The 144179-nt window shown below is 49.6% G+C and overlaps 1 protein-coding gene and 1 non-coding gene across 4 annotated transcripts; both read right to left on the bottom strand.

Moving 5' to 3' along the window:
- Window positions 1–15812: 15812 nt before the first annotated feature.
- Window positions 15813–15894, bottom strand: trnas-aga. The gene has a single exon. It is a non-coding gene; the product is annotated as a tRNA-Ser (tRNA).
- Window positions 15895–45952: 30058 nt separating this feature from the next.
- Window positions 45953–118565, bottom strand: LOC119967844 (NACHT, LRR and PYD domains-containing protein 3-like). 3 transcript variants are annotated; one of them, XM_038800886.1, is made up of 11 exons: window positions 118369–118565; window positions 117324–117410; window positions 95020–95189; window positions 84834–85005; window positions 84682–84747; window positions 73183–74920; window positions 67325–67411; window positions 66840–67010; window positions 64076–64243; window positions 51366–51533; window positions 45953–46976 (listed from the first exon to the last, which is right to left on the bottom strand). In XM_038800886.1, exons 2-11 carry the CDS (start codon window positions 117397–117399, stop codon window positions 46889–46891), a joined length of 2904 nt encoding a protein of 967 aa, XP_038656814.1. In that variant the 5' UTR covers window positions 117400–117410; window positions 118369–118565; the 3' UTR covers window positions 45953–46888. The 3 variants fall into 3 exon arrangements, with proteins under 3 accessions (XP_038656814.1, XP_038656815.1, XP_038656816.1); XM_038800887.1 differs by having other exon boundaries at window positions 95020–95186; XM_038800888.1 differs by lacking the exon at window positions 84682–84747.
- Between the last annotated feature and the right edge of the window lie 25614 nt (window positions 118566–144179).

Below are 144179 nucleotides of genomic sequence, written 5' to 3'. Positions count from 1 at the left end.
GCACGTCCTCCCTGTGTGCGTGGGTTCCTCCGGGTGCTCCGGTTTCCTCCCACAGTCCAAAGATGTGGGTTAGGTGGATTGGCCATGCTAAATTGACCGTAGTGTAAGGTAATGGGGGGATTGTTGGGTTAGGTATACCGGTTACGTGGGTAAGTAGCGTGATCATTGCTCGGCACAACATCGAGGGCCGAAGGGCCTGTTCTTCTGTACTGTTCTATGGTCCTAATGGTTCTGACTACACTGCAGTACCCAACCCCATCAATCCCCTGACCCCACTCCCCAGCATTCCTTGACGACACTGCCGACCCAACCCCATCAATCCCCTGACCCCACTCCCAGGGTCTGAATACACTGCCGACCCACCCCCATCAATCCCTAGACCCCACTCCCCAGCGTTCTGACTACATTGCCGACCCACCCCCATCAATCCCCCTGACCCCACTCACCCAGGGTCTCTGCTACAACTGCCGACCCAACCCCATCATCCATGACCCCCACTCCCCAGAGGTTCTGACTACACTGCCGACCCAAAACCCCATCAATCCCTGACACCACTCCCCAGCATTCGTGTACTACACTGCCGACCCACCCCCATCAATCCCCTGACCCCACTCCCCAGGGTTCTGACTACACTGCCGCCCACCCCCATCATCCCCTGACTCCCTACTCCCCAGCATTCTGACTACCACTGCCGACCCACCCCCATCATCCCCTGACCCCACTCCCCAGGGTTCTGACTACACTGCCCGACCCACCCCCATCAATCCCCTGACCCCACTCCCCAGGGTTCTGACTACACTGCCGACCCACCCCCATCAATCCCCTGACCCCACTCCCCAGGGTTCTGATCTACACTGGCCGACCCAACCCCATCAATCCCCTGACCCCACTCCCCAGCAGGTTCTGACTACACTGCCTGACCCACCCCCTCAATCCCCTGACCCCACTCCCCAGGGTCTGACTACACTGCCGACCCACCCCCATCAATCCCCTGACCCCACTCCCCAGGTCTGACTACACTGCCGACCCACCCCCATCAATCCCCTGACCCCACTCCCCAGAGTTCTGACTACACTGCCGACCCACCCCCATCAATCCCCTGACCCCACTCCCCAGGTCCTGACTACACTGCCGGACCCACCCCCATCAATCCCCTGACCCCACTCCCCAGGGTTCTGACTACACTGCCGCCCACCCCCATCAATCCCCTGACCCCACTCCCCAGCGTCTGACTACATTGCCGACCCACCCCATCAATCCCCTGACCCCACTCCCCAGGGTCCTGACTACACTGCCGACCCACCCCCATCAATCCCCTGACCCCACTCCCCAGGGTCCTGACTACACTGCCGACCCACCCCCATCAATCCCCTGACCCCACTCCCCAGGGTCCTGACTACACTGCCGACCCACCCCCATCAATCCCCTGACCCCACTCCCCAGGGTTCTGACTACACTGCCGACCCACCCCCATCAATCCCCTGACCCCACTCCCCAGGGTTCTGACTACACTGCCGACCCACCCCCATCAATCCCCTGACCCCACTCCCCAGAGGTCTGACTACACTGCCGACCCACCCCCATCAATCCCCTGACCCCACTCCCCAGCAGTTCTGACTACACTGCCGACCCACCCCCATCAATCCCCTGACCCCACTCCCCAGAGTCCTGACTACACTGCCGACCCACCCCCATCAATCCCCTGACCCCACTCCCCAGGGTTCTGACTACACTGCCGACCCACCCCCATCAATCCCCTGACCCCACTCCCCAGGGTCTGACTACACTGCCGACCCACCCCCATCAATCCCCTGACCCCACTCCCCAGGTCCTGACTACACTCCCGACCCACCCCCATCAATCCCCTGACCCCACTCCCCAGGCATTCTGACTACACTGCCGACCCACCCCCATCATCCCCTGACCCCACTCCCCAGAGGTTCTGACTACACTGCCGACCCACCCCCATCAATCCCCTGACCCCACTCCCCAGGTTCTGACTACACTGCCGACCCACCCCCATCAATCCCCTGACCCCACTCCCCAGCAGTTCTGACTACACTGCCGACCCACCCCCATCAATCCCCTGAACCCCACTCCCCCAGGGTTCTGACTACACTGCCGACCCACCCCCATCAATCCCCTGACCCCACTCCCCAGGGTCCTGACTACACTGCCGACCCACCCCCATCAATCCCCTGACCCCACTCCCCAGGGTCCTGACTACACTGCCGACCCACCCCCATCAATCCCCTGACCCCACTCCCCAGAGTCCTGACTACACTGCCGACCCACCCCCATCAATCCCCTGACCCCACTCCCCAGCATTCTGACTACACTGCCGACCCACCCCATCAATCCCCTGACCCCACTCCCCAGGGTTCTGACTACACTGCCGACCCACCCCCATCAATCCCCTGACCCCACTCCCCAGGGTCTGACTACACTGCCGACCCACCCCCATCAATCCCCTGACCCCACTCCCCAGCAGTTCTGACTACACTGCCGACCCACCCCCATCAATCCCCTGACCCCACTCCCCAGAGTTCTGACTACACTGCCGACCCCCCCCCATCAATCCCCTGACCCCACTCCCAGGGTCTGACTACACTGCCGACCCACCCCCATCAATCCCCTGACCCCACTCCCCAGCAGTTCTGACTACACTGCCGACCCACCCCCATCAACCCCCTGACCCCACTCCCAGGGTTCTGACTACACTGCCGACCCACCCCCATCAATCCCCTGACCCCACTCCCCAGCGTTCTGACTACACTGCCGACCCACCCCCATCAATCCCCTGACCCCACTCCCCAGGGTTCTGACTACACTGCCGACCCACCCCCATCAATCCCCTGACCCCACTCCCCCGCATTCTGACTACACTGCCGACCCACCCCCATCAATCCCCTGACCCCACTCCCCAGGGTCCTGACTACACTGCCGACCCACCCCCATCAATCCCCTGACCCCACTCCCCAGCGTCCTGACTACACTGCCGACCCACCCCCATCAATCCCCTGACCCCACTCCCAGGGTTCTGACTACCTGCCGACCCACCCCCATCAATCCCCTGACCCCACTCCCCAGGGTCCTGACTACACTGCCGACCCACCCCATCAATCCCCTGACCCCACTCCCAGGTCCTGACTACACTGCCGACCCACCCCCATCAATCCCCTGACCCCACTCCCCAGGGTCCTGACTACACTGCCGACCCACCCCATCAATCCCCTGACCCCACTCCCCAGCATTCTGACTACACTGCCGACCCACCCCCATCAATCCCCTGACCCCACCACCCAGAGTCCTGACTACACTGCCGACCCACCCCCATCAATCCCCTGACCCCACTCCCCAGGGTCCTGACTACACTGCCGACCCACCCCCATCAATCCCCTGACCCCACTCCCCAGAGCCCTGACTACACTGCCGACCCACCCCCATCAATCCCCTGACCCCACTCCCCAGGGTTCTGACTACACTGCCGACCCACCCCCATCAATCCCCGGACCCCACTTCCCAGGGTTCTGACTACACTGCCGACCCACCCCCATCAATCCCCTGACCCCACTCCCCAGGGTTCTGACTACACTGCCGACCCACCCCCATCAATCCCCTGACCCCACTCCCCAGCATTCTGACTACACTGCCGACCCACCCCCCATCAATCCCCTGACCCCACCACCCAGAGTCCTGACTACACTGCCGACCCACCCCCATCAATCCCCTGACCCCACTCCCCAGAGTCCTGACTACACTCCCGACCCACCCCCATCAATCCCCTGACCCCGCTCCCCAGAGTCCTGACTACACTGCCGACCCACCCCCATCAATCCCCTGACCCCACTCCCCAGCATTCTGACTACACTGCCGACCCACCCCCATCAATCCCCTGACCCCACTCCCCAGCGTTCTCACTACACTGCCGACCCACCCCCATCAATCCCCTGACCCCACTCCCTAGGGTCCTGACTACACTGCCGACCCACCCCCATCAATCCCCTGACCCCACTCCCCAGAGTCCTGACTACACTGCCGACCCACCCCCATCAATCCCCTGACCCCACACCCCAGAGTCCTGACTACACTCCCGACCCACCCCCATCAATCCCCTGACCCCACACCCCAGAGTCCTGACTACACTGCCGACCCACCCCCATCAATCCCCTGACCCCACACCCCAGAGTCCTGACTACACTCCCGACCCACCCCCATCAATCCCCTGACCCCACTCCCCAGAGTCCTGACTACACTGCCGACCCACCCCCATCAATCCCCTGGCCCCACCACCCAGAGTCCTGACTACACTGTGATTTATTAACTAACCACCTGACCCAACATGACTAATCTCCTGGACACTCCCTAACCCCCAGCAAACAACTGATTCTCCTACCGATCCCACCCACCAATTTATTGACTCACCATTCACTAATAATTAAAATACTAGACCTTTAATTTTACCATATGTCAGCTCGTGCTGTTAATAGGGTTTGTGCCCTCTTCTCCCTGACTCTGCACTGCTCTGATGGAGCTGCCCGGAGTCAAATAGCTGAAGATCCCAGAAGAATATGCGGCAGTTTGAGGTTGGGAGAATCTTCGTGTGCAGCAACAATCTGCTTATTATTGCCGCTGCTCGAAGATTCAGGTTAATTTATATTTTAAAATCTTATTTATACTTTAATTATGAAACTGAAACTTAATGAACACTCACTGGATCTGCTGCAGACTCTTGCGGGTCTCGATGATGCGGCAGAAAGCGGGGACAGATTGGTCTGTGAAGGAGTTTAATCCCAGCTTCAGATCCGCCAGTGACTGGTTTGTACTGAGAGCGGAGGCCAGATCCTCAGCACAAGAATCTGTGAGATCGTTATGATACAGACTGGAGATCGGAGAGAGGAAAATAACAGGAATCAGGGCAAATCCCCAGAGTTTTAACAAATATTTCCTCACTTCACTTTCACTTAACTGCTTCCTCCAATTCAGGGTGGCTGGGAATTGGAGCCTATCCTGATAGACACTGAATGTTAGGCAGGGTACCCCCGGATGGAACGCCAGTCCATCACAGGGCACACACACACAATCTGTGGGGCAAATTACCGTGGCCAATCCACCTTTGGATTGTGTGAGGAAACCAGAGCACCCGGCAAAAACCCACACATGGAGAGAACGTGCAAACTCCACACTGCCTGGAATCGAACCCTCCACACAGACTCCCGAGGCTGGAATCGAACCCTCCACACAGACTCCCGAGGCTGGAATCGAACCCTCCACACAGACACCCGAGGCTGGAATCGAACCCTCCACACAGACACCCGAGGCTGGAATCGAACCCTCCACACAGACTCCCGAGGCTGGAATCGAACCCTCCACACAGACACCCGAGGCTGGAATCGAACCCTCCACACAGACACCCAGGGCTGGAATCGAACCCTCCACACAGACACCCAGGGCTGGAATCGAACCCTCCACACAGACACCCGAGGCTGGAATCGAACCCTCCACACAGACTCCCGAGGCTGGAATCAAACCCTCCACACAGACACCCGAGGCTGGAATCGAACCCTCCACACAGATTCCCGAGGCTGGAATCGAACCCTCCACACAGACTCCCGAGGCTGGAATCGAACCCTCCACACAGACTCCCGGGGCTGGAATCGAACCCTCCACACAGACTCCCGAGGCTGGAATCGAACCCTCCACACAGACACCCGAGGCTGGAATCGAACCCTCCACACAGACTCCCGAGGCTGGAATCGAACCCTCCACACAGACTCCCGAGGCTGGAATCGAACCCTCCACACACACACCCGAGGCTGGAATCGAACCCTCCACACAGACACCCGAGGCTGGAATCAAACCCTCCACACAGACACCCGAGGCTGGAATCAAACCCTCCACACAGACACCCGAGGCTGGAATCAAACCCTCCACACAGACACCCGAGGCTGGAATCGAACCCTCCACACAGACACCCAAGGCTGGAATCAAACCCAGGTTCCTGTGAAGAAGCAGCGTTGACCACTGCGCCACCCTTAAAGAATACTATTAAGAACAATAATAATAATTCCCATTAGGAAGTAGCAGTGCTCCGAAAGCTAGTGACTCGAAACAAACCTGTTGGACTGGTGTTGTCAGACTTCTTACTGCGCAGTCCAACGCCGGCATCTCCACATAATAATAATGTACAATATGAGACATTCAAAAATGCAACTTGCATTGATATAGAAGAAAGAAATAGCATCAACACTGTAAATGAAATATCAACAGGATATACTGGAAATCCTCAGCAGGTCAGGCAAGTATTTGTGGAGAGAGACAGAGTTAAAGTTGAAGACAAAATGGATTTCAGGAATGACTAAAGGGAAAATGGGGCAAGGCAAAAGCAGACATCTGCACGTCCTGCCCTGGATCATCGCTACGGAGGGGTGGTCATTGGCTCAGGAATGGAGTTTGTAGCCGGGTGGAAATTAATGGCATAGACTAGTGCGTGTCTTTGCTGGGTGAGGAACAATGTAAATTTGTGGATTTGTGGAAGAGGGAACACAATGTCCGTGACTAAGCCATTCCGAATGGTGTTGTCAAGATCTTACCATCCTTACACCAAAGGAAGAAGTCATGCTTGGGCTGGGAGGGCTGATGCCAGAGCAGAAGGTTAACGGAGCTGAGTGATGGGCCCGCTTTTGGCGTAAGGATGGTAAGATCTTGACACCACCATTCTAAATGCCCAGCGGGGGGAATTTCTCGCCAGGACAACACACAGTGACTGTGTATCCATCACTGCACACAGAGAGTAGTGGAAAGGGCATTTTGGAATAAGATCAGTAGGCCATTCAGTCCCTCAAGCCTGCTGTCATTTGATAAGATCATCTTTAATCTGATTAAGGCCTCAAACTCCACTTTCCTGTCAGCCCACCCCCACAACCCGTTATTCTCGTCAATCAAAAACCGATCTTAACTTGTCCTTGAATATATTCGTTGACCCTGCCTCCACTCATCTCTGGGGAAGAGAATTCCACGGACTAACGGCCCTCTGAAAAATAAATCTCTCTTCATTTCAAGTCTTAAATGGGAGACTCCTATTTTTTAAACCGTGTTCCTTAGTTCTAGTCTCTCCCACTAGGGGAAATATCCTTCCAGCATTCACATTGTCCAGTCCCCTCAGGATCTCAGACCTTTCAATAAGATCACCTCTCAACCTTCTGAACACCAATGTATCGGCCCAATCTGCTCAACTTTTCCTCATAAAACAACTCCCCTCGTCTCAGGAATCAGTCGAGTGAACCTCTCTGAACTGGTTCTAATACAATTTTATCCTTTCATAAGTGGAGAAACCAAAACTATACACATTACTCCAGCTGTGGTCTAACTGAGGCCCTGTACATCCGGAGCAAAACTTCCCTACTTTTATATACTCCATTCCCTTTGGGGTAAGAACATAAGAATAGGGCCAGCACAGTAGTGCACTGGTTAGTGTAGCCACCTGGGGCGGCCACTGCCCAACACAAAATGGAAGATTGCAAGGAATGCAGGGAAAATAGACATGTTGGAAAGCAAGCAGCTTGCAAGGCGATTGTGTATTGGGACGACTGCAGAAACCGGTTTTGACTGCTGCAGAGACCAGACAGCACTGTGAAAGAAAACACGTTAACATACTAATGAGGCAATACCGGGCGAGTCCCAGATACAATGGACACAAGTTAAGCACAAATCGATACATTCTATGGAAGGCCAGACCCAGTGGCGCCAGAGAAGCCCAAAACAAAAGGTCACAAGAACCGCCCCAGCAACCAAGGAACTGCCCTAGGATTGGGGGGTTCAAACATATCGATTGGGAAGAGACCCAATTGATTCCAAGCAGGTAAGGGAGTCCGCCCAAAGGGGCGTGGACCCCCTGGGACCTATAAAAGACAGGTCCCACACATGGCTCAGTCTCCTGTCTCCGGGCTCCTGTCTTCTACTACAGCCGTCGAGCAGCAGCCACCAACAAGTAAGTGCCTCCCAACGACCGCTACCAGACATAGGCACTCCTGACACCCTTGGCAATTGATAGCAATCCGAAGTCTGCAGACCAGAGCAGAGCAAGAGGCCTTGTTCCCTGACCTCGCAGTTCCTTCGAGATAAGTATTAGTTGTTTAGCGGTAGGAGTAAGTTTAATCCTTTTAGCGTGTGCATGGGTAGTTATTATAATTGTATTATAATAAACTCTAGTTGTTTGGACTTACTAATTGGTGTATGGTTTTATTGCTTTGAACTTCACCTTGAAGCTTGTGGCGGTGTCTTAACGGCACCTGGCGACTCCAGAGCTTAGAAAAGAAACAGAGCCAAGTGAGTGTTAAGCACACTCACCCAGAACGAGCAACATTTAGTGGTGACTCCGCCGGGATTCGATTAGAAGTGGCCCCCCCACTCCGAGAGAACCCAGAAATTTGAATTGGAAATCCAATTGGGAAAAGGAAAAACCACAAGTGTTCAAGGAGTTCAAATCAATAATGATAATTCGGAAGTGTGTTTTTGTATGCATAACTAACAGGGTTGTAAGGTTAAACTGAGAGATTTTTGTTGCGTCAAGCTGTCGGGAGTTTTATAATCGGAACATAGCGAAAGCCGTACCCGTATTTAATAACATTACCCGATCATCCCCTGTTCCAAATTAAAGAGAGAAAGAGAAAATGGCCATGTAGGCAATGGAACGCCTCATGAACCCAGAGCAGTTCGTGGTCGCAGCGACCAGCAGTAGCAGAGTAGGTCAGTGTCCTGTGTGGGAGCTGGAATTCAGGAAATATCTCAAAGGGAAAGGATGGCCCCTTTGGAGTGTGTTTTGTGTGAATGAGGAGACAGGTCCTGGGAGTATAGGACATACTTGGTGGGAGAACCTTTCTCAAATTCACAGGAAGAATTTAAGTAAAGCAAGCCGATGGCAATTGTGTCCTGCTTGGCACAATTGCGAGGCACAGAGGAGGTCGTTCGGACGCTCCGAGCAGAATTAGAGGAGAGGAATAGAATGAGCAAAGTGGATGTCAGGGACATCGAAAAGGAAAACCTACAGTTAAGAAGGAAGCTGGCAGAGAAGGATAGAGAGGTGGATGATGCCAAGAGGGCACATCAGTCCTATCTAGCCCATCTGAGCAGTTCCCAAACCCAATATGAAACAGCCTATCAAGATGTGCAGCGCGCAGTCCTGATAAGAGAAGAGTCAGAAAAGCAGGTAGAGGCACTGCAAAGGCAATGCTCTGACCTAAAGGCAGCTTTAAGAGCACTCCATGCTGCCACCACTGAGCAAAGGCAAAGCACAGTGGATCACGCAAAGTGTAGGAAGCAGATTGCGGAGCTGCAATCTCTGCTTTCCATACAGAATGAGTTCCAAAGCACCTTTGGAACACAGTTAGATGAAGAGAATGCCCCAGATTGGCAAGAATTGAGCGAGACAGCTCAGTGCTATGTTCAGGGAACATGTGCGCCAGCAGCGCAACAGAAAAGGAAAGCGCCCCAACCCCCCACAGATCAGATAGCACCCGCACCTATGAACCCAGTCACCACCCAAAGAAAGGCAACCATAGAAGGCGCTCCCGACATCACCTACACCACCCCCTTAACTGTAACCCAACTCAGGGACGGGTGTGAGAAAATCACCCCGTTCCTCCCCACCGCAGACCCCCACCAATTTTCGCAAAAGTGAAACAGCAGGCGACCATGTACGGCCTGGATGAGCGAGAGCAAGTGAAACTCACAGTTTTGAGTTTAGACTCATCAGGAGTAGCAGCCCTCCCCGACCCACAGAACGTTGGAGGAGGCACCCTCAAGGAGATGCATACATCTATTTTAGACGTGATAGTGTACAATAGAGGAGACCCAGTCGAAGGCCTAAATAAGTGTAGGCAGAAGAGGACGGAGCATCCCACAGCATTCGCAGGAAGGCTGTGGATTCATTTCACTGCCGTTTTTGGCGATTTAGACCGAGCGCATTTAACCTGCGATAATATGGTTAAATGGACCCGCACCATAATCTCCCACGCCACAGATGCAGGACAGAATGTCTGCAGCAGTTATGACCCATCAGAAGAGGCCCATAATGAAAAATGGGTTTTGAAAAGATTGTCCCGTGCTTGGGAGCAATCTGTCCAAGGCAAGGTAATAGTAAAGACTCCAGAAGCTCAGGCTGCAGCAGATATACAGGCAGTAAGAGCGCACCAAAACCCCCCATGGGTAAACGAAGGAAAGAACAGCCCCCCACAGAAGTCGCAGGAATGCTACAACTGCGGACAGTTAGGACATTTTGCAAGGGAATGCAATGGCCCACAGAGATCTCAGAGAGGCCAGCAGACAGGCACTCTGAACAGGAACAAAGCTAAGCCAATCCATAGTATAGAGACGCAGTCAGGACAGACCAATGTGGACGGAACGGACTGACGGTGTTCGGGCTCCCCCACTTGGGTCTGTGACACCCTCTGGGACCAATCCGGAAGGCCGGTAGTCACAGCAAAGATTAGAGGGAAGCCCATAGAATTACTTTGGGACACAGGAGGGTCCCGCACAATAATTAATTCCACCACCACACCACAGGCAGACACGTGGCCCACTACAGCCACAATTACACTCAGCGGATTTACAGGTCACTCGCAGCAGGGACACATTACAGCCCCTGTATCAATTCAGCTAGGGAACATCTCCACCAGACACCCCGTTGTTTTAGTTAATCTGCCCTGCACAGCAGAACACATACTGGGTATTGATTTTATGAATGCCCACAGCCTGTCGTTCGATCCAATCAATCATTGTGTCTGGCGAATGGCGAAATCAGACAGAGCACCTGCAACTCTCACAGTAGGTGAGTACGCAAACAGGATTAGCGCAGTAGGCGACTATTGTTTCGACCCGACCACGCTTAGCACGGACAAACAGGTTAGGGCAGTTTTGAACCGACACAGGACAGCATTTGCCAGTCACCGGCACGACTGCGGCAGAATGACTGGACAAGTTCAAGTTACTGGACCTGACCCGAGACCACAGAGACAGTACCGAATTCTCCTAGAAGCAGAGGGAGAAATTGGAAAGGTTATAGAGAGCTTATTAGAGCAGGGTGTACTTAGGACAGTAGCCTCGACTAATAATGCCCCTATTTGGCCAGTGAGGAAGTCCGACGGATCATGGCGTCTGACCATTGATTATCGGGAACTCAACAAAGTTACCCCAGCAGTAGCCCCCACGGTAGCAACAAGTCCCGAGACCATGCTCAAGCAGGGACTCCACTCCAAATATTTCACAGTATTGGACATTAGCAATGGCTTCTGGTCAATCCCATTGGCAAAAGCATGCCAGTACAAATTTGCCTTCACATTTAAAGGACAGCAGTATACGTGGACATGCCTCCCACAAGGATTCCACAATTCCCCCTCCATTTTCCACCGACAGCTGGCAAATGGATTAGCCAAATTTTCCCGCCCCGAATGTCTGGTACAGTATGTGGACGACCTATTACTGCAGACAGACACCAAGGCAGAGCACATCACGCTTCTGTCCGAACTCCTGGAAATTTTACAAGACATTGGATGTAAAGTTAACCCCAAAAAGGCCCAGATATTGGAGAATCAAGTGATGTATTTGGGTACAGTCATCATGCACGGAAAACGCGAGATCGAGTTCAAAAGAATTGAATCGATTGTCAAATTGCCCCTTCCCCAGAACGTTTCAGCCCTCTGGTCGGTTTTAGGACTGGTTGGGTACTGTCGGAACCATATCGATGGTTTTGCGACAAAGGCAGCCCCACTCTCAGACCTCCTTAAGAAAGGAGCCCCTTGGGATTGGCTTCCGCAGCATACAGGGGCTGTGGAAGAGTTAAAGAAAGCCCTTAGCGCAGCAGCCGCGCTACAAGTTCCAGACCAACTCTCCCCCAATGCAATAGAGTTAAACGGACCAAAACACCCACATTTTTAGTGGACAACCTCCAATATCCAGGACAACCCCATGAATGCGAGATTGTAGCACCCCTACACAACACAGAACCCTTCATTGCAAAGACACCCCCCAGGAAGATAGGGAATTCAAGCCAGAGCCCCCAGCACATAGACACGTGTGCCCCATTGAAGATATATGTGGACGGTTCATCCACAGTTTTAGATGGAGAACGCATCACAGGATGTGGGATCCATGTTGAGGATGCGCAGGGTCGCGCACTAGAAGAAATCGCATTAAAATTACCGGGACACTTAGGCGCCCAGGCAGCAGAGCTCACGGCCATTGCTTATATAGTGGACCACCCCGATTCTTTCCCCACCCCAGCAGACAGATACTCGGACAGTTTATATGTCTGTAACAGCCTAACAGATTTTCTACCCCTGTGGAGGACAAGAAGTTTTTTCTCCGCAGACGGGAAGCCCCTTCCATCAGCCCCATTACTCCGCCATATCCTAGAGAAGGCAAAGGATAGGACGTATGGCATAATCAAAGTTAGAAGTCACTATAGGTCATCCCCCCCTGGAAATGTAAAAGCCGATGCACTGGCAAAAGCAGGTTCCAGGCGACGTCACTTTTGGACACCCCCAGCTAGCGCACCAGCTAGCGCCCCTGTGAGTGCAGTTCAGGTATCACAGACAGAGATAGAAGATTTAGTACAGGCACAGAAGCAGAACGAAAATCTCCAGGAGATTTTAAAGGAAACTTTGTGGCCCAGTACGACAGATTCAAACACGCTTTGACCACACATGAGGGTGTGATCATAAAAGATAAATTGTATGTGGTTCCTGAACAGGACAGGAATCAAATGATTGCCTTATTCCATGACGGCCATGGACACCAAGGGATCGACCCTACCACAACACACCTTAGACATCTCTGTTGGTGGCTCAACTTAAGGCAAGATGTTACCCTCTATATAGAGATTTGTTTAATTTGTGCGCGGAATAACCCGGAGAGGTATTCAAAGAAGGCACAACTCAGCCACACTCGCCCCGTTAATGGCCCCTGGACAAACCTCCAGATCGATTTTATAGGTCCATTGCCCCCTTGCAGGAATGGCTATAAATATGTTCTGATGGTCATAGATACCTTTACCAAATGGGTAGAGGCCTTCCCTTCACAAACCAACACAGCTAAGACAGCTGCAAAGATCCTGACCCACCACATCTTTACGAGATGGGGTCTCCCCAGAAGTATAGAGTTAGATCAGGGATCTCACTTTACAGGACGGGTCATGAAGAACGTCCTGACCATATTCGGAATAAAACAGAATTTCCACATTGCGTATCACCCCCAGTCAAGCGGGATAGTAGAACGCATGAATCGGACCCTAAAATCGACCCTTAGGAAGATGGTACAGGAGAACAATTCGACTTGGGATTCAGTGCTCCCATTCGCACTAATGTTCATTAGGAATACGGTTTCATCATCTACAGGTTTCACCCCACACACACTCATGACCGGACGCCCTATGAAAGGATCAGAATTTCTTTTAGGACTCGACATGACCAGCCCAGAAGTGACGGCCCTCACACACGAGAAAGCAGTCAAAGAATTAGTTGAAACTGTGAGGTCTGCACAGTTAGCAGCCACAGTGACATTGGGAAAACGACAGCAACAGAGCAGGGCCTGTTTTAACAAGAATGTACACCCCACAGAATTTCAGGTTGGGCCACAGGTTATGCTATCTGTTTATAACCCCAGCACGATTTTGGCTCCTAAATGTTCCGGCCCGTACTCAATTTCGGATAAAATCAGCCCCTCCGTTTACAGAATAAAATACCCAAACGTTAAGACTGCATGGTTCCACATTAACCAGCTAAAGGCTTATGGAACACAGTCAAACCACTCGCACCATGTCCTGCTAGACGCAGCAGAACACTTCGCTCCGCCCATAAGAGACACATTTCCACCCTCCCCCTCACAGACCAGTTCCTCATCAGACTTGACCTCGACTCCGCCCACTGACTCCAGATCACGCCCCGGAATGCCCACAAGCTGCCACAGCAGAGACAGTGACAGTGACTGTGAAACTGAGGACAGCCACAGCACTCCACCCTACAGCCCCCACTTCAGCGACTACGACCCTGATTCCAGTGACCCCATGGAGATCACCTACATTAAATACCCGGACCCACACCCAAACCCAACCAACACTGACGACCCCGACAATGCTCCTTCAATTTTAGACCCCACGATTTGGCACAGGGACAATTCTTGGCGACTTGTCTGCAATGACGAGAGTGACCCCCGGTCACACAATGCAAAGATTGCATGCCTGATCCATACAAGGGTATGGGATCCGGGAGAAGAGGAGGACTTGATGTCTGACTCCCGACACGGCAACCCCTTTGCGACCCTGTTCGTAGAGAATGAACAGAAGTGAGGTGTCCAGATTATGTAAAAAGAGGAACCGCTTGAGACAAGCGATATCCTTTCTGATGGAACCTGCACGTATGTTTGTTTGTCTGTTAAATGTTTGATTTGGAGATTGGCCACTTACTTTTCAGCTGACAAGCTTGTGACCACCTCACATGCACGTTAGTTTGTCCGCCGATATTTCTGAGAACTTCACTCAATTGAAATGTCCTCTGCAGAACCGACAATGTTCACAACTTGTCTTCTGTTTACAGATGTTGGAGCATCTTGGCTCCTCCCTTTTTTTAGGTGCCCCTCTATTCTGGGAATAGAGGCTGCAATTCCATATGAATACATTCTTGCCCGTTCATTTCAGGTTGCTCAGGCAGTGGAGAAACGGCATTGAGGACCCGCCCTATCTGAGGACCCCCCTTTGGTCAGCTAAGCTCGGGTACAGCACAGCACGCCCTACCCGGGGATCCCATACAACTCTTACCCATCGCGGCCCATACGCAACTCATTAGACCTTTTTTTTCTAAACCTTGGTTTCATTTTGTTTAAGGTAGCCCTTCGGCCGCCACTCCGTATGCCATTCCTGCAACATTTTGGGATGGTAAATTTCAACACTCTGCGAGACGGCTCGCGCTGGTTTGAGATAAGTATATGTCTGGTCCTAAATCCGCTTTTTGAAAAAAAAATGAGGGAGTCACATGGAGGTGACCATCATAAAGGGAAATTTGGAACAAGAGGACAGATATACTTAAAGTCAAGATATTAAGCTGAACACTAACAGATAATGTGCTTGATCCCCTTAGCTTTCGGACGTTCAGGAAAGGAACCGAAGCAACAGCACAGCAAGATCCCAGAAGAAAAGGGAAGGGAAGAGAAGATGAAGAGCACTCAAATTGCTATGGTTTTAGCTATTGTGGCATCTGTGTGGTTGCACGTGGATGCAGGCCCCCTTTCCCACAGTACAACGTTTGCTAACTTCTCCCAAACCCAGACCACCCCCAGCCCAGTCAATGGTAACAGTACCCCGACCTGGTGTACTAGATTTCTGACATGGTACTCCTTCTCATGTGTAATAGAATCACTTTTGGTGATTGCAGTCCTATGTCTCATAGTCCATACCCTCAGGATGAGGAAATACATAGAATTTACAATGCAGAAGGAGGCCATTCGGCCCATCGAGTCGGCACCTGCTCCTGGAAAGAGCACCCTACCTAAGGTTAACACCTCCACCCTATCCCCATAACCCAGTAACCCCACCCAACATGAAGGGCAATTTTGGACACTAAGGGCAATTTATCATGGCCAATCCACCTAACCTGCATTTCTTTGGACTGTGGGAGGAAACCGGAGCACCCGGAGGAAACCCATGCACAGATGGGGAGGATGTGCAGACTCCGCACAGACAGTGAACAGGAATCGAACCTGGGACTCTGGAGCTGTGAAGCGATTGTGCTATCCACAATGCTACCGTGCTGCCCTATAATATTCGTAGTCGGCAGGATTCGAACCTGCGCGGGAAAACCCCAATGGATTTCTAGTCCATCACCTTAACCACTCGGCCACGACTACACTATGGAGAAGGATAGCCCACCGCTCGCGGGCCTCAACAGTGTACAGAGTACAATCCCCCATTTTCGGATTCCACCAATCCCTTCAACCCCTTGATATATAATAAAGGATTTAATTTTGATACGATCTGTAAATAAAGATTATTGCGGATGTATTATAATGTTCTGCGCTCGACTGCCGAGTCAGAAAACGAAATGTAAAGATGCTGCTGTATGAATGAGTAAGGGTTTAGAATGTTATAGAATGTTTTAAATGTGAGATGAGAATAGTTTATTGAGATAGTTAGAGGTTCCCGATTCGAATTGGTAATGCATGTCCCCTTTGACATAGCGCCAATCAGAAACTTAGTTAAAATTTTTTTTGCCATAGTTGAGGAAAGATAGAAGCAATGGAACTCGCTGAGGTCAGGGGACCCAAAGACTCCATAATTAGGTGATCCTTCATGATTTCTCATAAGGATCACAAGGAGGGAGTGTAGCCACCGAAGTTGGCCATTTCCCTGAATACAAAATGGAGGAACGCAAAGCATATAGGATAAAATGGACAATGTTTGCAACGCCAGCAGGCTGCACCTAGCAGGTGTGGATTCTGTCTGCTAAGAAAGCAGACAGCACCGAAACGAACATTCCGCATACTAATGAGGCAATCACCGGGATAATTAGCATGTTAATGGAACGATTCCAGATACAATGGACACAAATGGGGAAGCAACTGCAACATTGTAAAGGATACCAGACACTCAGACACCAACAGGGTTCGAAAACAAAGAGCCTGAAAGCCCGCCCAGTAGCTAAGGAACAGCCTCAGTATTGGGGGGATTCAAACATATCGATTGGGAAGATACCCAATCGATTCCAAGCAGGTAAGGGAGTCCGCCCAAAGGGGCGCGGATCCCTGGGACCTATAAAAGACAGGTCCCACACATGGTTCAGTCTTCTCGTCCAGCTGTCCTCTCTCCTTAACCAGCACTCCTCCATGGACCAGCACCTCGACCAGCTTTTGCCAAGAAGACCCTGAAGGAGAGAGAGCCGCCAGCAAGTAAGTGTCTCACAACGATCGCTACCAGAGATAGACACTCCTGACCCCTTTTAACTTATACCAACCTGAAGTCTCCAGAGCAGAGCAAGAGGCCTTGTTCCCTGACCCGGCAGTTCCTTCGAGATAAGTATTAGTTTATTTAGCGGTAGGAATAGCTTAATCCTTTTAGCGTGTGCATGGGTAGTTATTATAATTGTATTATAATAAACTCAGTTGTTTGAACTTACTAATTGGTGTATGGTTTTATTGCTTTGTACTTCACCTTGAACTTGTGGCGGTATCTTAACGATACCTGGCGACTCCAGAGCTAAATAAAGAAACAGAGTCAAATTGAGTGTTAAGCACACTCACCCAGAACGACCAACACCTCTCCTTCACTGAAGGTGTTGACTGAGTTTGTGGTTCCTCTCTTGTTATCTCTATCCCATATTGAATATTCAGCTTTATTCAATTGGACAGCACAGTGAATGTCCATATACTTGAATACCTGTATAATTTGGTTTCTAATCTTATTGATTGGCCTGTGGTCAATGCCTCTACCTCAGAACCGCGAAATAATCAAAACCCATAAATGTACAATGGTGGTACCGTTACACAGAATTCTCTCTCTCTACACGCTAGTATAGACAGAGTATACATATATGCAGTGTCAATCTTGACCATGAGGATTTGGAAACACTTTGTGGATCTGCAAACCCTGATGAATAAAATTCTCCATAAATGCTACCTGACATGCTGAGTATTTCCAGTATTTTCTGTTTTTAATGTCACATTTTCAGCATTGACAGAATTTTGATTTTTCATCTTTTTTAAAAATTTAGTGTACCCATTGCATTTCTTTTCCAATTAAGGGGCAATTTAGCGTGGCCAATCCACCTATCCTGCACATCTTTGAGTTGTGGGGGCGAAACCCATGCAAAAACTGGGAGAATGTGCAAACTCCACACAGAGAGTGACCCAGAGCCGGGATCGAACCTGGGCCACGGCACCATGAGGCAGCAGTGCTAGCCACCGTGCTGCGCCTATTTTTTTTTCATTCTGCTTCAAAACATCGGATTGTTGTTTCTATGGTTGGATGAATCAAGAGGCCAGTGAATTTTGGGAGCCTGCGCTCCCTGCATGAGGTGTCAGTAAATGGTAGATGGACAGGGGACATGGTCATCATCCTGTGGGGCTGTTCCTGCAACCAGCCCTTCAACCCAGTGAGACTGCACCAGGAGCAGGGCCTGGTCACGTGACCCTGTTTTACCCTGATTGGTCGAGACCCTGGTTGCTATGTGAATGGCTCCTGCCTTCCTTTGTGATGTCACCTGAAGTCAGGTTTTACCCCTGGGTACAATTCATTAGTCGTTACTGTGGGCGGGGGCTGGAGTTGGCAACTGAGATTAATTCAGATAAATAGGGAAAAGGACTGAAAATAACAACTTAATTTGAAAATTATTGACTTCAAAGTGGTTAATTACAGATAATGTTGAAATTAATTGAAGAGGTAGAATTTCGAACGGACTACAGAAGATGGATGCCGCCTGGTATAAACTGGACTCTGTCAATGTTCTTGACCCTATGTTATTATCAGTGTCTGCTGCTGAAGTAGTAAAGCTTTGTGCAAAACAAGTGATCCACAACCAGATGCATCCGGAGAGACAATGGGCCATTGGCAACCTTTGCCCAATGTCTGTATTCTTACCTACTTGTAACTGACAACGGGGCCCCAAATTAAGGAACCAGCAAGGAATGAGGAAGGACATGTTTCAACGTGGCTGGACTATTGACTTATGTAACCGTTATCTATGTAATGAATTGATTGGGTAAGGAAAACTGCCAATTAGAGGCTACAGGAGCTAAATTGTAGCCATTTATGGCATTGAAGATGCATGTTATGAATTGTGACGTGAACAAAATTGATTGGGTATATGTAAATGCGAATGCAAACTAATTCCGCTTTCCTTCTGTGTATTAAATGATGCGACCATCAATTCATTCAAAGGCACGAGTGAAGTAAACTGGCTTTAATCGACTTACAACTGAGTCTGCCTGCGACTAAACTGAACTGAGGGCGGACTCGTAAGACCACAGCACTTATACTTCCTGCTGGGGTGGAGCCCTGTACATGCTCCTCATCTCCCCCTGTGGGCAGAGCTGTGCAACGGCTCACAGATGGAGCCCACAGGGACACAGTAATATACAGTGTGAATTTATAGGTTATACATTCACCACATTCACCCCCTGTTAAACAAAGTCAAGTCACGCGGGGTGACGGGTCTATAAGTTCAGTCAGTCTGACGTTCGAATCGTGCGTTGAGACCGACGGAGCACGGGAGTTGCAGCCGCTTTGGATGTCTGTGGACAGATGTTCGGTTCGAATCCGAGGGTGGACTCCGGGGGTGGTTCTTCCAGAGCTTCATTCCTGCGGACGGGTGAAAGGGGGCGCAGGAAGCCAGTAGGTGCAGGGGCGCAGGGCATGGGAGGTCGGGTGGGGTGTAGTGTGGGGGATACCTCGGTGGTAGTGGTAGATCCTGCAGGTGCCCGGTCCCGGAGGGAAACGGTGTCCTGTCGGCCATCGGGGTGTTCCACAAATACGTAGTCAGGGTTTGAGTGCAGGAGTAGGACCTTCTACCAGGGGGTCTGTTTTATGTGTCCGGACGTGCTTCCGAAGGAGCACAGGGCCCAGTGTCCTCAGCCAGGATGGAAGCGAGGCCCCCGTGGTAGTGCCCCTAGGGAAGACAAATAATCGATCGTGAGGAGTCTGATTTGTGGCCGTACAAAGGAGGGACCTAATAGCATGGAGCGTGTCGGGGAGGACCTCCTGCCAGTGGGAGGTCGGGAGATTCCTGGACCGTAGGGTCAGTAGGACGGTCTTCCAGACCGTCACGTTCTCCCTCTCCACCTGCCCGTTCCCCCTGAGGATTATCATAGAATTTACAGTGCAGCAGGAGGCCATTCGGCCCATCGAGTCTGCACCGGCTCTTGGAAAGAGCACCCTACCTAAGGTCAACACCTCCACCCTATCCCTATAACCCAGTAACCCCACCCAACACAATGGGCAATTTTGGACACTAAGGGCAATTTATCATGGCCAATCCACCTAACCTGCACATCTTTGGACTGTGGGAGGAAACCGGACCTCCCGGAGGAAACCCACGCACACACGGGGAGGATGTGCAGACTTCGCACAGACAGTGACCCAAGCCGTAATCGAACCTGGGACCTTGGAGCTGTGAAGCAATTGTGCTCTCCACAATGCTACCGTGCTGCCCTTATAGCTGGTAGTCCTGCTCGAGGCGATGCCCTTGCCGAGCAGGTACTGAAGCAGCTCGTCGCTCATGAAGGACAAACCCCTGTCACTGTGGACGTAGCTGGGGAAACCGAACAGGGTGAAGACACTTTGCAGGGCTCTGATGGCTGTATGGGAGGTCATATCGGGGCATGGGATGGCAAACGGGAAGCGGGAGAATTCATCTATAATATTGAGAAAGTAGATGTTACGGTTGGTCGAGGGGAGGGGCCCTTTGAAATCAATACTCAGTCGTTCAAAGGGCTGGGATGCCTTTACCAGGTGGGCCTTGTCTGGACTATAGAAGTGTGGTTTACACTCCGCGCAGATCGGTCAATTCCTGGTGACAGCTTTAACCTCCTCGGTGGAGAAAGGCAGATTGCGGGCCTTGATGTAGTGGGCGAGCTGGGTGCCCCCCGGGTGGCAGAGGTCATTGTGGATAGCCTGTAGTCGGTCGTCTTGCACGCTGGCGCATGTGCCGCGGGACAGGGAATCTGGGGGCTCGTTGAGCTTCCCAGGACGGTATACGATAACATAATTATAGGTGGAGAGTTCGATCCTACACCGCAAGATTTTGTCATTCTTGATTTTGCCCCGCTGCAAGTTATCAAACATAACGGCAACCAATCTCTGGTTGGTGATGAGGGTAAACCTCCTACCAGCTAGGTAGTGCCTCCAGTGCCGTACGGCTTCCACAATGGCTTGGGCTTCCTTTTTGACTGAGGAGTGTCGAAGTTCCGAAGCGGAGAGGGTTCGGGAAAAGAACGCTACTGGCCTCCCTGCCTGGTTCAGAGTGGCAGCGAGAGCGACTTCTGAGGCGTCGCTCTCCACCTGAAATGGGACGGATTCATCCACCGCCCGCATGGCGGCTTTGGCAATGTCCTCCTTGATGCAGTTGAAGGCCTGGCGGGACTCGGCTGACAGTGGGAAGAGTGTAGCCTTAAATAGTGGGCGGGTTTTGTCCGCGTACTGGGGGACCCACTGGGCGTAGTATGAGAAACAACCGAGGCACCTCTTGAGGGCCCTGGAACAGTGAGGGAGAGGGAGTTGTAAGAGAGGGCGCAAACGGTCAGGGTCGGGTCCTAGGACCCCGTTTTCCATGACATAACCGAGGATGGCTAGTCTGTGCAGGAAAACGCATTTCGCCTTATTATAGGTGAGGTTGAGTTTTTGGGCGGTTTGGAGAAATCGGTGGAGGTTGGCGTCGTGGTCCTGCTGGTCATGGCTGCAGATAGTGAAATTATCCAAGTACGGAAACGTGGCCCGCAGCCCGTACTGGTCCACTATTGGGTCCATTGCTCATTGGAACACCGAAACCCCTTTCGTGACGCCGAAGGGAACCCGGAGGAAATGGAAGAGGTGGCCGTCTGCCTCGAACGCCGTGTAGTGGCGGTCCTCCGGGCGGATTGGGAGCTGGTGGTATGCAGACTTCATATCCACTGTGGAGAATATGCGGTACTGGGCGATCTGATTTACCATGTCTGCAATCCGGGGGAGGGGGTACGCATCGAGGTGCGTGAACTGGTTAATGGTCTGGCTGTAATCAACCACCATCCGGAACTTTTCCCCGGTCTTGACCACCACCACCTGAGCTCTCCAGAGGCTATTACTGGCCTTTCTGACTCCCTCACGTAAGCTACACTGGACTTCGGATCTAATAATTACCCTGTCCTGCAGGCTATACCTCCTGCTGCGAGTGGCCACTGGTTTGCAGTTGGTGGTGAGATTAGCGAAGAGTGGAGGGGGGGGGGGGTCGTTTTTTAGAGTTGCTAGACTGCACATAGTGAGTGGGGGAAGGGGTCCGCCGAAGCTGACTGTTAGGCTCCCGAGGTTGCACTGGAAATCCAGTCCTAGGAGGGGGGGGGGGGGTGCAGAGGTCTGGGAGTACATACAGTTGGAAGTTGGTGTAGTTGGCACCCTGTATTGTTAGCATCGCAATAGTGCGCCCTTGTATCTGGACGGAGTGTGACCCCGAGGCGAGGGAGATAGTTTGCTGTGTCGGAAATATCGGAAGCGAGCAGTGCCTTACCAGATCTGGGTGAATGAAGCTCTTGGTGCTCCCGGAGTCAAAGAGGCACGGTGTCTCGTATCCATTGATTTGGACGGACATCATGGAGCTCTTGAGGTGCTTTGGCCGCGACTGGTCCAAAGTGACTGCACTGAGCTGCGGGTAGTCGGTGGCGTGGTCAGCGGTGCTGGAGCAGCCCCGTGATGACTGTCCGCGGAGGTCGTAGTCGTCGAGTGGCATATCGGGTGATGGCCAAGATGGCGGCCCCCGTTGATCGCACGTGGTGGGTGGCGAGGAAGATGGCATCCAAGATTTTTTTTTTTTTTTTTTTTTAATAAATTTAGATTACCCAATTATTTTTTCCAATTAAGGGGCAATTTAGTGTGGCCAATCCACCTACTCTACACATTTTTGGGTTGTGGGGGCGAAACCCACGCAGACACGGGGAGAATGTGCAAACTCCACACGGACAGTGACCCAGAGCCGGGATCGAACCTGGGACCTCAGCGCCGTGAGGCAGCTGTGCTAACCACTAGGCCACCGTGCTGCCCTATCCAAGATTTTTTAAAATAAATTTAGAATACCCAATTATTTTTTCCAATTAAGGGGCAATTTAGCGTGGCCAATCCACCTACCCTGCAGATTTTTGGGTTGTGGGGGCGAAACCCACGCAGACACGGGGAGAATGTGCAAACTCCACACGGACAGTGACCCAGAGCCGGGATCGAACCTGGGACCTCAGCGCCGTGAGGCGGTTGTGCTAACCACTAGGCCACCGTGCTGCCCTTATGGCATCCAAGATGTGCACCCCCGTAGATCACACATGGTGGGCAGCGAGGAAGTTGGCGCCCCCCATGAATCACACATGGCCGGCCGCGTGGGGGAGGATTGCCAAGATGGCGGCCCCCATAAGTCGCACATGTTGTGCGGAGGCGGAAGACACGCTGCCACATTGCGGGGTCTGCGGGCCTGTGAGTCGGATGAGCGAGTGTTCGGGTTAGCGTTCGAGTTGGAGTTTTTAGTTTTGGTCAGGCAGACCTTCGCAAAGTGCCCTTTCCGTCCGCAGCTGCTGCAGGTCGCGTTGCGGGCTGCGCAGTGCTGCCGGGAGTGTTGGGGCTGGCCGCCAGCAGTTGTGTAACAGCCTCTGGGCCCAGGGTGGTTCTTCCTCTGGGAAAGCAGGTCATCATTCTGGCTTCCACCGTGATGAGGAGGTTAGGAGCGTGGAAACTGCCACCCCATTAATGACCTGTACCAAACTGGGCATCTGATTAGACCATGGCAACTTAAAAGTTGTCAGAAATATAGGTAGCGACATCTCAGTACACTTTATAGATCATGGAGTACAGGCTGAGCAGCAAGTAGGAGGAATTGAGGGTAAAAAGTGTTGGTGCCGTCCCAGTCAGAGAGAAAGGCGGTGAGGAGGGTAATTGAGGCAGACAGAGACGGGAGCATTTGAGGGTAGGAGTGAATTGGGAAACATTTCTATGCACAAAGGATAGTTGAAGTTTGGATCTCTCTTCCAGAAACAATCATTAATATTAGGTCACTTGATGCGGCTGGAATATTTTGGATGTGTGACATCAAACCCAAGGTAATAATCTACACCTTTCCTTTTCATTTCACTTCAGGAAGGCTAATGGAATGTTGGCCCTTACTACAAGGGGGTTGGATATAAGAGTAGGGGAGTCTTGCTGCAACTGTACAAGGTATTGGTAAAACAATGTGTGGAGTACTGTGAGCAGCTTTGGTCCTCTTATTTAAAAGAACATATTAGTTAACTGGAGGCTATTCAGAGAAGGTTCACTAGGATGGTCCCCGGGATGGAGGGATTGTTTTATGAGCAAAGGTTAAACAGATTGAGACTCTACTCTTTGGAATTTAGAAGAATGAGAGGTGATCTCATTGAAACGTATTGGTTTCTTAAGGATAAATGCTGAGAGGATGTTCCCCCACATAGGAGAGTCTCGGACCAGAGGCCATAGTCTCAGAATAAAGGGCTGCCAATTTAAGACTGAGAAGAGGACAATTTCTTCTCTGAGTGTTGTGAGTCTTTGGAACTCCTTACCACAGAGAGCTGTAGGGGCAGAGTCCTTGTGTATATTTAAGGCTGAGACAGATTCTTGATCAGTAAGGGATTCAATGGTTATGGGGAAAGGGTGGGAAAGTGGACGTGAGAATGATGGGTCAGCCATGATTTTAAAAATATATATTTTTATTCTCCTTTTTCACATTTTCTCCCAAATTTACACCCACCAACAATAAACAATAATCAGTAACAAATATGTCAATCCCCATATCAATAACAATCGCATCCTCCCACCAAACCCCAAACATTAGCCCGCATGTTCACACAAATAAATGTCAAAAAGGAATTAGGGATCACCCATAGTCGCCATTAACACACACAGCCCCCCTCCCCCAACCTTCCCACCCACATGCCCCAATTCATGTTCGATGTTATCCAGTTCTTGAAAGTGCATAATGAATAATGCCCATGAATTGTAGTACCCCTCCATCGTTCCCCTCAGTTCAAACTTAACCACCTTCTCAAGAGTCAAGAATTCCAACAGGTCCCCCCTCCCCCGCCCCGCCATGCCAGGGCACAGGGTGGAGAGGTTGCTCTCCAACCCAGCAGGATCCGCCTTCAGGCAATCAACGAGGCGAAGGCTACAACATCTGCCTCCGCACCCGTTTATAACCCTGGCTGGTCCAACACTCCGAATATGGCCTCCCGGGGGCTCGGGTCCAGTTTCACTTGCACCACTTTAGAAATTACCCTAAAAACCTCCTTCCATATGAACGTGATAAGCGCCCCCCACTCCCCGCAACGTTCACACACATCTACTCCTTCAAAGAATCAGCTCATCCTCGTGAGGTGTGCTCTGTATACCACCTTCAGCTGTATCAGCCCCAACCTCACGCACGAGGTGGAGGCATTCACTCTCCGGAACACCTCACACCAGAACCCCTCCTCCATATCCTCTCCCAACTCTTCCTCCCACTTTGCTTTGATCCCTTCCAGTGCTGTCTTCTCCTCTTACAAAATAGCTCCGTAAACTGCTGACACTACGCCCTTCTCCAGTCCCCCTGTCGTCAGCACCTTCACCAGCAATGCGGATGCCGGCTCCACCGGGAAGCTCTGTATTTCCTTTCTGGCAAAATCTCGAACCTGCATGTATCTAAACATTTCCCCCTGCTCCAGCCCATACTTTGCTTCCAGCTTCTTCAATCCTGCAAACCGACACTTAAGAAACAAATCTTTTTGTGTCTTAATCCCCTTCTCCTCCCATTTCCAAAAATTTCCATCCCATCTCCCAGCTCAAATCTGTGGTTCCCCCGAATCGGCATTTCCCTTGACCCTGCCCCCAACCCGAAGTGTTGGCGAAACTGCCTCCAAATTCTCAATGAAGCTATTATTACCGGACTCACTGAGTGCAGTAGTCCCCCTTTATAATGCGGGTGTTGGGGTCCAAGACAGCCACCCGCGTTGTATCCGAGCCGCGGATATCCATGATGGGGGTTTTAAATTTATTTAAAAATCTATGCATGCGCTTCCCATTGTGAGTCTACGGGGGGCGGGGGGAGAGGTCAGACCCCATAGACTCACAATGGGAAGCGCTAGCATAGATTTTTAAATAAATTTAAAACCCCCATCGTGGATCCAATTAAAATTTCAGCGGCCGGCTCACTTTGATCCGGAGAGGGAAGCTGCTCTCACTGAAATCAGCCGGCCGCTGAAATTGACACTGCCCGCTGCTCTCTCCCTCCAATCCAACTTTTAAGTTTTAATGTTTCTGATTGGAGGGAGCAGCCGGCAGTGTCAATTTCTTTTTTTTCCCTCCGGCTTGCCCCCTCTCCCCCCACATCCTCCAACTAGACCCCTCTCCCCCCAACACCCTCCGGCTCGCCCCCTCTCCCCCCACACCCTCCGGCTTGCCCCCTCTCCCCCCACATCCTCCAACTAGACCCCTCTCCCCCCCACACCCTCCGGCTTGCCCCCTCTACCCCCCCAACACCCTCCGGCTCGCCCCCTCTCCCCCCCCCCACACCCTCCGTCTCGCCCCTTCTCCCCCACAACCCTCCGGTTCGCCCCCACATCCTCCAACTAGACCCCTCTCCCCCCCACACCCTCCGCTCGCCCCCTCTCCCCCAACACCCACTGGGCTCTGTCTCCTCCTCTCCCCCAACACCCACTGGCTCTGGCTCCTCCTCTCCCCTCCCCCCCCACCCCACCCACCTCACACCCTCCGGCTCGCCCCCTCCCCCCTCTCCTCCCCCGTCCCCCAACACCCGCAGGGCCCTCCTCTCTCCCCCAACACCCGCAGGGGTGTCTCCCCCACACCCGCAGGGGGTCCCCCCCACACCCGCCCCCCTCCTCTCCCCCCAACACCCGCCCAACTCCCGCCCCCCCTCCTCTCCCCCCCCAACACCCGACCCCCTCCAACACCCGCCCCCCCTCCTCTCCCCCCCAACCCCGCCCCCCCTCCTCTCCCCCCCACAACCCGCCCCCCCTCCTCTCCCCCCACACCCGCCCCCCCTCCTCTCCCCCCCAACCACCGCCCCCTCCTCTCCCCCCCAACACCCGCCCCCCCTCCTCTCCCCCCCAACACCCGCCCCCCCTCCTCTCCCCCCCCCCCCCCCCCCCCCTCCTCCCCCCCAACACCCCCCCCCCCCCTCCTCTCCCCCCCAACACCCGCCCCCCTCTCCCCCCCCAACACCCGCCCCCCCCTCTCCCCCCCAACCCCGCCCCCCCTCCTCTCCCCCCCAACCCCCGCCCCCCCTCCTCCCCCCCCAACACCCGCCCCCCCTCCTCTCCCCCCCCCAACACCCGCCCCCCCTCTCTCCCCCCCCCCCCCCCCCCCCTCCTCTCCCCCCCAACACCCGCCCCCCCTCCTCCCCCCCCCCCCCCCCCTCCTCTCCCCCCCTCCCTCCCCCCCAACACCCGCCCCCCTCCTCTCCCCCCCAACACCCGCCCCCCCTCCTCTCCCCCAACACCCCCCCCCCCCCTCCTCTCCCCCCCAACACCCCCCCCCTCCCTCCCCCCCCAACACCCCCCCCCTCCCCTCCCCCCAACACCCCCCCCCCTCCTCTCCCCCCCAACACCCGCCCCCCTCTCCCCCCAACACCCGCCCCCCCTCCTCTCCCCCCCAACACCCCCCCCCCCCCTCCTCTCCCCCCCCAACACCCGCCCCCCTCTCCCCCCCCAACACCCGCCCCCCCCTCCTCCCCCCCAACACCCCCCCCCTCCTCTCCCCCCAACACCCGCCCCCCCTCTCTCCCCCCAACCCCCCCCCCCCCTCCTCCCCCCCCAACACCCGCCCCCCCCTCTCCCCCCCCAACACCCCCCCCCCCTCCCTCCCCCCAACACCCGCCCCCCCTCCTCTCCCCCCCAACACCCGCCCCCCCCTCCTCTCCCCCCCCCAACCCCCCCCCCCTCCTCTCCCCCCCCCCCCGCCCCCCCTCCTCTCCCCCCCCACCACCCCCCCCCCTCTCTCCCCCCCCAACACCCCCCCCCCCTCTCTCCCCCCCCCAACACCCCCCCCCCCCCCCCCCCCCCTCTCCCCCCCCAACACCCCCCCCCCCCTCCTCTCCCCCCCAACAACCCGCAACCCCCTCCTCTCCCCCCCAACACCCGCACCCCCTCCTCTCCCCCCCTCCTCTCCCCCCCAACACCCGCCCCCCTCCTCTCCCCCCCAACACCCCGCCCCCCCCTCCTCTCCCCCCCAACACCCCGCCCCCCCCTCCTCTCCCCCCAACACCCCCCCCCTCCTCTCCCCCCCAACACCCCCCCTCCTCTCCCCCCCAACACCCGCCCCCCCTCCTCTCCCCCCCAACACCCTCCCCCCTCCTCTCCCCCCCAACACCCGCCCCCCCTCCTCTCCCCCCAACACCCCCCCCCCCTCCTCTCCCCCCCCCAACACCCGCCCCCCCTCCTCTCCCCCCCAACACCCCCCCCCTCTTCTCCCCCCCAACAACCCGCCCCCCCTCCTCTCCCCCCCAACACCCGCCCCCCCTCTTCTCCCCCCCAACACCCGCCCCCTCTTCTCCCCCCCAACACCCGCCCCCTCTTCTCCCCCCAACACCCCGCCCACCCCTCTTCTCTCCCCCCAACCACCCGCCCCCCCCTCTTTCTCCCCCCCCCCCAACACCCGCCCCCCCTCTTCTCCCCCCCCAACACCCGCCCCCCCTCTTCTCCCCCCCCAACACCCGCCCCCCCTCTTCTGCCCCCCCAACACCCGCCCCCCCTCTTCTCCCCCCCCAACACCCGCCCCCCCCTCGGCAGTGTCAATTTCAGCGGCCGGCTGATTGTTTCAGTGAGAGCAGCTTCCCTCTCCGGATCAAAGTGAGCCGGCCGCTGAAATTGACACTGCCCGCTGCTCTCGCCCTCCAATCCAACTTTTAAGTTTTAATGTTTCTGATTGGAGGGAGAGAGCAGCCGGCAGTGTCAATTTCAGCGGCCGGCTCACTTTGATCCAGAGAGGGAAGCTGCTCTCACTGAAACAATCAGCCGGCCGCTGAAATTGACACTGCCCGCTGCTCTCTCCCTCCAATCAGAAACATTAAAACTTAAAAGTTGGATTGGAGGGAGAGAGCAGCCGGCAGTGTCAATTTCAGCGGCCGGCTGATTATTTCAGAGAGAGCAGCTTCCCTCTCCGGAGCCGGCCGCTGAAATTGACACAACTGACAGTTGGGGTCCATCAGCCCCCCCGCGGTATATCGCGAACCGCGGTATTGCGGAGCGCGGTATAACGGGGGACTACTGTATTTCCCCGGGGCCATCGGGAGCGGCGCTGTTGCTAGTGCTTTCAATCCCGACCCCCTGCACAAACTCTCCTCCATTCTGACCCACTGGGAATCAACCCCTCTGACCCAGCTCCGCACCTTCTCCACATTCGCTGCCCAGTAGTAATACATCAGGTTCGGAAGAGCCAAACCCCCCGCCTCCCTTCCCCTCTGTAGTAGCACCTTTCTGACTCTGGCCACCTTCCCTCCCCATATGAACGAAGTAATCCTTCCCTCAATCTCTCTGAAAAAAGCCTTTGGCAGGAAAATTGGCAGGCATTGAAAAATAAACAGAAATCACGGCAACACGTTCATTTTAACCGCCTGTACCCGACCCGCCAGTGACAGAGGAAGACCATCCCACCTTGCCAGATCAGCTTTCACCCTCTCAACCAAACTAGAAATGTTGTACCTACGGAGCCTCCCCCCCCCCCCCCCCCCCCCCCCCCCCCCCCCCCCCCCCCACACTTGGGCAACCTGCACCCCCAGGTACCTAAAGTGAGACCCTGCCCTCCGGAATCGCAGCCCCACCACCCCTGCCCCCACCCCCGGCCGAGACACCACAAAATACTCACTCTTGTCTAGATTTAGTTTGTACCCCGAGAAAGACCCAAACACTCGAAGCAACTCCAATATTCACCCTGTAGACACGCTCGGTTCCGACACGTATAACAGCAAATCATCAGCCTATAAGGACACCCTATGCTCTATTCCCCCCTCCGCACTATCCCTTTCCATACCCCCGAACTTCTTAATGCGATGGCCAACGGCTCAATCGTGAGTGCAAACAACAGGGGGGGACATAGGACATCCCTGTCTAGTCCCACGGTGGAGAGAATAGTATCTCGAGCTGACGTTGTTTGTGCAGACACTCGTCCTCGGCTCCTTATATAGTAGCTTTACCTAGTTCAAAAATCTTGGTCCAATCCCAAACCGCTCCAGAACTGCCATCAAGTACCCCCATTCTACCCGGTCAAAACGCCTTCTCAGCGTCCAATGCCACAACCACCTGTTATCTTCCCCTCTGCCGGTGCCATAACGACGTTCAATACCCTTCTAACATTTGAAAAGAGCTGCCTCCCTCTCACGAACCATGTCTGATCTTCACCTATCACCTTGGGAAGGCACTCCTCCAGCCTACCCGTCAGTACCTTCGCCAATACTTTTGCGTCCACATTCAGAAGTGATATGGGCCGATACGACCCACACTCCATTGGATCCTTATCTTTTTTTAGTAACAGGGAAATCAATGTCTACGCCAAGGTTTTTGGCAACACCCCCTTCTCTATCGCCTCTTTAAACATCCCCACCATCAGGGGTGCCAGCTTATCCTTGAATCTTTTATAATATTCCACCGGAAACCCATCCGGCCCTGCCACCTTCCCCGACTGCATCCTCCCAATCGCATCCTTTATCTCCTGTTCCACTATCGCTCCTTCTAATGTAGCCCTGTCCCCCTCCCCTAACCTCGGGTACTCCAACCCATCTAGAAATTCTTGCATCTCACGGTCTCCCCCAGGTGGCTCTGACCCGTACAACCTCTCATAAAATTCCTCAAAGACCTTGTTAATCAGATCTGGCGCCATCACCAACTTCCCTGCAGTATCCCTCACCTGCACAATTTCCCTTACCGCTACCTCCCTCCGGAGCTGACCTGCTTATCTCCATGTTCGTAAACTGCACCCCTTGCTCGTCTTAGTTGGCGCACTGCCTTCCTGGTGAATAGTCGGTCAAAGCTCGCCTGTAGTTCCTTCCTCTTTTCCAGCTTCACTGGGTCCCCATCTTCTGCATAACTCCAATCTACCTCCAACATCTCATCTATTACCCTCTGCTGCTCCAATCTCTCCTCTTTGTCTACCCTGGCCTGAAACAAAATCACCTCACCCCTCACCACCTCCTTTAGAGCCTCCCAAACAACCGCCTTCGACAACTCACCCTACAGTTGAAACCTACATATTCCTCAATTACTTATTCAATTTTGTCACATAACTCTTGGTCCCCAAAAGTCCCACATCTAATTTCCACCCCGGCCTCTGTGCTACCTCCGTCTCCAGTACCATATCCGCCCAATGCGGAGCATGATCTGACACTGTAATTGCCGAGTATTCCGACCCCTAGCCCCCAGCCAGCAAAGCCTTTCCCACCACAAAAGAGTCGATCCGCGAATATACCTTATGGACCACTGAGAAAAATGAGTACTCCCGTTCCCTCGGGTGCAGAAACCTCCACAGGTCCACCCCTCCCATTTTCACCATTAGCCCAGCCAATGCCTTCGCTTCGCCCCCCCCCCCCTCCCCCGATGGGACCAGTGAGCTTGGCCGTGACCTGTCCAACCTTGGCTCCTGCACCAAGTTCCTGTCCCCCCCCACTATCAGTTCGTGTGTGTCCAAGTCGGGGATGGCCCCAAACACCTTCTTTGCGAATCCCACGTCGTACCAATTGGGACCGTATACACTTAACAGCGCCACTAGCCTCCCCTCCAGCGGCCCTGTCACAATCCCATATCTACCCCCCTGATCTGCCACCACCTTTTCCATCTGGAACCGTACCCTTTTGCTGACCATTACCGCTACCCCTCGAGCTCTTCCATCAAATCCAGAGTGAAACACCTGACTAACCCAGCCCTTTTAAATCTCACCCGGTCCTTCACCCTCAAGTGAGTTTCCTGCAGCATTGCTACATCGGCTTTCAAACTTTTAAGATGCACAAGCACCCTTGATCTCTTGACCGGATGTCCTAACCCCCACGCGTTCCACGTGACTATCCTAACTGGGGGTCTCTCAGCCCCCCCCCCCCATCCTTCTTATCCACCATCATCATACCACCGGGCCTTGCCCCTTAAGCCACCCGCCCCTATGCATTATTAACATCGAATTCCTTCCCCCCCCCTCCCAAAACCGCCTGTACATTTCCTCTCGAAAAAACATCACCCAGCATCAATCCCCCCCCCCCACCCCCCACCACGCTCGCTCGCCTCGTAGGCCCATCAAAACCTGTTAACCAGGCTCCAATGTCTGCTGCCCTCCTCTCACCTCACCTCCATTCACTAGCCGACTTTAGTTAGCTAGCGCTGGTGGCTCCCCCCGCCAAGATATACCGTCCCATCCCACCCAGTTCTGGGGGCTGGTTTAGCACAGGGCTAAATCACTGGCTTTTAAAGCAGACCAAGGCAGGCCAACAGCACGGTTCAATTCCCATACCAGCCTCCCCGAACAGGCACCGGAATGTGGTGACTAGGGGCTTTTCACAGTAACTTCATTTGAAGCCTAATTGTGACAATAAGCGATTTTCATTTTCATTTCAGTCCCAGAGAAAGAAAAAACAAAAACAACAATCCAACCCGTACAAGTCACTAAAATAAGATATAATCGTCGCAACACAGAATGCCAATCAACCCAACCAATAACTTGAACTCTGTAACAATGTGAAGAGAAGTAAATTACAATACACGTCAGTGAAAAGAAAGTTATAGCATTTATACATTTTCCAGCTGCCCAAACACAGTCCACAGTCTCGCTTCCAGCTCCGCTCCTCACGTCTGTCCCAAGCCTTCTGCCCTCACGAACGCCTCAGCCGCCTCCGCTGTCTCGGAATAAAAGTCTTTGGCATCATACGTCACCCTCAGCTTCGCTGGGTATACCATACCAAATCGCACCCCCTTTTTGTACAGTGCCGCCTTCACTCACCCGAACGCCGCTTGTCTTTTTGCCAACTCCACCGTCAAGTCCTGGAAGATCCGAACTCCAGCACCATCCCACTGCACCTCGCGCTTCTGCTTCGCCTAACTTAACACCTTCTCCTTCATGCAGTATGTATGGAAGCAGATAATTACTGCCCTTTGTGGCTTGTTCACTTTGGGCTTCAGCCTTAATGACCGATGAGCTCGGTCCAGCTTGTACCGGGGAGGGGTTCTCACCCTCCCTCATCAGCTCCCCCAACTTCTTAGCAAAGTACTCTGTTGGCCCTGGGCCCTCTGTCCCTTTGGGCAAGCCCACAATTCTCAGATTGTGCTGCCTCGAGCGGTTCTCCAAGTCCTCGAGCTTTGCTCGGAGCCCTCTGTTGACCTCCACCACCCTCCACAGCTCGTTCCCCCATCGAGGTGAGCTGGTCGCTGTGCTGCGACATGGCCTCCTCCACTTCCTTCATCTTCTCGTCCTGCTCTCTCACCTCAGCCGATGTCTTTGCCACAGCTACCCTCACCGGGGCGATTGCCTCCCCCTCCAATGACTTCAATGCGACTGCCATCTCCTTCCTCAAAGCCTCCATGTGCCACGCAAACTGCTTTTCCATCACCCTTGGTCATCTTCTCCACCGTAAGCAGTGCGGCCCCACCATGCGTTCCAGCATCCGCCATCTTGTCAGCACTTTTGCTGGTCCTCTCATTCAGCGGCGAGCCCGCATTTCCTCCCTTCCTCAACGCTGCTTTTCGCATCCTTTAACAACTTATTATTTTTCCTTTTTCATCACCCTTCTTTCATTATTCAATCTTTTTTTTATTATGGAAAAACAAAAAATTCTTCCTTCAAAAAAAGAAAAAACTTTCACCAAGTTCCTTTAAAACTTCTTTTTTGTATTCCTCCAGAATTTCCCTGGGACCGGGCTTCAGTCTTCTTACAACATTCTAGGCGGGAGCCACCCGATGTGGGTCATCTCACCTACATCGCGCCCTGGCTTCGGGCCTGCCGCCTCGGCCTCCTTTTGGCTCTGCCCCGCTGCTCCGACCTCCGTGCGCGCTGGGCCCGATGCCTCAGCACCAGCCGTCCAACATCCGCATGTGATTCCTCGCCGGTTTGCAAACCGGCACCGCTTGATGCCTGGGACGGCCCCAAAGGCCGACAGTAATCAGGGGGGGGGGGGGGGGGGGGGGGGGGGGAAAGAGCGAGGAATCAGGGAAACCCCCGAAAGCGCTGCAAACGGTGGCCTCCGGTGGGTGCTCCACTCGATGCGGCCGACCTGCTCGCAAACGCCACTGAAGTCGGATCAGCCATGATCTTATTAAATCACGGAGCAAGTTCCAGCGGCGAACGGTCTACTCCTCTTCCTATCTCTTGCGGTCTTATTTTATTTAAAAATTAGCTCACCTTTAAAAAATGACGATAGTCCTGCAGATGCCCTGCGTTTCTTGACATTTCCAGAATTTGACTAGAAAATAAGGGACTAAACTTATTCATTCAGAATCATCAGCGTGAAATTTGCTCATTTTCTCTAAAGACTCCAACACTGACCTTAGAACAGCATCAGCTGCAGAGGGGCAAGAAGGGAAATGCAAAGTGTCATCACAGCACAAGAAGGGGCAGCGGAGTAAGTTTACTAGGAAACATTTAATTTAACCTTTCTATAATTTAAATTAAATCAAGTAATTCATAAAGCAATTATCAATTAAAACCTGGTTACATCTCATGTCAGGAAATTGCTGAAGCCCATAATTAACACTCTTGAAAATGTCTTTTGGCGGAGTGTGTAGCGTCGCAACCCCTGAGACAGAAGCTGTGGGTTCAAGTCCCACTGCAGGATGTGATAGCTGAAGAAGATGCCTTCATAACGCAGCCAAACAGGCAGAGAAAATGATCAAATAGCCAAATGAAATGTTGACCGTTGTATCGAGATAACGAGAAAATGAGGGAATAGAAGTCGTGCTTCAGATATACAAAGCCTTTAGGAGAAACTATATCCTCTGGTTGGGGAGGCTCGGACTATAGGAGGTTGTGTCTAAAAACTAAATTCAAGCCTTTCAGGGTGAAATTAGAAAACAATTTGAAACGTAAACAGCAATTGATTCTAAATCAACTGTAAATTTTAAAGCTGATTCTAATAGTTTATTATGATCTCATGGCATCAGAGAATATGAGGAAAAGAAAGTTGATATTCAGATCAGCCAATTGAATGGCAGAGCAAGGTGGAGGGACTAACTGGCTGTCTACTGTTCCTCCACCAGTCTGGACCCTCTTGCGGCGATTGTGGGAGAGCTTCTCCTGTGAAGACACACAGAGGGCATCGTTAGCCACACACGTGATTCACAATCCTGGGTGGGGGGATGGGGAGAAGGGAGAGGATGTGAAGGGTGGGTAGGGGCACAGATGGAGGGTTGGGAGGCTGGTGGCGTTTGGGGGAGCGAAGGTTCTGGGGGTGGGGGGGGGGGGGGGGAGGGGATGCAGGACCTTCTTGTGGCACTGGAGGTCAGTCCTCCTGGTCACTTTGCCCGAGCTTACGGCTTCTGCTACTTTGTCCCAAGCGGCACTAGCTGCCCTGTGGCTCACCCTCCAGGACCATCGAGGGAACAGGACATCCCTCTTGGCCTCCGTCCAGAGTCTCTGTCTTATTGGCTATCTGGCCACGAGGCCTCCTCAACTAGTTTCTTACTGCGAGCCTAAAAAGCTGCACCAGATCGTTTTACTTTTAATATAAAGGATATTATGGTCACCACTCCTAATTTACAGAATATTTTAGAATGCTTGGAATAAAAGATTACAGCATAAACTACTTAAGGTTATACCAAGTGTGTCTTTAGTATAAGCGTGTAGCCATGATTACCATTTATAAAGGTTATATAGAGTGAATTCATAACATAAATGTATGGCATTGATCACAGGTTTTATTGTGACACCACACCACTCCCTACATATGTTTTAGTTAATACATAGTGTCGGATAATACCAATAGCTAAAACTTGTGTCATTACAAGTTAACCATATACTGTTAAAAAGTCCAGTACAGAGTTGAAAGTAATTACTTCTTTGTAACACTTATAAGATAGATCATTATGTAAACATCTGTCCAGTCCTCTGCTAATTGCTCTTTCTGCTGATAGCAAAAGTTATCCAGTTGCCTTGACGAATTTACACTCCAGTGATAATTGTCTCTCCTTCGTTAGACTGGTCACAGGCCTTGAATCAATGGGTATCACAAACAGCATTTTGATTTAATGAAGGCCTAATTCAGCTGGGCCACTCGGATAACACATATCCTGCAAATGCTACAAGTTCTGTCATCTTAAACAGAGGCCACTCTCCGTTGCCTCGGAGTTATATCCACTGGCCAACCGGACAAATGTTACTGAGGCAAAAGTTAATGAAGTTTCTATCAGCCACAAGTTATTTTTGGAAGCAAATGGAACAACTGTTAATGAGCAGAAACCAATGTCAGATGGCCAAGTCTTCTCGGCCGTATTGAAGCGGTAGTCAGTGGCGGGCCTACATTTTTGGGGCCGTGAAGCTTGAACTTCGCAACCAGCAACGAGGTCTGGTTAACCACTGTTAACTTCTTCAGTGGGGTTGTTCCACGACAGATCACCACAACTTAAAAAAAATTTTTATCACCACATCTCAGATTTCTCTCACATGTCAAAGTCACTGGTGTGAATAAAAATTTCCTATGCCTTATAGTTTTCGAGTTATGGGGGGAATGAAAATTAGGGAAATGTTATATACATGCATGATGCATCATAGAATGATCAAATAAAACATAGAAAAGACCACAAAGTAATTTTTTATTTTAGACACCTATGAGAATACATACTACATGAAGCACATTTTACAAAATACTCTTATTTTTCTTGTTTTTCTAGCAACATATTCATGTACAGTTTTGTCATATGAGAGCTTCCTTGCAAAGTCATTTTAAGGAGACAATATGCATAAAGAATTTAAGCGCTCTTCAGTCATGGTAGACCGAAATTTGTTCTTTATAAAGGGTAGCTTTGAAAAATTCCTTTCTGCTTCACAGCTCGTGAAAGGCATTGTCAAGTACAGCTTAAGCGCTGTAGTAATATTGGGGAACACTTCAATTAGGTGTTGCTCACAAATACACTGAAGAACATCTGCGTATTGCGGGCGCGATTCTCTAACCCCCACGCCGGGTGGGAGAATCGCGGGAGTGCCGGGTGATTCACGCCATGCCGCCCTGGCACCCGCACGCGATTCTATCCCCCCCCAAAATGGCGTGTCGCGTTTTGCGACAGGCCACTCGGAGAATCACCGCTCCGGTCGAGCGGCGATTCTCCGGCCCGGATGGGCCGAGCGGCTTGCCTAATCCAACTGGTTCACGCCGGTGCCAACCACACCTGGTCGCTGCCGGCATGAACAGCGCGCGACCGCTGCGTGGGGCCTGTGGGGGGCGGCGGGAGGATCGAGCACCAGGGGGGTGCTCAGGAGGGGTCTGGCCCACGATCGGTGCCCACCGATCGTCGGGCCGGCGTCTGTGAAAGACGCACTCTTTTCCCTCCGCCGCCCCGCAAGATCAATCCTCCATGTCTTGCGGGACGGCGGAGGGGAAGACGGCAACCGCGGGTTGGCACCGGCCAACCTGCGCATGCGTGGGTGACGTCATTTAGGAGCCGCCGGCCGCGTCATTCAGGCGGCGCCGCTTTGATGCAAGCCTCAAGGCACGGCGCACGAGATTGATGCGCCGCCGCACCTAGCCCCCTGGGGGTGGGAGAATAGGGGGCGAGGAGCAACCTCTGACGCCGGAGTGAAACACCCCGGCTTTCACTCCGGCGTCGGCACTTTGTCTCCCTTTGGGAGAATCGCACCCTGCATTTTAGATGGCGTGTTTTCTTCTGTGTTCTGGGATTTCCTAAGGTGCAAATATTCTTTAAACTGATAACACTCGTTTCCTAATTTGTGGTCAATATCATCTTTGTAATACGATATTATAAGTTTAATACTGTCCTCATCAATTTCAGAATTGTTCAACAATTCTGAGAGGAACTTGAACCTTTTCGCAATCTGCTCATATGGGTCAATCCTCTTGCGTAACTGGATTACCAAGCAGTCAGAGTTGATATAGAACTTCTATCCTAAATTTGTCAGCTCCTCTCAAAGAAGCAATATCACTTGTTGCACCTGAAAATTTCCTTGTAACAATGTGTTTGGAAGCATCAGAATAACTTGAAGTGATATCGACACACAAACCTTTTGCTTCTGATTCATAATGTGCAATCCTATCGGCTGAATTTTCTCTGAGTTCTCTAACAAACGAAAGTAAAGATGATAGCAGAAGGTAACCTTCAAATATGTCAAAACCAGGGGTTTGGAGTTTCTGACTTGTTTTGTTGAAACGCTCCAGCACTTCTTCCCAAACGACTGTTAAAATAGCATATTCCAGCTTTACCAACTTGTGGTATAAATTCTCTGCATCTCGTTTACATTCAGGCTTCTCTTCTGAGTCTTCAAAAATATGTTTGAGAGTTTGTAAAATACCCATATATCCATTGTTAATTGCCCGGACTGCTTCATAGTGTGCAGACCATCTAGTTACACTTAAGCTCTTTAGAGAAAAATGTAGATTGCCCTGTGTGTTTAAAATCACCCATCTTCGTGGAGATCCAGAAAAGAAAACATACAGCTCCTGCAAAATGCCAAAATAGTCAACAACTTCAGGTACAGTAGACACTGCCTTTTCTCCAACAAGGTTAAGTGAATGGGCTGCACATGGTACATAGTCTACGTACCTGTTAATGTTTTTAAAGAGTGCTGCAGCTCTTTCTCCGAGCCCTTGATGTTAAATGCATTATTGTAGGACTGACCACGGATATTTTCAAATGAAAGCTTATATTCCACCCAGGACTTGTTGTATTTTGTTGAACAAGGTCGTGGATGAATGGTTTTCTATTGATAAAAATGTTAAAAATCTCTCACAGGGTTTTCTTAAAACCCCTTATCAGAAAGTAAAGCGCCATTTTTAAAGATTTATAATAAATAAGCTAAATAGGCTAAGTTCAAGCTAGCCTACGCTAGGCTAGACTAAGTTAGACAAGACTAGGCCACCAAAACCCATAGGCTAAGGTAATGTAACACAATTTTACCATTATTTGAACACTTTTCATAATCACCTGTAATTTAACATAAATTCACCCTGTTATTACTTTTTCATAAATATTTGTAATATAGTATTAGCCTAGGCTCTGTGGTGGGAGCCTACATTCCGTTCACCTCTTCATAAAAACAATAGGCTTCGGCTAATCTAACACTATTTCATCTTTATTATTTACCTTACTTTTCTAAATATAACATTTATTTTTGAGTAGGGGTAATTAAAATATTGTATCCTTATGAGCACTTTATTGAAAAAAATTCTTGTCTAGATCGCTATCACGAGTGCTAACACGTTGAAAATTCATGTTCGCATTGTGATTGCCTTTTCAACGGCTCCCCTTTGTTGTTACGATACGTCATCTACTGTTTGTATTTCTGTCATAAATGTTAATAGTTTTAAATTATTTAATATTAAATATATTTAGAATGAAACATCCTTAATTTGAACGTTTTTTCATTTACAGCGAGCCTACATGATACTTTAATAACCTTTTAATTTTTATTATAACTTATTTTGTACTGAATTACACTATATTATTATTTTTTTAAAACCCCTTCTCATTCAGTAGACCCCAAATTTTTAAGCAATGTCGACTAAAGTCGCTTCTGGGGCCCCTCCGGGATTAGGGGCCATGAAGCTTAAGCTTCATTAGTTTCATAGTAGATCCGCCCCTGGCGGTAGCTCTGAACAATGACCGATGGCTTGGGGTTGTAATCATCTCCCAGTAGTGCTACCAGATCCGCGAATAACTTTGAATCCGGGCCGGCGGGTTGTGTTGAGCTCTTAATCTCACTAAATGTGGGTGTCCCACAGGCCGTCAAGAGGATCAGACTGGGGTCATCCCTGACAATGGCATTGGCCCTGAAAAAATGTACATCCGCTCGACATATTGGGACCGTATCTTCCATACCTGCATCGAGTGCTCTAGCTTTGTGAAGTGCGGCATCGTAAGGGGGGGTGAACCACCCTCCAATGAGAAGTGGCCAGGTGCAGCAAAATGATGCCGTCTGCAGCTCTACTTAATCCTCACCATTAGTATTGAGTTCACAGAAGCAGCCACATGGGAACTAAAGGTTAATTTCAAGAAACGGAAAGATACTTGTACACAGGACCCGGATGGGATTACCTTCCTGGTCACACTCCAGATGGATTTATATACTCTGACTTCCTCTCTTTCTGATAACTGGGTTCCGCCCCTCTGCTGGGAAGCTCGTACTCCATGTGATTTATGGGGAGCCTAATCAGCCTGGCCCCATGGGTCCCTAGCGGGTTACAACACCCCATTCAGGGTTGAGTTTGTGAAGAATGCTCAATTTTTTGATTTCAATCTCTAATCTCAAAATGAGTACGTAGAATTGTAATTGGATTTCCAGCATAGATCTCATTTCATCCCATTTATAATAATCTTTATTAGTGTCACAAGTAGGCTTACATTAAGACTGCAATGAAGTTACTGTGAAAAGCTCCTAGTCGCCACACTCCAAATGAATCCAATTCATTTAACAAGCCTGTCTTTGGGACATGTGGGAGAACCGGAGCACCTGGAGGAAACCCATGGAGTCGCCGGGAGAATGTGCAGACTCCAAAGACAGTGACCCAAGCCGGGAATTGAACCTGGGACCCTGGAGCTGTGAAACAACAGTGCTAACCACTGTGCTGCGTTTCTGTTCCATAAGGCCTCCTTCCACCTTACTTTATCAAATCTTATCAGAACATCCTTCTGTTCCTAAATTTATTTATCTAGCTTTCCCTTCACATTATTTTGGTCAAGAACGCATACACAGCATGCTTGTCTTCATCGGACGGGGTATTGAGTACAAGAGTCGGCAGGTCATGTTATAGTTGTATAGGACTTTGGTTAGGCCACATTTGGAATACTGTGTGCAGTTCTGGTCTCCACATTACCAGAAGGATGTGGATGCTTTGGAGAGGGTGCAGAGGAGGTTCACCAGGATGTTGCCTGGTATGGAGGGTGCTAGCTATAAAGAAAGGTTGAGTAGATTAGGATTTTTTCGTTGGAAAGACAGAGGTTAAGGGGGGACCTGATTGAGGTCTACAAAATTATGAGGTATGGACAGGGTGGATAGCAACAAGCTTTTTCCAAGAGTGGGGGTGTCAATTACAAGGGGTCACGATTTCAAGGTGAGAGGGGAAAAGTTTAAGGGAGAGGTGCGTGGAAAGTTTTTTACGCAGAGCGTGGTGGGTGCCTGGAACGCTTTGCCAGCGGAGGTGGTAGAGGCTGGCACGATAGCATCATTTAAGATGCATCTAGTCAGATATATGAATGGGCGGGGAACAGAGGGAAGTAGACATTGGAAAATAGGGGACAGGTTTAGATAAAGGATCTGGATCGGCGCAGGCTGGGAGGGCCGAAGGGCCTGTTCCTGTGCTGTATTTTCTTTGTTCTTTGTACTATCAATGTTATTCTCCACAACTGGTCCTTATTGTTTCTCACCATTTTCTGCAATGAAATTGCTCCTTATTTTCTTACTAGATTTATTGGTATTTTATATTTATAGTGTTGGTTCCCCTCATACGTTGAAACATGTCTCTGCTTCTAACCTATCAAACCCTTTCAGAATTGAAAAATTCTCTCAGCTCGCCTGTTAGCCCTTTATTTGCTAGAGAAAAGATTTTCAGCCTATCAGTCTTTCTTGACAGTATCAGATTACACAAGAATCTTGAATCACTTGGACTTAGTGAGACCTTCAACCCCAAGACGCGAGATGTTTTTAGAAAAGCAGGTTGTGCTTCTTTTGGGTAACCTAATAAACTAAATCAACCCATTGAGGGATACAATAAAAGGCAACCCCTTAAAGGGATACTGCAGGAAAGTTAACAGAATCTCAAAGGGATCTCAAAACATCAAAACAATAGTGATTGAAGAGGTCAGTAAAACACCCCAGACCCCTACGGGGCCCACCAGGCATGGAAGATCTCAACAGTGCCGGCAGACACAACGTGCTCGCATTTCATGGACTCCCAGCAGGGAACATAGCCGCTGAAGAGAGGTGGACAGTTGGGATGGACAACTCCCTCGACCACACTTGTAGGTCGTGTGCCCCTGGCAAGATCAGTAATTATTATCTGCTTCCTAACTGTCCCTTGCGAAAGTAATTCTAAGGTGTCGAAAAGATCCTCTGAACAGCAATCAGTACACAAGTTATACTCCCGGGTTATGGAATCAGTAACTGAGTAGACAGAGGGATCTGACTGTGTATTCACTCAAAACAGGGCTTGCAATGAAAACTGCCACCAAATTATTTTGTGTGTGAAGTTCAGGAGTGGACAGAATTTACTGGATCTAGAAACTGAGGGTGATGGATACTTGAAGTCATCAGCACAGTTGGGGGGGGGGGGGGGGGGGGGGCTTTCACCTGGAGGCAGTTACTCCCCCATTCCCATCTCAGAATCTAGTGGCAGCTACTCCCACAGTTCCAATCCAGTATGAAGTGAGAGCTATTCTTACAGTAAAGGAACCATCTGAGTTTTACGTACCAGCCTACGTCTGAAAGTGAAAAAAGCCTAATAATCATCCAGTTCCAATTGAGTCGAGTTAACTTCAACCGTCACTTCAAATCCCTACAAGCTCCTGTGAATGAATTAACCCTTTCTTGTCAAATCTTTAAAGAACAAGTCAGACAGAAAATAATCCACTGTAAATGTTTAATTGATTCAATAACAAAATCATCATAATAGAATATACCAATGATTATCAAAAAAAAGTTGTAGACAGGGTTGCCCAGCAACATTAATAACATACAAATAAGTCAGTTAAGTAGCACAATGAATAAGAGAGGTTGTCAACATTCAACGGATCACTGATTTTCAAATTGTTGTTTAAATCAGTATCTGTGATTCTGCAGATTGGGGAGATTCATTTAGTATTAACTATTTTGGAATCTAATTAATCCATTCAGCATTGTCTGTCTAATACTGTTGATTAGAGGGTAGGTTTATCTTGGGGATTTTGCCCAAAATGGGGGATAGTAAATGGGCTGTGATTGTTGTACTTGACCCTACTCTATTTTCCATTGAATGTTGTTTTCACCAATGAGATGTTAATCCGTGGTGCCCTCTGTCTTATCAAGTGGATACAACAGATTCCAACTGCTCTAATATAGGAGAAATGGGGAGTTCCCTGGTGTCTACATGGACATTTATCCCTCAACTTGCTGCTTGGTGAGAAACTGACATTAGAAATCGGCGGCTTCACACAAACTTTCAATTTCCATTCCAAGGCTTTGAAACACGAGTTTTACACCTGAGTGACAAGTTTCTTTTCAATCCATTTCCCAGCTGTGGGTGTCACTCGTAAAGTCACTATAATTGTCGACTCAATTTGGTCTGAGATGTTGCTGTTGGGCAGTGTAGCCATGTGGGATGGCCACTTACAACCAGGAACAGGGAAGGTCGCAAAGCATAGTGGGAAAAATGGACAATGCGAGATTCAGGCAGGCTCAGAGTCTGAATGTATATTTGCGAGTGAGGAATCCAGACGGAATCGAAATCCCAACCGATTAGCATTTGATGACCCATCTCCGCCAGACAAAGGACTGATACTTGAGCGACCGATATAACCCCAGACATTTCAGCGCCACTCCCTGTACTTGGGGAAGCGTAAACAACAGGGTCAATGACCGCTTGGGACACGCCCAGCCATCCAGACACGCCCATTTATTGGTTCGAATCGAACATAGTGATCAGGAGTTACCCAATTAGTGGGGCCCAAACTGAAGGACCACCCAAAAGAGCGCAAAAAACCCCAAGTATAAGAAGAGAGACCACCAAGTGTTCGGCCTCTCTTGGACCTGGTGCTCCGGCAACGTCCACTTCCAAGTGCAGCACCACCAGAAGCAAGTTCAAGTTCAACGCTCGCTACCAGACGGATGAGCCTAGCTGAGCAGCAGTTACTTCTACAGACCCGATAGATACAGATCCGAACAACAGCCACTGTTCCTCTGACCTAAGCCGGGTGCCTGAAGTTAAGTGCAGGTTGTCATAGACAATGTAGTTTAACTAGTAGTGTTTATGTTGCATGATTAACTGTGTGTAAATAAAGTATCCTTGATATTGAACTAACTGGTGTTTGGCTCTTTGATCGATAGCCGGTTGAACCTTGTGGTGGTATCATTTGATACCTGGCGACTGAGCATTAGAATATTGATATCCAAAGGAAGGAGGGCAACCTCAGTGACTGCCATATTTAAAATAGGTAAAAAAGGCAACAGCAGTCGTCTTGAATCATTGATGTAACTGTTTGATAAAACTAAGCAGAATACGAGGACACTTCAGAGAGTGCGAACAACTCAGTCAATCACATTGGAGAGGGTCTGGAGTCAGATACAGAAGAGACCAGGTAAGGACGGCACGTTTCATTTCCAAAAACTCAGACAGATTAATGATCACTGAAAGCAGTTTCTATTGAAAATCCAGTTTCTATTAAACAGAATTAAAATTCTCGAACTGCCATCTGAACTCATGTTCTCTGGATTATTAACATAACCTCTGGATTACCAGTCCAGCAACATAACCAATGCAATGATATCAAGAAATGGCTGAAGGTACTGCATAGGCTACGGGCCCTGACAATATTCTGGCAATAGTACTGAAGATGTGTTCTAGAACGTGCCGCACCCCGAGCCAAGCTATTCCAGGACAGTGACAACACTGGCATCTACCAGGTGTTTTGCCCAGGTGCATCCTGTACACAAGAAATTCGACAAATCCAACCCAGCCAATTACGGCTCGATCAGTCTACTCTCCATATCAGCAAAGTGATGGAAGGAGTCATCAACAGTGCTGTCATACTCAGCAATAACCTGCTCACGGATGCTCAGTTTAGATTCCGCCACGGTCACTCAGCTCCTGACCTCATTACAGCCCTGGTTCAAACATGGACAAAAGAGCTGAATGCCAGAAGTGAGGTGAGAGTGACTGCTTTTGACATCAAGGCAGCATTTGACTGAGTATGGCATCAAGGAGCCCTAGCTAAACTGGAGTCAATGGGAATCAGGGGAAAGCTCCCCGGCTGGTTAGAGTCATACCTGGCACAAAGGAAGATAGTTGTGGTGGTTGGAGGTCAATCATCTCAGCTCCAGGACATCACTCCAGGAGTTCCTCAGGGTAATGTCCTAGGCCCAACTATCTTCAGCTGCTTCATCAACAACCTCACTTCCATCAGAAGGTCAGAAGTGGGGATGTTTGTAGATGACAGATTTCATCAATTTGCAGATGATTCTTCACACAGAGGGTGGTCAGCATCTGGAATGGGCTGCCACAGGCAGTGGTAGAGGCAGGTACAATTTTGTCTTTTAAAAAGCAGTTAGATAGTTACAAGGGCAGGGGGGGTATAGAGGTATATGGGCCAAATGCGGGCAAGTGGGACTAGCTTGGTGATATAAACTGGGCGGCATGGACAAGCTGGGCTGAAGGATCTGTTTCCATGCTGTAAACATCTAGCACTCTATGACTGCACAATGTTCAGCACCATTCGCAACTCCTCAGATAATGAAGCAGGCCATGTCCAAATGCATCAAGACCTGGACAATATCCAGGCTTGGGCTGACAAGTGGCAAGTTACATTCACGCCACACAAGTGCAAGGCAATGACCATCTCCGACAAGAGAGGGTCTAACCACGACCGCTTGACATTCAATGGCATTACCATTGTTGAATCCCCCACAATCAACATCCTGGGGGTTATCACTGATCAGAAACTGAACTGGACTAGCCATATTAATACTGTGGCTACCAGGGCAGGTTAAAGACTAGGAATCCTACAATGAGTAACTCACCTCCTGACCCCCCCCCCCCCCCCCCCCCCCCAAAGACTGTCCACCATCTACAAGGCACAAGTCAGGAATGTAATAGAATACTCTTCATTTGCCTGGATGTGCAGCTCTAACAATACTCAAGAAGCTCGCACCATCCAGGACAAAGCAGCTTGCTTGATTGCTCCCCCTTCCACAAACATTCAGACCCCCCACCACCGACAAACAGTGGCAACCGTGTGCACCATATGCAAGATGCACTGCAGTCACTCACCAAGGTTCCTTAGACAGCACCTTCCAAACCCACAACCACTACCATCTAGAAAGACAAGCAGCAGATACCTGGGAACCCCATCACCTCCAAGTCACTCACCAAGCTGACTTGGAAATATATCACCATTCCTTCACTGTTGCATCCTAGAACTCCCTAACAGCACAGTGGGTGTACTTACACCTGAAGGACTGCAGCGGTTCAAAAAGGCAACTCAGCACTGCCTTTTCAAGGTCAATTCGGGATGGACAATAAAGGCTGGCCTAACCATCGACGCCCACATCCCGTAAATCAATTTTTTAAAAAATCCTCTCGATAATTGAAATCTACTCCATTAAATGACCATTTACCCAATTCCAAATTTTGGGATTTTTTTCCCTCTCAGTTCTCTGTTCTTTCCACTATAAATGTATTAATTCCTCGTAACTTTGTGGTGATTAATTTTACATTTCTGATGTCAACTTCCTTATTTGACACACTCCAGTCTCGTGTGTCATTCCAGCTGATTAGAAACTCACCCTTGTTAATCCGTATTGGACAGTGGGATCTATCCCAGCTAAACATGCCCTATCCCTATCCTGAACACACACAGGTTCACTTTCCAGGAGGATCGCTGGGCACTGATACCGAGGAGGCCCCTGGGTACTTTACCCCCAACTTTAGGAATACTGAGTGTCCCCCTGTCAATGTCCCACTGCAGCCCAGACTGGATCCCACCCTGGGTCCTTCCTGTCTGTACATTTCCCCAGTGTCCCATTGGAAAACATTCAGCCCCGGATCTCCTGTAGAAGCAGCGCTGTGGGGCCGGGAGGCGGAGTCTGGTGGGGTCGGGAGGCGGAGTCTGGTGACCCTGTTGCTGGGCCTCTGATGTCACAATGGGAGATGACACTCACTCAGCTCCAGCTGGAAACTGGGAAACGGCCAATAGGATTTCAGCCTGGAGCCCGGCCGGTTAAACTGGACGGACAGGAAATCAGAGAAAAATGCTCAGAGGATGGGAGCACAATGTTTGTAAAGGCTTATGATTGAAATATTCACACTATCACTATCCGTCTGGATCTGGATTCCTGAAGTAACTTGAGCTGTTTTTTTCCACCTGGACTGAACTGATTATCCCTCAGGCTGAAACAGATTAAAGATTAAATAAGAAATAATCAAGTTAAATGACATTTTTAAACACAAAGAGACTGGAGTTAATATTTTAAGAACAATTGGGGACAAATATTAACCATAAATATGACTGAATCCTATATCTACTTTAATTAAAATTAGTTCAAAAGGATGCAATTATAAACAGTATGTTATTGAGTCAAAGGAGAAGAGAAAATAGTTGGCTAAAATAGTTGATTTTAAGAAGGATCTTAAGGAAGAGGTGGAAGAGAGAATTTCAGAGCTTGAAACTCAGGTGGCTGAAGGACATGGTGGCCAATAATAGAACGAACGAGAGCATGGACAAGAGGCCATGGTTACGAATTGTCAATTTTGGGGTTCTGCTTTGAGTTGCTGGGGATTAAGAATGAACATAAGCCAACAAGAACATCAGTGATTCATAAATTGGACTCCAGGATGGAATGTTGCCTCCCTAGTGCCAGGGTTCAGGATGTGCCTGAATGGACAGGGGGCACTCTGAAGGGGAAGGGTGAACAGCCAGAGGTCATGGTTCATATTGGTACTATCGAAGTAGGCAGGAAGAGTGACGAGGTCCTGCAGCAGGAGATCAGGGAGTTAGATGGAAAATTTTAAAAACAGGACCTCCAGGGTTGTACACTCGGGATTACTCCCTGTACCACGTGGCAGTGAGGCTCGAAAAGGAAGATAGTACAGCTAAACGCGTGGATAAACAGCTGGTATAGGAGGGAGGGTTTCAGATATCTGGACCATTGGGATCTCATCTGGGGCAAATAGGACTTTTAGAAGGAAGATCGGTTGCATCTAAACTGGGGGTATAAATATCTTGGCCGCGTGGTTTGCTAGTGTCACGCAGGAGGGTTTAAACTAGTGTGGCAGCGGGGTGGGAACTGGAGTAATAGGTGAGGTGGTGAAATAACTGAGCGGGAACTAGAGAACAGGTGCAGTAAGACTCAAATGAAGAGCAGACAGGGAGCAGCTGCTGAACACAATGGGATTGGTGGTCTGAAGTGCATTTGTTTCAATGCGAGAAGTATAACAGGTAAGGCAGATGAATGTAGAGCATGGATTAGTACTTGGAATTATGATGTTGTTGCCATTACAGAGACTTGGTTGAGGGAAGGATAGTATTGGCAGCTAAACATTCCAGGATTTAGATGTTTCAGGCGGGATAAGACCATAAGACATAGGAGCGGAAGTAAGGCCATTCGGCCCATCGAGTCCACACCACGAGATAGAGGGGAATGTAAAAGGGGTGGGGGAGTTGCGCTACTGGTTAAAGAGAATATCACAGCTGTACTGCGGGAGGACACCTCGAAGGACTCATGCAGCGGGGCAATATGATTAGAGCTCAGGAATAGGAAGGGTACAGTCACAATTATAGGGGTTTACTACAGGCCTCCCAACAGCCAGTGGGAGAAAGAGGAGCAGATGTGTAGGCAGATTTTGGAAAGGTGTAAAAGCAATAGGTTGCTGTGGTGAGTGATTTTAACTTCCCCTATATTGACTGGGACTCACTTAGTGCTAGGGACTTGGATGGGGCAGAGTTTGTAAGGAGCATCCAGGAGGGCTTCTTGAAACAGTATATAAATAGTCCAACTAGGGAAGGCACCGCACTTCACCTGGTATTGGGGAATTAGCCCGGCCAGGTGGTAGAAGTTTCAGGAGGGGAGCATTTCGGGAACAGTGACCGTAATTCAGTTAGTTTTAAGGTAGTGTTGGATAAAGATCAGAGTAGACCTTGGGTGAAGGTGTTAAACTGGGGGAAGGCTAATTATAACACTATAAAGCAGAAACTGAACAATCTAGATTGGGGGCAGATGTTTGAGGGTTAATCAACATCTGGCATATGAGCGGCTCCCAAATGTCAGTTGATCAATAAGGGGATCAGGGGTTATGAGGAGAAGGCAGGAGAATGGGGATGAGAAAAATATCAGCCTTGACTGAATAGCGGAGCAGTCCCGATGGGCCGAGTGGCCAAATTCAGCTCCTATGTTTTATGGTCATATGATAGGAATTCAGGACGAGCATGTTCCTGTGAGAAAAAAGGATAATTATGGCAAGTTTCGAGATCCTTGGATAACGAGGGAGTATTGTGAGCCTCGTCCAAAAGGAAGCATTTGTAGGGCTAGAATGTTGGGAACAGACGAAGGCCGTGAGGAAAATAAGGAAAGTGGAAGGAGTCAAGAGGGTTAAAAGGGGTCACGAAAAGTAATTGGCAAACAGGATTAAGGAAAATCCCAAAGCTTTTTATACGTTTATAAAGAGTAAGAGGGTAGCCAGGGAAAGGGTTGGCTCACTCAAAGACAGGGGAAGGAATCCATGCATGGAGCCAGAGTACTAAATGAGTACTTTGCATCAATATTCACCAAAGAGGAGGACTTGGTGGATGATGAGTCTAGGGGAGGGTGTGTAAATAGTTTGGGTCACATTGAGGTCAAAAAGGAGGTGTTGGGTGTCTTGAAAAACATTAAGGTAGATAAGTCCCCAGGGCTTGATGGGATCTACCCCAGAATACTGACGGAGGCAAGGGAGGAAATTGCTGGGGCCTTGGCAGAAATCTTTGTATCCTCACTGGCAGCAGGTGAGGTTCCAGAGGACTGCAGAATAGGTAATGTTATTCCTTTGTTTAAGACGGGTAGCAAGGATAATTCAGGAAATTACAGGCCTTACTCCATGGTAGGGAAATTATTGGAGTGGGTTCTTTGAGACAGGCTTCCCATTTGGAAGCAAGTGGACGTATTAGTGAGAGGCAGCATGGTAATATGAAAGGGAGCTCGTATCTTACTAGATCTTGTTTTTCGAGGAATGACGAAGATGATTGATGAAGGAAGGGCAGTGGAGGTTGTCTTCATGGACTTCAGCAAGGCCTTTCACATGGTCCCTCATGGCAGACTGGTACAGAAGGTGAAGTCACATAGGATCAGAGGTGAGCTGGCAGGATGGACACAGCACGGTAGCATGGTGGTTAGCATAAATGCTTCACAGCTCCAGGGTCCCAGGTTCGATTCCTGGTTGGGTCACTGTCTGTGCGGAGTCTGCACGTCCTCCCAGTGTGTGCGTGGGTTTCCTCTGGGAGCTCCGGTTTCCTCACACAGTCCAAAGATGTGCGGGTTAGGTGGATTGGCCATGCTAAATTGCCCGTAGTGTCCTAAAAAGTAAGGTTAAAGGGGGGGGGTTGTTGGGTTACGGGTATAGGGTGGATACGTGGGTTTGAGTAGGGTGATCATTGCTCGGCACAACATCGAGGGCCGAAGGGCCTGTTCTGTGCTGTACTGTTCTATGTTCTAGAACTAGCTCGGTCATAGAAAATAGAGCATAGCAGTGGAACGGTGCCTATCTGAATGGAGGGCTGTGACTAGTAGTGTTCCGCAGGGATCAGTGCTGGGACCTTTGCTATTTGTCGTATATATAAATGATTTGGGGGAAGATGTTAACTGGTTTGATTCGTAAATTTGCGAACAAGTTTGGTCAAATTACGGATAGCGATGACTCAGAGGATGCAGCAAGATATCGATCGGTTGGAGACTTTGGCAACAAAATGGCAGATAAAGTTTAATCCGGACAAACATGGGGTAATGCATTTTGGAAGGTCTAAAACAGGTGGGACATATACAGTAAATGGCAGAACCCTTCAGAGTTTTGGCAGGCAGAGGGATCTGGGTGTATAGGTCCACAGATCCCTGAAAGCAGCAGTGCAGGTGGAGAAGGTGGTCAAGAAGGCATATGGCATGCTTGCCTTCATCGGTCAGGGCATCGAGTATAAAAATTGGCAAGTCATGCAACAGCTGTATAGAACCTTAGTTAGTCCACACTTGAAATATAGTGTTCAATTCTGGTCGCCACACTACCAGAAGGATGTGAAGATTTTGGAGAAGGTACAGAAGAGGTTTGCCAGGATGGTGCCTGGTATGGGCGACATCAGCTATGAAGAGAGGTTGGATAAACTTAGTTTGTTCTTATTAGAACGATGGAGATTGAGGGGCGACGTGATAGAAGTCCACAAAATTTTGAGGGGCATGGACAGAAAGGAAAGTCAAAAGCTTTTTCCCAGGGTGGAAGAGTCAATTACTGGGGGACATAGGTTTAAGGTGCGAGGGGCAGGATTTAGAGGAGATTTGCGATTTTTTTTTTTTTACACAGTGCAGTGGGTGCCTGGAACTTGCTGCAGGAGAAGGTGGTGGATGCAGGTACGATAGTGATGTTTAAGGAGCATCTTGACAAATACATGAATAGCATGGGAATAGAGGGATACGGATCCCAAAAGTGTGGGAGGTTTTAGGTTAGACCGGCAGCTTGGAGGGCCGAAGGGCCTGTTCCTGTGCTGTACTTTTCTTTGTTCTTTGATGCAGATTACATTTACAAATTAGCACAAACACTCACTCGATCTGATGCAGACTCCTGCATATTTGTATGACGTGGCAGAGAGCGAGCACCGATTGGTCTGTGAAGGAGTTTAGTCGCAGGTTCAGACACACCAGTGAACGGTTTATACTTGGAGCGGAGATGAGATCCTTGGCACAAGAATCTGAGAGGCCAACCTCCGATAGACTAGGAGTCAGATATTTAAAAAACAAATCAGCAATCAAGGTAAATCTTGATGTTTCAAAGAATTGTTTTAAATAATATTAATGACAATAATCGTACAGTACAAGACATTCAAGAAACACAACTTCCACTGCCATAAAATATTACTGATGCTGTAAATTAAGATCACACTTCAGTTCAATTAACTTTTATTAGAACTGGGGGAAAAGGGGCAACTAGACAGGGAAATGGTTCTGCAGACAAGGAAAGAACAAAATGAAATGATGGTGCAAGACAAAGCACATGATCCCCAAGTCCTTACTGTGAGTCACTAAGGAGGGGGATGGGCTTGTGGTTAGATGATGTTAATGGCCATTAGTGCAGTACACAAAATTAAACTTACAGCCTTATATGACCGTGATGAATGTCAGATTTGTAGAAAGGTCAACCACAGCCAGCCACTGGTAATGTCCAGGCAGCAGTATTGACGGTCAGAGGAACATCAGCCTCTCTGTGGAGGGTTCCAGTCTGCCAGAGCTGACTCCTGCACTTCTGTGACTGAGTGGTTGCAGGCAAGAGGCATCCGTATGGTGCCATGATGGACAGTCAGGCTGTCACCAGCACAGTCCAGGATGTCTCGTTGATTGATAAGTAACAATGGACATTTATGGAGGAGAGAACGCACAACATCAGGAACAAGCCAAGATGGATTGCAGCATCTTGATCATGCCATTCTTACACCAATGGAAGATGAAGGCTGGAGGTGGGAAACCTGGTGCAGGGCAGGAAATCACTGATAGTGAGATGGATTGTGGAATTGAGAAAGTGCGTAGCTTGAATGAATTGTGTCATGATGACGTTATGTGTGATATTAATCATTAATTTAGTTGCGGGTCAAATCTATATGGTCAACTGTCTTAAAGGACTTTTGTAAACTAATCAAAGACACCGACTAAAGATAGTTGTCACAGGTCATCTCAAATGCCTGGTTTTACACATTGGTCAGTTTTGGGAAGTTTGCAATGTGGATTATAATTAAGACATGTAAAGGAAGCCTCCTTTGGAATTTTGCACCAACTGATGTCATAAATTACTCTGAAGATAGACAAATGTGTAATTGGCTCTTATATTTCTGTAAAGGACACTTCACGCAGGGGCAGAATGCCGACGGAGACAATAGTTATACAGAGGGCATTTATATGTTCTGAGTAGCTGATCAAAAAGAAGAATTATCTGTTCAGGAGTAATGGCTAGGCATTATAGGAATTAATCACCACGGGACAGAATACAATAGCCAAGGACTGCCCAGACACGGGCTCAGAAATTACCTTCTAAGGAATACCCAACTCATTATGGGGAGAAAGATCATGTGAACAAAATAACCTTAATCAGTTTGAAATAACTTTTATTAAAAAACCCAAGTTGCAAAGACAGTCTAGAAGAAATTTGCCAATACAGTAGTATCTGAGGTACCAGACCCTATCCCTGATACATTTTTGGAATTCTCTACAGAGAGGATGGGATATACCGGTCGCGTTGCGCCCAAAAAGTAGGCCGGCATGGCGCAATGCGGCCGGTAGATGCCACTTCCGGAATCTACCTGGCTCACCACGCCTTGCCAGATTTAACGCAATCTCACGATGCGAATCCTGCAGGGTGGGCGGGATCACTTTCTGATAAATCTGCATATTAGAGCAGGACAGCTAGTCTCACACTAATATGCATTCCCGAGATCTAACCAAGATCTAACTCCCCTGTTTTGGAGACCTCGGGTGCTCAATGTTCAGTACTGGTCTCCACAAACGGAGACCAGATGGAACAGCACTCGTGGGGTCTCCCAGGGGTTTGGAGGTCCCCAGGTGGTGCCCTGGCACTGAAATGAAATGAAATGAAATGAAAATCACTTATTGTCACAAGTAGGCTTCAAATGAAGTTACTGTGAAAAGCCCCTAGTCGCCACATTCCGGCGCCTGTTGGGGGAGGCTGTTACGGGAATTTAACCGTGCTGCTGGCCTGCCTTGGTCTGCTTTAAAAACCAGCGATTTAGCCCAGTGCTAAACAGACTGGTGCCACCTGGGCACCCTGATACTGCCAGCCTGGCAATGCCACTGGGTGTCAGTCTGGCAGTGCCCAGTTGGCACTGCCAAAGTGCCAAGCTGGCAGTTTTTGCGTGCCGGTGATTTTGTCGGGGTGTGACATGTGTGGGGGACCCCTTCTAGTGAGTTTATTAGGGGGAGGGGGGTCATGTCGGGGGCTCGAGATCGGGCCACCATTTAAAAACAGCCTCCGGATCTCTCGCTGCATTGAGGAGTTTCAGTGAGTGGAGCTCCTCAGTGCAGAAGACAGGGCTAATTGCGGCCTTGTCGAGGAGTTCCCGCTGAGGCCCCCGATCTACCCAGATGGGCGTTAGATAGTGGAGTGTTTCTCGGCGCTCTGAGCACCGGGAAACACCCGGCTAGTCTCATGTACTATGACTCTATTCCCATTCGGATAGATCGTGCCCAACATTTCAATCGAAAGGGACTTTGGGTGCAATATCACAGACTTTTGGAAAACATGGATTAGGTTTAAAAAAGAGATGGCTCTAGAGTTTCTTTCAGCCTCAGCCCCACTGGAATTTCAAGACCATGTGCAAAATATTTGCCTCAGCCATGTACACCAGAGAAGGATTCAAACAGTGAACTCTCTATTTTTTACTTTTTATCACTGAATCTTAATTTGGTCAAAAGGTTAAAATCCAACTGTAAAACTTTTAATATTGCCTGTTTAGGATTATGCATGTGTATTTATGCCTGTGGGTTGCAACGGTCTGGAAGTGTGTTTACTTTCATACATATATTTTATCTCATTTCGCACAATACAAACTAACCCCTTTGTGTTTAAATTTAAGAAAGCCTGTTGAACTCTTTTGCATCATTGAATTTGTCTAAATATGTGGTTGTGGAACCCACCTCTTCACTCACCTGAGAAAGTTGCTGCACTCCGAAAGCTAGTGATTCAAAACCAACCTGTTGGACTGTAGCCTGGTGTTGTAAGACTTCTTACAATGCCCGCCCCAGTCCAACGCTGGCAGCTCCACATCAGAACTCTATTGCGTTATCAGTATATAAACAGCAATGTACAGACACTGAATTAATACATTTACTGTTATAAAGTACAAATAAACCTTGATAAAAAATTAAGGAGTGAGAAAGAAAGGCTGCGTACTGACACCAGCCCTCACCAGTCATAATAATGGGCACAGAAGATCACAGACGTGCTCATGTGTTTGTCATTTGTCACATAGAGTAATAAAAGTCACTGTTGAAATGTGCATTGCCCTCTAATCGCTCTTCTCTCGCTCATACATGTAGCATGTTGTCTCTGAATGACAGCCATCCACCTCTTGAGGAGGAGGAGGGGACCTCAGAGAATTATTCCGTCACATTATTCCCCCACACCCTCAACACAAAAATCTGTGGGTCTGACGTCCCATAGCCAGGGGAACTGAGGGGGAAATAACATGAGTGAGAGAAAATGCAGAGTTTAAAAACAAAAACACCGTCACTAACAATTAAGAAGTCTTACAACACCAGGTTAAAGTCCAACAGGTTTGTTTCAAACACGAGCTTTCGGATCACTGCTCCTTCCTCAGGTGAATGGCGAGGTATGTTCCAGAAACATTTATTTAGACAAAGTCAGAGATGCTGGACAATGCTTGGAATGCGAGCATTTGCAGGTAATCAAATCATTACAGATCCAGGGAGAGGGATAATCACAGGTTAAAGAGGTGTGAATTGTCTCAAGCCAGAACAGTTGGTAGGATTTTGCAAGTCCAGGCCAGATGGTGGGGGGTGGATGTAATGCAACATGAATCCAAGATCCCTGTTGAGGCCGCACTCATGCGTGCGGAACTTAGCTATAAGTTTTTGCTCGGCAATTCTGCGTTGTCGCGTGTCCTGAAGGCGGCCTTGGAGAACGCTTACCCGGAGACCAGAGGCTGTATGCCCTTGACTGCTGAAGTGTTCCCCGACTGGAAGGGAACATTCCTGCCTGGTGATTGTTGCACGATGCCCGTTCATTCGTTGTCGCAGTGTCTGCATGGTCTCGCCAATGTACCACGCTTCGGGACATCCTTTCCTGCAGCGTAAGAGGTAGATCCCTGGATCTGTAATGATTTGATTACCTGCAAATGCTCGCATTCCAAGCATTGTCCAGCATCTCTGACTTTGTCAATATAAATGTTTCTGGATCATACCTCGCCATTCACCTAAGGAGCTGCGCTCCGAAAGCTAGTGTTTGAAACAAACCTGTTGGACTTTAACCTGGTGTTGTCAGACTTCTTACTGTGCTCACCCCAGTCCAACGCCGGCATCTCCACATCATGACTAACAATTAAGTGTTACCCGGGCGGGGGCCTCCACGCTGGCCGGTTTAAGCCGGCCAAAGAACGGGAGTGAGGTGAGGGGAGGGGCTGCGGCCATCAGAGCCTGGCAGAACAGGTTTTGGTGAGTCTAACCAGGGTGAAAAGTTGGGGAAAGGAATTGAGGTCGGGGGAGGGGTTTACAAGAGGAAGTGGAGGGGAGGAGTCTGTGAGGTGGGTGGGGGGATGTCTACAACTCATGGGTGCCATTCACGGTACTCTTCCGGGGATTGGATGGCATTGAATATTAGGGGGTGACCAGGGGCGATTCCTGATTCCTTTTTCCTCCTTGGGAGGGTTTGTTTTATTTGATGCTTATATTGTCAGGTGGGTCGTTGTTTGGGGGTTGGTGGGAGGATGGGATCGTTGTTGTTGATAGGGGGATTGACACTGTGGGCGCGATTCTCCGATGTCACGCCGGTTGGGAGAATAGCGGGCCGCACCAGTTTTTCCACGCGACGCCGGTCCGACGCGCTCCCGCGATTCTCCCAAACGGCCAAATCTGTTCCGTCGTGTTCCGCGTGCCAAAACCCGGAGAATCGCCCGATGCACCCAAAATGGCGATTCTCCGGAACCCCCGCTATTCTCCGGCCCGGATGGGCCGAAGTCCCGACGGCGTGAACTGGGGTCCACACCTGCTTTTTAAAGTCATCAGCCAGTCGTGTTGGCTGATGAGTAGCGAGGAGGTGAGCGGACCGTCCCGGAGTCTTCGAAAACTGGGGAAGGCATCCCGAGAACGCAGCTGCCAGTTAGGAGGGGAGGGGGAGCGAGTAGTGGGGGGAGGGGTGGGGGGGGGAAAAGAGCGAGTAGTGGGAGGGGGGGGGGAAGAGAGTGAGTAGTGGGAGGGGGGGGGAGAGGGAGTGGTGGGAGGGGGGAGAGGGAGTAGTGGGAGGGGGGAGAGGGAGTAGTGGGAGGGGGGAGGGAGTAGTGGGAGGGGGGAGAGGGAGTGAGTCGTGGGAGGGGAGTGGGGGAGAGGGAGTGGTGGGAGGAGGGAGAGGGAGTAGTGGGAGGGGGGGGAGAGGGAGTGGTGGGAGGGGGGAGGGAGTAGTGGGAGGGGGGAGAGGGAAGTAGTGGGAGGGGGAGGGAGTAGTGGGAGGGGGGAGAGGGAGTGAGTCGTGGGAGGGGAGTGGGGGAGAGGGAGTGGTGGGAGGGGGGAGAGGGAGTAGTGGGAGGGGGGGGAGAGGGAGTGGTGGAGGGGGGGGGAAAGAGAGGGAGTCAATGGAGTGGGTCGTCCACCCCCGGATGCAACATCTCAGCCGTCCTGCCATGGCAGGACGGTGACGAGGACACGCGGCTGCCGAGGTGTCGACTAACCTCCGTCTAACATGTCGTTTCTCTGCCCCCCACCACCCTTCTGTAGGTGACCATAATGTATGCGCACAGAACGGCGATGTTCAGCGCAATGGTTGGGGCCGCTGCACTGCAGTTGGACATCCAGCAGCGTCCACAGCGACATCCCACAGTGGATGCAGGGACAGCTGCAGCAGCAGAGGGAATGGCCGCGGAGTGGCCCATCGTCGCCGTACAGGCCGCAGGCGCTCATGGCCGGTATGTCTAGGGGGATGCCGAGGGGAACATTGACCCCCATACGCTGAGGAAGGCACAGGATACGGGCACTGATGTCGAGCAGCATGGGGGGGGGGGAGGAGGAGACACTGATGGTGGAGCCAGGGCGTCAATCGAGGCCTAGGGTGTACCGTGCCCGGATCTCTTTTGAGACACTGCCGGACATCACCTGCAGGAGGAGACTCCGGTTCAGCAAGGAGAGGGTCGCACATATCTGCCACCTCTTGTCACACCTCGCCCCACGTGGAACGGGAGGAGGACACGCGATACCGGTTGCCGTCAAGGTGACGGTGGCACTTAACTTCTATGCTACCGGTTCCTTCCAGTCTCGGAGCGGGGACCTATCCGGGATATCGCAGGCATCGGTCCACAGGTGCATCCGGGATGTGATCGACGCCCTGTTTGCCATCGCGGACCGCTACATCACCTTTCCCGAGGACCGAGCAAATCAAGAAGCACGAGCCCGTGCATTTGGCAACGTGGCCGGGATACTGATGGTCCAGGGAGTCATTGATGGCGTTCACGTCCCCATGTGCCCGCCTACAGGCAACAGGGAAGTGTTCATTAACAGGAGGGGGACATACTCCATGAACATCCAGGTGATATGCGACCCTAATATGAAGATCATGCACGTGTGCGCAAGGTTCCCATGGGAGTGTGCATGATGCGTACATTCTTGCGCAGTCATTCATCCCTGCTATGTTTGAGGGATGGCCCCACCGGCTGAGGGGCTGGTTGCTGGGCGACAGGGGTTATCCACTGAGGTCTTGGCTGATGACGCTATTACGGAGGCCTCAGACCAACACGGAGACCATTTACAATGAGGCCCATGCAGCAACCAGGGGTGTGGTGATCGCTGTTTTGGTCTTCTGAAAATGAGATTCAGGTGCCTGGACCGCTCCGGAGGGGCTCTGCAGTACCAGCCCGAGGGTCGCTCGCATTGTTGTGGTATGCTGTGCGCTGCACAACATCACGATGCAGAGGGGAGATGCCCTGGTGGAGGAGTCGAAGGGAGAAGCCACTGGCAGTGGTGCCAACACGGAGGAGGAGAGGGAGGAGGAGGTTGGTGGTGCGTCGGGCGCAGCACACACACGACCCGGGTGCAGGTAATGTCCAGGAGGCTGCACGACGGCACCGGCGAGGACAGCGGGCACGCAACGCGTTGGTGGCTGCACGATTCACGCGTCGTGTGCGACGGCATCGCTGAACACTACCACCTGCATCGCCAGTTGTGCAGACGGACAGCACCCCCCCCCCCCCCCCCCCCCCCCACACCGTATACACTGCTCCACTTCGAGATCACCCGTACCACTGTGGCACAACGGTATGGCACGACATTGATGGCTGTGTCAGCGGGTGTGATCAGTGCCATGTTGAATGATGACAGCCCGCTCTGCGATGAGCTGTGAGCTCAGAATCGTTAGACAAAGTCTGACTCATGGCAATAGCTGAACCATCCATCTCGGTGGTCGCTGAGTTCGTCACGGACACTCCATCACGTGCCCGCGTGGGGTAGCCGGCGTCGGAGTGCTGAGGGCTACGGTGTCCGGCTGTGGAAGTGGGGGGGAGGGACTGCACACCCAGCACCCAAGTTTCACCGCTCGTCAACCCCGGCGACACTCGGTCACCATCACGATCCCCGTGGCAACGGAAAAATCACACAATCTTACAAGTTAGGTGCAACAGTGAGTTTAATGGTAAATATTAAGTACAGATGCCCTAGCCCCTACAACTAAACTGTGCCCTTCACCCATGCCAAATTACTATGTGTCTCTCTTCATTGCCCTACCACTACGTCTAAGTGAATCCCCAGATGGTACAGCAAGAGTGGAGGCGGACTGCTGAGAATTACGCCCCGCGACATGTCTCCCCATCGGCACTCGTTTCCTGGGTCGACCTGGCCTTGATGGGCCAGACTGCTCCGCGGGCATTTCGAATGACGTGGTGCCACCTTGCTCTGCCCGCTGCCCACCCGGTGCACCAGGGATGGGACGGGGGAAGGCCGAGTGTTCAGGGACGTCCTGTGATGGAGTTAATGGGACGGCCCCCAGAACCTCCTCCTCCCTCGGGGAGCCCGGTGGCCCCCGGGCCTCACTGTGGGACGGAGTTGCGAGCGGGGAGGTGCCCCGTCGCACCACCGACACCTGGCGCTGCCAGTCCTGGTATCCTGGTATCGACCAGGGTCCGAACGTTCGCCGAGACGGAGTCCAGGGAGTGAGACATTCCCGCCAGGGACTGTGCAACCTCAACGTGTGCGTGGGCGACGCCATCCAGCACGTGCGTCAGGCTGTTGGTGCTCTCCGCGACTGACTGCTGGGACTGTGCCATGGCCTGCTGGGACTGTGCCATGGCCTGCTGGGACTGTGCCATGGCCTGCTGGGACTGTGCCATGGCCTGCTGGGACTGTGCCATGGCCTGCTGGGACTGTGCCATGGCGTGCTGGGACTGTGCCATGGCCTGCTGGGACTGTGCCATGGCCTGCTGGGACTGTGCCATGGCCTGCTGGGACTGTGCCATGGCCTGCTGGGACTGTGCCATGGCCTGCTGGGACTGGGCCAGGGCTTGTAGCGCGCCGGCAATGTCACTGAGCTAAATCGCTGGCTTTGAAAGCAGACCAAGGCAGGCCAGCAGCACAGTTCGATTCCCGTAACAGCCTCCCCGGACAGACGCCGGAATGTGGCGACTAGGGGCATTTCACAGTAACTTCATTGAAGCCTACTCGTGACAATAAGCGATTTTCATTTCATTTCATGTTGGCTCTGGCGCACTGCTGCCTGTGAGAGGGCAGCCCTCTCCAGGGCCATGGATGACGTGTGCACGTGAAGCCCAACGCCTTGCATAACCTGACCCATGGCCGATACCGTTTCACCCATTGCCTCGACCGTGGACGCCACCCGTGCGGTGTCGGCCTGGGTGGCTGCCATGAGCGGCACCACTCCCTGTTCCTAGGGTGCTATGTCTTTTCGTCCGACGTCATTTCGTCCAACGACACTTCGTCCACGTCTTTTGGTCCAACGTCTTTTTGTCCGCCCGTCTTTTGGTCCAAGGTCACTTCGTCCAATTATCCAATTACAAATTAACTCCGTATAAAACCATTCAATTGATAAAATGCAAGTACAATACAGCAAGTGAATTTAGTTGCTAAAATGCAAGTAATTGATAAAATGCAAGTAAAATGCAAGTTGAAAAATGCAGTTTAAAAATCTAAAAATGCAGTTAAAAAATCAAAAAGTTTACTAATAATTTTTGTTGTCTAAGACTTTTTGTAACTTGACTTTTTGTAACTTGTAGCACTCTACTCCACTCCCCACATTAACTTTTTATGCAATAAAGGTTTTTATTATCGGTCTCTTTCCTTTAACGAGCCTCGTTAAAGGATAGTTATTATCGTTCTCTTTCCTTTAACGAGCCTCGTTAAAGGATAGATATTATCGTTCTCTTTCTTAATTCGCCCATCCCGAAATGGCAAAGTTCATTGTGTCAACGAAGAGTAAAAGGAAAGTAGCTGATGGAAATAACTATATCTACGATTTTCATTCGAGCAGTCCAAACCTAGGAAAAGAATACTGGAGATGTGAGAAAAGAAGGCTATGTTCAGTGCGGATTCACACGGTAACGGAAAACAATGAGCCGAAAATTATTTATTTCTCTAATGAGCACCTTCATCCAGCTGATGTTGATTCGTTAAATGCGAGAAAAGCAGTTGCAGAATTAAAGCTTGAAGCAGTGGAAAACATAGCAGCAAGTTAGTGTAGCATACTAGCGGCCAAGTTTACGCAGCTATCAGAAAATACCTGCTCTCAACTCCCTCGGTTGCCCGTCGTCTCAAGAACTATTCAAAGGTGCCGACAAAAAAATTGTCGAAGGAGTGAAACACCTACATTCCCGACAGCTGTATGGAATGTTAATCAGCGTGTTCTACAAGATCTACCGAGAACAAATAATGCTGCTGAGGGGTTTCATTCTGCCATAAAGCGTTCGGTGGGTGGAGCTCATTTGAATATCTGGAGGTTAATCAAAATTCTGAAGGAAGAGGAAGGGTTCATAATAGGCAAAAAGGCTCAAATTCTTCGGGGAGATCAGTCGACTTCATGTACGCGATATAAGAAAATAACTGAACGCCTCAAAAGATTGGTCGTTGAATATGATTCTACAACAAAAATTGATTTCTTGAGGAATGTTGCTTACAATTTACATTAATTTTAAGTAATTTTGGGAATTTGAAGTAATTAGTAAACTTTTATATTTTTTAACTGCATTTTTAGATTTTTAAACTGCATTTTTCAACTTGCATTTTACTTGCATTTTATCAATTACTTGCATTTTAGCAACTAAATTCACTTGCTGTATTGTACTTGCATTTTATCAATTAAATGGTTTTATACGGAGTTAATTTGTAATTGGATAATTGGACGAAGTGACGTTGGACCAAAAGACGGGCGGACAAAAAGACGTTGGACCAAAAGACGTGGACGGAGTGTCGTTGGACGAAGTGACGTCGGACGAAAAGACGCGACACGGTTCCTAGACGCGATTTGACTCCTCCAACTGCGTCTGCAGCTGCTAGAAGACGGCCCTCATCCCGTCATTGTGTCCCTGGGTTTCAAAATGCATCGGCTGTCCAGGTGGGTCGGGTAAATCCAGAAACCCGGGAAACGTCTGGAAGCCAGCTGGATGCTGGGCCTGGCCTGCCCTCCGACCGTCCAGCCCCTCGGCTGCTCCGACCTCCATCTGCTGTACAGGCTCAGCTGTGTGGTGCACACCAGACTGTGAGCCAGGAGCCTCATCACTTAATTGCCCAACCGAGGTGAGTGTCTCTGGGATGGTGGATGGTGTAGGGGACAGTGCCGCAAGCTCTAGGTCCTCGTCCGTCAGAAATTCAGGAGGGTCCTGGTCCCAGTCATGTCCCAGCGCAGGGCGCACTTGGCCCATGTACGGCTCAGCGTCAGGTGTGTCCGTTGACTGTGTCGCCGTCCTCTGTGCGTCTGGGTCCACTGACCCCGTCCTGTCCTGTCTCACGGCCCGACCTTCGGGCAGTGCACAGCCATGAAAGTCGTCACTGTCCGTCCTCTGTAAGTCCCGCTCGAGAGTCCCGGATTTGGAGGATGGCACTCCTGGCCGACCTCCTGCCACCCTCTGGCGTGCGACCCTGGGTGCGGTGGTCGTCGTGGATGGCCGCCTGTGTTTGGCACCAGACGGCCCTGGACGTTGGTCAGCACGCCTTAGGGAACAGAACAATACGGGGTTAGTTAGACACGCTCGGCCGGGCGTAGGATGGCCCAGTGGGTAGAGTGTGAGGGGACAGAGGATGGGGGGGTCCAGTGGGTAGAGTGTGAGGGGACAGAGGATGGGGGGGTCCAGTGGGTAGAGTGTGAGGGGACAGAGGATGGGCTGGGGGGGAGGGGGGGGGGCGGGTTGTCATGCAGGGTTGTCTCACTTGGTTCTGCACCTCCAACCTCGCATTGCGCAACCTCCCGGGTGGCAGATCCCCCAGCAAGGTCCAGTGCCCTCTGCTCGAACACTGCCAGGGGGTGCATAACGGGTGAACCCTCTCCGGTTCTGTTCCACTCCCGGTTGGGGGAAAGTTGCAGCTACACCATGGCATCTCTCCAGGGGGTCGCAGCGCTCATGTGGGTCTGTGACAACTTTGATAACCACCCTCCACTCACTCTCGCCCCCCCTCGTGCCCATGGGGGGGGGGGGGGGGGGGGGGGTGATGACGGACATGGGGGGGAGGGGGGATGGTTGGCCCGGGGGCACACTCGTGGCACTTACCCTGGCAGTCCCTGGTGAGGTCGTGGAGTTTCTTGCGGCACTGCTCCCCAGACCGAGGGGTCTGCCCCACAGCACTGATTTCTGTGCCCACCTCACACCAGGCCCGTCGCACGGCGCTGGAAGGTTGGCGATGCCCTCGTCTTGGGCAGATGATGCCCCTGCGCTGCTCCACCTCATCAAGGAGGGTCTCTAGGTCCGTATCACAGAACCTCGGGGCTCCGTGGCTCCGACATTTCCCCCCCCCCACTCTGTTTTCGTAGATCGCGCCCTTTTACGACGCGGAGCGGCGTCATTCGGGCATCGCGCGCTGACGACGCGCTTCCGACACCCCCCCCCCCCCCCCTCTGCGTTGCCCCAATGCTAGCCCATTCCCGGGGCCAGAATGAAATGAAAATCGCTTATTGTCACGAGTAGGCTTCAATGAAGTTACTGTGAAAAGCCCCTAGTCGTCGCATTCCGGCGCCTGTCCAGGGAGGCTGGTACGGGAATCGAACCGTGCTGCTGGCCTGCTTGAAAAGCCAGCGATTTAGCCGAGTGAGCTAAACCAGCCCCTGGGTCGCGATCGGGGCCGTTTTGCGCCGTCGTTGAACTCGACCGAGTTCACGATGGCTTTCCCGATGCGGTGCGGCATCGGAAAATCACGCCCTGTATTCGTTACCGTTTACTGTTTGTTGGTGGGGAGTAAATTCTGAAGAAAATGCGAAAATGGAGAATAAAAATATTTAAAAAAAAACAAGTGTTAATTATACTAATAACAAAGTTCACAATATATTGTCAGCCATCTAATTATTCTAAATACAATCTTGCACAGACTGGTACTTACATCAGGTTCTGTATTTTACAATCGGGCTTCAGAGCTGCAGACAGCAATTTCACTCCTGAATCTCCTAGTTTATTATAACTCAGGTCCAGATCTGTCAGTGATTGGTTTGTACTGAGAGCAGACGCGAGATCCTCGACACAGGAATATGAGAGACAGACCGATGATAGACTGGGAATTAGAGGGAGAAAAAAACAAAAATCAATTCAGCGTTTGAAAGAACACCATTGATGACAATTATGATATTCAGTATGAGACATTCACAAATCGCAATTTCCATTTATACAAAAGGAAAAATACTGTTGATACTGTAAATCTGAATTATAAATAGAATATGCTGGAAATAGTAAGCAGGACAGGCAGTATCCGTGTATCGAGAAACAGTTAATGTTTCAGTTTGATGAGCTTTCATTAGAACTGGGAAAAAGTGGTGACTGACAGGGTTGAAGCAGCAGGGAAATAGGGATGGGTGGGTTTCGAGGAAAGGACAAAATGGAAGTGCAAGATTTTAAATTACAAACGAATGATGGTGTAAGCCAAACGCACTTGCCCTGAGTATCTCAGGAGGGACATGGGATGGTCAGTAGCTTGGGAATGGAATTTTTGGTGGAGCTGAAGATAATGGCTGGGATTTTACCGGATGTCACAAAGTCCCTACATGGGTTTGGAATCAGATGCTGTGATCATGTGGGTGGGGTAGGTAGAGTATGACCGCAACATTGCCACAGCCAGGAAAATAATGGCTATTAAACAGCTAGAACTCTGTGATCGATTCTAATGATACTGTACAGTGTTAGACATCTCATTAAAACAATCTGACACAGTTCCTGGAATGTACAGTTGGGTTCCTTGGAGCCACAGATTCTGATAGCTTACTCATTTTGATAATTTGTTAACTGCCGTATCAATATACTTTGTACAGCTTTCTATTTTTAAGAAAACTGAGAAGCTTGCAAGTTTAAAGACCTATTGTTAACCATTATCCGAAAGTGGCGTAGCCTGAAAAGAGAGTGTGTTGCAACAGTTGAAGGTTGTGTCACAGTGTAAGTGTATGGTTTCCATCTAGCACCACACACCATGACACAACTAACTAGACCACACCATTCCTAACCACCCCAGGGCTGATGGGTAGAAGTTCACAAGACGGGTCTGTACTGAGAGGGGAGGTGAGACTATGTGAGGCTGTTACTATTCAGCCTGGAGATCAGAGAGAGGTTCTTTGAGAGGCTGCAGAAGAGATTTACTGGAATGGTTCCATGGATGAGAGAATTTAATTACAAGCTTATGTGAAGAAATTGGAGTTCTTCTCCTTGGAGCAATACAGACTGAGGGGAGATTTGGCAGAGGTGCCTGATGGAACTCATATTTTTCTCTTCCAATAAGAATCGGTAGTCTGGTTGGTGAGGTTCAAAAATATGGCTGTATTGTTAGTCACTTCACTGGTATACATTTGAATAAGAACGCAGAACTGAATAAAACTTGGCCAGTGGGCGATACAAACTGAATAAAACTTAGAAATGAAATATTAAATACATAAAAAAGGTCAAGCACTAGGAATGGTGTGGTCTAGTTAGTTGTGTCATGGTGTGTGGTGCTAGATGCAAAAGCATAAACACAAACAAAATCACTAAACACAAACAAGACAGATGAATGATTCAAGAATTCAGGAACAAAATCCTGAACCATGAGGTCCTATTTTTCAGGGAATTCTTATCTCTGGTTTAACCCCTCTTATGCGTTCATTGGCTTCTAATTTTTAGCTGGGACCTCCCGGTTTGTTCAAATGAATGTTGTTACTTAGAGGATAGCTTGCTAATCAAACATTGGACATTACTTGAGATTGATTGGTGCCTATTAATTGGTGCTTGGTGTTTGCAGCCTCAGGAAAAGTACTGAGCTACTATTAATGTATTTCTCACACTTTGCCATATTTCATAGCTTGGCGGTCATCAAACTAATAATTGATTAGTTGATTACACAATGAACACTTTGCTCTCGGTATTGAATACAATGGTTAATTCATGATATGAGAAATGACGAAGTTCCCACATTCAGGGCTATTCTTAATATTTTGCTGATTGTTATATGCATTCAACTAGCCCCTTTAAAGTTTGGATAACAAATGAGGGGCGATGTGAGGAACAACGTGTTGTGCAGCGAGTAGTTTAAGAAAATTCAATCAACACTTGAGGAAAATAAGCTTAAAGGACTAAGAAATCTTAAAAGTAAGTGAAATGGGAATGATTGGATTGCTCTGCAGATGAAATGAAATGAAATTAAAATCGCTTATTGTCACAAGTAGGCTTCAAATGAAGTTACTGTGAAAAGCCCCTAGTTGCCACATTCCGGCACCTGTTCGGGGAGGCTGGTACTAGCTATAAAAATGTATTACAAAACCATATATAGCAACAATACAAATATTTAATTTTTTATACATCTTTTTATTCTGATGCATGTCTTTGAGAATAGATTTAGATTGTTATTTAAAGGTTTCATTCCTGAACCTCTCAGTTTATTGTAAGTCAGGTTCAGACCCATGGTCTGAAGCAAGACGGGTCTGTACTGAGAGGGGAGGTGAGACTATGTGAGGCTGTTACTATTCAGCCTGGAGATCAGAGAGAGAAATATTACAGGAATCAGAGTAAATCATGATGTTTATTAATAACACTCATATGATAGTAATGTGCAGGGTTTATTGATGCCACTAATGCCGATACTAATAATAATTAACAGTTATATACTCAGTCTTGTACAATCCAGTACTTACCCCAGTTTCTGTATTTTACAATCTGGGTGGCTCAGAACTGCAGACAGTAGTTTCACTCCTGAATCTTTCAGATTATTATTATTCAAGTTCAGATCTGTTAGTGACTGGTTTGTCTTGAAAGCGGGGACAAGATGTTCGGTACAATAAACTGAGAGTGCATTATATTCCAGTCTGGAAATCAGAGAGAGAAGAAGAAATGTAAATCTGGCCAGGGATGAAATTGAATATGGACGATGTTGCAGAATAAACAGCAATGCATTGATTGCTTGTGATAATGGTTCTACTTCAAAGGATCTCAATATGAGGTGTTCCTATAACCACCAGAAAATGTGCATTTTATTTGTTTAGCATCCCCCCCACTATTTAATAGTAATACTATTACTGATATGCATAATAATGTACTGAGTGTTTATTAATAAGACAATTGCTGATACTAAGTCAGACATCCAGTTATTATAAACACAATCGCATAGTCTGGTACTTACTCCAGTTTCTGTATTTTACAGTCCAGATTCCTTAGAGCCACAGACAATGTTTTTATGCCGGAATCTCCCAGATTATTGTGACTCAGTCTAAACAGAGAGAGTGAGAAACACATTAAAATGGGCTGAGCTTTCATCACAGAGGCTAAAAACAGGAGCTGGGTTTAGTTTTAAAGTTACGACTGTTTCAAAGTCAAACCGACCAATTGTCAAACCAACCTGAAAGCAGGCTATTTTGGATTTAGAATTGAGTAATGAGATGGCATTAATTAATGATCTTTTAGTATACAACAAGAAAAGTTTATTCTGCCCCATTACAAAGTTGAAATGTCCCTGTTCTCCTACTTTACAGGGGAAGGGTGTCTCCCACTTTATTCCCCATTAAATAGGCTCTACATTTTCTGCAGGTAATTTATGTTACGAGGAAATTTCTGGGAGTTCACTGCTTCCCTCACATATGGGGTGGATTATTGTATATCACTGACAATAGACAATCTCCGCTAACACTATAACCATGTGCAAAACCAGTGGATGGTATAGATTCCTGGAAATTCCTCCCAGAGACTAAGGCAGGGAGAATTTGCTGATCACAGTGGGACTGGTGGCCTGAAGTGCATTTTTTCAAACCGAGATGTATAACAGGTAAAGCAGATTAACTTAGTACCTGGAGTTATGATGTTGTTGCTATTACAGAGACTTGGTTGAGACAGCGAAAAGGATTGGCAGCAAAATGTTCCAGGATTGGGATGCTTCAGGTGGGATAGAGGGGGATGTAAAAGGGATGGCGGAATTGCATTACTGGTTAATGGCTATCACAGCTGTACTGCGGGAAGACACCTCAGAGGGCTCATGCACCACAGCAATATGGATAGAGCTCAGGAATAGGAAGGGTGCAGTCACAATATTGGGGGTTTACTACAGGCTTCCCAACAGTCAGCGGGAGATAGAGGAGCAGATATGTAGGCAGATTTTGGAAAGATGTAAAAACAACAGGGTTGTTGTGGTGGGTGATTTTAACTTCCCCAATATTGACTTGGTGCTTGGATGGGGAAGAATTTGTAAGAAGCATCCGGAAGGGTTTCTTGAAACATAATTTAAAGAGTCCAACTAGGGAAGGGGCATACTGGATCTGGTCATGGGGAATGAGCCACGCCAAATAATCTAAGTTTCAGAAGGGGAATATTTTAGGAACAGTGACCATAATTCCTTAAGTTTTAATGTACTCATGGATAAGGATACAAGTAGTCCTTGGGTGAAGATGCTAAATTGGAGAAGGCTAATTCCAACACCCTGAAGAATTTAGATTGGGTGCGGTTGTTTGAATGTGAATCAACATCTGACATGTGGGAGTCTTTCAAACGTCAGTTGATTAGAATTCAGGAATGGCATTTTCCTGTGAGGATGAAAGATAAGTATGGCAAGTTTTGGGAGCCTTGGATAATAAGGGATATTGTGAGCCTCGTCAAAAAGAAAAAGGAAGCATTCATAAGGTCCAGAAAACTGAGAACAGATGAAGTCCTTGAAAAATACAAAGAAAGTAGGAAGGAACTTAAACAAGGAGTTAGGAGCGCTAAAAGGGGTCATGAAAAGTCTTTGGCAAACAGGATTAGGGGTAGTCCCAAGGAATTTTATACATATGTAAAGAGAAAGAGGCTAGCCAGGGAAAGGGTTGACCATCTCAAGGTCAGTGGGGGGAATCTATGCGTGGAGCCAGTGGAAATGGGCGAGGTACTAAATGAGTACTTTGTACCAGTGTTCACCAAAGAGAAAGACTTGATGGATGATGAGTCATGGGGAGAGTGTACAGATATTCTGGGTCATGTAGATATCAAAAAAGAGGGGTTGGGCATCTTATCATAGAATTTACAGTGGAGAAGGACGCCATTCGGCCCATCAAGTCTGCACCGGCTCTTGGAAAGAGCGCCCTACTTAAACCCACACCTCTACCCTATCCCTGTAACCCAGTAACCCCATTAACCTAAGGGCAATTTAACTTGGCTAATCCACCTAACCTGCACATCTTTGGACTGTGGGAAGAAACCGAAGCACCCGGAGGAAACCCACGCACACACGGGGAGAACGTGCAGACTCTGCACAGACAGTAACCCAAGCCGGGATTCAAACCTGGGACCCTGGAGCTGTGAAGCCATAATGCTAACCACTGTGCTACCATGCTGCCCTTATAAACCTATAAACCATTAAAGTAGATAAGTCCCCAGGGCCTGATAGATCCACTCCAAAATACTGGGGGAGGCAAGGGAGGAAAGTGCTGGGGCCTTGACAGAAATCTTTGTATCCTCATTGGCTACAGGTGAGGAAGACTGGAAAATAGCCAATATTGTTCCTTTGTTTAAGAAGGATAACAGGGATAATCCAGGAAATAATAGGCTGGTGAGCCTGATGTCACTGGTAGGGAAATTATTGGAAAATATTCTAAAGGACAGGATTCACTAATTTTTGGAAACAAATGAATTTATTAGCAATAGGCAGCATGGTTTTGTGAAGGGGAGGTCGTGTCTCACTAATCTGATCAAGCTTTTTGAGGAAATAACGAAGATGATTGATGAAGGAAGGGCAGTGGATGTTGTCTACGTGGACTTTAGCAAGGCCTTTGACAAGCAGACTAGTACAGAAGGTGAAGTCACATGGGATCAGAGGTGAACTAATAAGATGGATACAGAACTGGCTTGGTCATAGAAGACAAAGGGCAGAAGGTGGGATGGTCTCCCTCTGTCACTGGCGGGTCGGGTACAGGCGGTTAAAATGAACGTGTTGCCGCAATTTCTGTTTATTTTCCAATGCCTGCCGATTTTCCTGCCAAAGGCTTTTTTCAGAGAGATTGAGGGAAGGATTACTTTGTTCATATGGGGAGGGAAGGTGGCCAGAGTCAGAAAGGTGCTACTACAGAGGAGAACGCATGCAGGGGGTTTGGGTCTTCCGAACCTGATGTATTACTACTGGGTGGAGAAGGTGCGGAGCTGGGTCAGAGGGGTTGATTCCCAGTGGGCCAGAACGGAGGAGAGTTTGTGCAGGGGGTCGGGATTGAAAGCACTAGCAACAGCGCCGCTCCCGATGGCCCCGGGGAAATACTCGGAGTCTGGTAATAATAGCTTCATTGAGAATTTGGAGGCAGTTTCGCCAACACTTCGGGTTGGGGGCAGGGTCAAGGGAAATGCCGTTTCGGGGGAACCACAGATTTGAGCCAGGGAAGTGGGATGGAAATTTTCGGAAATGGAAGGAGAAGGGGATTAAGACACAAAAAGATTTGTTTCTTAGAGTCGATTTGCAGGATTGAAGGAGCTGGAAGCAAAGTATGGGCTGGAGCAGGGGGAAATGTTTACATACATGCAGGTTTGAGATTTTGCCAGAAAGGAGATACAGAGCTTCCCGGTGGAGCCAGCCTCCACATTGCTGGAGGAGGTGCTGACGACAGGGGGACTGGAGAAGGCGGTAGTGTCAGCAGTTTACAGAGCTATTTTGGAAGAGGAGAAGGCACCACTGGAAGGGATCAAAGCAAAGTGGGAAGAAGAGTTGGTAGAGGATGTGGAGGAGGGGTTCTGGTGTGAGGTGTTCCGGAGAGTGAATGCCTCCACCTCGTGCATGAGGTTGGGGCTGATACAGCTGAAGTTGGTATACAGAGCACACCCCACGAGGGCGAGGATGAGCCGATTCTTTGAAGGAGTAGAAGATGTGTGTGAACGTTGCTAATCACGTTCATTTATTTTGGTCCAAAGCTAGAGGATTACTGGAAGGAGGTTTTTAGGGTAATTTCTAAAGTGGTGCACGTGAAACTGGACCCGGGCCCCTGGGAGGCCATATCCGGGGTGTCGGACCAGCCAGGGTTGGAAATGGGTTGGGAGGCAGATGTAGCCTTCACCTCGTTGATCGCCCGAAGGCGGATCCTGATGGGTTGGCGTGGCGGGGGGACCTGTTGGAAATCTTGACTCTTGAGAAGGTTAAGTTTGAACTGAGGGGAAGGATGGAGGGGTTGTACAATTCATGGGCATTATTCATTATGCACTTTCAAGAACTGGATAACATGGAACATTAGTTGGGGCGTGTAGGTGGGAGGGTTGGGGGGAGGGGGGGCCGTGTGTGTTAATGGCGACTATGGGTGATTCCTGATTCCTTTTTGTCATTTGTTTGTGTGAACATGCGGGCTAATGTTTGGGGTTTGGTGGGAGGATGGGATCGTTGTTATTGATATGGGGATTGGCATATTTGTTACTGATTATTGTTTATTTTTGGTGGGTGTAAATTTGGGAGAAAATGTGAAAAAGGAGAATAAAAAATATTTTAAAAAAAAAAGACAAAGGGCAGCAGGTGATGGACGAGTGATTTTCTGAATGGAGGGCTGTGACTAGTGATGTTCCGCAGGGATCAGTGCTGGGATCTTTGTTGTTCAAAGTATGTATAAATGATTTGAAGGAAAATATAGGTGCTCTGATTAGTAAGTTTGCTAAAGACACAAAAGTTGGTGGAATCTGTGGATAGTGATGAGGATTGTCAGAGGATACAGCAGGATATAGATCGGCTGAGCAGAGAAATGGCAGATGGAGTTTAATCCGGAGAAATGTGAGGTAATGCATTTTCGAAGGTCGAATAGAGGTGGGAATTATGCTGTAAATGGCATAATACTCAGGAGTATTGACAGGCAGAGAGATCTGGGCATACTGATCACTGAAAGTGGCAATGCAGATGGATAAGGTAGACAAGGAGGCATACAGCATGCTTGGCCAAGGCATTGAGTATAAAAATTGGTAAGTCATGTTGCAGCTTACAGAACCTTAGTTAGAATATTGAATGCAATTCCAGTTGTCACACTACCAGAGGATGAAGGATGTGAAAGCTTTAGAGAGGGCACAGAAGAGGTTTACCAGGATGCCACCTGATCTGGAGGGTATTAGCTATGAGGAGAGGTTGGAGAAACTGGGATTGTTTTCACCTAATAGTGGTTTACAAAATTATGAGTGGCATAGACAGAGTGGATCGTCAGAAGCTTTTTCCCGGGTGGAAAACTCAATTACTAGGGGACATAGATTTAAGGTGCAAGGGGGGAAAGTTTAGAGGTGATGTGTGAGGCAAGTTTTTTTACACAGAGGGTGGTGAGTGCCTGGAATCCGCTGCAGGGGAGGTGGTGGAAGCTGATACGATAGCGGCACATTGATGACTACATGAATAGAATGGGAACAGAGGGATAGGGACCCCAGAAGAGCAGAAGGTTTTAGTTCAGACAGACATCAAGATCAGGGCAGGCTTGGAGGGCAGAAGGGACAGTTCCTGTGCTGTACTTTTCTTTATTCTTTGGTTTTCTGCATCTTAGGTATAAATGGAAAATGGGGGAATCTCAGCATTCCAAATAGCAACAGGTTTCCTCATTTAATGGAAAGAATTGCGAGCAATTTTCAATAATTAGACCTGAAAAAGTTTTCTTTCAAATTATCCAACTTTAAGATATTTCATCCTCCCCACCAGAAACTATACGATCCCTTATGATGATGTAAAGGACTAATTTTCCCTTGTGACTAAGACATCTCACAGCTGATATTACTGATGTTTTAAATTATTTTAATCTGTGCTCGTGTCTAATATGTTTCGAACTTCTACATTCTGTTTTCATGTAAATAGATATTATTGCTTCTTTTCATCATGAGTCCATGGTCAAACAGTTCAAGTTACCACAAAGTAAAACAATAACTTGTTAACAAAGGCATCATTCATATTTTCTGTCTTGGAACTTTACACTAATATTATTTTGTAACTTTTTTTGAATCTGTCTTTGCTTGGACTGTAAGCTTGTTCATAACATAAAAAATGGTTTCTCAATTATGAAGATACCAGCTATGGGACCAAAAAATTACCTCAGCTCCTGGCATTTGTGTAAGATGGTTCCCAGCCGCTGGAGCCCTTCACATTGAATGCAGCAGCCAACTAGGTCGAGGTGTTTTATTGTATCACAGAGTCCAATGACATGAGACAGGACCGAACAGTCAATCGGGGTCAGTCGCAATTCACTAAATGTAAGTGTTTCCACAGATCCCACTGTGGCCTGAGCCAGTGTTTTATTCTGAGACTCAAACAGGTAGTGGAATGAGTTCAGGAGGTTCCTTTTACCCGATTCACTCTCTGTGTTTCCAATCTGTCCTTCAACCTTCTCCTTCACCCAGTCAATCACTTGGCAGGTTGTTTGATGAAGAAATGGACCCAGAAACTCCGCCAGGGGCCACGCAGCCTGTGGGGAGGAGAGGCCAGCAACAAAACGGAGAAATATTTCAAATCTCCCATCTTGCTCGCTGTGGGCTTCACTGAGGAGTTTCCCAATGTCCCCGGGATCTGGAGTCAGGAATAGTGCGAGTGCAGCTACAAACTCTTGGATGGTGAGGTGTGGGAATGTGTAAACCACACTCTGGGCAGAATCATCTCTCTCCAAAAGTTCCATCAGGAACCCAGACAGGAACTGGGAAGGTTGCAGATTGGACTTGATCAAATCTCCATTTCTGAACACAATCTTCTTCTCGGAGATTCCTGTGACGGCCATCTCACCAAGCTTCAGTAACACATCACGGGGGTTTTCAATCTCTCGGCCATGGTTTTTCAGAATGTTGTAAATGTAGTAGGAATATAGTTGGGTGATGGTCTTGGGAACTTGCTGCTGTTTCCTGTCACTTTGTGTAAAGAAGGGACCCAGTGACAGACCGAGGATCCAGCAGTAGGAAGGGTTGTAACACATGGTGTACAGGGTCTCGTTCTCCTCCACATGTTTGAAAACAGCTGTTGCCACTGTCTGATCTTCAAAAAACTTGTTGAAATATTCTTTCCGTTCATCACCAACAAATCCCAGGATTTCAGCCCAGACACTGATCTCAGCCTTTTCCAATAAATGTAATGCAGTGGGGCGGCTGGTCACTAGCACCGAACATCCTGGGAGCAGCTTGTGCTGTATTAAACTGTACACAATGTCAGAAACTTCACACCAGCATTCGGGATCTGTGCACATGGACTGAGGTTCTGTATTTCTCCGATTGTCAGCAAAATCAATCCTGTCCTTGAATTCATCCAAACCATCGAATATAAACAGCAATCCCTCTGGATTCTCCCAGAGCTCTCCCAGAACATTCCCAAAGTAAGGATACTGATCCAGTATCAGATTCCTCAGGTTTATTCTACAGTTAATAGCGTTCAAATCCCGGAATTTAAAACTGAAAACAAATTGAAAGTGTGGGTATATTTTCCCAGTGGCCCAGTCATAAACAATCTTTTGTACCATTGTTGTTTTTCCAATTCCCGGGACTCCACTCACTGCGGCTGAACCCCCAGATTTGGATTCTCTCTGGGAAAAGTTGCTCTGGAACAATTGATCAGTTCGGATTTTCTCCAGTTCTCTCCGGAGATATTTCTTTCTCCACTCTTCATGGTGTCGGCCTCTTGCCAGCAGTTCATGTTCTACAAGTGTCCGATCTCGAACAGTAGAAATGACCGTTAGCTCAGCGTATCGATCAGCCAACTGGGAAATCCTAACCTTCTCCTTTATCAGGATAGTGTTCACCGTCAGTGTTTCAGTTTGTACCCGGAGTGTCTCCTTGTGTTTCTGCTGAACACCTTAAATTAGAACAGACAGAAAGTGGTTCTTAGTGTTGGTTGACATAGTAATAAGTTCCCAAAACTGTTTTGTTGAATAGATGGATTGAGTTCAAAACAACCTCAGTTAATGGAAAGTTCACTTGAAAGTGAATGAAAGGGGAGAAAAGGTTAAATTATGACACAATTGTACATTTACTGAACACAGATTTTGATATAGGTGATATTTTCTCTGAGGTTAATCCTATCCCGAGTGCCCTCTGCTTCAGACATTACAAATCTGCATGTGATTCTGGATACACAATAATAGAGCATTGACTAGTTAAATCTTTCAATTCCTCAGTGGTTTTATATCCTACAGCAATGGGAAACAGAGCATTGGATATCAGGAGAAGATCAGTACACAGATTGCTCAAGAGTCCCCCTATTTACCCGGGGTGTAGTGTACACTGATGCGAGAACAAGGCACAATGGTCAGAAAAATGCCCTATTTGATGCGTTGTGAAGCTTCACAATGAGCATTTAAATCCACATTAGCAACCCAGTTCCACCACAGTTTATCTGCTGCTGTAATCCTGACCAGGGTCAGCAATTCCTACACGTACTAGGTCTTTCCTTTTAATGTTCCTTAAATTCAGTTCTCATTCCTACCAACTTATGAAGGGTAAGACTTAAGTCAACAAAGGTAATCTTGGGACTTCCGGTGGCGACGATGTCCGAGTGAGCCGCACATTCAGTGGGCTCTCACTCCGGCGGGCGTTTAGGGGCTGATTCCCCGCGATAGCGAGACCACGGAGCTGAAGGAAGGCGGCAGCGAAAGTGCTGAGGAGCGGGCTGCGGCACATGGAACAGCGGGAGTCCAGGAGGCAGAAGAAAAGAGAGAAAAAGGGACAGAGAAAAGGACCTGAAGAAACTTACCTAGGACCTAAGATGGCGGACATACGGACCCTGGACTCCGCAATCCAGCAGGCGCTGGATAACATGCTCCAGGTAATGAAGTCCAGTTTTGAAGCGCTGAAGCGGGACAGCTTGGACCCAATCCAGAAAGCGGTGGATCAGCTGAACCAGAGGCTGGATGCGCAAGATGTTAAAGTTAAGGAGATGGGAGAGGTGGTGGAGGAGCAGGCGGATGCGCAGACGGTTGCGGCGCTAGAAGTTGACGGGCTGAATGAGCGGCACAGAAGATTGCTAGGCAGAGTGGAGGAGCTGGAGAATAGAGCCCGCAGGAACAACCCGAGGATGGTCGGCCTCCCGGAGGGGGCTGAGGGAGCTGATGCCACAGCGTTTGTAGCAGACCTATTGATGCAGCTGATGGGGGCTGAAGCCCTTCCACGACCGCTGGAGGTGGAGGGGGCACACAGAGTGCAGGTGAGGGAGGGGCGGACCCCCCCCCCCCCCCCCCCCCCCCCCCGATGGTGATTAGGTTCCACAGGTTCGTGGACAAGGAGCGGGTGCTGCAGTGGGCAAAGAGCGCCACGAGCAGCACGTAGAACAACAATGTTATTCGCATTTACCAGGACCTAAGCCAAGAGGTGGCTCGGCGGCGAGCAGCCTTTAAGAATGTCAAGGAGGTGCTGTTCAAGAAGCACGTGAAATTTGGTCTGCTGTTCCCAGCTCGCCTATGGGTCACGCACCAGGGTCAACACCACTACTTCTCCGAGCCCAAAGAAGCGATGGATTTTGCGAGGGATCAGGGGCTGGTCCCGAAAAGAGGCCCCACGGACGCGAATTAGGGCCCGAGGACAACCGTGAGAAGGTACGTCGAATGGGCCTGGACTGCTGTTCAACGGTTTGCTGTGTCAAAGGTGCCAAGCGGAACATTTGGGACTCTTTCCTTTGTTCATGGACATTGGTTTGGGGTTTTTTTTTATTGTTTGTTTTTTCTCTTATGTTTTTGTTTTTTCCTCTTTTTTCTGTTTTTTCCGTTTTGGGCGGATTTGTACTTTTTGTGCAGCTCGCAGAGGACACTGGAGCCGGCACGGTAATGAAGGGGGCCGGTCAGCAAGGGGGGGCCAAGGACGTGGGTTGGGGGGGGTTCTTCTTTTGTTTTTCTTTGGTTTTGTTGATGTCCATGCCTTCCTGTGCCAGTGAGTTTGCTCCAGTGGGGTGGAGAGGGGGATGGGGTGCTGGGGAGTGGGGAGGAGGGCGGGGAAACAATGGGAATGAGACAGGAAGGCGCCGGAGTGTTGAGTCACCGGGCTAGCAGATTGGCTAGTCAAGGGAGTCAGGTGGGGGGGGGGGGGGGGGGTGATCACAGCTAGTGGATCGCAGGGGTGGGGGTATCGGGGGATGTTGTTAGTGGGGGGGGGGGTGTTCTGCTGATGTGGGAGGGACTTGAAATAGGCACTGGAAAGGAGGTCGAGGGTGGAGGCAGCCAACAGGCGGGCCAGGAATGACGCGACGCACGGGCCGGGGGCCGGCCCGAGAAAGGCTATGGCTGACCAGCATGGTTGGGGGGGGGGGGGGGGGGGGGGGGGGGGGGGGGGGGTCGTGCCCCCCGACCAGGCTGATCACCTGGAACGTCAGAGGACTGAATGGGCCGGTTAAGAGTGTGCGGGTGTTCGCGCACTTGCGGGCTCTGAGGGCGGACGTAATTATGTTGCAGGAGACACATTTGAATGACCAGACCAGGCTAAGGAGGGGCTGGATTAGCCAGGTCTTCCACTCGGACTTGGACTCGAAGTCCAGGGGGGTGGCAATCATGATCAACAAGCGGGTGAAATTTGAGGCGGAGGGCATAGCCGCAGACAGTGGGGGCAGGTACCTGATGGTACGGGGCAGACTGGAGGGGAGAAGAGTGGTGCTGGTGAATATATATGCCCCGAACTGGGATGACGTGGACTTCATTAAAAGAGTGCTGGGGAAGATCCCAGACCTGGATCTCGCAGGCTAATAATGGGGGGGGGGAACTTTAACATGGTCCTTGACCCGGCTTTGGATCGGTCGTGTCCCAGAACGGGTAGACTCCCAGCAATGGCAAGGGAGCTGAAAGGGTTTATGGAGCAAATGGGGGCAGTGGACCCCTGGAGAGAGGGACAGCCAACAGGAAGGGGCTACTCGTTTTACTCACACGTCCATAAAGTATAGTCTAGGATAGATTTCTTCGTACAAAGCAGGGATTGTATAGGGGAGGTAAAGAACACGGAATATTCGGCAATTACTATCTCAGACCATGCCCCGCACTGGGTAGACCTGCAGATCGGGGGGGGGGGCGAACTACCAACGCCCACAATGGAGGCTAGATGTGGGACTGCTGTCGGAGGAGGGGATCTGTGAGAGGCTTCGGAGGTGTATGCAAAACTACTTGCAGGTGAATGACACGGGGGAGGTCTCAGCGGCGACCCTGTGGGAGGCGCTAAAGGCAGTAGTGCGGGGGGGGAGCTGATTTCAATTGGGGCCCAGAGCCAAGGCAGATAGGGCAGAGATGGATAGATTGGTCAGGGAAATGGGTCGGATAGATGAAGAGCACGCAAAGTCCCCGGGGGAGGTTTTACTCAGGGAGAGGCAGAGACTACAGGCGGAACTGGGGGCACTATCCACGAGTAGGGCCGTGGAACAGCTTAGGAAGGCGAGGGGCGTGGTGTACGAGCATGGGGAAAAGGCTAGCAGACTGTTAGCGCAGCAACTCAGAAGGAGGGAGGCGGCCAGGGAAATAGGTAGAGTGATGGATGGGGAGGGGTGCAGAGCGGAGGACCCGGCAGGATTGAATAGGGTATTCCGGGACTTCTATCGCAAGCTGTAAACTTCGGAGCCGCCGGAAGAACCGGAGGAGATTAAAAGGTTTCTGGACGGGTTAACATTCCTAACAGTAGGTGGGGGGCGAGTGGAAGAGCTGGGGGCCCCGATTAGAGTAGAGGAGGTATTGGGGGGCCTAAAGACCATGCAGTCGGGGAAAGCCCCGGGGCCGGATGGATACCCAGTAGAGTTCTATAGGAAGTTTTCTGAGCTGGTGGGCCCGGTCTTGGCGAGGGTTTTCAATGAGGCAAGGGACAGAGGGACCCTGCCGCCGACAATGTCGCAAGCCACTATATCACTGATATTGAAGCGGGGTAAAGACTCGGAGGCGTGTGGGTCCTACAGGCCAATCTCCCTGATTAATGTTGACGCCAAACTCCTGGCAAAGGTACTGGCGGTTAGAATGGAGGACTGTGTACCGGAGGTGATTGGGGAGGACCAAATTGGGTTCGTGAAAGGTAGGCAGCTGGCGGCCAACCTGAGAAGATTACTTAATGTGATAATGATGCCCCCGACGGGCAGGGAGGTGGAGGTAGTGGTGGCGATGGACGCCGAGAAGGCCTTTGACCGGGTGGAGTGGGACTATCTATGGGAGGTGCTCGGACGGTTTGGGTTCGGGAGGGACTGGTGGAATGGATCAAATTATTATATCAGGCCCCGAGGGCCAGCGTCAGGACTAACAGAGAAGTGTCGGAGTACTTTAGGCTGTACCGAGGGACCAGACAGGGCTGCCCGCTCTCCCCGCTGCTGTTTGCGCTGGCCATAGAGCCGCTGGCGATTGCGCTGAGAGCCGCAGAGGGTTGGAAGGGGATGGTGAGGGGCGGGGTAGAACATAGGGTCTTTCTTTACCCAGATGACCTGCTCCTGTACGTGTCGGACCCAGTGGCAGGGATGGGAAGTATACTGGGAATGTTGAGGAAGTTCGGCCAGTTTTCAGGATACAAATTAAATACGGCCAAGAGTGAAATGTTTGTGGTACAGGCAAGGGGCCAGGAGAACAGATTGAGAGGGCTACCGTTTAGGCTGGTTGAGGAAAATTTCCGGTATTTGGGAATCCAGGTGGCACGAGACTGGGGCAGGCTGCACAAGTTAAATTTGGCCAAGGTGGTGGAGCAAATGAAGGGAGAGTTTCGGACATGGGATGCACTCCCGCTGTCGCTGGCAGGGAGGGTGCAGACAGTAAAGATGACAATCCTCACTAGATTTCTGTTTGTTTTTCAGTGCCTCCCGATCTTTGTCCCACAGTCCTTCTTGAAAAGAGTTAACAGGATGATCATGAGCTTTGTCTGGGCTGGAAAATCCCCGCGGGTGAAGAAGGCGATGCTGGAGAGGAACCGTAGCGAGGGAGGGCTGGCTTTGCCGAGTCTGATTAATTATTACTGGGCGGCCAACATCGCTATGATAAGGAAGTGGATGGTGGGTACGGGGTCTATCTGGGAGCGGGTGGAGGCGGCTTAGTGCAGGGGCTCCAGCTTGGAAGCCCTGGTCACGGCTCCTCTACCGCTGCCGCCGGCCAGGTACTCCACCAGCCCGGTAGTGGTGGCGACCCTGCGGATATGGGGCCAGTGGAGGAGGCATGTGGGGGAGACGGGGGCGTCGGTTTGGGCGCCAATCTGCGACAACCATCGTTTTGCCCCCGGGAGTATGGATGGGGGGTTTCGAGCATGGCGGCGGGCGGGGGTGGGAAGGGTGGGCGATATGTTCCTGGAAGGGAGCTTTGCGAGTTTGAGGAGCTTGGAGGAGAAATTTGGCCTGGTAAGGGGAAATGATTTTAGATACCTACAGTTGCGGGACTTTGTTCGTAGACAGGTCCCATCTTTCCCACGCCTCCCGCCAATGGGGATCCAAGACAGAATAGTCTCTACGGGGGAAGAAGGGGAGGGTAGAGTCTCTGATATTTATAAGGTGCCCATGAGGGAGGAAGGGTCCCAGACGAAGGAACTGAAACTTAAATGGGAGGAGGAGCTAGGCGGGGAAATGGAGGACGGGCTGTGGGCAGAGGCCCTGAGTAGGGTAAATTCGACTGCGACATGTGCCAGGCTCGGGCTGATCCAACTTAAGGTCGTTCACCGGGCCCACAAGACGGTGGCTCGGATGAGCAAATTCTTTGGGATAGAGGACAAATGCGCTAGGTACGCGGGAGGACCAGCGAACCACGTTCACATGTTTTGGACATGCCCTAAGCTTTGGGGGCACTGGGAGGGATTTGCGGGCGTCATGTCCCGGGTGCTAAAAACAAGGGTGGCGATGGGTCCAGGGGTGGCAATTTTGGGGGTTTCGGAAGACCCGGGAGTCCAGGGGGAAAAAGAGGCCGATGTATTGGCCTTTGCTTCCCTGATAGCCTGGCGACGAATACTATTGGCATGGAGGGACTCAAAGCCCCCGAAGACTGAGTGGTGGCTTGCGGACATGTTGCGTTTCCTGGGTATGGAAAAAATTAAGTTCGCCTTGAGGGGATCTGTACAGGGGTTCGCCCGGAGGTGGCAACCATTTATTGACTTCTTTGCGGGAGAGTGAGCATCAGCAGGGGGTGGGGGGATAGAGTAGAGTAGGAGGGATAAAATGGCGGGTAGTACCGGTGGGAGAGGAGCGGGCTTGTGCAGTATGTTACGGTGGAAGTATTGAATGTACGTGGATGTTTGCACATTTTTGCCTTTTTTGCTTTCTTTCTGTTGATGTCTGTAACTGTTTACAAAGCCAAAAACTACCTCAATAAAATTATTTGTTAAAAAAAAAACAAAGGTAATCTTGATTAGTGAAGCCAAAGGTTCTGGATGCCATGCAGCAGTTATCTATTGAAATGTTTATCAGGATCCTGCCAGGTGTGTACAGGGTTTCACAGTGTATCACTATCCTGCAGGTGTGTACAGGGTTTCACAGTGTATCAGGATCCTGCCAGGTGTGTACAGGGTTTCAGTGTATCAGGATCCTGCCAGGTGTGTACAGGGTTTCAGTGTATCAGGATCCTGCCAGGTGTGTACAGGGTTTCAGTGAATCAGGATCCTGCCAGGTATGTACAGGGTTTCACAGTGTATCAGGATCCTGCCAGGTGTGTACGGGGTGTCACAGTGTATCAGGATCCTGCCAGGTGTGTACGGGGTGTCACAGTGTATCAGGGTCCTGCCAGGTGTGTACAGGGTTTCACAGTGTATCAGGATCCTGCCAGGTGTGTACAGGGTTTCACAGTGTATCAGGATCCTGCCAGGTGTGTACAGGGTCTCAGTGCATCAGGATCCTGCCAGGTGTGTACAGGGTTTCACAGTGTATCAGGATCCTGCCAGGTGTGTACAGGGTTTCAGTGTATCAGGATCCTGCCAGGTGTGTACAGGGTTTCACAGTGTATCAGGGTCCTGCCAGGTGTGTACAGGGTTTCACAGTGTATCAGTATCCTGCCAGGTGTGTACAGGGTTTCACAGTGTATCAGGATCCTGCCAGGTGTGTTAGGGGTTTCACAGTGTATCAGGATCCTGCCAGGTGTGTTAGGGGTTTCACAGTGTATCAGGATCCTGCCAGGTGTGTACAGGGTTTCAGTGTATCAGGATCCTGCCAGGTGTGTACAGGGTTTCAGTGTATCAGGATCCTGCCAGGTGTGTACAGGGTTTCAGTGTATCAGGATCCTGCCAGGTGTGTACAGGGTTTCAGTGTATCAGGGTCCTGCCAGGTGTGTACAGGGTTTCACAGTGTATCAGGACCCTGCCAGGTGTGTACAGGGTTTCACAGTGTATCAGGATCCTGCCAGGTGTGTACGGGGTTTCACAGTGTATCAGGGTCCTGCCAGGTGTGTACAGGGTTTCAGTGTATCAGGATCCTGACAGGTGTGTACGGGGTTTCACAGTGTATCAGGATCCTGCCAGGTGTGTACAGGGTTTCAGTGTATCAGGGTCCTGCCAGGTGTGTACAGGGTTTCAGTGTATCAGGATCCTGACAGGTGTGTACGGGGTTTCACAGTGTATCAGGATTCTGCCAGGTGTGTTAGGGGTTTCACAGTGTATCAGGATCCTGCCAGGTGTGTTAGGGGTTTCACAGTGTATCAGGATCCTGCCAGGTGTGTACAGGGTTTCAGTGTATCAGGATCCTGCCAGGTGTGTACAGGGTTTCAGTGTATCAGGATCCTGCCAGGTGTGTACAGGGTTTCAGTGTATCAGGATCCTGCCAGGTGTGTACAGGGTTTCAGTGTATCAGGATCCTGCCAGGTGTGTACAGGGTTTCAGTGTATCAGGGTCCTGCCAGGTGTGTACAGGGTTTCACAGTGTATCAGGACCCTGCCAGGTGTGTACAGGGTTTCACAGTGTATCAGGATCCTGCCAGGTGTGTACGGGGTTTCACAGTGTATCAGGGTCCTGCCAGGTGTGTACAGGGTTTCAGTGTATCAGGATCCTGACAGGTGTGTACGGGGTTTCACAGTGTATCAGGATTCTGCCAGGTGTGTACAGGGTTTCACAGTGTATCAGGACCCTGCCAGGTGTGTTAGGGGTTTCACAGTGCATCAGGATCCTGCCAGGTGTGTACAGGGTTTCACAGTGCATCAGGATCCTGCCAGGTGTGTACAGGGTTTCACAGTGTATCAGGATCCTGCCAGGTGTTTACGAGGTTTCACAGTGTATCAGGATCCTGCCAGGTGTGTTAGGGGTTTCACAGTGCATCAGGATCCTGCCAGGTGTGTACAGGGTTTCACAGTGCATCAGGATCCTGCCAGGTGTGAACTGTTTTTTTTGGCAGAAGACTGGAATCTGTAATGCTGGGGAACTCCAGGGGAGACTGAGATGTATCAACCATTCGACACTTTTGGCTGAAGATTGTTTCTCATGCTTCAGCCTTGTTTTTTGCACTTATGTGCTGGGCTCCTCCATCCTTCACGATAGGAATATTTGTGGAGTCTCCTCCTCCATTGAGTTGTTTAATTGTCCACCACCATTCACAACTGGATCATAGATCATAGAAATTACAGTGCAGGAGGCCATTCGGCCCATCGAGTCTGCACCGGCTCTTGGAAAGAGCATCCTACCCAAGTTCAACACCTCCACCCTATCCCAATAACCCAGTAACCCCACCCAACACTAAGGGCAATTTTGGACACTAAGGGCAATTTATCATGGCCAATCCACCTAACCTGCACATCTTTGGACTGTGGGAGGAAACCGGAGCACCCGGAGGAAACCCACGCACACACGGGGAGAATGTGCAGACTCCGCACAGACAGTGATCCAAGCCGGAATCGAACCTGGGACCCTGGAGCTGTGAAGCCATTGTGCTATCCACAATGCTACCGTGCCGCCCATTATAGGAGGATATAGGAGGATTCCAGAGAATGAACTGATCCATTGCTTGCATGTTTAATCTTCACACCTAATAGTTATCAGCAGGTTGATTCAGTGAAATAATTTGCTGCTGGATATTTAAATATGCATCAAAAATTGTATAAATTTTAACTTGAGTTTACACCAAATATTTGAGGTTGAAGGCATATCCAAACCACAGCTCTTGAACTTCTGACTCCCAAGGCGGATTCTCCGGTCTGCCTGTCGCGTTTTCCTGGGCGGCGCGCACTCGCCAGCAGCGGGATTCTCCGTTCCCGCCACCTGCCAATGGGATTTCCCATTGTGGCCACCCCATGCCGCCGGGAAACCACGGGCTTGGGTGCATTGCTGACGCAATGAAGAATCCCACCGGCGGAGTATCCATCTCCCAGATTGTGACCATCGCTAAGTATGTAGCTTGTCAACGTTTCTGATTCTCTAAAGTGTTTCTTCCAGATAGGAGCTTCTAACCACATATCCACATCATTCTGACTACTTACTTTCATATCAGTAACATTGCTTGACGACACGCCGATCTCAGCTCATCTGCTGATCAAACTCTCATGCATCGCTTGGTTATGTCAAGACTTGATTATTTCTGGACACTCACTCCTGGCTTCCCACCTTACACCCTCCATAAACATTCTGTTTGTTAACATTCCTGTGAGGTACCTTGAGATGTTTTACAAAATTAAAGGTTCCATATAAATGCAAATTGTTGTTGTTTGAAATTTCCATGTCATCACTTACCTTTCAGGTGACTGGGTAGTTCGAAAATGCCTCGTGCAATATTCATATCGCCAAATACATCAGAACCTATTTAAAATCATATAGATTTAAGAATGTCAAAATAAGCTGCAGTATTTGAATTTTAAATTGAATTCACTGTGATTTTACCGTACCAAATTCCTGTATTTTTTTCAGTATTTTATCCAGCTTTGGGACCCCATGACGCATTTTCACAAAGGATTCCCACATCACCCTTCGGGCCCGGGAGCCGTTCTCCATCACCAGATTTAGGAGAAGTTTGGAACTGTCTGCCCGATTTCCCTTCTCCACGAGCTCCGTGATTTTCTGTAAAGAACAGTAATAAATATACTGAGAACCAGAGTGAAAGATAAACACTGAACTAGGTACTTCTCATACACATATGTCACAGAATTATGAGCACCAGATGGCAAAATTTACAAGGCATCTGAAGAGGGACATGGAAATTCTGAAGAACAGGGCGAGGATATTTGTCCCAAAGGACAACTGCCAAAAGTTGACACTAAAGTGACAGATTTGCCAGAAAGGGGCCAGTCAGTGGAAGGATCAACTGACTTTGGTAGAGAAGGTAAGGCCACCAGGAAAATATAAAAATTGGTTGAATGTACAAGATAAAGGGACATGAAGTACAAAAATGGAGACCAGATAAACATAGTGTCAGTTTGGACAGTAGGTTTAGCACTAAACATGCCCAGAGGAAGAGATCAAGAACTGTTGAAACAACATCTCATAATAGGAGGGGGAGATTATCAGTTGCAATCTGGAACAAGATATAAAGCAGGAGAGTGCAGCTTAACAAGGCTAGGAAATATGGTCCTGACGAGGGGTGCTACAAGGAGCAGAAGTGTTTGATTGAAATGTCTTAGTGGCTTCCAACAAATTAGATGATAAATTAATAAAAGATGCAAAACAGCAAGAATTGCAATGTTCTAAAGAATTTGAAGTGTACACGGTGTTCGCAGATAAAGGATGAGTTCTATCTCATAGATGCCTATGCACAGAAAAGATGTTTCCTGATGGAACTTATAAGGTCAAAGACAGGCCAGTGGAACGAGGTTTTGAAGAAAACTTGAGTGACGAAGATGTATGGGGAGATTCACCGACGGCAGACAAGATTTTTTGAAGACCTTGTAAAATGAAAATCACTTATTGTCACAAGGCTTCAAATGAAGTTACTGCGAAAAGCCCCTTCTTGGCTCTGTTGGCACAAATGCTTGGGAATGCAAGTCGACATATATTAAATCTGCTTTCTTAAAGGGCCATCAGCTTCAAAGAGAAATTTTTCTTTGTCCTCTGAGACAGGAGCTAAACACATAAAAGCTACTCTGGAAGAGAAATAAATATGTATGCGGATTGAATGATGCCTCCAGAGTTAGATAATTCTCAGTGAGGTCAGTTTTGTCAAAGTTTGGCTGTTTTCAGCTGAAAGCAGACGTTTTATTGGCACCATGGAGGGAAACTTTCAGGCATACTCATGATACATGTAGATGATTATTTGTGGCGTGGTAGTTGTGGGGTGGTAGCGCTTTTGAAAATACTGTAATTAATGGGCTTAGAGCAGAGTTCAAGAAACATAGAAAATAGAAACAACTGAAGGCCATTCGGCCCTGCTCCACTATTCATTATGATCATGACTGATCATCACGTTCAACACCCTGATCCCGCCATCCCCCATTTCCCTTGATGTCTTTAGCCCCAATATATATCTAATTCCTTCTTGAAATAACACAACGTTTTTGGGCTTAACTACTTTCTGTGGTAACGAATTCCACAGATTCACCACTCTCTGGGTGAAGAAATTTCTCCTCATCTCAGACCTAAAAGATTTATCCCTTATTCTAAAACTATGACCCCTTGTTCTGGACTCCTCCACCATCGGAAACATTCTTTCTGAATCTACCCGATCTAATCCTGTTAGAATTTTCTAAGTTTCTATGAGATCCCCTCTCACTCTTCCAAACTCCACTGAATATAATCCTAACCGACTTAGTCTCTCCTCAAATGACAGTCCCACCATCCGATGAATCAGCCTGGTAAACCTTCACTGCACTTCCTCCATAGCAAAAACATCCTTCCTCAGATAAGGACACCAAAACTGCACACAATACTCCAGGTGTAGCCTCACCAAAAGAATTGCAGGAAAACATCTCTATTGCACTACTCAAATCCTCTCACTATGAAGGCCAATATACCATTTGCCTTTACTGCCTGCTGTACCTGCCCGCTTACTTTCAGCATCTGATGCACGAGGACACCAAGGTCTCGCTGGGTATCCACCTCTTTCAATGATCTCACATTTATCCACATTATACTGCTACTGCATCTGCCATGCATGTGCCCACTCACTCAATTTGTCCAAATCCTGCTAAAGCATCTCTGCATCCTTCTCAAAGGTCACCCTCCCACCCAACTTTGTATCATCTGCAAATTTTGAGATAATACATTTAGTTCCCTCGTCAAAATCATTAATATATAATGTGTACCGTTGGGGTCCCAGCACCGATCCCTGTGGTACCCCACTAGTCACTGCCTGCCAATCTGAAAAAGACGCATTCATTTCAACATTTTGCTTCCTGTCTGCTAAACAGCTTTTTATCCATCGCAAGACATTACCCATAATCCCATGCGCTTTAACTTTACTCTACTTTGCGAGACCTTGCCAAAAGCCTTATGAAAGTCTAAATAAACCACATGCACCAGTTCTTCCTGGTCAACTCTACCAGTTACATCTTCAAAGAATTCTAGTAGATTTGTCGAGCATGATTTTCCTTTCGTAAACCCATGCTGACTTTGATTACGCCACTGCTTTCCAAATACTGTGCTATGAAATCCTTGATAATGGACTCCACCAACTTCCCTACTACCAACTATAGACTCACTGGTCTATCGTTCCCGGTTTTCTCTCTACCTCCCTTTTTGAATAGCGGGGTTACATTCGCTACCCGCCAACGTGTAGGGACCAAAGAATTTTGGAAAATGACCACCAATGGATCTACTATTTCTCAGGCCACTTCCTTAAGTACTCTGGGATGAAGATTGCCAAGCCCTGGAGATTTTTCCGCCTTTAATCCCATTCATTTCCCGAAAACCATTTCTTTACAAGTACTAATTTCCTTCAGCTCCTTACTAAAACGTGTTTCTCAGAACTTACGGTACATTATTCATGTTTCCATGAAGACAGAAGCAAAGTGCAAATTTAGTCCCTTAGCTATTTCCTTGTTCCTGGTTACGAATTTCCCCATTTCTGACCATGAAGGGCCTACATTAGTTTTTATCCATCTTTTTCTCTTTACATACCTATAGAAACTTTTACAGTCAGCTTTCCCCGCTAGTTGATTTTCAAATTGTATTTTTCCCTGATTAATCAATCCCTTGGTTCGCCTTTGCTGAATTTAAACGGTTCTCGATCCTCAGGTCTATTGCTTTTTCTTGCTAATTTGCATGTCTCTTCTTTGAATCTAAAACTATCTCTAATTTCCTTTGTAAGCTATAGTTTGGCCACAGTTCCTTTTCTACTCTTGCTCCAAATAGGAATAAACAACTTTTCGAGTTCACCTATTCATTCCTTCAATGCCTGCCATTGCCTATCCGCTGTCCTTCCTTCCTTTCAGTAATGTTTCCCAGTCAGTCAGGATTGGAAGTCAGGCCTCTGGTGCATTCAAATACATTGGGTTAGAAATTGGGAAGAATGTACGCATATCACTCACTCTACATCAGCAGTTTTACTTAGGCAGTATTAACCCCACAGCAATTACTTGTGGTACGGCCTGACAAAAGGACGCGGCGACTTCTAAAATGGAAATAGAGGAACTCGGAATTTTAATTGAGCAGTCGCATTGGTTAGCTAAACAAACAAGAACAGACGTTAGTTTTGCTGTTTTAGAATTAAGCACTAAAATTAACAAGTCTAAAGATGAAGAAATTGTTTAAGCAAACAAATCATTGGCAAAAGTAAAATTGGAGAATTGCATTTTGTAATTCCCATCCTCAGGTGATATTAGACAACTGAAACTTATTGTCTATAGTGATGTATCTTATGCTAGTCTTTGTGATGGCTTTTCAAGTACGGGAGGATTTATAATTTTTCTCCTGGGGGAGAAAGGTAAATGTTGCCCTTTGGCATGGGAAACTAAAAAGATATGAAGAGTGGTTAAAAAGTACATTGGCAGCAGAAAAGGGGGTGTCTTTTCCTATAAGGAAGAGAAAAAGGAGTGGAAAATAAAACACTTTTAAGAATGGACCCAAGTGGAGGCAATAGATATGGCATTTTTTAATATCCAGGATGTTGGGATTTGGAATGTGCTGCCTGGGAGAGTGGTGGAGGTGGATTCCAAAGGAAGTTTAAAAAGAGAGCTGGATATATAGCTGAAAGTGATGGATTGAGAGGGCTACGGAGATAGGGCTGGGGAATGGGATTAGCTGGGTAGCACTTTCGGGAATCGGTTCAGACACGATGGGCTGAATGGCCACCTCCTGTACTGTAAAAAAATCTACGATTGTATCCTGATTGAAATTTTAAATGGAACAAGATATTCGGGAATAGTACCTATATAGTGTCACATAGATAATAAGTCCCTTTGGGAGAATATCCACTCTACAAAATTCATCAATGAAAAGAGACTACTGATTGGCTTAACAAGCCTAAAACAGATGCTAGAGAACAAGGAGATTCACAAGATCAAGTCCATTGATAGCAGTTGCCAATTGTCTGACTGTTTGACGAAAAGAGGGGCAAACTCAAAGAAGTTATTAGAAATTATTAAAGAGAGGCGTCTTTTCCTATAAGGAAGAGATATGTGAGATTAGAAATTATTAAAGGGGGCGTCTTTTCCTATAAGGAAGAGAACAGGGAGTGGAAAATAAAACACTTTTAAGAATGGAAAAGGGTGCATTTATTGCAGGAACAAATAGATTTGTGTTGTGGTATATTGTCAAAATTAAAGATTAACTTTTTTTCTTTAAGAGGGGGAATCTATTAGAAAAGAGTTAACGTTTCCCTATACTCGAGTTGGAATTTGGGTTTCAATTGTTTAGTAGACTGCACAAGATGTGGCACTGTGGTGTTGTAGGAGAAGCCATTATTGAACACAATAAAATTGGAGCTGAAGAGCGCAAGACTTGCTTACTAACTTTCTTGCAGGTAGTGTACCCATGCACCTTCTCTCCTCTTTGTAGGAGGTAGAGTTCACAGGTTTGGAAAATGTTGTTGAAGGAGCTGTGGTGAGTGCTGGACTGCATATTGTAGATGGTAGACACTGCTGCCACTGTGCATTAATAATGGAGGTGTGACTGTTCAAGGTTGTGGGTGTTGATCAAGCAGGCTGTTTTGTTTGGAATGGTGTTGAGATTCATGAGTGTTGTTTAATTTTCAATCAAGGTGGCGCCGGAGCGAGACGACTCTCTGCAAACTCTCCCCAACAGATCCACTTTTAACTTAACTTATACTCGTTCTAACCTTTTAAAAATTAATTCTAAAGCTAACATTATTACTAAGCTCTCTCTTTTATCTTCTCTTGCAGGCTTGAAGATCCTCCGAGGTCCTTGGAGACCTTTTGACCCGACCCGACCTGACCTCCGTGATCTGGAAGAAGATCGGGCCGAAACCGGAAGTGAAGACCCGACCTCGATTTGGAGCCGACCCGGGCCTCGGAGCTCCAAACCCGGCCTAACAACCGACGCCAGCCCCCATATCGCCCGGCCTAGTCCCCGGAGCTCCCGACCCGACCCTCGACGGCAAGACCCGGCCCAACGCGACCCAGAGAGACCCGCCCAGCGACCCGACCCGGAGAGGCCCGCCCAGCAACCCGACCTACCTGGTGATGGAAGAAAGAAAAATCCACATGGAGGCCCCACCGTGCCGACTTCAAGATCCAACCCCAGGATTGCCCAGGGAGGGAACAGGCCATGGGACCTAGCCCAATCTGCCCCAGGAAGCCCCTGCCCACGACCCCAGAAACAACGGAGACCGCGCGCGAGGACCCGAACACGCTGCAAGGTATTCTCGCGCCCGCAGAATGCCAGGACCCATCCGGATCGCAAACTCACCCCCCCAGCAACCCCGCTACCTCAACCAGCGCCCGGGACCCTGCTAGACGCGACCCCGGAAATGTAAACAGCGCCCTGGACCTCGCTAGCGACCTGGACCCCGCCAGACGCAACCACCTACCTTCCACAAGGGCTGACGTCTCCCATCGGATCCCAGGATCATCCAGCAGCAGCCGCCGACCGAGAAAGCGAGGGAAACGCAGCCGTCTGCAGGTTAGACTGAAGCAACGCGGTTTCAAGACCCCTCTCCCCAGCATACTCCTGGCAAACGTCCAAGCGATTGAAAACAAGCTGAATGAACTTAACGCCAGACTTACCTCTCAGAGGGAAGTAAGAGACTGCTGTGTGCTCTGTTTCACAGAGACATGGCTCACCCCCGCCTCACCGGACTGTGCCATACAACCTGAAGGCTTCTCTATTCACCGGGCGGACCGCACGGCATCTTCAGGCAAAGCAAAGGGTGGAGGGGTTTGCCTCCTCATCAACTCCTCCTGGTGCTTGGATGGAGTGACCCTGGCGACCTACTGCTCCACAGACCTGGAATACTTGACCGTAAAGTGCCGCCCATACTATCTTCCACGTGAGTTTACTTCAGCCATTATCACAGCGGTCTACAGCCCACCCCACGCAGAAGTGAGGAAGGCACTGGATGAACTGTACACAGTCATAAACAACTATGAAACAGAACACCCGGAGGCCTTGTTCATTGTGGCCGAAGACTTCAACAAAGCCAACCTCAAGAGTGTACTGCCAAAATTCCACCAGCACTTCTCCTGTCCCACCAGGAGCGACAACACTCGTGACCACTGCTACTCAAAAATCAAGGGCGCCTACCGTTCCATCCCCCAACCGCACTTTGGGAAATCAGATCATAAGACTGTGCTCCTTCTCCCGGCTTACAAGCAGAAACTCAAGCGGGAGAATCCAGCTAAGAAGGTTGTGCAGTGCTGGTCCGAGGAGACAGAAGAGCTCTTACGTGACTGCTTAGAGACAGTGGATTGGTCCATATTTAAGAACTCAGCGACTAACTTAAATGAGTATTCCACCACCGTCACAGACTTCATCAGCAAATGTGTGGACGACTGCGTGCCAAAGAAAGCAGTACGTATGTTCCCCAACCGGAAACCATGGCTCAACCGCGAGATTGACTCCCTACTGAAGGACAGATCTGAGGCGTTCAAGCAGACGACCCTGTCCTATACAAGAAATCCAGGTACGACCTCCGCAAAGCCATCCGAGATGCCAAGAGAGAATATCAAACTAAGCTAGAGTCACAGATAGACTCTCGGCGGTTGTGGCAAGGACTAAACAACATAACGGGCTACAAAGCGAAGCCGAGCAGTATCTCTGGCAGCAGCGCACCCCTCCCCGATGAACTTAATGCATTCTATGCTCGGTTTGAGCAGGTAACCAACAATCCGCTGTCGAGTGCCCCAGCAGCCCATAATTCACCCATACCCACCATCACAGTTTCCGAAGTCAGATCGGCCTTCCTAAAAGTCAACCCACGGAAGCCGATGGGCCGGGACGGGATCCCTGGTCGTGCACTCAGAGCCTGCGCATACCAGCTGGCAGAGGTATTCACAGACATCTTTAACCTATCCCTACTCCACTCCGAGGTCCGCACCTGCTTCAAGAAGACCACCATCATACCGGTACCAAAGAAGAACCAGGCAACATGCCTCAATGACTACCGCCCGGTGGCCCTCACGTCAGTTGTAATGAAGTGCTTCGGGAGGCTGATCATGAAGCGCATCACCTCCATACTCCTGGAACGCCTTGACCCACTTCAATTTGCATACCGTCGCAACCGGTCCACATCAGACGCCATTTCCCTGGCCCTACACTCATCCCTAGCGCATCTCGAAAACAAGGACTCCTACATCAGACTCCTATTTATTGACTACAGCTCCGCCTTCAACACCATAATCCCAGCCAAGCTCATATCAAAGCTCCAAAACCTAGGACTTGACTCTCCACTCTGCAACTGGATCCTTGACTTTCTGACCAACAGACCACAGTCAGTAAGAATGAACACCAACACCTCCTCCACAATAGTCCTCAATACCGGTGCCCCGCAAGGCTGCGTACTTAGCCCCCCTACTCTACTCCCTGTACACACACGACTGCGTGGCAAAACTTGGTTCCAACTCCATCTACAAGTTTGCTGACGATACGACCATAGTGGGCCGGATCTCGAATAACGACGAGTCCGAATACAGGAGGGAGATAGAGAACCTAGTGGAGTGGTGTAACGACAACAATCTCTCCCTCAATGCCAGCAAAACTAAAGAGCTGGTCATCGACTTCAGGAAGCAAAGTACTGTACACACCCCTGTCAGCATCAACGGAGCCGAGGTGGAGATGGTTAGCAGTTTCAAATTCCTAGGGGTGCACATCACCAAAAATCTATCCTGGTCCACTCACGTCGACGCTATCACCAAGAAAGCACAACAGCGCCTATACTTCCTCAGGAAACTAAGGAAATTCGGCATGTCCACATTAATCCTTACCAACCTTTACAGATGCACTATAGAAAGCATCCTATCGGGCTGCATCACAGCCTGGTATGGCAACTGCTCGGCCCAGGACCGCAAGGAACTTCAGAGAGTCGTGAATACCGCCCAGTCCATCACACGAACCTGCCTCCCAACCATTGATTCCATCTACACCTCCCGCTGCCGGGGGGAAAGCGGGCAGCATAATCAAGGATCCCTCCCACCCGGCTTACTCACTTTTCCAACTTCTTCCATCAGGCAGGAGATTCAGAAGTCTGAGAACACGCACGAACAGACTCAAAAACAGCTTCTTCCCCACTGTCACCAGACTCCTAAATGACCCTCTTATTGACTGACCTCATTAACACTACACCCTGTATGCTTCATCCGATGCCAATGCTTATGTAGTTACATTGTATATCTTGTGTTGCCCTATTATGTATTCTCATGTATTTTCTTGAATTTTGTTTAATTCCCTTTTCTTCCATGTACTGAATGATCTGTTGAGCTGCTTGCAGAAAAATACTTGTGACAATAAACAAATCCAATCCAATCGCCTAGACATACCTATCATGTGTTGCTTCTGCTGTTTAGTGCACAAAGCTTTACCAGGTTGACACCCCATTTTTAGGTATGCCAGATGTTGCTCCTGTATTAAAAATCATTAATACTAATTCACTTTCTGCTGTAAATTAAACAACTTCCCTAGTTTAGAGAGAGAGAAAAAATCTTAATACGCACCAACCAACCAATAACCTACCTGCTGTTGTGACTGCCATAATCTGCATCCATATGATACTTATGGCATGGAGGATCTCATATTCCCAGAATATGCACTTCCCGCTGAGGGGTCAGGGCGACTTAAGTATGACTAGTATGAAACCAGCTGGACCGTACTCACTCGGTTGGGTAGCGCTGAGTGCCATGTATCCAGGGCTGTCGAAATAAACCACTGTTATTTCACTCAGCTCGATGTGGAATCCCCCTTCCTGCAGGTACAAAGCTGGCGACGAGAGTGGGATTTGAGTTTTGTCTCTGCAAGAAGATGGAGTCCACACCGAATTGAGTGAAATAATAATGGTTTATTTTGAGAGCCCTGGATACACGGAACTTGGTGCTACCCAACCGACTAAACCGGAAGTGCTTACGTTGCCCCACTCCCTTAGCATGTATTCCCCCCAAGGATTCTGGGAATACGAGATTCCCGACTCTGCAAGTATCATATGGATACATGTTATGACAATAACCTGCTTTCATTTCAGGTCCATGCTGTTACCACGCTCTCTCTTTCTCTAGAACAGAGAGATAGAAACAGGGGACACAGCTAGAGGTTACGGGAGATAAATTAAAATCTGGCCTTTGGACAAATGTAAGATTTTATCCTGGGGAAATGGCGGTTGCCATTAGCATTGATTTATTCAAATGGAAAAATGTGATAAATTTGTTTCAGAAAATAACATTTTGGAATGCAGTTTATAATTAATTTGGGTGATGACATATTACATGTGCAGCAAGCTTGGGAGGAACAGGTACTTTTGTAGCTGCGATTCTAAAAATTGCTGGGCTTTTCCGCACTTCATATCTGGGTCAGTTCTAGATGAATTATGAGTATGGTTAGTTAACTCCAATATTATTTCAGAATGTGACTGCTGGGGTGTCAAAAGATGACTTAAACATACTTTTGTCTTTTCCTACATTTATTAGTCCATTTGTCATTATTCAGTCAGCTTTGTGATCTTTAAATAATTGATATTTAGTCAATGTTCCTTCCACTTACCCGATGTTCTTGTCCACTGAAAATCCTCTCGTATGTTAACAATGAGCTGAGTCCGTCCACCCCTTCTTCAATCGCCTGTTCTAGTCTTTCCCGGTAGAATTTTGTCAACTGGAACAGTTGGTAATCCTCACACTTTGTCAGGAACTCAATAAGTATGGAGTTTGGATCTGCTAGCACAAATAGAGATTAAACATATTATCGACTTTCTACCCAAAAAGCTAAATTTCTTCGTATACTGAACAGCTGAATCCCATCTTTAAACCTGTTATAAACTGTATCCCCCATTCTTAGAAAATTAGTCAAACATAACTTCCCTTCAGTTTATATGTTCTAGCCTGTCCTGAACATAAGACTTAGGAGCAGGAGTAGGACATTTGGCCCTTTGAGACTATTTCACCATTCAATAACATTGTGGATGATGTGGTCTCAGCTCCACTTTTCTGTCTGCCACCTATAACGCTTGACTCCCTTGTCTGTCAAAACATCTGTCTAACTCTATCTTGAATAAATTTGAAGACCAAGTTCCACTATTTTCTTGGGAATAGAATTCCACATCATAACTCTCAGAAAAAAATCTCATAGTCCAAGTCTCCCTCACAAACAGAAACATTCACCCGATCAAATCCCTTCAAGATTTTATATGTTCAACAAAATCACATCCGATTCTTCCAAACGCTCATGGGTACATAGAACATAGAACAGTACAGCACAGAACAGGCCCTTCGGCCCTCGATGTTGTGCCGAGCAATGATCACCCTACTTAAACCCACGTAACCCGTATACCTGTAACCCAACAATCCCCCCATTAACCTTACACTACGGGCAATTTAGCATGGCCAATCCACCTAACCCGCACATCTTTGGACTGTGGGAGGAAACCGGAGCACCCGGAGGAAACCCACGCACACACGGGGAGGACGTGCAGACTCCACACAGACAGTGACCCAGCCGGGAATCGAACCGGAGACCCTGGAGCTGTGAAGCATTGATGCTAACCACCATGCTACCGTGAGGCCCCCAAAATTATAGGCATCTATATAGGGTATAGGCATCATTCACTGCATCTCTAAATGTTGAGTAAGTCTGACCTCAAAATATAGATATCACAGGTTTGTTTAGAACACACCACTCCATCTCACTCATCACTGCTCGATGGCCTTCAGAATGCACCAAAACTGTGTTATTTCCCTTCATATTTTTCAACAGTATACATACAGGCTTTATCTTAACTTCTTGGAACATCTTTGTGATCTTGAGTTTTCAGAAAACACTTTGTAATACTGGAATCCACAATTTTTTGGGCGTTCTCTTCAAAATATAAACCTTCTCGGAGTTGCTTCTAATGTATTTACATCTTTCCTATAAAAGAACATTCCAGGTGTGGTCTCAACAATGTCCTGAATAACTGAAACATAATCTTCCTACTTTGTAACACTTCCCACAATAAACAATAAGATGTTATTAGCTTTCTTAATTACTTGCTGTACCTGGAGACTAGCTTTTTGTGCACATAGGTCCCTCTGCCCCTCAGAGCTTTGCATTTAGATAATAAGCAACTTTTTTATTCTTCCTGCCAAAATGGGCAATTTCACGTTTGCCCACATTATACTCCGTGGGCAAACCTATCTATGTCCCTTTGTAGCCTCCTTAGTCCTCAGCATGTGAGGATGTAGAAGCAATTTGGATTGAGATGAGAAATGATAAAGGCAAGAACTCACTTGTGAAGGTGATGTACAGGCCCCCTAATTATAACTACGTGGTAGGAAAGGGTACAAAATAAAAGAATACGGGAGAGCTTGTCAGAAAGGTTCAGTGATAATCATGGGGGATTTTAATTTCCACATAGATTAGAAAAATCAGATTGGCAAAGGTAGCATAGCTGAGGAGTTCCCTTCATCCAAATAATTTATATAAATTATAAAAAGTTGAGACCCTAGCACTGATCAATGTAATACACTACTCGTCACATCATGCCAACTAGAAAAAGACCCACTTATGCCAACTGCTTCCTGTTAGCTAGTCAATCTTCCATCCATGCCAATAAGTTATCCCCAACACCATGAGCTTTAATTTTACACAAAATCCTTTGATGTGGCACATTGTCCAATACCTCTGGAAATCTAGGTGGGACCTGTACAGACTTGACGGTTTGCACCTGAACCAGAGGGGCACTAATATCCTAAGAGGGAAATTTGCTACGGCTCTTCGGGGGGAGGGGGGTGTTTAAAACTAATTTGTCAGGGGGCTGAAAAGACGAGCTGTAGTCCAGAAGCCAGTGTTGAGAGTAGTGAGGTACTGAGGAGGGTATCAAAGTCGCAGGAGTGTACCGGCAGACAGAAAGGTGGGTTGAAGTGTGTCTACTTCAATGCAAGGAGCATCCGGAATAAGGTAGGTGAACTTGGAGCGTGGATTGGTACTTGGGACTACGATGTTGTGGCCATTACGGAGACATGGTTAGAAGAGGGACAGGAATGGTTGTTGGATGTTCCGGGGTATAGATGTTTCAGTAAGTGTAAGGAAATTGGTAAAAGAGGTGGAGGAGTAGTATTGTTAATCAAGGATAGTTTAACAGCTGCAGAAAGGCAGTTCGAGGGGGATCTGCCGACTGAGGTAATATGGGCCGAAGTTAGAAACAGGAAAAGAGCGGTCACATTGTTAGGAGTTTTCTATAGGCCGCCAAATAGTAATAGAGATGTGGAGGAAGAAATTGCAAAACAGATTATGGATAGGTGTAGAGGTCTCAGGGTAGTTGTCATGGGTGGCTTTAACTTTCCAAATATTGATTGGAACCTCTGTAGGTTGAACAGTTTGGATGGGGCAGTTTTTGTACAGTGTGTGTAGGAGGTTTCCTGACACAATATGTGGATAGGCCAACAAGAGGGGGGGGGGGGCCACATTGGATTTGGTACTGGGTAATGAACCGGGCCAAGTGTTAGATTTGTTTGTGGGAGAACACTTTGGAGATAGTGACCACAATTCGGTATCTTTCACTATTGCAATGGAGAGGGATAGGGCCATATGGCAGGGCAAGGTTTATAATTGGGGGAGGGGTAATTATGATGCGATTAGGCAAGAATTAGGGAGCATAAGATGGGAACAGAAACTGTCAGGAAAAGGCACAAATGAAAAGTGGAGCTTGTTCAAGGAGCAAATACTGCGTGTCCTTGACAGACAGGGAGGAAATGGCCGTGTGAGGGAACCATTGTTCACAAAAGAGGTTCAATGTCTTGTCAAGAGGAAAAAGGAAGGGTATGTAAGAATGAGAAAACAAGGTTCAGTTGGGTCGCTTGAGGGTTACAAGGTAGCAAGGAATGAGCTGACAAAAGGGCTTAGGAGAGCGAGGAGGGGGCATGAGAAGTCCTTGGCGGGTCGGATCAAGGAAAACCCCAAGGCTTTTTACTCTTATGTGAGAAATAAAAGAATGACCAGGGTGAGGGTAGGACCGGTCAAGGATAATAGTGGGAACTTGTGCATGGAGTCAGAAGAAATAGGAGAGGCGTTGAATGAATACTTTTCTTCGGTGTTCACCAAGGAGAGGGGCCATGGTTTTGAGGATGAGAATGTGATACAGGCGGATAGGCTGGAGGAGGTAGATGTTCTGAGGAAGGATGTATTAGCAATTTTGAAAAACCTGAGGGTCGACAAGTCCCCTGGGCCAGATAGGATATATCCAAGGATTCTTTGGGAGGCAAGGGATGAGATTGCAGAGCCTTTAGCTTCAATCTTTGGGTCCTCTATGTCAACAGGGATAGTGCCAGAGGACTGGAGAGTGGCGAATGTTGTTCTTCTGTTCAAGAAAGGGAATAGGAATGACCCTGGTAATTATAGGCCAGTTAGTATTACTTCAGTGGTCGGTAAGTTAGTGGAAAAGGTCCTGAAGGATAGGATTTATGACCATTTGGAAAGATGCAGCTTAATCCGGGATAGTCAACACGGATTCGTGAAGGGCAAGTCTTGCCTCACAAATTTGATTGAATTTTTTGAGGAGGTAACTAAGTGTGTAGATGAAGGTAGAGCAGTTAATGTTGTACACATGGATTTTAGTAAGGCGTTTGATAAGGTTGCCCATGGTCGGCTCATGAAGAAAGTAAGGAGGTGTGGGATAGAGGGAAATTTGGCCAATTGGATAAGTAACTGGTTATCACATAGAAGACAGAGGGTGGTGGTGGATGGAACATTTTCAGACTGGAGACCGTGGGCGAAATTCTCCGCTCCCGCGATAAATCGGGAGTTCACGACGGCCTAGGAGGCCGCTCCTCGCACCTAATTCACCCCCACCTGGGGGGCTAGGAGCGGCGCTCCGTAACTCTCGGCTGCCGGGCCTTGACACTTGCGTCAAGGCGGCGCGCCGAGAATGACACGACGGCGGGGCCTATGTGACGTCAGCCGCGCACGCGCAGGTTGGCCGGCTCCAACCTGCGCATGCACGGCTGACGTCACGACAGCTGACGGCTCAAACCCGCACATGCGCGGTTGCCGTCTTCCCCTCCGCTGCCCCGAAAGACGTGGCGGCTTGATCTTGCGGGGCGGCGGTGGGGAAAGAGTGCGTCGCTTTGAGATGCCGGCCCGACGATCTCGGTGGGCAACAATCGCGGGCAGTCCCCTCCCGAGCACGGCCGTGGTGCTCACTCCCCTCTCCGCCCCCCACAAGCTTCAAATGGCACTTTGGCGCCCATGTTCACGACGGCAGCGACCAGGTGTGGTTGCCGCCGTCGTGAACCGGTTGGGAACGGCAGGCGGCTCGGCCCATCCGGGCCGGAGAATCGCCGGTCGGCGTAAAAAACACCGAGCGGCGTTTCTTCCGAGCGGGGGATGGGAGAATCGCAGGGGGGCAAGGGGGTGGGGGGGGCGTCGTGAGTCGCCCGGCCCTCCCGCGATTCTCCCACCTGGCATGGGGAGCGGAGAATTCCGCCCCAGTTACCAGCGGTGTACCACAGGGATCAGTGCTGGGTCCTCTGCTATTTGTGCTTTTTATCAATGACTTGGAGGAAGGGGCTGAAGGATGGGTCAGTAAATGTGCTGATGACACCAAGATTGGTGGAGTAGTGGATGAGGTGGAGGGCTGTTGTAGGCTGCAAAGAGACATTGACAGGATGCAGAGCTGAGCCGAAAAATGGCAGATGGAGTTTAACCCTGATAAGTGCGAGGTGATCCATTTTGGTAGAAAAAATTTGAATGTGGATTACAGGGTCAACGGCAAGGTTCTGAGGAATGCGGAGGAACAGAAAGATCTTGGGGTTCATGTCCACAGATCTCTGAAGGTTGCCACTCAAGTGGATAGAGCCGTGAAGAAGGCCTATAGTGTGTTAGCGTTTATTAACAGGGGGCTTGAGTTTAAGAGCCGCGGGATTATGCTGCAACTGTACATGACCCTGGTGAGACCACATTTGGAGTATTGTGTGCAGTTCTGGTCACCTCACTATAGGAAGGATGTGGAAGCATTGGAAAGGGTGCAAAGGAAATTTACCAGGATGCTGCCTGGTTTGCAGGATATGTCTTATGAGGAAAGGTTGAGGGAGCTAGGGCTTTTCTCTTTGGAGCGGAGGAGGATGAGAGGCGACTTGATAGAGGTTTATAAGACGATGAGGGGGATAGATAGAGTGGAAGTTCAGAGACTATTTCCTCGGGTGGATGTAGCTGTTTCAAGGGGGCATAACTATAAGATTCAGGGTGGGAGATATAGGAGGGATGCCCGAGGTAGGTTCTTTTCTCAGAGAGTGGTTAGGGTGCGGAATGGACTGCCTCCTGTGATAGTGGAGTCGGACACTTTAGGAACTTTCAAGCGGTTATTGGATAGGCACATGGAGCACACCAGAATGACAGGGAGTGGGATAGCTTGATCTTGGTTTCGGACAATGCTCGGCACAACATCGAGGGCCGAAGGGCCTGTTCTGTGCTGTACTGTGTACCTCCCTTTATCCACAGCACATGTGACTCCTTCAAAGAACTCCAATTGGTTAAAATGAATTCCCTTTCACAAAGCCATGTCGACTCTGCCTGACTACTTTGAATTTTTCTAAGTGCCCTGCTATAACGTGTTTAATAATGACTTCTAACATTTTTCCTCTGACAGATGAGAGGCAAACTTCCATACAGTTTCTTGCTTTCTGTCTCCCTCCCTTTTTGAATTTAAAGTTACATTTGCTATGTTCCAATCCAATGGTACATTCCCTGAATCTAGGGAATTTTGGAAAATTTAAACCAATCCATCGACTATTTCACTAGTCACGTCTTTCAAGACCTTAGGGTGAAATCTATCTGGACCCGGTGATTTGTCAGCCCTCAGACCCAACAATTTGCTCAATATCATTTCCCTGGTAACTGTAATCTTCTCGAGTTCCTCACTCCCTTCTATTTCCTGATTTACAGCTCTTTCTAGGATGTCACTTGTGTCCTCCATGGTGAAGACCATTGCAAATAACCTGTTTAATTCATCTGCCATTGCCTTTTTTTCCCATTACCAATTCTCCAGGCATGCTTTCTAAAGGACCAACACTCGCTTTATTAACTATTTTCTTATTTAAATATCTGTAGAAATCTTTCAATCCATCTTTACGTTACTGGCTAGCTTTCTCTAGTTTTTCCCTCCTTATCAATATTTTTGTCAATCTTTGATGTTTTAAATATTCTCCCAATCTTCTGATCTGCCACTTGTCTTAGTGCAAATATATGTTTTTCTTTTGGTTCAATACTGTCTTTAACATTTTTAGTTACCTATTGGGTTCTTCACTTGGAATTTTTCTTTCTCATTGGAATGTTTCCATTCTGTGTATTCTAAAATAGACCTTTAAATATCTGCCACTGAACCTCTGTCGATCTATAACTTAAGCGCCTTTGCCAGTTTACTCAGCTAGCTCTGCTTTTATGCCCTCATAATTACTCTTATGGGAGGAGTTGGCGTAGGGTTATGGTCACTGGACTAGTAATCCAGAGACCCAGGGTAATGATCTGGGGACCCGGTTTTGAATCCCACCCCGGCAGGTGGCGGAATTTAAACTCCATAAAATATTTGAAATGAAAAGTCTAATGATGACCATGAAACCACTATCCATTGTCTCTGGTTCACTAATGACCTTCAGGGAAGAAAGTCTGCCAACGTTACCTGGTCTGGTCTACATGTGACTCTTAAATGACCTCTGAAATGGCCTAGCAAGACACTCAGTTGTATTCAACCTCTAAAAAAAGACTAACCCAGCGCTGTCAACCCTGCAAAGTCCTCCTTACTAACATCTGGTGGCTTGTGCCAAAGTTGGGAGAGCTGTCTCTCAGACTAGCCAAGCAACAGCCTGACTTAGTCATACTCACAGAATCGTACCTTACACACAATGTCCCAGAGACCACTATCGCCATTCCTGGGTACGTCCTGTCTCACCAGCAAAACAGACCCAGCAGAGGTGGCGGCACAGTGGTCTACAGTCAGGAGGGAATTGCCCTGAGAGTCTTCATTGTCAACTCTGGACCCTAAGAAGTCTCTTAAACACGGGCAAGGAAACCTCCTGCTGATTACTACATACTTGCCAACATCAACTGATTAATCAGTACTCCTCCACGTTGAACAACATTTGGAGGAAGCACTGAGGGTGGCAAGGGACAGGGCGCAGAATATATTCTGGGTGGGTGTTATAACCTGCCAGTTTACCACTGGCTTGGGACTAATGGCAATCCCACAATCCTTTGGGAGTATGAGCTTCCCCAATGAGGGGGGCGGAGAAATCATTAGCAGATTCCCTGCATAAATAAAGCTGGCCAGTTTGGAACCGGCTAGAGGAGAGTGAGCAGCAAGGAGTTGCTGCTGCTGTATATATATGTTATTGTAAATTAATGTTATTTCTTTCTATCCTTCAACTCGTGCTGGATTCTTCGTGACCCTCACAAAACTGGCGACGAGGGTTAAAGTGAATAGGTGTCTACACTGCTGAAGCCACCTCCCTGGATTTTTGTTGGATACAGGTTGGAAGTTGTTTTCTATTACACCATGCCTCTGTATGGACGTTTGGATGTTTTTGATGCTGTGCTGGAAAGCTGGAACTAGTACGCACAATGGATGCTTTACTATTCCCGGGCAAACAACATCACCGAAAACGAGCGGCAGGTGGTCATATTGCTCACCGCCTGCGGCCCGCATACGTTTGGGGTGATTAGGAGCCTTACTAACCCAGCTGCACCAGACACCAAAAAGTTTGATGAACTTGTGAACTTAGTGGGGCAACATTTTAACCCAACCGCGTCCACGATAGTCCAGCGTTATCGGTTTAATACCGCTGAGAGGACCCCAGGAGAATCCCTTGCCGATTTTCCATCCAGGCTACGCAGGATTGTGGAGTACTGTGACTACGGTGAAACCTTGTCAGAAAAGTTACGCAACCATTTGGTTTACGGTATTAACAATGCGGCCACTCAGAGAAAGTTGTTAGCTGAACCAATATTGACTTTTCAGCAGGCCATTCAAATAGTACTGTCCCGAGAGAGCGCAGAACGGGGAGTGCAGGAGCTACAGGGAATGGAGATGCATGCCTTGGGGCGCAACCCCTTCCGTCCGAAAGCATCCCCCCCGCACCCCTGCGGTACCTTGGGCGAGGCGACGTCCGGATCGACGCCAGTGGCCGTCGGACATTCCTCCCCGAAGGGAGCCTTCTCCAGAACCAATGGATGAGGAGCCATGTCCGTGTCAAACTTGTGGGCGCCGACCCCGTCGCTGAACCCGGTCCTGGGGGCGCCAGAGGCGCCGTCGTTCCGACAGAAACTGGGGCCAGCCCAGGGGCCGTACCTTCCATTTGGATGAACCTGCGGCGACTACTCCCGAGGACGTGGAGACGGAGGACGACTGCCTGCAGCTGCATTGTGTGGCAGCTCCTCGTGTGTCCCTCATTAAAGTGACAGTACGGGTCAATGGTCACCCGCTTGAGATGGAGTTGGACACTGGCGCAGCGGTCTCCGTGATCGCCCAGAGGACATTCGACCGCATCAAGCAGGGTATACAGACCCTTACAATAACCGACACACAGGCCAAGTTGGCCAACTATACGGTGGAACCATTTGACATTACAGGAACTACGATGACCCTGTTGCTTATGGACGCCAGGAGGGGCGTTTCCCACATATCGTGGTGCGTGGCCACAGGCCCAGCCTGTTGGGTCGGGACTGGTTACGCCATTTGCGGCTGCAGCGGCAGCACATCCTCCAAACAGTTTCTGGAGGGTTGACTGAAGTGCTAGGACAGTGCCCAGATGCATTCCAGCCCTGTTTGGGGAAAATAAAAGCCCGTATCCCGTATCCAAATCGAACCAGGAGCCACGCTGCGCTATTTCCGGGTGCGCCCGGTGCCTTATGCCTTGCTCGAGAAGGTAGAAGGGGAGCTCACTCGTTCGGAGACTTTGGGTATTATCAGGCCCGTCCGTTTCGCTGACTGGGCAGCACCAATTGTACCTGTCATGAAGCCAGATGCCACAGTTCGCTTGTGCGGTGACTATAAACTTACAGTGAATACGTCTTCCCGGCTTGACCGATACCCAATGCCTCGCATAGAGGATCTCTACACGAAGCTTGCAGGCAGACTCTCGTTCACGAAATTAGATATGAGTCACGCCTACCTACAGTTGGTGCTGGACCCTGCCTCCCGACCATATGTAACGATTAATACACACCGGCCTGTATGAATATACACTGTTGCCCTTTAGGGTATACTTTGCCTGCGCTATTTTACAACGCGTCATGGAGAGCATTTTGAGAGGTTTACCGTGTGTCGCTGTCTACTTAGACAACGTTTTGATTACAGGGACGTCGGAGCAGGAACATTTGGAAAATTTGGAGTCTGTCCTTAGACGCTTTTCAGAGGCTGGAGTTCGTTTACGTCGCACAAAGTGCGTCTTTCAGGTGAAGGAAGTATTCTACCTGGGTTATCGGGTTGACCGCGAAGGTTTTGCACCCCGTCGCAGAGAAGGTGCGCGCAATTCAACAGGCCCCCGCCCCAACTGACACTTCGCATCTTTGTTCTTTTCTCGGCCTCGTAAACTATTACGGGAAGTTCCTCCCCAATCTGGCAACTACACTGGCCCCGTTTCACCTTCTGGTAAAGAAGAATCTTTGGGGTCAGCTGCAAGAAACCGCTTTCCGGCGGGTAAAACAACAATTGTCGTTTTCTGGATTACGAACCCACTATGATCCTGGAAAGTCTTTGCTCATCACATGTGATGCATCCCCGTATGGTATTGGGGCCATCCTGTCCCACAAGATGGAGAACGGGGCCGAGCGGCCGATAGCTTTCGCCTCCCGCACATTGACTCCCGCACATTGACTGCAGCTGAAAAGAAATACATGGAGATCGAGAAGGAGGGCCGGACAGTGGTCTTTGCGGTGAAACGCTTCCACCAGTATGTGTATGGCCGCCACTTCACTATCGTGACTGATCATAAGCCTCTGCTGGGACTTTTCAGAGAGGATAAGCCAATACCGCCCATTGTTTCCGCACGGATCCAGCACTAGGCTTTGTTGCTCGCTGCATACGAGTATTCTCTGGAGCACAAACCAGGATCCCAGATAGCAAATGCCGACGCACTGAGCCAATTGCCTTTATCGACCAGTCCCATGTTGACCCCCACGACCGGTGAGGTGATTGCAACCCTAAATTATATGGACACCTTGCCTGTCACGGCATCACAGATCCGTGAGTGGACTCAGACGGAGCCAGTCCTGTCAAAGGTTCGGCACATAGTCCTGTATGGAGGGCAGCATAGACAGATCGCAGGCGCGTTGCAGGCATTTTCCTCCAAGCTGTCAGAATTTAGTGTGGAAGATCGTATCCTCTTGTGGGGGACGCATGTGATTGTCCATAAAAAGGACAGGAGCTGATACTAAGAGATTTGCACAATGGGCATCCGGGTGTGATAAAAATGAAAATGTAGGCCCGGAGTTATGTCTGGTGGCCAGGCAACGACACCGACATTGACAAGGTGGCCCAAAACTGCTCCATTTGCCAGGAGCATCAGAAGCTTCCACCGGCCACGCCCCTACATCACTGGGAATGGCCAGGGCGGCCTTGGGCGCGCTTGCAAGCGGATATCGCCAACCCTTTTCAAGGATCCATGTTCCTTCTATTAATTGATGCCCAGTCTAAATGGTGTAGCCACTGTAGCCACCTAAAATGGACACTGAACTAAACAAAATGGAGAATCGCTAAGACTGCAGGGAAAAACAGTTTAGCCAAGGCAAGCAGCCTGCAAACACTCATTAGCATTTTGCAAGCAGCAAAACCAGTTTCTGGCCAGGTGGAAGATCTCAAACCAAAGGTGATAATGGCAGAACGTTTTACATACTAATGAGGCAGTCCAGATCTAGGCACACACAATGGCAACATTTGGGTTTGAATAAGATACTTGAGTGGATGTCCAGACAGAGCGGCACCAGAAGTATCCACTATAGAAACCGCCCCCACCATCGAGAAAGACCCTCACATTGGAGGAATTCAAAATATATCGATTGGAAGCGATCCAATCGATACCTGAAGGTAAAGCCCGCCCAGGAAAAGGCTAGGACATTGGGGACCCCTATAAAAGTAGACCCCCACACATGGTCCTGTCTGTTGTTTCGTGCTCCGGCTTTGACCAAGACCTTGAACGTGTATCCTGACTCCAGCCGTTGAGCACCAGCCGCCGAACCGTAAGTGCCAATACGACGCTCGCTACGCGAACCAAGCCCGCTAGACCCCCAGTGACCAGCACGCTTTCTGAAGGTTGCAGACCAAGACCGGGACGAAGGCCTCGCTCCCTGACCTTGCCTGTTCCTGTGTAGTTAAGTATTCTGATTGCTTAGTTTAGTCATAGCTTAGTCCCTTAGTGGGTGCATGCGTATTTATTATAATTGTATAATAAATATTGATCGTTTGGAACTTACTAATCGGTGTATCGTTTTATTACTTTGAACCTGACCTTGAGATATTTGTGAGTTGTCTATACGGCAACTGGCGACTCCTGAGCTGAAAAATACATGTACAGAGCCTAGTGGTGTTAAGCACACGGCCTTTAACAGAGGCAAGTTAATACACCCCAATAAACGCGTTTTACACCCATAGCAAAACGTGCAACAATGGTTAGAGGTGCATAAGATGGTAGGCACAACATCTTGCGCAACAATCGAGAAGATGCGTTTGTCTTTCAGTATGCATGGCCTCCCCGAGGTGCTGGTCACGGACAATGGCACTCCGTTCACAAGTGAGGAGTTTGCGAGGTTCATGAAGATGAACGGCATACGCCATATCCGCACCGCACCATACCATCCGGCTTCAAATGGGTTGGCATTGCAGACATTCAAACGAGGCCTAAAGAAGCAGTCTTCCGGGTCGATGGACACGAGACTGGCTCGTTTTTATGTTTTCATATGGGACCACCCCACATGCAGTGACTGTGGTAGCTCCCGCGGAACTCCTAATGGGCCGGAGACTTCACACCCGCCTTAGCATGGTTTTCCCGGACATTGGCGCAAGAGTACGCTGCACACAAGAACGGCAGGAACATGGTTTTTCTCGGCATCGGCCGATTTGGCAGTTTGCGCTGGTGGTGCTCAGTGGGTCCCTGGCGTAACCTTTCGCAAAATGGGCCCTATCTCTTACCAGGTGCAAGCCCAGGGTCGCCTCTAGCGCAAGCATGTAGACCATGTTCGGTCCAGAAGACCATCCCTTCCAAAGATTCCCTGCCCCCGGAGCTCATTTCTACAGCCACAGGGACCAGACACAGTGGAAAGTATTCCCCACAATCTTCCTCTGGTGCCGCACTCCAAGCCTGCGCAGGTCGTTGCAGACCCGTGTGGAGATAGAGATGCTGAGATGATGGAGGCAGCGGACTCCGACTCCGAGATGGAGACACAGGATGCCTCAGAGGGGAATCCTCGGGCCCACGGGCCGTGGATGTACAACCGTTACGCCGTTCTCCGTCTCGTTACACGCCGCCCGATCCAGCGCCTCGTGCAAATGGTGTCCGGCCTGCGGCAAAACGAGTCCGACGCCCTCCTTCGCCAGGGTCTTCGGTGGATTCCTTGGACTTGGGGGGGGGGGAGCGATGTTATAACCTGCCTGTTTACCATTGGCTGGGGACTAATGGCAATCCCACAATCCTGTGGGAGTATGAGCTTCCCCAATGAGGGGGGCGGAGAAATCATTAGCAGATTCCCTGCATAAATAAAGCTGGCCAGTTTGGAACCAGCAGAGAGAGAGAGAGCAGCAAGGGAAGTTGCTGCTGCTGTGTATATACATGCTATTGTAAATAAATGTTATTTCTTTCTATCCTTCAACTCGTGCTGAATTGTTCGTGGCCCTCACAAAAGTGGGGGACTTTATGTCCATCATGAAGGTAGAACCACCACAGACTGAGCTGGCGGGGTCCTACAGGACATAGCTGCGAGACTGGGACTGCAATAGTGAGGGAACCAACAAGAGAGAAAAACATACTTGACGTCCTCCTGACCAATCTGCATGCTGCAGATGCATCTATCCATGACAGCACCAGTAGAAGAGACCACCGCACAGTCCTTGTGGAGACAAAGTCCCATCCTCACATTGAGGATACCCTGCATCCTGTTGTGTGGTCTACCACTGTGCTAAATGGGATAGATGTTGAAGAGACCTAGCAACTCAGGACTGGACATCCATGAGGCACTGTGAGCCATCTGCAGCAGCAGAACTATGCTCAATAAAAATCTGCAATCTCATGGCCCGGCATATCCCCCACTCTACCATTACCACCAAGCCAGGGGATCAATCCTGGTTCAATGAAGAGTGCTGGAGAGCATGATGGAGCAACATCAGGCATACCTAAAAATGAGGTTTCAACCTGATGAAGCTACAACACAGAACTACTTGTGTGCCAAATAGCATAAGCAGCACGTAATAGATAGAGCTAAGCGATTTCACAACAAACGCATCAGATCTAACCTCTGCAATCCTGCCACATCCAGCCATGAATGGCGATGGCCAATTAAACAACTCACTGGAGTAGGCGGCTCCATAAATATCCCCATCCTCAATGATAGAGGAGCCCAACACATATGTGCAAAAGTCAAGGCTGAAGCATTCGCAACAATCTGCAGCCAGAAGTGCCGATTGGGTGATCCATCTTCGTCTCCTCTGGAGGTCCCCAGCATCACAGTTGACAGTCTGCAGCCAATACGATTCACTACATATAATATCAATAAACAGCTGAAGGCACTGGATACTGCAACAGCTATGGGCCCTGATAATACTCCGGTAATAGTACTGAAGACTTGTGCCCCAGAGTTTGCCGCACCCCTAGCCAAGATGTCCCAGTACAGCTACAACACTGGTATCTACCTGGCAATGTGGAAAATTGCCCAGGTATGTCCTATGCACATGAAACAGGACAAATCCAACGCAGCAAATTACCACCCTATCGGTCTACTCTCCATCATAAGCAACGTGATGGAGAGAGTCATCAACAGTAATGGAAGGGGTCATCAACAGTGCTATCAAGCAGCACTTACTCAGCAATAACCTGCTGACAGATACTCAGTTTGGGTTCCGCCAGGTTCACAAAGCTCCTGGGAACACCACCTGCAAGAAAGTCAGAAAGCAAGTCTTGCTTTCTTCAACTCCAATTTTATTGTGTTCAATAATCGCTTCTCCGGCTACACCACAGTGCCATATTTGGTGCAGTCTACTAAATAATTAAAACCCAAATTCCAAGTTGAGTATAATTTTACATGATTCCCTGTTTTTTCTCTACCCCCCTTTTTGAATAGCGGGGTTACATTAGCTACCCTCCAATCTGTAGGAACTGTTCCAGAGTCTATAAAATCTTGGAAAATGACCACCAATGAATCCCCTATTTGTCGGGCCACTTCCTTGGGCACGCTGGGATGTAGATCATCAGCCCTGGGAATTTATCAGCCTTCAAACCCATCAGTTTCCCCAACACCATTTCTCTACTAATACTGATCTCCTTCAATTCCTCCCTCTCACTAAACCAGTGCTGCCCAATATTTCTGGTATCTTATTTGTGTCCTCCTTTCTGAAGACAGAACCAAAGTAGTTATTCAGTTGGTCAGCCATTTTTCTGTTTTCCATTATAAATGTCCCTGTTTCAGACTGTATGAGACCTACATTTGTCTTCACCAATCTTTCTCTCTTCACGTACCAATAGAAACATTTAGTCAATTTTTATGATCCCCACAAACTTACGTTTGTACTCTATTTTCCCTTTGGTTCTACTTTGCTGAATCCTAAGCTGCCATCAATCCTCAGGGAGCCATTACCGAAATTCTGGACATACAGGGCGTCTCCCGGTTTAAAGCTTCTCCCAGACGTCTGCTAGTCGTGGTACTTCTTTTGAGGGTCCTGCATGGACTCTACCTTCTCGCCTAGACTTTGAAACGTCAGGCTCAACGCGGGATCAGGCGGGTTGAGGCATTGGCCCATTAATAGCTCTGCCGGTGCTACCCCTGTTGTGATATGAGGCATGGTCCAATAATGGAATAGTAACCTCGTATCAAGGGATGCCGCAGTCCATTTTTGCAAGCCTTGTTTGAATATCTGAACTACCCACTCTCCCAAACATTTTGTGGTATAGTGGTACCACTATAGTACGGGCAGTCCAGATGTGCCTTATCCCGTTGGCACGCATAAATGTTTGGAACTCCTCACTAGTGAACGGGGTTCCGTTATCTGTGACTGAACTTTTTGTCTTTTAAAAAGCATTTAGACAGTCATATGGGTAAGATGGGTATAAAGGGAAATGGGCCAAGTGCAGACAATTGGGACTAGCCTGTGGTAAAAACTGGGCGGCATGGCCAAGTTGGGCTGAAGGGCCTGTTTCCATGCTGTAAACTTCGATGACTCTATAATGCCTCCGGTATCCCGTGGGTACTAAAGGAGTGCTGTAATTTCTCCAAAGTAGTTATCGAGGTGATGGTTGTCATCCTGTGCACATTAAGCCATTTGGAGTTGGCATCTATGAGGACCAGAAACATGGACCCGATGAAAGGCCCGACGAAGTCAGCATGCAACCTCATCCAGGAACTCTCTGGTCATTCCCTGGGATGGAGCGAGGCCGATGGAGGGAGCTTCGAGGGCTCCTGGCATGCCGAGCACCGTTTTACTACTCTCCCGATGTCATCGTCAATTCCAGACCACCAGTCCTAGCTCCTTGCCATGATCTTCATCTTTGAGGTCCCTGGTGACAATTAGGCAGGTCCTGCAGGATCGTCTCCTGACCTGGCAGTCGGACGACCACCGAGCTCCTCCTGGGGGATAATATCCTCCCCATTAACCTCCTGCTGCTTCGAGATGTAGGGCCGCCGATGGGGGCGGGGGACTTCCCTTTAACCCAGCGTGTAGAATGATGGTACAAAGTTTTGCCAACGTGGGATCCCTCTGGGTCCATGTATGAATCTCCGTGGTCCGTCATTGGTAGAGTATCCATGAGGTTCAACATTGCCATGACCTTGTCCACCACTGGTGGAGGGGCTGGTCACAGGCAGCGAGAGTTGATTGAGGGCGTCAACATTTGTTATCTGTACACCTGGTCGATGCTGAAACGTATACTCATACACGGCTAATAACACAGCCCAACCCTGGATTCGGGCTGAGGTAATGCAAGAAATCCCCTTATCCTCCTTGAAGAGGCCCAGTAGAGGCTTATGGCCTGAAATGAAGAAGAACTGGCGCCTGTAGACATATATCACGGCCAACCCCTTTCTCTATCTGGGTGTAGCAGTGCTCCTCATCTGCCAGAGTCCTAGAAGCATACACAATTGGCAATTCCGTGCTGTCATCGCATCGATGGGATAGCAGTGCTCTGATGCCATCTGATGCCGTTCGGGGAGGTGTCGCACGTCAGGATGAGCGGCCGTGAAGAATCATAATGTATCAATATCTGAGAATGTAGCAGCTGCCTCTTCACCTTGGCAAGTGCTTCCTCTTGTGGCACTCCCCATGCCCACCTTTGACTCTTCTTCAATAATGCATGAAGAGTTGCCAACAGAGTGGTTAAATTCAGGATAAACTTCCCATCAGAGTTCACGAGCCACAAAAATGACATGTTTGGTCATATCTTCTGGTGTCCGAGCTCCCTTTATGGCCTGACCTTCTCTACTGGGTTTAAGCCATCCACGTCCAAGCGATAACCCAGGTGCGTGACCTCCTCTGTTCAGGCGGATACCCGCTTGGGAGAACTGCTTGATCTCGGTGGTGCCCGTAATGAGCACGTCATCCAGGTATACCTGGAGGATGCCTTACATCACCTTCTGGAATATTGCACACGCAGATGAGGTCTCAAAGAGGAGTTGAGTATACTCCACATAGACCCCTGTGGGTGTTGATGACCATGTATTTTTGAGATGCTATGTCTAGCTCCAGTTGGGAGATATGCGTGGCTCATAAGTTTTGTGAATGAGTTTCCCCCCCTCCCCCCCCTACTAGTCTCAATGTTCAGCCAGCTTTAGGAGCTGTGCCAGAATGTCCGTTACGGACTCCCCTGGCGTCTGCACAGCAGTGTTAAATCGTTACTGTTGCATAATCACGGACAGTTTCGGACCATAATGATTGGATACCAACTCCACCAGTTCATCAAAGGACTTTGAATCCGAAGCTGTCGGGTATTTTAGGTTTTTAATTATGCCGAAGGTTGGGACCCCGCAAGCAGTCAGGAAGATTACCTTCCGTCGGTCCTCTCCACTGATGCTGTTCGCCTGGAAGTAGCGCATTAGCTCGGTGTTTTGGATCCCAATGTCCAGACCTGTATCGAAGGCCGATAACTTTCCGAAGAATGGCATTTTCAAACTCTATCAAACATGTTGCTGCATGGCAATATCCTGATGCAGCTGGGATGTCCAGAATTGTTATTGCTGCTTTTACCTCGTTGCCAGTATGAAAACCCAGGAGGCCATGGTAGTTAAGTAAACGGTCAATTGAAATGGCTACGGCAGCATATGCACACAATAAGTTCCAGTCGGGACTACAGGAATGCTGGTCGCTGTCCGAGCCGGCTTTTATACAGTCTAAGCCCCAGCTGGGTGGACCGCCACCCATTAGCGAGGGAGCTTGTATTCCATGAGTCCCAGGGGGAGATGGAGTGGGGTATCTACGTGTGCCTCATGACATATATTACAATTTATTTTCAAAAAGCAATTCAATTCCCTTTTGAATAGGGTGGCACACTGATTAGCATTGCTGCCCCACAGCACCAGGTTCAATACCGGCCTTGGGTGACTGTCTGTGTAGAGTCTGCACGTTTTCCGTGTCTGCGTGGGTTTCTTCCAGGTGCTCTGATTTTCTCCCACAGTCCAAAGATGTGTTGTCATGGGGTTACAGAGATAGGGCGGGGCAGTCGGCTTAGGGAGGGTATTCTTTCAGAGAATCACTGCAGTCTTAATGGGCCATATGGCTGCCTTATGTACTGTAGGAATTCATTAAAAAAAAAATTTAGAGTACCCAATTCTTTTTTTTCCCCAATTAAGGGGCAATTTAACTTCACCTACCTTGCACATCTTTCCGTCGTGGGGGCGAGACTCACGCAGACACGGGAAAAATGTGCAAACGCCACACGGACAGTGACCCGGCAGGAATCAAACCCGGGTCCTTGGCACCGTGAGGCAGAAGTGCTAACCATGCGCCATCGTGCCGCCTCACTGTAGGAATTCTATGGTTCTATGGAATACCTCGATTGAACCCGCGTTCACCACTCTCTTTCAGGATATTTGTTCCCCCTTCACAGAGGATACCCTCCATCGTGTTGTGTGGCACTACCACTGTGCTCAATCAGACAGATATTGAACAGATCTAGCAAGTCAAAACTGAACATCCATGAAGTGCTGGGGGCCATCTGCAACAGCCAAGGTCCATAGGTTCATGGCCCAGCATATCCTTCGCTTGACCATTACCATCAAGCCATGAGATATAATCTGGTTCAATCAAGCCAAGTGATCAATCCTGCTTTAATGAAGAGTGCAGAAGGGCATGAGAGGAGCACAAGGCATAACTAAAAGGAGTGACAATTTGTGAAGCTATAGCATAGGACTAATTTCATGCCGAACAGCAGAAGTAGCATACAATAGACAGCACCAAGTGATCTCACAACCAAAGGATCATATCTAAGCTCTTCCGCTCTTCAGACCTGCCACATCCAGTTGTGAATGGTGGTGGGCAATTAAACAACTCATTGGTGGTTGAGGGTCTACAAATATCCCCATCATCAGTGGTGGGGTAACCCAACATATCAGTTCAAAGGATAAGGCTTAAGCACTTGCAACATCTTCCGCTAGACATTCTGATTGGATGATCCATCTCGGCCACCTCCGGAGGTCTCTAACATCACAGATGTCAGTCTTCAGCCAATTCGGTTTATTCCACGTGATGTCAAGAAATAGTTGAAGGAACTGGATACTGCAAAGACTATGGGCCCTACTAATATACCAGCAGTTGTCCTGAAGACTTGTGCTCCAGAACTAGCTGCGCCGTTAGCCAAGTTGTTGCAGCACATCTACAGTACTGACATCTATCTGACAATGTGAAAGATTTCCCATGTATATTCTGTCCACAAAAAGCAGGACAATTCAAATCCGGCCAATTACCGCCCCATCAGTCTATTCTTGATCAGCAGAGTAACGGAACATGTTGTCAACAGTGCTATCAAGCAGCTTGTACACAACAACCTGCTCACTGATGCTCAGTTTGGAATCTGACAGGGACATTCAGTTCCTGGCTCCTTAGTCCAAACATGGACAGAAGATCTGAACTACAGAGATGAGGTGAGAGTGACTGCCCTTAGAAATTAAGTCAATATTTGATCGAATGAAGCATCAACTGGCCAAGACGAGTCAATGAAAATCGGGGAAATCTCTCCCCTAGTTGGCGTAATGCCTGGCACAATGGAAGACGGTTGTGGTGGTTGGAAGGCAATCATCTCAATCTCAAGACATCACTACAAGAGTTCCTCAGAGTAGTGTCCTACACCCAACAATCTTCAGCTATTTTATCAATGACCTTTCCTTCATCAAAAGGTCATGTGAGGTCAAGAACTCAGCAGCCAATCTAGACGAGTATGCCACTACTGTCACAGACTTCATCAGTAAGTGTGTCGAGGGCTGCGTGCCAGAGGACGTAGTATGTGCGTTCCGCAACCGGAAACCATGATTTAAATGGGAGATCCACTCCCTACTGAAGTCCAGGTCTGAGACGTTCAAGACGGGTCACCCTGACCTATACAAGAAATCTAGGTACAGCCTCCACAAAGCCATCAGGGACGCCAAGAGAAAATACCAGACTAAGCTAGAGTTACAGACTAACAACACGTCAGTTGTGGCAAGCCTTAAAACAGAAGAAAAGCCGAGTAGAAATCTCCCGCAACACCCGTCCCCGATGAACTCAATACATTCTATGCTCTTTTGAGCAGGAAGCAAACAAATCGATGTCACCTGCCCCAATGGCCTCGGACACACCCACTCCAACCGTCAGTCTCAGAAGTTAGATCGACCTTCTCGAATGTGAACCCACGGAAAGCAACAGGTCCTGACAAAGTCCCTGGTCGTGCACTCACATCCTGCGCGGACCAACTGGCTGGTGTATCCGCAGACATCTTAACCAGTCCCCATTCCTTTCCGAGGTTCCCACCTGCTTCAAGGAGAGCACTATCATGCTGGTGCAAAGAAGAACCAGATAACGTGCCAAAATGACTACCAACTGGTGGCCCTGACATCTATTATTATGAAGTGCTTCGAGAGGCTAGTCATGTGACACATCAACTCCAACCTTCTAGATTGCTTTGATCCACTTCAATTCGCCTACTGCGACAACCGGTCCACAGCAGATGCTATCACCCTGACCCTACAGTCATCCCTAGAGCTTCTGGACACCTTCATCAGACTCCTGTTCATTGAATACGGCTCCATAATCCCAGCCAAGTTCATATCCAAACTCCAAAAGCTAGGATTCGGCTTCTTCCTCATGCAACAGGATCCTCGATTTTCTGACCCACAGACTGCAATCAGTAAGGATAAACAACACCTCCTCCATGATAGTCCTCAATACAGGGCCCCCCCCCTAAGGCTGGGTGCTTAGCCCCCTACTATACTCCCTATGCACATACTACTGTATGCAAAATGCGGCTCCAACTCCATCTACAAGTTTGCTGATGACATGACCATAGTGGGTCGGATCTCAAACAATGATGAGTCAGAGTACAGGAGGGAGATAGAGAACCTAGTAGCATGGTGCAATGTCAAAATTCTCTTCCTCAAAGTCAACAAAACAAAGGAGATGGTCATCGACTTCAGGACGTGAAGTGTTGTCCACTCCCCTGTATCAATGGTGCAGAGATGGCGATGTTTAACAGCTTCAAATTTGTAGGTGTAAACAATTTCTCATTGTCCACCCACATCGACACCACGACCAAGAAAGCACAACAGTGCCTATACTTCCTCAGGAATTAAGGAAATTCGGCATGTCCATAATGACTCTTACCAATTTCTATAGATGGACCATAGAAAGCGTACTATCTGCTGCATCACACTTGGTATGGCAACTGCTCGGCCCAAGACTGTAAGAAACTACAGAGAGTTGTGAACACAGCCCAGTCCATCAGGCGAACCCGCCTCCCACCCATTGACTCTGTCTACACCTGCTAATCAAAGACCCCTCCCACCCGGGCTATTCTCTCTTCCAGCCTCTTCCATCGGGCAGAAGGTACAAAAATTTGAGAACACGCACCAATAGATTAAAAAACAGCTTATTCCCTGCTTCTACCAGACTCCTGAATGACCTTCTTAGAGTCTGAACATCTGATCTTTCTACGCATCTTCTTTACAGTAGTAGAACTATATACCATATACTGCACCTGCTGACTATGTTTATGTATTTTCATTATATAACCTCATGTATTTATCGTATGTTCTACATTTTCATGTATGGAGCGATCTGTCCGGACTGAAGGCAGAACAATATTTTTCACTGTACCTCGGAACAGTGACAATAAATCTAAATCTAAAAATCTGAATCTAAAGCAGTCCATATGCAGCAGAACCTGGGCAACATTAAAGTCTGGGCTGGTAAGTGGTAAGATACATTCCCACAACCATTACCATCTAGAAAGACAAGGTAGCAGACACATGGGAACACCATTACCATCTCCAAGCCACTCGCCATCCTGTCTCTATCCACCTTAACGTCCCCAGTACCCGATATCTATTGGATAGTTCCAGTACTAGGAGTTCCCTCCACCTGTGATTGTGGTGTTCCTTCAGATGGATACTCACTTTCCACTTCACCTTTACCCTGTTCCATATTCCTGTATGAGCTGTGAACCTACCTGGCCTCATTCCCAATGAAGATGTTGGATCTTCCCTCATTGCACCTTCAGCCGCAGTGGTTAAATTTTCTCCCATATTCAGATCCTCTGTGATAAATAAAATATGAACAGAGGGTTAGTCAAAAATGTTAAAATGTTTCCGTTAAACATGACTCTGGCCACAGGAGAGGTGCCAGAGGACTGGGAAACAGCTAATGTGGTGCCAATATTCAAGGGCACTGTAAGAAGTCTTACAACACCAGGTTAAAGTCCAACAGGTTTGTTTCAAACACAAGCTTTCGGAGCACTGCTCCTTCCTCAGGTGACTGTTGCAAGACTTCTTACTGTGCTCACCCCAGTCCAACGCCGGCATCTCCACATCATATTCAAGGGAAGTAGGGATGAACAAGGAAATTACAGGCCAGTGAATGTTACATCATGGGTACGGAAACTACTGGAAAAAAATTCTGAGGGACAGAATTAATCTCCACTTGGAGAGGCAAGGATTAATCAACTATAGTCAGTATGGTTTTGTCAAAGGGAGATCATGCCAGGGAACTAAATTTAGGGCGGCACGGGACGCAGTGGTTCACACTGATGCCTCACGGACCCAAGTTTGATCCCGGCCCATCCTCCCCGGGTTACACAGTGTCTGATCTCACTGACTTCATCCTCCCCGGGTTACACACTGTCTGATCTCACTGGCTCCATCCTCCCCGGGTTGCACACTGTCTGATCTCACTGGCTCCATCCTCCCCGGGTTGCACACTGTCTGATCTCACTGGCTCCATCCTCCCCGGGTTACACACTGTCTGATCTCACTGGCTCCATCCTCCCCGGGTTACACACTGTCTGATCTCACTGGCTCCATCCTCCCCGGGTTACACACTGTCTGATCTCACTGGCTCCATCCTCCCCGGGTTACACACTGTCTGATCTCACTGGCTCCATCCTCCCCGGGTTACACACTGTCTGATCTCACTGGCTCCACCCCCCACCCCCACCCCCGTTCTCGTTTGCCGAAGGTATATGTTCGCCATTTCCTTTTCAATTTGCAGGCTGTTACCTTTCCTGGCCCCGTTAATATTATAATATATATCAACAGTGTGGATGATTATATCTTGACGCTCCGCAGTGTCTGAGCTGTGACCCACAGTCAACGTTAATGCTGCCTCTCGATGAACAGACAGGGCCCGAGCTGTTCCGTTTCTTCCTGATTCCGGCAGCGAACCGTCTTCATAAGGAAACAAAACAGCAACGGCAAATCACCCAGCAGCAGCAACGCGCCTGCGCGGCACTGGAAGCTCAATGTCGCGCCTGCGCGCAGCTGGATGAGTTCGTTGCTGTGTGTGTCCGCGCACGCGGGACTGCTCTCTGATCGTGTCTGCGCACGCGCAGCGTTGTTGCCGTGTTCGCGGGCGCGTGGGGTTCGTTGATGAGAGTGTCCGCGCACGCGGGGAGTTCGTTAGTGAGTATCACGGTAACACAGCGGTTAGCATTGTTGCTTCACAGCGCCAGGGTCCCAGGTTCGATTCCCGGGAGAATGTGCAAATTGAATTGAACTCACCGCTGTAGGCAACAGTGCTAACCATTACGCCAACATGCCGCCCTCAATCAATCCAAGCCTAAGCTGTTAATGCATATGAAGAAAAGTATTAGTACTGTTATGATTACTGGGTAACTCCACTGTCTGCTTCCTCCATCTGAAAAACTAACGTTCACCTGGGTGTTTCCTGTCACTCAGACAACCTCATATCCATGCTGCCACTGTCACTTTTATGTGTCTATTAATAATGGACTGTGTTTTTAGTAAGAGTAAGAGTTATGTGAGTATTATGCGGTCAGCACAGGTGGATAGCACTGTGGCTTCACAGCGCCATGGTCCCAGATTTGATTCCCCGCCTGGTCACTGTGCATAGTCTGCACGTTCTCCCAGTGTCTGCGTGGGTTTCCTCCGGGTGCTCCGGTTTCCTCCCACAGTCCAAAGATGGGCAGGTTAGGTGGATTGGCCATGATAAATTGCCCTTAGTGAACAAAAGAAGGTTAGAAGGGGTTATTGGGTTCCGGGGATAGGGTGGAAGTGAGGGATTAAGTGGGTCGGTGCAGACTCGATGGGCCGAATGGCCTCCTTCTGCACTGTATGTTCTATGTTCTATTTGTGTTATTAAAAACGCTGTCCATTATTAATAGGTGCATAATTATTGCCATTGGCAGCTGAGCCGAGTCTTGAACTGCTGGGCTGTAAGCTCCAGAATTCCGCTCCTAATCCTCTCTGCCTTGATCTCTCCCTTTTTTAAGATGCTCCTTAAAACCTTCCTCTTTGCCGTAGCTTTTAATCACCTGTCCTAATAACACACTGACTGACCCAATGATACTGTTCAGTGTTAGACATCCCATATTTTACAATCGGATTCCTGCGAGACACGAACTCTGGTAGGTTTTCATTTTCAGACAGTGAAATTGCGATCAGTCAAACTCTGATGATACAAATTCATCAAAATAGAGAAACGACTTGAGGCCCATGGGAACACCATCCAGGAAGTCGAAAGAGTCTCAACAGACCAGAGCGATCGGATCGTTGCCCTAGAGTTGGAGATAGGAAGGTTGGTGGTGACACGGTAATCTAAAGGAGAAAATAGAGTACCAAGAGAACCGGTCAAGGCGCCAGAACCTATGCATAGTGGGCCTGCAAGAGGAAACTTGGTGGGAAAGGACAGCTTTCCCAACCCGCCGGAGGTTGACCGAGCCCAATGGTCGTTGTGTCCGAAACCCAATGCCAGAAAGCAGCCGAAGGCGATAATCGCCAAAATGCATCGGTACCAAGACCAGGAAAGAACCCTGTGCTGGGCCAGGCAAACAAAGACCTGCATTTGGAAAGGGCACCAGATCAATATCTACCAGGACATTGGGGTGGACTGGCCAAGTGCCGGGCAGAGTTCAACAGAGCTAAGACAGCACTGAAGTGAACTTTGAGATGCTGTATGCGGCCAAACTATGGGTCACATTCCAGAGAGTAGCGCAGTACTTCACAGCCCCGGCGGACGTGGACAAATTCGTCCAGGAGAACAGGCTGGGAAGACAGCTGCAAAATCAGAGGTGAAAGGATTGTGGGGAAAACTAAAAGAACTTGAGGAACACTTTGCACAGGACTACCGCCTCACTCTGAATGGGGAACCAAAATGTAGGAGTGCAAGAAAGAGTGAGGAGGGGGAAGATATGCAGTCGGCGAAGGGTAATCTTAAACCGACCCAAGGAGGGGGGCCACCACACACTACCTGGAGGTACGAATGAGGTGGGGGGGGGGGGGGCACAGCACATGTCCCGCTGGGGAGAGAGTGCCTGGTGACAGGGAGCATGGTGCAGAACACCAATGGGGGATACTTGAGGGGGTTAACGGAGGAAGGGGAATGAGGGGGATAACAATAGGAAGGGGTAAAGGGACAATGGGGGGGGGGAAAGGGACGTGCTGGAGCAAAGCCGTAAGGGAAACAAAGGGAAATGGGGGGGGGGGGGGGGCTCTTGGCTGGCTACAACAGGCCATGTGATGTCCCTTGTGTAGTCCTCCAAGGTGGCTAAAAGTTGTAGTGCTGACAAAGAACATCAAGCTATCTATTTGAAACAAAGCTAGTTTATTTTACATACTTTACTAAGTAATAGCTAATAAAAGAACAGTACTAAATCTATTCTACAGAAATCTATAATATTTCTAATACAACTGACACTGTATCTCAACCTTTCTCCTAACCATTCCTAACGAAAAGGAGTTCTTCTTCTTCCAGGTACATCGTGTATATTCGCGTATCGAATTCTTTGTAGTAGGAAAGGCGGAGCTTCCAAGAATAGTAAGAACAGAATATTCTGCAATCGTATTCTCCGACCACGCTCCACATTACATGGATGTGGGGTTGGAGATGGGTCTCCTTGCCGATAGGGTATTTTGGAACCTGACGAGTCTAATGGAGGAAGTAAAGAGGGACCTACAGAGGTGCGACACATTCCCTGGTGGGGAGGGTGCAGATGATCAACATGAACGTGCTGCCCAAGTTTCCCTTTGCTGCCCAGGTTCCCCTTCCTGTTCAGATCCATATCGATCTCCAGGTCATAGACAGGTAGATTACCAACAACCAGAATAGGGAGCTCTCTCACTCCACTTTCTGGGAGGCGCTGAAGGCTGTGATCACTGGCGAGATAATCGCTTGTCGTGAGAGGCAGGAGAGGGTGGCTAGGCAACAACTGGTCAACTGCATCCTCGAGGTGGACCGGCAATACTCCAAGGCCCCGACCGTAGAGCTTCTGGTGTAAAGGCAAAAGCTGCAAATGGACTTTGACCTGCTCTCGGCCAGGAAAATAGTGCACCAACTCCTCCAGACGCGGGATGGGGGGTAATCCTCTACAACCACGATAACAAAGCCAGCCACCTGCTGGCTCACCAACTCGGGAAGCAGGGAGTCACGAGGGAAATGGCCTGGATCAGGGATAACAATAGCAGACTAGTAAATGAGCTAGAAAAGATCAAGGAGGCCTTCTATTGGGGGGGTTGTAAACATTCGAGCCCCCCCAAAGGAGACTTGAGGATGAAGGGGTTCCTCGATGGAATGGACATGCCAGTCGTGGGAGAGGACAAGAAAAGAGGGCTGGAAATACCTTTTGAACTGGGAGATGTCATGGAGAGCATTAGCCTCATGCAGGCGAGGAAGGCCCCGGGGCCAGATGGATTCCCAGCAGACTTTAGAAAAAAACCTGTGCCAGAACTGACCCCACACTTGTGGGAGATCTCACAGACTCGCTAGCAAGGGGTAAGCTGGCACCAACGCTAGCACAAGCCTCAATCTCGCTGATAACCAAGAAAGACAAAGACCCGACTGAATGCGGGTCTTACAGGCCCATTTCCCTACTCAATGTAGACACAAAGTGACTGGCCAAGATCTTGGCCAGGAGACTGGAGAACTGCATACCAGTAGTGGTCGCAGAGGACCAGGCAGACTTTGTCAAGGGTAGACAGCTAGCTAATATCAAACATGAGGCATCTGCTGAACATGGTAATGGCCCCATCCGGAGTTCATCTCCCTGGACGCATAAAAGGCCTTCAATAGAGTCGAGTGGAAGTACCTCATAGAGGTACTGGAACAGTTTGGGCTAGGGACAGGGTTCACCGCCTGGGTGAACCTACTATACAACACTCCCATGGCGAACTTGCGGACCAACACCACCAGCTCTAAATACTTCCAGCTGCACAGGGGCACAAGACAGGGAGGCCCGCTGCCCCTGCTACTGTTCGCCCTGGCGATCCCCCTCAGAACGGCGAAAAACTGGAAAGGGATCCAGAGAGTCAACGGACAGCACAGTGTCTCACTCCTATACATCTTGGACCCACAAAGCAGCTTGGAGGGGATCCTGAAGCTCCTGAAAGAGTTTGGAGCCTTCTCGGGTTACAAACTCAGCTTGAGCAAGAGTGATATTTTCCCAGTGAACCCGCAAGGGAGTTGGGCAGATCTGGAAGGACTGACTTTTAAGTAAGCCCAAAACAAATTCCGCTACCTGTGGATCCAAATTGCGCACGATTAGATATGGATCCACAAATGGAACCTGACAGGTCCGGTGGAGGAAATAAAGAGGGACCTGCAGAGGTGGGATACACTCCCTGGCAGGGAGGGTGCTGACGATCCAGCTGAACATGCAGCCCAGGTTCCTCTTACTGCTCAGATCCATGCTGATCTCCATCTCCAAGGCCTTTTTCAACATAGTGGATAAAATGATCATGGCTTTTGTGTGTGGGATTCGGTGAAAAATCCAGGATCCCAAAAAGAAGTTTTACGGAGAAAGAGATGCATAGGAGGCCTGGCCCTCCCAAACCTGCAATACTATCACTGGGCAACCACAGCAGAAAGAGCCAGAGGATGGGTAAGGGAGCCGGAAACAGTGTGGGTGAGAATGGAGGAGAGCTCCTGCATAGGGACGTCTCTCCGGGCCCTTGTCAGAAGCAACGCTCCCATCCCCACCAGCCAAGCACTCAACAAACCCAGTGGAAGGGGGGGGGGGGGCAAAAATGGGGAGGTGGGAGGGAGAGATATGTAAATAGTCATAAGGTTCCTGTTTGATTATAAGACAATAAAATAGAGAAGAAGAATTAGGCACTCGGTCCATCGAGTCTGCTCCACCATTCAATCATGGCTGATATTTTTCTCATCCCCATTCTCCTGCATTCTTCCCAGAACCCCTGATCCCCTTATTAATCCCATCTATCTATGTCTTAAAGACACTCGGAGATTTGGCCTCACAGCCTTCTACGGCAAAGAGTTCCATAGATTAACCACACTCTGGCTGAAGAAATTCCTCCTCATCTCTGTTTTGAAGGATCGTCTCTTTAATCTGAGATTGTTTCCTCTGGTTTGAGTTTTTCCACGTCCACTCTATCCAGGCCTTGCAGTGTCATGAAAGTTTCAAAAAGACCGCCCTCATCCTTCCAACGAGTACAGACCCAGAGTCCTCAACTGTTCCTCATATGACAAGCTCTTCATTCCAGGGATCTTTCTTGTGAACCTTCTCTGGACCCATTTCTAAGGCCAGCACAACCTTAGCTATGCAGCCAAAACTGCTCACCAGACTCCAAATGGGGTCTGACCAGAACCTTACACAGCCTCAGAAGTACATCCCTGCTCTTGTATTCTAGCCCTCTCAACATGAATGCTAACATTGCCTTTGCCTTCCGAACTGCCGACTGAACCTGCACGTTAACCTTATGAGAATCTCGAACAAGGACTCCCAAGTCCCTTTGTGATTCTGAATTCCTAAGCATTTCCCCATTTAGAAAACAGTCTGTGCCTCCATTCCTCCTTCCAAAGTGCATCACCTCACACTTTTCCACATTGTATTCCATCTGCCTCTTCATTGCCCACTCTCCTAGCCTGTCTATGTTCTTCTGCAGCCCCCCCCCCCCCCCCCCCCCCCCCGACCCCGCTTCCTCAATACTACCTGTCCCATTACAGATCTTTGTATCATATGCAAACCTAGCAACAGTGCCTTCAGTTCCTTCTTCCAGATCATTAATGTATATTGTAAAAAGTTGTGGTCCCAGCACAGACCCCTGAGGTACACCACTGGTCACCGGCTGCCATCCTGTAAAAAGACCCCTTTATTCCCACTCTCTGCCTTCTGCCAGTCAGCTAATCCTCTATCCATACCAGGATCTTACCCTTAACACCAAATGTTAAATAAATTATTTAACATTTTCTCTTTCTGTTTCGTGTGTCTCTGCTCCTCTCTCTGAGGGGGCTCTGTAAATGTGTAACCTTTCAGTGATTGCTGGAGTGCGCATAATAAAAATATGAAAATCAATAAAAATATTTTTGAAAAAAGAACATCTCCCCCAAGTGCGGGACCAGCGCTGCTGAAAATGTTTGTAAAGGTCCACCGGGAACCCATCTGGTCCTGGTCCTTTCCCTGACTGCATGGAATTAATGCATTCCAGCATTCCACAACTTCGCCCAGCTCTAGCGGTGCTTCCAGTTCTTGTTTCCTATCCTCACCCACCACCGGTAGAACATAGAACAGTACAGCACAGAACAGGCCCTTCAGCCCTCGATGTTGTGCCGAGCCATGATCACCCTACTCAAACCCACGTATCCACCCTATACCCGTAACCCAACAACCCCGCCCCCCCTAACCTTACTTTTTAGGACACTACGGGCAATTTAGCATGGCCAATCCACCTAACCCGCACATTTTTGGACTGTGGGAGGAAACCGGAGCACCCGGAGGAAACCCACGCACACACGGGGAGGACGTGCAGACTCCGCACAGACAGTGACCCAGCCGGGAATCGAACCTGGGACCCTGGAGCTGTGAAGCATTTATGCTAACCACCATGCTACCGTGCTGCCCCGGTATATCCAGTCTGTTGAGGAACTGCTCCATCACCGAGTCCCCCTCCCGGGGCTTCAGCGTGTATAGCCCTTGGTAAAATTTGCAAAGACCTTGTTAACCTCATTTGGGTCCACTACCATTACTGTCCCTAACTTGCACTATCTCTTTTGTGGCTGCCTGTTTTCTCAAGCTGGCTTTGTCTCCAGTTTTGTAGAAGGCCCCCATGCCTGGCGGAGCTGGTGGACTTCTCTTCCATGTGGAGAGCACGTCAAATTCTATTTGAAGCTTTTTTTCTTTCCTCCAGCAGTTACAAGGTTGAGGCCGTGGAGCATCAACGATTCACCTCCAGTATGGAGTCGATCAGCCACTGCTTGGCTGCTCTTTTGTTCCTGTCTCTCAGGGCCCTATAAACTATGATTTTGCCCCTGATCACCGCCTTCAGTGCCTCCCAGAATGTGGAGAGTGAGACCTCCCTATTCTGCTTGCATCGATGGCTTAGATATATCTATGTGCAGTATTCCTTATCGGCGAGGAGAGCTACATCCAGCCTCCATGGGAGGGGGAGGGGGGTTTGGGCCCATCCATGTAATATGGCGTGTGGTCAGAGATTACAATCGCGGAGGTATTCTCTTTTTGTTACACCTGGAAGCACCCATAAAAGGCATTCAATTCTCGAGTCATACCTGACATGGTTCCTGGGGATGCTCCTGTCCATTGTCTGGTCCTGTACGCAGTTAAAGTCCACCCACACCAGTGACAAGTCGGTGAGTGTCTAGGTCCGAGATTAGGCCATCATTTGCTTGACGAATTCTGCATTGTCCCAGTTCCGGGCAACCAAGTCGGCCGGGCCCCTTCCAGGGTCCCGCTGACTATCACATTTCGCTTCCCCTTCGTCCATTACTGTGCTTGTCACTGTGAATGAAACTGTCCTATTGGTTAGTATGGCTACCCCCCCCCCCCCCCCCCCTTGTCCTGATATCAAAATATGAATGGCATGTTTGTCTCATCCAGCAATCCTTACCCACAGTGGGTCCCTCTCTTTGGCAGGTCTCCTGTTGGATGGTCACGTCTACCCTCAAACTCTTGAGATGGGTGAGGAGTCTGGATCTTTTCACTCATCCTGGCCCTGTTCCTCCGGGCCTGTCCTTGCTCACGGGTCATTCAAGATAACACAGACTACTTCCTCATTTTGACCATGCAATTAGCGCTCTACCCTCCTCCCCCCTCTGTTTTCCTCCCTGATGCACTATGAATTACAACGAGACGAGAGTAGAGAGTAATCGAGGCTTTATTAAGCAGAGATGTGTTGCCTCCTGCAGCTGCTGCTGAAATGGCTGCACCTCGGTGAGCACACACATTTATACTCCGCCTACTGGGCGGAGCCAGCAGGCAGGGATCTACCCCTGTACCTGTAGTACAGGAGCCTTACCGTATTACATCTCATATACGTATTATACAAACAGTGGTGACTACCACATTCACCCCCTGTTAAAAAAGAGTCCAGCGGGGATGGTGGAAAACTATTTACATGGTATGTGAGCATTTTTAAAGAGTACAGTTTGGTGAAAGTTCACAAATTTAGCCGGTCAGGTGCCTTGATCCTCCGTTGTGAGCGCCGCAGTCCCGGTGTTGATGCAGGCGCCGGCTTGGTCACCTAGTCCGCATCCTCACCCCCGGGTGGAACCAATGGGAGGACAGATCGTCCTGGAGCGAGGGCTGTGGTGAAGTGCACTGGGGGGAGGGTGTGTGGCGCCGGGGCAATTGGAGGGGGGGGGGTGGGGAACCAGCTGGTGCCAGGTCCCTGAGGGAGACTGTGTCCTGGCGGCCGTCGGGGTACGCCACGTGGCGTACTGCAGGTTTGCATGCAGCAGCTGTACCCTTTCGACCAACTGGTCCGCCTTGTGGAGCCGCACGTGTTTGCAGAGGAGAACGGGTCCTGGAGCTGCCAGCCACGTTGGGAGCAAAACCCCGGAGATCGACCTCCTAGGGAAGGCAAGGAGACGTTCATGGGGGGTTTCATTAGTCGCAGTGCAAAGTAGCGATCAGATGGAGTGGAGGGCGTCAGAGAGGACTTCCTGCCAGCGGCAGACCGGGAGATTTTTAGACCTTAGGGCCAGCAGGACGGCTTTCCAGACCGTCCCGTTCTCCCTCTCCACCTGCCCGTTTCCCCGGGGGTTGTAGCTGATTGTCCTGCTTGAGGCAATGCCCTTGCTGAGCAGGAACTGACTCAGCTCATCACTCATAAAGGAGGATCCCCGGTCGCTGTGGGCGTAAACGGGGAAACCGAACAGAATGAAAATGCTATTGTGGTCTTTGATGACTGTGGCAGACGTCATATCGGGGCATGGGATGGCGAAGGGGAAGCTGGAGTATTCATCGACCACGTTCAGGAAGTACGTGTTTCGGTTGGAGGAGGGGAGTGGCCTTTTGAAATCCATGCTGAGGCGTTCAAAGGGGAGGGAGGCCTTCACCAGGTGCGCTCGGTCTGGCTGGTAGAAGTGCGGTTTGCACTCCGCGCAGACCTGGCAGTCTTTGGTGACCGTCCTGACTTCCGTAATGGAGTAGGGTAGGTTGCGGGCCTTTATGAAGTGAAAGAACCGGGTGACTGGGCAGCACGGTAGCATTGTGGATAGCGCAATTGCTTCACAGCTCCAGGGTCCCAGGTTCGATTCCGGCTTGGGTCCCTGTCTGTGCGGAGTTCGCACATCCTCCCCGTGTGTGCGTGGGTTTCCTCTGGGTGCTCCGGTTTCCTCCCACAGTCCAAAGATGTGCAGGTTAGGTGGATTGGCCATGATAAATTGCCCTTCGTGTCCAAAATTGCCCTTAGTGTTGGGTGGGGTTACTGGGTTATGGGGATAGGGTGGAGGTGTTGACCTTGGGTAGGGTGCTCTTTCCAAGAGTCGGGCAGACTTGATGGGCTGAATGGCCTCCTGCACTGTAAATTCTATGATCTATGACCTCTGGGTGACAGAGACCATCGTGTTGGTCCCAGAGTCGGTCCACTTTGTGCGCTGGCACATGTACCTCGGGATAGGGCATCGGGGGGCTCGTTGAGCTTACCGGGCCGATACAAAATCTCATAATTGTAGGTGGAGAGCTCGATCCTCCACCTCAAGATTTTAGCATTTTTGATCTTGCCCCGCTGTGTATTATTGAAAATGAAGGCAACCGACCGTTGGTCAGTGAGGAGAGTGAATCTCCTGCCGGCCAGGTAATGCCTCCAATGCCGCACAGCTTCAACGATGGCTTGGGCCTCCTTCTCGACGGAGAGTGCTGAATTTCGGAGGCATGGATGGTGCGAGAAAAGAAAGCCACGGGTCTGCCCGCCTGGTTGAGGGTGGCAGCCAGAGCGACGTCTGATGCATCGTTCTCGACTTGAAAGGGGATGGTCTCGTCGACCGCGTGCATCGTGGCCCTGGTGATGTCGGCCTTGATACGGTTGAAGGCCTGGTGGGCCTCAGCTGTCAGGGGGAAAACTGTGGAGTGGATGAGTGGACGGGCCTTGTCCGCAGAGTTAGGGGCCCACTAGGCGTAGTATGAGAAGAACCCCAGGCATCGTTCGAGGGCCTTGGGGCAGTGGGGGAGGGGGAGTTCCATGAGGGGGAGCATGCGATCGGGGTCGGGCCCGAGAACTCCATTTTGCACTACATAGCCAAGGATGGCTAAGCGGTTGGTGCTGAACACGCAGTTCTCCTTGTTATACGTGAGGATCAGGAGTTTGGCGTTGTGGAAAAGTTTGAAAAGGGTAGCTTTGTGGTCCTGCTGGTCGTGGCCGCAGATGGTGACATTATCGAGATACGGGAAGGTGGCCCGCAGTCCGCACCGGTCAACCATTCGGTCCATTTCCCGTTGGAAGACCGAGACCCCATTAGTGACGCCGAAGGGAACCCTAAGGAAGTGGTAAAAGCGGCCGTCTACTTTGAACGCAATGTATGGGCGGTCCGCCTTGCGGATGGGGAGTTGGTGGTAGGCAGATTTCAGGTCCACTGTAGAGAAGACCCAGTACTGTGCAATCTGATTGACCATATCAGATATGCGTGGGAGAGGGTACGCGTTGAGCTGCGTGTATCGATTGATGGTCTGACTGTAGTCAACGACCATCCTGTGTTTCTCCCCAGTCTTTACCACTACCACTTGAGCTCTCCAGGGGCTGTTGCTGGCCTCGATGATGCCTTCCCGAAGTAGCCGCTGGACCTCCGACCTGATGAAGGTCCTGTCCTGGGCGCTGTACCGCCTGCTCCTGGTGGCAACGGGCTTGCAACCCGGGGTGAGGTTTGCAAACAGGGAGGGTGGGTTGACCTTAAGGGTCGTGAGGCCGCATATGGTGAGGGGTGGTATGGGTCCACCAAATTTCAGGGTTAGGCTCTGGAGGTTGCACTGGAAGTCCAGGCCGAGTAGCAGGGCAGCGCAGACGTTGGAGAGGACGTAGAGCCGGAAGTCGCTGAACTCTACGCCCTGGACGATGAGGGTGGCTGTGCAGTACCCCCGGATCTCCGTGGAGTAGGATCCGGAGGCCAGGGAGATTCTTTGGGTAACGGAGTGTACCACGAGGGAGCAGCGCCTTACCGGAGCAGAGTGGATGAAGCTCTCCGTGCTCCTGGAGTCGAGAAGGCAAGATGTCTTGTGGCCATCGACTTTCACCGTCGATGTCGCAGTTGTGAGGTTGTGTGGCCGGGACTGGTCGAGCGTGATGGAGGCGAGCTGCGGCTGGTGTTGGTGGGCCCTGGGCTGGTCGGTGGCGGTTGCGGGCAATGAGCGGCCAAATGAGGTGCCTAATGAGCAGGGGTCCTGAGGCACTGTCCAAAAAGGTGCCAAAGATGGCGGCACCCACGTGCTGGGCGGCGTTAAAGATGGCGGCGCCCACGGGCCGCACAAGGTCTGATGGGGGTAAGATGGCAGTGCCCACAGACCGCACGTGTTCTGCTGAGAGGAAGATGGTGGTGCCCATGGGCCGCACGTGGGCTGTGGGGATGAAAATGGCGGCATCCACGGGTCGCACAATGGGCCTGGATACAGCGGTGATCGATCGGGCCTGGCACACCGCAACAAAATGCCCCTTCTTCTGCAGGTCTTTCAGATTGCACTCCGCCGGGCAGCCCGCAGAAATAGCACTTGGGCCGCCCGGGGTTTGCTGGCTGCCGCGCGGCGCAGGCTTGGGGTGGCCGCTGGTGGGCGCCGTACGGTCAGGGGCTTACGCTTGTACATTACGGGAGGCTACCGTTAGTGAGGTCGCGAGTTTCTTGGTCTCCGCGACGTCGAGCGTACCCCCTTCTGAGAGGCGCTGGCGGATGTTTACCGACCCTATGTCCGTAACAAAAGCGTCGCTGATTAGGAGTTCATTACGTTCAACGGCCGAAACTGCCTGGCAATCGCAGTTCCTTGCCAGGGCGTGCAGGGCACAGCAGAAATTGTCCAATGACTCACCGGGGAGTTGTTGCCGCGTGGAAAGGAGGTACCTGGCGTAGAGTTTGTTGATCGGCTGGATGTAGTTCTCTTTCAGAAGCGCCATGGCCTCAGTGTAGTTGGGCGCATCCCGGATAAGGGGAAAAATATCGGAGCTCAACCGTGTGTACAGGACCTGGAGTTTCTGTGCCTTTGACGGTTCTGTCGCTGATCCGACGCAGGCTTCAAAGCAAGCTAGCCAATGGTCGAAGGCCGACGTGGCGTTGTCTGCCTGAGGATGCAGCTGCAGGCAATCTGGCTTGATGCGTAGGTCTATCGCTGTAAAATCTTAATAAATTGATGCACTATCAATTACGACGAGACGAGAGTAGAGAGTAATCGAGGCTTTATTAAGCAGAGATGTGTAGCCTCCCGCAGCTGCTGCAGAAATGGCTGCAGCTTGGTGAGAACACATATTTATACTCCGCCTACTGGGCGGAGCCAGCAGGCAGGGATCTACCCTGTACCTGTAGTACAGGAGCCTTACTGTATTACATCTCATATACGTATTATACAAACAGCGGTGACTACCACACCCGCCAACCCTTGTGCACCACCCCTCCTAGTCTACCCTTCCCCCATTGCTTTACACTGTTCTCTCCCTCCCCTGAACCCTGCTTTTTGCTCTTTGTTTCCTCTGAAGTTGTTTTTCCCTTCCCCTTTGCCAGGCGCTCCCTCCCTCTCAGGAATAGCACCATGGCCTCCTCCTTCGCTCCATACACCAGCCATACACCTCCATACACCAGCTTGCTCGCTGGTGTAGCGGCTCTCCTAACTGTCCGATTCCCCTATGCCCGACCTCTCTTTCCTCTCCACCCCAATCTCTCCGCGCCTCTGCCTGTGTTCACTCCTGCCCCCCTCAACCTCTTGTAGCCTGCATTCTGGGTATTGCCCTCTATTGTTGGTTGCCCAGTCCATTCTTCTGGACAAACCTGTTGACTTCCTTCGGGTGTAAAAGTAGAGTTCTTTATGTGACCTGGTACGTGACCCATAACTTGGCAAGGTAGAATATACCAAACTGCACCCCACTTATGTACAGCACAGATTTGGCACAGTTAAATTCTGCCCAGCGCTTAGCCAGGTCAGCACCTATGTCCTGGTACAAGTGGATGGAATGTCGTTCCCACTTGCTCAGACTTTTCATTCCCCTCAGGTTTCGTTCATTGTCCTGGTACCTGTAGAGCCTCAGGGTTATTGCCTGCGGTGCCTCCCCCACCGAAGCAACCTGTGGGCATGGTCTCCCTCCGGGGGCTTGGCAATGCCCTCCTCACAGACCAGATTCCTGAGGAACGCTGCTACGTATTGTGTGGAGTTTCTCCCCTTTGTTACCTCCGGCAGCCCCACGATTCTCAGATTCTGCCAACGGCTTTCCTGGCCGTCGACTTTGTCTTTCAGCCCCTTTCTAGGTTCTGACGAGGCTTGCCACCTCAGCCTTGAGTGCCACGATCTGGCCCCTTTGGCCCATGGTGATTTTTTTTCTCGCTCCCTTGTCATCGACTCCTGGGTCTCCAGCCTCTGCTCGATATTGTCCATTGTCCCTCTCATGGGGGCCTTCGCACTTCCACTGCCGTCTCGACGACTGCCAGGAGGTCTCTTCTCTTCTCCTCACGGTGGCTCTGCAGCTCGAAGGTCATTAAGCACATCAATCAGCAGCTGAGTCTGTGCTGGGAGCCCTGCGGGGTTGACCCTCACCGGTTCCGAGCCTCGACACGTGGTTCCCTGATCCCAGGCTGAGGTTTCCCTCCCCTCATCTCTGCTGGATGTCTGTCTGAGTGGCTGGTTCTTTCACATCCTGTTTGGCAGTGCGGATGATGGAGGGGTTGTAAGTACTTTTGGTGCCTGTTTTGGAGTTCTAAAATGCCATGGTCAAAGTTTTTAGACATTTTTATGCGACGCTCAGCTCATGGCCGCACCAGAAGTCAATATGAAGAATATAAGCACCCTGTAGTCTATGACTGAAATCAGCAACTGCTGTTGGAAAAATAAAGCCCATATAGAACACCCTTGGTGCAGATTCTGAACATGGGAAGATTTGAAGATGATATCAGAATCTGGAAGGGCTCAAGGGGAGTGACTATTACTTAAATGGGTGGATTACAGTAGTTAAGGACAAGAGAAGCAACCCGGTGAGATATAGAACATACAGTGCAGAAGGAGGCCATTCGGCCCATCGAGTCTGTACTGACCCACTTAAGCCCTCACTTCCACCCTATCCCCGCCACCCAATAACCCCTCCTAACCTTTTTGGACACTAAGGGCAATTTTATCATGGCCAATCCACCTAACCTGCATGTCTTTGGACTGTGGGAGGAAACCGGAGCACCCGGAGGAAACCCACGCACACACGGAGAGAATGTGCAGACTCCGCACAGACAGTGACCCAGTGGGGAATCGAACCTGGAACCCTGGCGCTGTGAAGCCACAGTGCTCTCCACTTGTACTACCGTGCTGCCCATAAATGGATACTGAAGAAAGGAATATTCATGTGATGTGCACATGGGAGTTGAGGAAGTGAATAGCGTTAGAGAGGATCCTCTAGAAGGGCGGAGATGACACTATTTGTGGATGGATCACAGAGTGGACGGGGAACCGAGAACAGGATGGGTAGTGGTCGAGCAAGGCGGGTTCGTAAAGACAAACAGCCCACTGCCAGGCAGTAATCAGCCCATGGTACGGAGTTACGGGCCCTGATAGACAACACCAAAACTATCCTGGGGCAGGAGAGTCAATGTCTGCACTGAAAATCGGTAGGCCTTTGGTGTGGTACATGAAGATGGGGGTTCCTGAAGCAGGCAAGGGTATGTTGTGGGCTACCGGCTCAACATGAAATACTGATTCGGGAACTCATCCAAGCAATCAAGGAAACATGAGGCTGTGGTAATTAAGATCAGAGCCCACAGGAGAATCGAAACCCCCCGAACAGGAAGAAACTGATTAGGCAGCCAAGGTAACAGCGGGATAGGCAGAATAGGAAGGAGATAATAGCATAGCCATCTGCAGTATAAGAGAAGAGTCTGAAGTAAATATCGTGATCCTGCCCAATAGTTCAAAGGATGAGTGGATAGAATGGGGAATGATCCCAGATAGTGATGGGGTGTGGAGGAAAGAAGGAAAGGTAGTTGCCCCTAAAAGTATCAGAAGACTGTTACTGGGAATTGACAACAGGACACAACATACCGAACGGAATAACATTGGTGTTGGTGGAAAGGGATAGGAAGGGACACAGTACAATTCTGTAAACAGAATGGATTACCTGTGCCCAATATAATCCTAGGAAAGCAACAGAAATAGAATTTCAGCACCAACCCCTGGGAACAGATACAGATCAATTTCACTGGTCTGTTACCGCAATCAAAGGGAAATAAGTATTGTCTAGTAATAAATTATGCTGTCTGCATCAATGGTGCCGAGGTGGACTACTTAGGGCTGGTTTAGCTCATTGGGCTAGACAACTGGTTTGTGATGCAGAACAAGGCCAGCAGCGCGGGTTCAATTCCCGTACCAGCTTACCCGAACAGGCGCCGGAATGTGGCGACGAGGGGCTTTCACAGTAACTTCATACTTGTGACAATAAACGGTTATTATTATTATGATTGGCAGCTTCAAATTCCTAGGTGTGCACATCACCAACAATATGTCCTGGCCGATCCACGTCGACTCAGCAACCAAGAAAGTACAACAGTGCCCACACTTTTTCAGGAAACGAAGGAAATTTGTCGTGTCCACATTGACGCTGACCAATTTTTGCAGATGCACCATAGACAGCATCCTATCTGCATCGCAGCCTGGCATGGCAACTGCTCGGGCCAAGACCTTAAGAAACTACAGAGTCGTGAACACAGCCCAGTCCATCACACAAATCTGCCTCCCATCTATTGATTCTGATTACACTTCCCGCTGACTTGGGAGAGTTTGAGAACATGCACTAACAGGTTTAAAAGCAGCTTCTTCCCGCTGTTACCAGACTCCTAACCAACCCTCTTAAGGACTGATCTAATCTCTTCACACATCTTCTCTACTGAGTAGTATTACGATCTAATATGCTTCACCCAATGCCTGTGTCTATGTATTTGCATTCTGTATTTATGTATGCCCTATGTCAATTTAATCTGTCTGGACTGTACTCGGAACAATACTTTTCACTGTACCTCGGTACACGTGGCAATGAAACAAATTCAAATCTAATAGATCAGTTCACCAGAGGGGTGAAAGCATTCTCCACCCAGGACTGCTCTGCCTTGACGAGCAAAAATATTGGTGGAAGAAATAGTACCAAGGTTGGGGGATCCAACTCAAATGGGCTCAGACCTGGGTATCCATTTCACTGGTAAAATTGTTAAGGAAGTGTGCAAACAGATGACAAGCAAAAATTCTATATCTCTTATCACCTCTGGGCTGGTTGAGCGAATGAATCACTTAAGACCTCTGTCGCAAAAGCGATTCAGGAAACCTGGGACGGCAAGGCAGCAGTATTTCTGGATGCGCTTGCAGGCCACTGCAAACCAAAATACCACATTTACACTCTTCGAATTAATGACTGGCTAAGCCATGCAATTACCCGAGGAAATCATTTCGAGAGGCAAACAGGTGGAACCACTAGGACCCAGGAATATGAGAAGCAATTGCATGCGATTAAGAAAGAAGCTCGAGATCGACAAGCAGTGCAGGATATTGAGCGAGATCAGCAATTTGAAAAATCAATAGTACCTCAAGTCAGCAATAGGGTAATGGTAAAAGTGGGGCCAGAATGTAATGGTTTCCAACCGCTTGGAATGGGCCGTATGAGGGAAGTTTTTAAAAAAGTATTTTTATTAAAGGGAATTTCATTTATGACAAAGTGTATCATATCAACATTAATAAAAGGATATTACAGAGTGCAATATTACCGAAAGAAAACACAGCAGAGAGCAGCAACGGAACAGACACCAATGGGAGACCCACAAGCTCCTGTGGGGCACATCTCTACTTGTGTCCCCTTGAGATGCACAGGTATGGGGGGGACTCTGTTTGCGAGCCCTTCCTCCTGTTTACGCTGTGTTTCCCCTTTGGCGTCTTTCCCCCACCCCCCTGCTCCTACCCCTACTCCACTCCTGCTCCTACTCCCCCTGCTCTGACCCCTCCTCCACTCCTACTACCCCCCCTCCACCTACCCCTCCTCCACCCCTGCTACGACCACCCCTCCACTCCTGCTCCAAACACCCCTCCACTTCTGCTCCTACCACCCTGCTCCTACCCCTCTTCCATTCCTCCTACCCTCCTGCTCCGACCCCTCCTCCACTCCTGCTCCGACCCCTCCTCCACTCCTGCTCCGACCCCTCCTCCACTCCTGCTCCGACCCCTCCTCCACTCCTGCTCCTACCCCTCCTCCACCCCTGCTCCGACCACCCCTCCACTCCTGCCCCAAACACCCCTCCACTCCTGCTCCTACCCCTCTTCCATTCCTCCTCCACTCCTGCTCCTACCCCTCCTCCACTCCTGCTCCTACCCCTCCTCCACTCCTGCTCCGACCCCTCCTCCACTCCAGCTCCGACCCCTCCTCCACTCCTGCTCCTACCCCTCCTCCACTCCTGCTCCGACCCCTCCTCCACTCCAGCTCCGACCCCTCCTCCACTCCTGCTCCGACCCCTCCTCCACTCCTGCTCCTACCCCTCCTCCACTCCTGCTCCGACCCCTCCTCCACTCCTCCTACCCTCCTGCTCCGACCCCTCCTCCACTCCTGCTCCGACCCCTCCTCCACTCCTCCTCCACTCCTGCTCCGACCACTCCTCCACTCCTGCTCCGACCCCCCTGCTCCGACCCCTCCTTCACTCCTCCTACCCCACTCCTCCTACCCCCTGCTCCTACCCCTCCTCCACTCCTGCTCGTACCCCTCCTCCACTCCTGCTCGTACCCCTCCTCCACTCCTGCTCGTACCCCTCCTCCACTCCTGCTCCTACCCCTCCTCCACTCCTGCTCCGACCCCACCGCCACTCCTGCTCGTACCCCTCCTCCACTCCTGCTCCGACCCCACCTCCACTCCTGCTCCGACCCCTCCTCCAGTCCTGCTCTGACCCCACCTCCACTCCTGCTCCGACCCCTCCTCCACTCCTGCTCCGACCCCTCCTCCACTCCTGCTTCAACCCCCCTGCTCCTACCCCCTGCTCCTACCCCTCCTCCACTCCTGCTCCTACCCCTCTCCCCCTCCTCCTACCCTCCTGCTCCGACCCCTCCTCCACTCCTGCTCCGACTCCTCCTCCACTCCTGCTCGTACCCCTCCTCCACTCCTGCTCCTACCCCTCCTCCACTCCTGCTCCTACCCCTCCTCCACTTCTGCTCCTACCCCTCCTCCACTCCTGCTCCTACCCCTCTTCCACTCCTCCTACCCCTCCTCCACTCCTGCTCCGGCCCCTCCTCCACTCCTCCTCCACTCCTGCTCCGACCACTCCTCCACTCCTGCTCCGACCCCTCCTCCACTCCTCCTGCTCCTACTCCTCCTCCACTCCTGCTCGTACCCTCCTGCTCCTACCCCTCCTCCACTCCTCCTACCCTCCTGCTCCTACCCCTCCTCCACTCCTGCTCCGACTCCTCCTCCACTCCTGCTCCTACACCTCTTCCACTCCTCCTACCACTCCTCCACTCCTGCTCCTACCCCTCCTCCACTCCTCCTCCTACCCCTCTTCCACTCCTGCCTGGACCCCTCCTCCACTCCTGCTCCTACCCCTCCTTCTCTCCTGCTCCGACCCCACATCCACTCCTGCTCCTACCCCTCCTCCACTCCTGCTCCGACCCCTCCTCCACTCCTCCTCCTACCCCTCTTCCACTCCTGCTCTTACCCCTCCTCCACTCCTCCTCCTACCCCTCTTCCACTCCTCCTCCTACCCCTCTTCCACTCCTGCCTAGACCCCTCCTCCACTCCTGCTCCTACCCCTCCTCCGCTCCTGCTCTTACCCCCCTGCTCCTACCCCTCCTCCACTCCTGCTCTTACCCCCCTGCTCTGACCACTCCTCCACTCCACCCCTGCTCCTACCCCTCCTCCACTCCTGCTCGTACCCCTCCTCCACTCCTGCTCCGACCCCTCCTCCACCCCTGCTCCGACCCCTCCTCCACTCCTGCTCCGACCCCGCCTCCACTCCTGCTCCGACCCCTCCTCCACTCCTGCTCCTACCCCTCCTCCACTCCTGCTCTTACCCCGTGCTCCTACCCCTCCTCCACTCCTGCTCCGACCCCCCTGCTCTGACCATTCCTCCACTCCTACCCTCCTGCTCCTACCCCTCCTCCACTCCTCCTACCTCCTGCTCCTACCCCTCCTCCACTCCTGCTCCGACCCCTCCTCCACTCCTGCTCCTACCCCTCCTCTACTCCTGCTCCGACACCTCCTCCACTCCTGCTCCGACCCCTCCTCCACTCCTGCTCCTACCCCTCCTCCACTCCTGCTCTTACCCCCCTGCTCCGACCACTCCTCCTACCCCCCTGCTCCTACCCCTCCTCCACTCCACTTCTGCTCCTACCCCTCCTCCACTCCACTCCTGCTCCTGTAGCCATCTAGAATGGCACTTCCAGAATACAAAATGGATGTTTTCAAAGACTATAGGGAAACATGGACAATGCTAAGAAAGCCGGCAGGCACAGTGCCTGGATTTGTGTTGAGAAGGCAACACCCAGACGAGACTGAAACTGTAGGTCAATTAGCATATTGATGGCCCATCTCCGGGAACAAAGGAATGACATTCAAGTAACTGATACTAAGGCAGACACCCTGGCGCCAGAAAGACCCAAACACAGCAAGGCCAACGGCCACCTAAGACACGCCCAGCCAACAGGGCACCCACCCCTTTCTTGGTTGAGATCGATACCAGCGATCAAGATGCAGTCCAGTTAATTGGGGCCAAGTTCAAGGCCCGCCCAAAAGCACGCAAAGCCCCCTTTGGGTATAAGAAGAAGCCCCCGAGAGGGAATTGCTCTCTTGGACGGCTCTCGAAGCGGAGAGACCCATCCACCAGCTGCACCAGAAGCAAGTAAGTACAAGGTCAACGCTCGCCATCAGACGGACGACCTTAGCTGTTCTCCTGTTACACCTTCACAATCAACAGCCTCAGATCCGAATAACGGCCATTATTCCTCTGATTGAGTGGGCACCCGAAGTTCAGTATAGCTGTTAGCGTTCGAGATACTTTAGTTTATGGTACGAAAGGGAAAATGCTGGAACATCTCAGCAAGTCTGGCAGCATCTGGAGGGAGAGAAAAGAGCTAACGTTTCGAGTCCGATGACTCTTTGTCAAAGCCCCACTGAACTTATTTCCTCTTATCTTGACTCCATCCTCACTCCTCTGGTCCATTCCCTCCCCACCTACATCCGGGATTCCTCTGATGCACTGCATCATATTGACAGCTTCCAGTTGGCGGGCCCTAACCGTATTCTATTCCCCATGGATGTGCAATCCCTCCACACCTCCATCCCACACCAGGATGGCCTGAGAGCTCTTTGCTTATTTCTCAAAAAGAGACCCGGACAATTCCCATCCACCACCACTCTCCTCCGCCTGGCTGAACTTGTTCTATCTCTCAACAACTTCTCCTTTAACTCATCTCACTTTCTCCAAATCAAAGGTGTAGCAATGGGTACCCGCACGGGTCCTAGCTACGCTTGCCTTTTTATGGGGTATGTGGAACATTCCTTGTTCCAGGCCTATCCGGGCCCCTGCCACAACTCCTTTACCGATTTTTTTAAAAAAGGAGCTTTGACAAAGAGTCATCGAAACGTTCGCTCTTTTCTCTCCCTACAGATGTTGGAGACTTGCTGAGATTTTCCAGCATTTTCTCTTTCGTTTCAGATTCCAGCATCCGCAGTAATTTGCTTTTATTTATTATTTATTTAGTTTATGGTATTGTGTGCATGAGTAGATATTACTGTGTGTGTAAATAAATAGTGTTGACTTTGTACTAACTAACTGGTGCATTGGTTCTTTGATCAGTATTCGGGTTTGAATCTTGTGACGGTATCGAAAGATACCTGGCGACTCTAAAGCAAAACATAATTAAGATTGAGAAAGGCGACCATATTTAGAACCAAATAAACAGAGCAACACTCCTACCCCATCTCCACTCCTGCTCCGACGCCCGTGCTCCTACCCCTCCTCCACTCCTGCTCCTACCCCTCTGCCCCTACCCCTCTGCTCCTACCTGTAGCCACCTGGGGTGGCCACTGCCTTACACAAAATGGAAGATTACAAGGAATGCAGGGAAAATGGACATGTTGCAAAAGCAAGCAGCTTGCAGAGCGCTTGTATATTCTGACTGCTGCAGAAACCCATACAGCACTGTGAAAGAAAACAAGTTAGCATACTAATGAGGCGATACTGGGTGATTCCCATGTACAATGGAAACAAGTTAATGCTAATCGATACATTTAATAGAAGGCCAGACTTCTCGGCGCCAAAAGAAGTCCAAAACAATAAGTCCCAAGAACCGCCCAGTGATCGAGGAACTGCCCCGTTATTGGGGAATTCAAATCAATCGATTGGGAAAAGACCCAATCGATTGCGAGTGTATAGAGGGTCCGCCCAGGTGGGCGCGAGACCCTGAGAGAGGTATAAGACAGAGACCCCGACCCCAGCTCTCTCTCTCTCTGCCAGCCTCTCCTTGACCAGACAGCCCTCCCAGCAGAACACCATTGCAGCAGAATAACCTTGAGGAGGAGAGGTCTGGACAGCAGCCGCCATCACGTAAGTGTCATACAATGCACGCTACGAGAGTAGACACTCCTGACCCCCTTTAGTCCATAACTACTGGAAGCCTGCGGACCCAGGACAAAGCTAGAGGCCGTTGTTCCCTGATCCGGCAGTCCCCTTATCCAGATAAGTATTTGGCCTAGTAGTGGTAGGATTAGCCCAGTCTTATAGTTTTATATGCATGATTAGTAGATTACTGTATTATAATAAACGTGTCTTGTTTGAACTTACTAACTGGTGTATGGATTTATTAGTTTGAACTTGAAACTTGTGGCGGTATCTTAACGATACCTGGCGACTCCACAGCTAAGGAACGAAACAGAGCCAAATTGAGTGTAAAGCACACTCACCCAGAACGAGCAACATTTAGTGGCCACTCCGCCGGGACTCGACTAGAACCCAGAAATTAGAACCTGAAATCCAATTGGGAAAAGGAAAAACCACAAGTGTTCAAGTAGTTCAAATCAATCCTCATAATTCGGAAGTGTGTTTTTGCATGCGTAACTAACAAGGTTGTAAGGTAAAACCGAGAGATTTTTGTTGCGACAAACTGTCGGGATTGTATTAATCGGAACATAGCGAAAGCCGTACCCGTATTTTATAAGCATTGTCTTATTATTCCTCGTTCTAAATTTAAGAGAGCATAGGAGAAAAAGAAATGGCCATGCAGGCAATGGAACGCCTCATGAACCCAGAGCAGTTTGTGGTTGCAACGACCAACAGCAGCAGAGTAGGTCAGTGTCCCTTTTGGGAGCTGGAACTCAGGAAGTATCTCAAAGGGAAAGGATGCCCCCTTTGGAGTGAGTTTTGTTTGAATGAGGAGACAGGTCCCGGGAGTATAGGGCATACTTGGTGGGAGAATCTGTCTGAAATTCGCAAGAAGAATTTAAGTAAAGCACGTAAGCCGATGGCAATTGTGTCCTGCTTGGCACAATTGCGAGGCACAGAGGAGGTCGTCAGGACGCTCCGAGCAGAGTTAGAGGAGAAAAACAGAATGAGCAAAGTAGATGTCAGGGACATCGAAAAGGAGAATTTAGGATTAAGGCAACGACTGGCAGATAAGGATAGACAGGTGGATGATGCCAAGAGGGCACATCAGTCTTGTCTAGCCCATCTGAGCAGCTCTCAAGTTCAGTACGAAAAAGCCTATCAAGATGTGCAGCGTGCAGTCCTGATAAGAGAAGAAGCAGAAAAGCAGGTAGAGACACTAAAGAAACAATGTAGTGACCTAAAGGCAGCTTTAAGAGCACTCCATGCTGCCACCATTGAGCAAAGGCAAAGCACCGTAGACCACGCTAAATGTAGGCAGCAGATTGCGCAGCTGCAATCTCTGCTTTTTGTGCAGAATGGGTTCCAAGAGACATTTGGGACACAGTTAGTAGAAGAGAATGCCCCAGATTGGCAGGAACTAAGTGAGACAGCACAGCGCTATGTTCAGGGAACATGTGCGCTAACAGCGCAGCAGAAAAGGAAAGCGCCCCAACCCCCCACAGATCAGATAGCACCCGTACCAATTAACCCAGTCACCACCCAATGAAAAGCAACCGCAGAAGGCGCACCCAACATCACTTACACCACCCCCTTAACCGTGACTCAACTCAGGGACGCGTGTGAGAAAATCACCCCGTTCCTCCCCACTGCAGACCCCCACCAATCTTAATAAAACATTTATGAGTCCAAACTTGATGAATTTGTTCATTGAGCTTTTTCTTTTTCATTGATGACGTGGTGATATTGATATTGCAACTCCATTGTGAATGTTGTCGGTGTTCTTGTTTTTTTAAGTAACCAACAAGTCATCCCGAGTTGTTTGAATGGTCGAACCACTGATGTTGACTGACATGGACTTTTTTCTGTGCTTGTGGTATCGATTTAGTGTGCCATCTGCCTTGAAAGCTGGTGTGCTTGCTTGTTCTGGAGCAGATGTGAATTTGTGAGATTTTTTGTTATGCCATGGCATGTTTGTAGTCTTGTCATTGTTTTGCAGTGTGTTGTGGCATTGTCCTTCATGCGCAGAGTTGCACCATTTTGTACAGGTCGTTGTTTCATTGTTGTTGTTTCTGTCGTTTCTGTCTTTGTTGTTTTCGTTTTTGTTCTTGTTGTTTTTCTTGTTGTGCTTGTTGTCTTTGTTATGCTTCTTGTTGTTTTTGTTATTGTTCTTGTAGTTTTTGTTGTTGTGCTTGCAGTTTTTGTTATTGCTGTTGTTGTTCTTGTTTCTCCAGTGCTTCTTTGCGGTTTTTGTTTTTTCTTGTTGCGCTCAATGAGTGTTCCGTGTGGATAATTTGCGTAATTGTCACAGTTATTGGTGCGAGTGTCCTTTGTAGTATCTGTTACGTTGAGCGTTTCGTCTAGAGAATTGTGAGAATGATCTGATGTTGCATTGATGTTGGTGATATCAGTCATTTGTGGTGGATTTGATTCCTCTTCTTTGCTTCCATGGTGCTCTTCTGGAGTCATTTCTGGTTTATTTGCTTCATCTGTGATCTCTTTGTGCTCCTCTTCTGGAGTAAAAATCTTCAAGATTTCAATTGACGTGGTCTCTCTGGACTCATGAGTAGCCCTCCTCTGATTGTTGAGTGCTTCTGTACAGACAAGCTGAGATCTGTCAGTCTCGCTGCGATCTTACACCTCCTGTATGTCGAGTGTGATCACATTGTCACTGTTTTCGCATGCAGTGGGTAGACTTACATTGTCTTCTTCTTGATTATGTGAGCTTGGTAGATTTTCAGTCTGCTTGTCGTTGCTCAGATATAGTGGGTTGACCTTCATGGTCTTGCTCATGCATGGCGTTCACAATGGAGTGTTTGTTTGCTTCCATTTTGGAGTCTGTCAATGAGCTGTCCGTGGAGGCTTGCGTCGCTCCCTCTGTGGAGTCTTTCATCACTCTCTCTGTGGAGTCATGCAGTGTTCTATCTGTGGAGTCAATCTGTGCTCTCAACGGAGTCGTTCTATGCTCTTTGTGTGGCATCGTTTTCTTCTTGGGTATTGCTGTCATCAAATGTCTCGACAATCTGCCACTGCATCACGGTATTGGGTTCAGCTACCATGAGTAGAGTCGTGTTGAGCTTTGCGACCGTGTTGCTGATGCTGTGATCAGCATATCCAAATAACTCAGCCAACTGAGCCATGTCTGAGTTTTAAAGTTGAAGTAGATGCTTCATTGTGAGTCCGTTCTCTTCAGTGCTTAACTTAATATTACATCTGTGCTGCTTGTCTGTGTCTTTCTACCAGCTCCTGTTCCTGTGAAGTGTGTCCTGACTTCCAGTTGGAGTGTATTTATATCTCTCCCTTCGCTCCCTCTAATGCTTGCTCAGTTGTATTGCATCTACACAGATATACAATCACCACAGAGGGTAATTTAGGTGGTAAAGGGATTTCTGACTCAAATACAGGACTGGGCATATTCATGTAATGCCACAAAATCGGACAAATTATATTGCATGGTCAGTCCCCGATTAAATATAACGGTAGGGTGGACCCATCCTCTCCCTTTTGTGTGGGAAGCCGGACTAGACTGTCTTTATATTAAAGAATTATGTACTCATGTAATAGGTAGACTTGATTGTACTGATGTTAGATGTTATAATCTTAGCATGTGTGGCTATCAAAAACCTACCCAATGTCCAAAAATGATAGAGATTCCCCCAGATGGTTATCTAAAATTGGGAAGGCTAAACGTTTGCTACACAATGTGACAATGGTGTCCTCGTGGGTAACATATAATGTTTCTGGGTTATCGGAAGTAGAACATTATACAGGCAGCTAAAAATGGGCTAGAGTCCAGCTCCAGGACTCATTACAAGTATAGGATTACTCCAGAATCTCGCATAAGACATAACAAGACCAAACTGGGAGATATTGGGGG

Source organism: Scyliorhinus canicula, chromosome 6 (genome assembly GCF_902713615.1).
Source record: "Scyliorhinus canicula chromosome 6, sScyCan1.1, whole genome shotgun sequence".
In the NCBI taxonomy this organism is placed as follows: Eukaryota; Metazoa; Chordata; class Chondrichthyes; order Carcharhiniformes; family Scyliorhinidae; genus Scyliorhinus; species Scyliorhinus canicula.
Note: the sequence above shows the minus strand (reverse complement) of the source record. Positions and strands in the feature narration are given on the sequence as shown.

Coding starts and splice junctions, on each gene's coding strand:
- LOC119967844 (XM_038800886.1), bottom strand. CDS start 117,399: ATGGGAGAAAATTTAACCACTGCGGCTGAAGGTGCAATGAGGGAAGAT. Junction 74,921..84,681: donor ACTACCCAGTCACCTGAAAG/GTAAGTGATGAC, acceptor TTCTAATTTAAG/GTGTTCAGCAGAAACACAAG. Junction 64,244..66,839: donor TGTAAAATACAGAAACTGGG/GTAAGTACTGGA, acceptor TCTAATTCCCAG/TCTATCATCGGTCTGTCTCT.